At 37.9% G+C, this 138,672-nt stretch overlaps 12 protein-coding genes, 2 long non-coding RNA genes and 2 pseudogenes across 21 annotated transcripts in view; 8 read left to right on the top strand and 8 right to left on the bottom strand.

Moving 5' to 3' along the window:
* Positions 1-2,536: 2,536 nt before the first annotated feature.
* Positions 2,537-5,240, top strand: LOC144628020 (adenosine receptor A1-like). The gene has a single exon (XM_078486072.1). The coding sequence runs from the start codon at positions 2,581-2,583 to the stop codon at positions 3,622-3,624; it is 1,044 nt and encodes a 347-aa protein (XP_078342198.1). The 5' UTR covers positions 2,537-2,580; the 3' UTR covers positions 3,625-5,240.
* A 1,724-nt stretch (positions 5,241-6,964) lies between these two features.
* On the bottom strand, positions 6,965-10,646 carry LOC144628021 (uncharacterized). The gene is made up of 4 exons (XM_078486073.1): positions 10,463-10,646; positions 8,752-8,830; positions 8,438-8,559; positions 6,965-7,920 (listed from the first exon to the last, which is right to left on the bottom strand). The coding sequence occupies exons 1-4, from the start codon at positions 10,493-10,495 to the stop codon at positions 7,672-7,674; spliced, it is 483 nt and encodes a 160-aa protein (XP_078342199.1). The 5' UTR covers positions 10,496-10,646; the 3' UTR covers positions 6,965-7,671.
* Positions 10,647-11,560: 914 nt separating this feature from the next.
* On the bottom strand, positions 11,561-13,687 carry LOC144628568 (uncharacterized). The gene is made up of 3 exons (XR_013566268.1): positions 13,462-13,687; positions 11,957-12,013; positions 11,561-11,832 (listed from the first exon to the last, which is right to left on the bottom strand). It is a non-coding gene; the product is annotated as an uncharacterized LOC144628568 (long non-coding RNA).
* A 3,618-nt stretch (positions 13,688-17,305) lies between these two features.
* On the bottom strand, positions 17,306-23,553 carry LOC144627982 (uncharacterized). Of its 3 annotated transcripts, XM_078486013.1 has the most exons (4): positions 23,434-23,553; positions 20,216-20,277; positions 17,888-17,944; positions 17,306-17,625 (listed from the first exon to the last, which is right to left on the bottom strand). In XM_078486013.1, the coding sequence occupies exons 1-4, from the start codon at positions 23,438-23,440 to the stop codon at positions 17,530-17,532; spliced, it is 222 nt and encodes a 73-aa protein (XP_078342139.1). In that variant the 5' UTR covers positions 23,441-23,553; the 3' UTR covers positions 17,306-17,529. The 3 variants fall into 3 exon arrangements, with proteins under 3 accessions (XP_078342139.1, XP_078342138.1, XP_078342137.1); XM_078486012.1 differs by lacking the exon at positions 23,434-23,553 and having other exon boundaries at positions 20,216-20,493; XM_078486011.1 differs by lacking the exons at positions 20,216-20,277; positions 23,434-23,553 and adding an exon at positions 18,084-18,389.
* A 1,179-nt stretch (positions 23,554-24,732) lies between these two features.
* LOC144627984 (uncharacterized) lies at positions 24,733-28,212 on the top strand. Its single transcript, XR_013566189.1, has 3 exons — positions 24,733-24,790; positions 25,063-25,179; positions 27,973-28,212. It is a non-coding gene; the product is annotated as an uncharacterized LOC144627984 (long non-coding RNA).
* A 1,407-nt stretch (positions 28,213-29,619) lies between these two features.
* On the bottom strand, positions 29,620-44,294 carry LOC144628179 (trace amine-associated receptor 2-like). The gene is made up of 3 exons (XM_078486242.1): positions 44,267-44,294; positions 43,815-43,862; positions 29,620-31,621 (listed from the first exon to the last, which is right to left on the bottom strand). The coding sequence occupies exons 2-3, from the start codon at positions 43,844-43,846 to the stop codon at positions 30,589-30,591; spliced, it is 1,065 nt and encodes a 354-aa protein (XP_078342368.1). The 5' UTR covers positions 43,847-43,862; positions 44,267-44,294; the 3' UTR covers positions 29,620-30,588.
* On the bottom strand, positions 39,761-41,121 carry LOC144628178 (histamine H2 receptor-like). The gene has a single exon (XM_078486241.1). The coding sequence runs from the start codon at positions 41,087-41,089 to the stop codon at positions 40,010-40,012; it is 1,080 nt and encodes a 359-aa protein (XP_078342367.1). The 5' UTR covers positions 41,090-41,121; the 3' UTR covers positions 39,761-40,009.
* A 9,183-nt stretch (positions 44,295-53,477) lies between the features above and the next one.
* On the top strand, positions 53,478-67,017 carry LOC144628216 (5-hydroxytryptamine receptor 6-like). Of its 4 annotated transcripts, none has more exons than XM_078486280.1 (3): positions 53,478-53,539; positions 62,108-62,240; positions 65,322-67,017. In XM_078486280.1, the coding sequence occupies exon 3, from the start codon at positions 65,358-65,360 to the stop codon at positions 66,441-66,443; it is 1,086 nt and encodes a 361-aa protein (XP_078342406.1). In that variant the 5' UTR covers positions 53,478-53,539; positions 62,108-62,240; positions 65,322-65,357; the 3' UTR covers positions 66,444-67,017. The 4 variants fall into 4 exon arrangements, with proteins under 4 accessions (XP_078342406.1, XP_078342407.1, XP_078342408.1 ...); XM_078486281.1 differs by lacking the exon at positions 53,478-53,539 and adding an exon at positions 61,165-61,202; XM_078486282.1 differs by lacking the exon at positions 53,478-53,539 and adding an exon at positions 61,656-61,728.
* A 2,639-nt stretch (positions 67,018-69,656) lies between these two features.
* Positions 69,657-70,894, top strand: LOC144628456 (5-hydroxytryptamine receptor 6-like). Its single transcript, XM_078486551.1, has one exon. The coding sequence runs from the start codon at positions 69,657-69,659 to the stop codon at positions 70,740-70,742; it is 1,086 nt and encodes a 361-aa protein (XP_078342677.1). The 3' UTR covers positions 70,743-70,894.
* A 5,778-nt stretch (positions 70,895-76,672) lies between these two features.
* LOC144667217 (uncharacterized) lies at positions 76,673-79,685 on the bottom strand. Its single transcript, XM_078528623.1, has one exon. It carries the CDS (start codon positions 78,164-78,166, stop codon positions 76,673-76,675), a length of 1,494 nt encoding a protein of 497 aa, XP_078384749.1. The 5' UTR covers positions 78,167-79,685.
* A 1,060-nt stretch (positions 79,686-80,745) lies between these two features.
* LOC144667130 (nicolin-1-like) lies at positions 80,746-93,629 on the top strand. The gene is made up of 7 exons (XM_078528519.1): positions 80,746-80,975; positions 84,464-84,527; positions 85,575-85,684; positions 87,867-87,980; positions 89,491-89,562; positions 90,224-90,328; positions 92,934-93,629. The coding sequence occupies exons 1-7, from the start codon at positions 80,838-80,840 to the stop codon at positions 92,973-92,975; spliced, it is 645 nt and encodes a 214-aa protein (XP_078384645.1). The 5' UTR covers positions 80,746-80,837; the 3' UTR covers positions 92,976-93,629.
* Positions 93,630-96,033: 2,404 nt separating this feature from the next.
* LOC144667512 (inactive selenide, water dikinase-like protein) lies at positions 96,034-100,961 on the top strand (annotated as a pseudogene). The gene is made up of 4 exons (XR_013573323.1): positions 96,034-96,598; positions 97,297-97,387; positions 98,899-99,211; positions 100,255-100,961. The product of XR_013573323.1 is annotated as an inactive selenide, water dikinase-like protein (transcript).
* A 2,794-nt stretch (positions 100,962-103,755) lies between these two features.
* On the bottom strand, positions 103,756-107,143 carry LOC144628952 (histamine H2 receptor-like). The gene is made up of 2 exons (XM_078487075.1): positions 107,061-107,143; positions 103,756-105,214 (listed from the first exon to the last, which is right to left on the bottom strand). The coding sequence occupies exon 2, from the start codon at positions 105,196-105,198 to the stop codon at positions 104,161-104,163; it is 1,038 nt and encodes a 345-aa protein (XP_078343201.1). The 5' UTR covers positions 105,199-105,214; positions 107,061-107,143; the 3' UTR covers positions 103,756-104,160.
* Positions 107,144-110,015: 2,872 nt separating this feature from the next.
* LOC144628250 (EF-hand calcium-binding domain-containing protein 9-like) lies at positions 110,016-113,516 on the top strand. The gene is made up of 3 exons (XM_078486319.1): positions 110,016-110,152; positions 112,488-112,882; positions 113,323-113,516. The coding sequence occupies exons 1-3, from the start codon at positions 110,089-110,091 to the stop codon at positions 113,461-113,463; spliced, it is 600 nt and encodes a 199-aa protein (XP_078342445.1). The 5' UTR covers positions 110,016-110,088; the 3' UTR covers positions 113,464-113,516.
* A 2,122-nt stretch (positions 113,517-115,638) lies between these two features.
* On the top strand, positions 115,639-117,481 carry LOC144628039 (histamine H2 receptor-like). The gene has a single exon (XM_078486092.1). The coding sequence runs from the start codon at positions 115,813-115,815 to the stop codon at positions 116,803-116,805; it is 993 nt and encodes a 330-aa protein (XP_078342218.1). The 5' UTR covers positions 115,639-115,812; the 3' UTR covers positions 116,806-117,481.
* A 10,939-nt stretch (positions 117,482-128,420) lies between these two features.
* LOC144628165 (cubilin-like) overlaps positions 128,421-138,672 on the bottom strand; it is a 14,758-nt pseudogene continuing 4,506 nt past the window's right edge. Inside the window, exons 5-15 of the transcript XR_013566214.1 lie at positions 138,424-138,548; positions 137,613-137,837; positions 135,890-136,029; positions 135,390-135,541; positions 133,995-134,078; positions 133,340-133,468; positions 133,040-133,199; positions 132,365-132,700; positions 131,132-131,338; positions 130,165-130,347; positions 128,421-129,505 (exon numbers count right to left, since the gene is read on the bottom strand). The product of XR_013566214.1 is annotated as a cubilin-like (transcript). The remainder of the gene's footprint in view (positions 129,506-130,164; positions 130,348-131,131; positions 131,339-132,364; positions 132,701-133,039; positions 133,200-133,339; positions 133,469-133,994; positions 134,079-135,389; positions 135,542-135,889; positions 136,030-137,612; positions 137,838-138,423; positions 138,549-138,672) is intronic.

The following is a 138,672-nucleotide window of genomic DNA, read 5'->3' as shown; positions in this document are numbered from 1 at the left end:
CATCCTTATACCATTTTGTATGCAGGAAGACAGCCACGAAGACAGTTTTCGCTCAGCCTGGGTTTGATTGAATTTACCTGGTAAATCAGTTTGCCTGCTGAACACGCTCACGTGTTTACGTCCAAAGGGCAACTCTGATCAGGCACGATTTTCAATTTGAGTGACGCGGGAGCCAAGGTCAACGACGAGCTACGAACACGTACAGCACTAAAAATAAAAAAAAAAAATTCCCCCCCGGCCCAAAAAAAAAAACGGAAAAAAACCCTCCCGGCCCCCCCCCCCAAAATAAGGAGGGCCCCCCCCCCCCACCGGGACAGCACTGTGGTCGCTGAATCTGCGAGCGAACGTCGACGAACTGAGAGATATAAACTTTTACAATTGTTTAAAGAATCCAGAAATTAATTTTATTTAAACACCAATCTCTACCATGCGAGGAGTAAGTTAGTTTGGTTTGGCGGTAGGAGAAACCAACTGCTCTGTGCTCGCAGGGTGCCAATCTCAGACAATATTTATTGTTTATCATTCTAGACTACTACGATACTACGAATAGCCTGTGTAGCTGGCGGTTAGGTTGTTGGGTTTACCTTTGTTTACGCGCGCGCGAAAAAGCGGTGAAACCGCGAGGGTTCTAGGGAGAAAAAAGGGAAAAACCGCTTGCCCGGATGGGCTGCTCGTTTGGAAATTATTTTTTCTTAATTTTTAATTATTTTTACTTTATGATTAAATTTACCTTTTTATCCTTGACATGGTACCCTCGGCCTTCAATATGGATCCCTCAAACCTTCCCAAGCTGCAAGCAAAAAAGCGGTCCATCTTTTTTTCTGTGCGGTCTCATCCCATTACACAATGCCAGTCGTAAGGGCACGCGTGTAATGGCACGGCACGCTAAGCGTTTCACACATCGCACGGATATTATTGTCAATATTGAAATCTACAACCTCATACGAATTTTACCCCGTTGTCACCTAGCTTGTAAGTCAAATTATATCCTTCAATAAGTCTTTAATTTTGCGCGTTTTCTTTTTATATTTTCACGGGAGTTTTTTTTTCTTAAAATTTCGATTTTTATTGTTAAACACAGTCTTTATTTATTTGCTTTTCGAATAGCCTTGCGTAGCAGGCGTAAAAAGGGGAAGGGGGAAGTAGGAAGATTGAGTGAATTCCTTTTCCCCTTCCCCTCTCCCCTCCTCCTTTTTAAGCCTGCTACGCAGATTGGTTGCCACTCAGAGCGGTGCCCGCTGGCGTTATGGGAAGACACTCCCCGTGCGTCACCACCCATCAATTTACAAGGGAAGAGAGGCAGTGCTCGATTGTCACTCTACTCACGCAAATACATTTTGCTCTAATCGTACCCCTCCCTTTCTCCTCCTCCATCATTGGAAAAAAAAATCATTGGAAAAAAGGTACCCTACATTCGCTCGCCGACTATTTTTGGGGCTTCCACCCGCGCGTGTATTCCCATTCCCAATATGAGTCTGCACAATAGCCTGCGTGCCACAAAGCAGTCAAACGTCGCGCGCGTGCGTGTTTGAACTAAGAAAAAGTACTAACAGTAAGATTGAACTGTTTCAGAAAACCCTTCAAATTATTATTTTAACTAACAATACGTGCAAAGTAAACAAAGGTGCTATTGGTTGCCCAAGGAAAAGAATCTCATTGGCTGGTTCCGAAGAAAAAAAAATTAAATCATTCGATGAAAATCTAAAGAGCTGCAAAACCAAACACTTGATTGCTAGCAGCTTAAGAATTACAGAAACCTTTATGGAACAGAAGATATGTGACCCTCCAAGGGAAAACAGGAAAAATGGTGAACGTCTTGTGTCCAATCTTCTCTCACCCCTCGTACCAGACTGCAGAGAAACAGAAGTTCTCTGCGTTTGTTAACTGAACTCAGTTGATCTCAATCCACTGGAGCAAGCTCGACTATGTTTGATTAGTTCGATCATGTTCGAATGGTTCGGCATACGAACCTAAAAATAGATCGTTGTTCGATTGCGTCCGATTACCATACTCATTTGAAGACATTCCATGGATCAGCTCGATTGAGCTCGATTACCGAACGTTCGATTGCCTAGGTAGGGATCATTTGTACGATGGTACATTTAAGAATCCTTGAAAAAAAGGAAACCGACCTTGAGAATGCGCTTTACAAATAAATTTAGCAGGAACCAACGTACAGGGGATAAAGAGAACGCGCTAAAATGGCGTGGCTATTTTTGACTTACTTCCTGTTATTGTAATAAATAATTCAGTTATTACTACTTTACGAGCAAAACAAAGCATCTTTTTCAAAATCGCTTCAAAACAACATTAACAAGAGTTCCGCAAAACTTATATTTAGCATTGTTTAGTTGTGTTTTTTCTATGACGTATATCAAACGTCACGTTAAATTTCCATTTCGGGTGCTTTTGCATAATGTGTCGGTCACGAATTAAAGTTAACCGATTTGAAAGCAAATATAGTCTATGATAATGTGTGAGTGGGCCAATATTTGATGTGTGAGGGGAAATAAAAAACTGACTTACATTCTGACACGATTCTAAGAGGGTTAGTTTTATCAAGTGTTATCGATTCTTGTTATGGGTACGTCAAATGACACAAATGGAAGCTCAAGTTGTTTTTTTCTGGACGTGATCGTATTTGAGGCAAGCTACCGATCTTTGTACATTTCAACCGTGTTCACCAGCGTAATAAACGCTGTATCTTTGATGTTCGCCATTATCGGAAACAGCATTGTTCTAACTGCGATCCTCAAGACAACAGCTTTACGGACTTGTTCGAATTTTTTTCTCGGAAACCTGGTATTATCAGACTTGTTGGTAGGACTGATGGTTCAACCTCTCTTTGTCATTTACAAAACTGGAGAAGCGCAGGGGAAGTATTCATGCATTGCACATGCATTGTTTTCAACAAGTGCTTGGCTTTGTGCCGGTGTGTCGTTCTTGACATTGACTGCCTTAAACTGCGAAAGACATATTGCTATCTTCTCCTCTCTAAGGTACAAGAGCCTTGTGAAACCTCGAAGAGTCCTAAAGATTTCACTTCTTATTTGGTTAGTGTGCTTATTGGTCGTTTCGGCGCGATTCTACGGCCTCAGTAACGCTGTTTTCCACGCTATCTGTTGTACTATTATCGCTGTTAGTTTGGTGACTTTTCTTGTTATTTCAATTCGAATTCACCGCGTTGTTCAACGCCATCGAAGGCAGATCGCCATTAGCCACCAAATCAAAGAAAGTTGGAGACGACAAGCCAAGGAGGCAGGGCATGCTAGAAACGTGGCATGGGTGACATTTATCTTCTTCGCTTGTTACTTTCCTACATTGGCTGTTATGATAGCATATACTGTCATCGGTTACACCGTCAAGTTAAAAACTGTCTACCTTTGGTCAGATACACTTGTTCTCCTTAATTCATCAATCAATCCAGGTATTTATTGTTGGAGGAACAAAGGTATAAGAAGAGCCGTCTTAAAAGTCCTTAATTTGGGAACAGTGACCTCTGTACAACCTGATCGAAGGTCCTCGAAAAGTGCCGCCGTTATTAACACTATTGATCAGCCAATGGTCTTCATGCCCAACGTTAACGGACGTGTTAAGAACGAAATACACAGTACATCGTTCTAGTTGAGCTACAAAATTGACACCGCGAGGGAAAAGTATGGTTTATTTGCCGAGTGGCACTGGTGACACTCTTTGAAGCACGTACATAATACTATGGGCAGACAAAGAACAACTCAACACTCATAACAGTTTATCGTTACAAATGTCGGTCATCTATCCACGATTCATGGACTGATATTCTACTGTTGTACATCGAACCACTAAAACACACGGTGGTCATGAGTAAATATCGTTGTTAGATTCTAAGATATAGGCTTTTATATAATTAAGACTCCTTCTAAGTTATTCCATCCCACTTCAAATTGAGCCGGATTTATTTGAAATAACACCAATCGAAAAATGTGGTTAGTTCCATGGTTATGTCGCCACGTTTTTTCATCGTTCACACTCGGTACTATAAAAAGCAGAGCATAATTGAATTTTCACTTTGCATAATCACCCGAGTGAAGCACGTTCCAATGCCATCATGGAAAACATACCGGTCGCGGGCATTTGGGCGGGCATGATGTCAAGTGCTTCAAGGAGAACAGGAAAATCGACGCATTTTGCTAAGTGTCGTGGCAAAATCAGTTGTTTTTCATTGTTTTTTCGAATAGGCTTTCATCTGTTTTGGCTTAAAATATTCTAGGGAAATTGGTCCAGTGTTAGTTAATACACTGTTCTAAATTTGGAAATGCGAAACGAACCAGAGAATTGCTTAAAATATGTCTACGGCCTTCCGCAACACAACATATACCCTACGTAACGCTTGGAAGCCAGTTAAACTGGAAAGATCTCGAACTATATCAGATGAATCTTTTTTCGTTGCGAGTATTGTTTGTCGGGACTGCGTTTTTTTAAGTCCTTGTTATTTTTTTAAAAAGTGGTGATCGTTCTATTTAAAACGCACGTTAAACGTGGACCCTAAAAAGATATTCCGTCAGGAATACATAATTTATTTTTGGTATTAAACAGCCACGTTTGTGCAATGCGGTTGAATTATTTTTATATTTTAATTTATTTATGAATCAGAGCTCTTACCATGTCAAGATGTCGATATGTTTTTAGTTAACAGTGTTGACAAATGGAAATAAAAACTGTTAAAAATACTAATACAAGCGTGTAGATATTCATAAAGCAACCTTGCACGACCTACAACAGTCACGGTATATACCGGAAAAGCAAGACAGTTTCGATTCATTTCCTCTTTTTCACTAATGGAAATTTGTTTCATAACAGCCATGAGTAGTTTACAAAACAAAGCAAACCAAAATTATTAAATCTCGTAAATACAGCGGTCACTCTATATGTAGTGCTTCTGACAATTTTACACGTCGTTTTGAGACCTGCATTTCTGACAAATGTTTGCTTTGCAAAGTGACCTGTCAGTGAATAACAAACCCTATCTGAACACCTTTCTAACGCCAAAGCATTAAAGGCAATAAAGCTATTTATTTTATTTACTCGTTGACAGAAAGTGACGATCATTATATTAAAACCTTACGTTCAACGTGGATCCTATAAATATATGATCTGTCAGGAACAAAAACTGAAAATTATTCCTACTAATAAAATTCGGTTGAATTATTTTAAATGTTAAATTAATTTATGAATAAGAGTCCTAGAAAAGTTACAACACAGAGCACTTACGTAACTATTTTAACTGTATATTTTTCTTATTAATAAAACCATGTCAGTATGTCGAAATGTTTAGTTAACAGTGTTGACAAATGGAAATAAAAACTGTTAAAAATACTTATCAGAGCGTGTAGAGATTCATAAAGCAGCTTAACATCTATAGTAACCTTGCACGACCTACAACAGTCACGGTATATACCGGAAAAGCAAGACAGTTTCGATTCATTTCCTCTTTTTCACTAATGCGGGAAATTTGTTTCATAACAGCCATGAGTAGTTTACAAAACAAAGCAAACCAAAATTATTAAATCTCGTAAACACAGCGGTCACTCTATATGAAGTACTTCTGACAATTTTACACGTTGTTTTGCGTTTCTGACAAATGTTTGCTTTGCAAGGCAGCCCGTCAGTGAATAGCAAACCTCATCTGAACACCTTTTTAAAACGCCAAGCGATAAAAGGAAATAAAACTATTATTTATCCGTTGACGGCCAATCGTGCGAACAATAGCAGCTGTAAAATCGAGACCAAGTTCCTGACAATACGTAAGACATTCTGACAGGCCGGAATGGCACAGTTCACAACACAGTTGAATCCCGATAACTCGAACCTTCTAGGGAAATCGAAACAGGTTCGAGATATCGGGAGTTCGAGTTATCGAGGGTAAAATAGGAAAGAAAACGACCTTATGGGGAATCAGAAAAAAATCGAGTTAGCGGGAGGTTCGACTTACCGAGGGTTCGAGTTATCGGGATTCAACTGTATTTAAAATGAGCTATTATGTAAGCTTGGCAACTAAGAATAGGAAATTAACGCTTATGTTTATTAAGGTATTTGAAATTAACGAAATTTAAATTAACGTGAATTGAAGGGAAAATTACTTCCCAATAAATGAAATTAACACGAAAGAGGGGGTAACATTTCAAAATGAAAGAAATTTACGCGACGTACACATTGTAAAAAATTGTTGAGACAACATGAACAAATTTCAATTCCACACTAGGCGTATAATCTTAAACGGAAACAATGTTCGTGGTACTTGCCCCAAACGTAGGGGCTAAGCGAAGGAATCTGACCGCCTCGAGCGTTCTTCACAGTTTCATTAATACGGCAGATTTCCACCCTGATAAAGTAATGCTTTTTCCTTGGAGACAAAGAACGTCTGGACTGTATCGAGAAATTGGGGCCAAAATGATGGAAATTAAGGTCATGGAAATTAACGCTCCACTTTATAACGTTTCTAAAGCAAAAACAACATCAAAGAAGTACATGTACTAAAAAATCGAAAATAAGCAAGAATGGGTACGACTGAGGAAAACTGAGACGAAAGTGCCGCTGACCAGGGAGTGGTTTTCAGTACGGCTGTTCACAAGTTGCTCGGCGTTTCTCAAAACGTTGCTCAAACTTGTTTCAAAGTTGCTCAAAAAATCCACGTTGCTTTTTTAAACAAAAGATGCTCTTTTCTGTCGTTTGGTCTTCAGTTGAAATATTCTTAATAACAATAATGAGATTTCTAACCATTTTCTAAGGGAGGAGCGGGCGGCGAGGTGAGGTGCGGTGAGCCGAGGGGACCTGAAGTGAGGTTCCTGGGTTATTTTCCATCACTTAAAAATTATCTTAGAGATAATTCTCTACTTTCTGGCTTCTAGTATCAGTGCTGCGTGGCGCAACATTGCATTCGCTATTGTTCGCTTAAAGGTAAGGTAACACTAAGATATATACTGAATTATATCAAATACATTTATTACAAGAGCTTGACGATTGAATCCTTTTGTTATTTAGTCTCTAAATATAAAGCCGGCTACCTCTTGGCTTTCTTTGGCTTTCTTCTTTCTGCCCAGCTGTTCCCTGGAATCGATAATTTCGGCTATTTCCAAGGCTTGTTACTTTTTTAAATTGGAAGCGACTGATTTAACAGGGGAGAAAAAGCAAACCGGCTGTTCTTACCTTATTCACAGGTTTTGAACAATTAATCTAGCGTGACCAAAATCAAACTAACCATGATCCTGGAGTAGCCGTGGCACTTATACTTAATAAGGAGTTACAGCAAGTACAACGGTTGCGCCGGTCAATTTATATTTCACTTAAGAATCTCGCCATCACCTAGATCTTTTATACTTTCGGTGTCAGAACTATTCTCATCTGAATATGTTAAGACGGTATTCAATTTTTAAATAGAAACTTGAATTATTGTGAATTTGGCCGTTTCGTGCCGTTGTTTTGTTGAGGACGGCAAAGAAATGTACAGAAAATTATAACACGCGTGCAGAGCTATTGTACTGCGTAGACGCTGCCGTGGTCGTTTCCTTAAACTCCATAATTTGCTCCTTAGAAACCGACCGCTAAATAAATAGCTAAGTTATTTATTTCATATTAGTCTTATTTGGCCGGATGACAGTAATTTTTTCACCACTAATCATCCTTCGTTGATGATCATAAGCTGAACCAAACCAACTGCTGTGAAAGAAGCCGGCGGTTTATCTCCTCCAGCGCATGCGTAAGACGGCTAGCATTCTTCTGTGGCGTGGTTGTTGTTTTCATTATTTCATCAGTTGCAAAGAATCGATGCGATCTTGTGTTGCTTTCCTGTTGAGGTTTAGATTCCTTCTCAAGCTTCTTTACCTGCGCTTTTTGTTGTAAAGGAATATTCGTCTTTCTCTTCGATGGCATAATATTCATAATCTGTTCAGTAAAAAAAAAAAGCTATTAGCTACGATAGTTCGGCAGAATTTACTCATTGTACCAAGAGAAAGCAATTCGCAGTTAAGATGACTTATTTAAGGTTAGAAAAGTGACAGGGGAGTCAATAACACTCATGAATCCTAAAAAAAGCCAATAACAATTATGGCTGGTCTCCAAATTTTTATTGTTTGCGGAAGTGCTCGATTTTGTTTGAGATATAACGAAGTTTTCTTTCCTGAATTTCAGTCAAAGTCAAACCACACTTGAACTTGAACTTTATTACTTGTTTTTCATATATTGATACAAAATTGCTTGCCCCCGCTAACGACTTATCGAGGCGGGGGCAAGGGTTAAAATAAAAGAAAGGTTTACACACTTTAATACAAGAGAGAAAAAGAGATGACAGAGTTTTAAAATGGTCTGACACTGACTGAAATGCTGAACGTTATATAACAACGTTCAAAAAACTAAACACGAAAAAGAGATATAAACAATTCCACATCGCTAACAAAGTTACCTTTCTTTGATCCAAGCGTTTAATGATGATTGCCGGCCGCGTTTCCTTGATGTCATATCTTGACCGACACTCCTTCCTTCTCTTTGCCATAGTCAGCCGCGTGTATAAATTTGCTCGATATTCTATAACAGGAAGTTTCAATATAACTCTTAGTGGGTTGATAACAATATTCACCGCAAAGTTGGTACACCTTGCATAAATTGGCTGTACTGTGGCTTTCTTTTAATTTAATAACGTGGCTAAAATAACAGCCATAACAAAACGTGAGGCTGAACAGTAAAAATGAAATCAACGGCGTAAGCAAAGTTTCGTACCGGAGAAACGCCTTCCGCCAATGCTTCGTTTTTCAATAAAGACGTGACCGCAAACACAAGAGCTGCTTGAGCCTAAAATCTGTAGCGCAAAAATACAAATAAGTTAGCAGACTAATTATTTAATAGACATATTCGCCAAATAAGATAATAAAAAATTACATTATAAAAAGATACACACAAACCGTTTTCGATTACCCAGTCATCATCAGAGTGTTATGATGATCTTGACGATCGCTAACGTGTTTTTTTAATAATTTTAACTTGAATTCCCCGAGTTTAACTAGAAAAAAGATTCTACCAAGCTTAGGTGAACTTTGTGATGCGGTTTACTGTGACAACAGAAAAACTGAAAACTAACTGAAGCCGCGGAACATTTGTTATTTATCCCCAAATTTTAAACGGCAAAAGCAGTTATGTCCACGAAATTATTAGGCCGTAAAGCTAGTAGACTTGTCAACGATCCTTTTGTTCAAAGTTTTCGTGTATGTAATGTCAAAGCCCCTGCAGCAAATCGAAGTGGGTGGAAAGAGAATGTCAAAGCCTTATGCGGCCTTATGGCATGCAGAGATATAGGTATAGGTAGGTATGACATAAGCTGTTGCACATTTCTGGATTTCGTCCACAAATGGAATAAAACAAAATTTTGCATTCTGGTTCATGTTCGGTTGAAGAGTGGTCTAACTCTCATCTTAAGGAGGCTATATTTTTTTTTCTGTCTACTGGACAAACTAAAGTAACTGTAAAAATGGAATGTTGCTTTATAAATAACGTTAACTACCCTTGCTCGTTGTTTGTTTTTTAGATTGCATCAAGTTTTAATTTAATTAATCAGTTTTATTGCTGAAGATTTTTATATAGCGACGAGTTAATTATAATGCGTTTTAGTCGCCCATGTGGAAGTCTTGGTGAAAACCGGTTGTGGTCAAATTCATATGCCAACGCTACCAGTAAAAAAAATGAACAAAGTGTGTTCTTCTGAATTGCGTACACTCATTTCAAGCTTGTGAATTGTCATCCATTACAATATGGGTATAATAAAAAGAATATATCTTCTTGGTATAATAGGATGTTAAAGTAGCACGCGTTTTAGATATAATGTTTACTTATGTATCAGTTGTAAATACCCGTAATGGTACGCGTCGTATACAATGTAGGTCCCCTCTTCCTAATCGAGAATCCACTTTGCTATTAAACTATGAAAGTCGCCAATATCACGAACAATATTTTTCAGCCCGGTCAAAGTTACTAACGGTAAAATGTATTGAAACTGAACTCTGGTATAAAGAACCCTCCGCTATAACGAACAAATTCGTTACTACACATTGTTACTATCATAATAAACTCCATATTTCAAATTTAACGCTCGAAGCAGTTAGGCTGCCGTCTCTCCAAAATACCAAATTGTATCAAGCGTGTTGCGGAGAACCTCGTATAGGGATGTTTTGAGGGTAAATCCGGTTTGCGCAGTAAAGCTTGACGAGTTCGAATCGCTGGATTATTCCTGCAGTAGAATATTTAGTTTGTACTGGGTTCTATGATAAGGACAAACACCAAATACGTTACTTCTTGCTTTCATTCCCTGAATATCTTTACAAATTTTAAGATTAAAGCTCTACAATCGATTTAAATACTTGGAGGTTTGCGCGTGGAGTTCTTTCTGGTGGTGAATAATTTAAGTATTTTGCTTGACAAAGCAACACACATTTCTTACCTTTGAATTACAAGCTACACATACTCTTGACATATTTTTGAGCTGGATTTCGCTTTCTTGTAGAGCACGTTCGAGCCAAGAATAAATGCAAAGTCGATGTTGATTTAACTTGCCTGGAGAAGCTTGAATTCTTGGTGTTTTGCCTTATTCTTAAACCACGCATCGATAATGGCCAACGACAGAATTGTTTTGAACGCCATCTGTCTGGGTGTGACGTCACACACAATACGAATACAGTTTTGTTTGTTAGCATATTCACATCGTGTAAGATCAAGTTATCAGCAATTTTTATCACTGTAGATGTATCTAAAAAAGGTTTAAAATATAAAATTTTGTATTGGAAGTGTTCCAATTTCATTTTCTTTCCAAAGCTAGAAACTTTCAGCGCACCATTTGACATGTACGTATATATGAGAGTTTAAGGTTGTCATATAAACATGTATATAAGTTGACGAGCGATATCACAACGAAAGGGAAGACTGAAGAGAGACACATGATTTATTGTTTATGGACTTCATTCGCGTATGACTTGGTTTTGACGTTCTCATAAGGACGATCTCAGGCTACGATGACGATCTGCGATTCTTAGATAAGCAGGAAGCTATAGTTTAATATGTGACCAAGGAAGGACTTGACAAGTCGATTGATTGTATTTTTTTTCGCATTTGCGTTTGAGATATTTTCCATTTCTTTTCTGTAACTGTCTAAATCGATGTTTTGTTGGTTATTATTATCTAAAACGAAACTGATAGTGAACATTTTGTCAAGCCAGATGCATATTTTTCACCCATCCTTCAAGTCGCGTGTAGACTATCTTATTATATCTGTCTTGCCCTGTCGTCTTATCGTCACCGGTCAAAAATTTTGGACTTTCGCAAAGAAAAACCGGTTGAATAACAAATAATCTTATTAGACTCGTAAAAAATAAAAATAATTTAGGGAACAATACTTCACAACATCTCACTTTTAGTAAACGAAGGACCTAAAATATATCCTTTCTGCACCAGAACGCAGTGAAAACTAAATATGAAATGACTAGAAGGTAATTTTGAACCATCTGTTTCAAGATATGTTTAAGCAGTGAGTGTACAAGGTAAATAATTACTGTCATTCTTTATTCAAGCATTTACACTGTCCATACACTAAATAATGAAATATTTTTAAAACTATATCGGTTTATTTGTTTAGCAGAAAAATATCATTGAAGGAATTTTTACATTACAAGTTGACAAGGTGGTCATTTTAATTAAGTAAAGAAAATATTGACTACAGTGTTGAATGGTATTAAAGATATATCAATTCTTGAATCCAGGTTCTTTCGTTTCTCTAGATGTGTTATCTCAGCCTCAAAATTCCAAGGAATCGAGATCCTTCAATACAAGCAAACAAAAAAATTACACTGATCGATACTCACAAGGTAGCACTCAAAATAAAAATAAAAAACAGAATGAGTTGGAATGGATTTGCCTTTATTGAAAAGCGACACGAACTTACCAAATACGTTTCGTCTTCTTTCGCCATTCGTTCATCTACACGGCCTAAATTGTCTAACTGGAGTGAAAATGAGATAACAGCGCAATGTTAGCATGGAATAACCTTCACGTTTAGTCTATTAGGTGTGGTAAGAGAGCTGCTGTTGTGTATGCGTAAAAGTCGCTCAAAAAAGAAGCGGTGATGTTCGCGAAGGTAAGTAAAGAACTAATTTTCCTTTAATGGCGCGAGCTCTGTTTACCTGACAATACCACCCTTACATTGAAAAAATAAAAAGATTTCCGCTTGTGGCTTTACTGTATGTAGGCTAAATAACTTTTATTAAAACTAATTGAACCGTGTTAAAACATTTTTGAAGCGCGTTCGTGTAAACGTGTTACATTCACGTTGTAAATATTGCAATTTGTCCATTGGTTAGAGGAAATTTATTCATCTTTTTTTAATGTACATAAATTAGAAATTAAGTCATCCTAAGAGCGTCACTCAGTATCTACGAACACAGTCAGCAAGGTGACAGAGATTGAAATTAAACATTAATTTTTAGTACTGCTCAAGCTCTAAAACACGAAAGAACGCGTAATCAGTTATTTATGAAACGAATCTAAAACATCTACAATAACAAAACACGAGTTGCTTGAAAAAATGTATCCTATTTTCGTGTAATGTTTGATATATTCATATTATTATAAAACGGAAAGGAAATGAAAAGGAAAGAACTGCAATTACAATGGCCGAAGCTTAAAGTGGTGAATTTAAATCGTATAATATTGTGATCATTTCTGATCGGAGATATATATTATTTATATCCGTTATCGCTGCCTCTCCGGCAGATATATTTTATTAGATTTTAATTGAAAGAATTGCTGAGTATTGGCTGTATACAGGAAAGGCAAATATTTTAAACTTTTTTTGACGCTGATCATTAATTTTCTATTCTTTCCTAGAGCTCAAATGTGTGTTAAAAGGTTACTATATATGCAATTTAAAGTAAAGCCCAAATGATCTATTTCGTGGAATTATAAGAACCAACTCATTTAATTCGATCGAATATAGCTTCTTCCTGAAATATATACCGCCTCATTTGAAAAGACCAGTAGTCAGAGCCAAGCAAAGCTGGTTCTTATAGCATGTAGTAGATAAGATTGAATCTCGAGTAATGTGTGATTGATGTCAAAACTCTAAACATTTTTCACGATTTGTTCGAATTGTTCAATTTCAATTGCGAATGGTATCTCACAAACAAACTGATTGCTAAAGGAAACCGTCATGGGCCATGATTCAGTTATCAATTGTGTTAATAATTTGAGAAAATGTTGACAATTGAGAATGGTGTCTTACAAATAAACTTATCGCTAAAGGAAAGTATGATTAAATTTAGATAAGCCGGATAACCGTGAGAATAACTTGTGAGATACTTAATAATTATTTCGTGGAATATGACCCTCGGATTCTCTCCATCGTTGGCTAGGCATTCTTAGGTAAAGTTATAAGGGAACATGCAAACCAACCTTTTTTCTAAAGTGAGAACGCTTTCCTTTTTGTGGATTACAGTACATAGCACCTGGTCGGCATCTTTGTAGGTCCGTACTAGGTTTGGACTCTACAGACTGGATAGAGAAAACCGCTAGGAAGGTCAAAACTACAACGAAACATATACAGCTCCTGACTATCATTCTCGTCATATTTTGAACACACTAATTGGTTTGTGGATCTCGCTAAATGAGTGGAAGTGATATGATGTCGATCGATCTCAAATGGTCTTCTTTTATAGGACTTCATTATTATTAAGATGTCTTTCTGAAGTACCGTAGGAGGCTTTAATTGTAGATTCAGTGACATGTACAAATGACATTGTGGACAGATGATTTTTTATTACTATGACAGTTTTAAGGAAACTGACGAATGTGTAATAACCTCTTTACATTTTAGATCCGTCTAAATGCATTGTTCTGTAATAACAGGTGGTTTTGACCAATAACGCCGACACTAAGGAGGAGAAATGAAAATAAGGCAAACTTTCAATGGGGATATGCTCAACAAAACATTAATTTACGTTTGATTTCAAGACTTCAGTAAACAGTGTGGAGTATTGAGTTCCTGTTATATCCATAGATTACTTATTGTTACCAGTTGTGGCTTAAATAATATGGCACTGAGTAAACACTTAAATTGTTTGTTTTTAAAGTAAGTTAATTTTAATCACAAAACTACTTAATATTTATTCCTTTAAGTATATTGAAGTTGAATTTATCCATCCTTGCTACAGTGATTTAAAGCCTTTTTGGCTCATTTGTCAGAATATAATGTATAAAACGGAAAGTTTTATACATAACGTGTGAGCTCTTCTTGTGTGGCGATTAACTGAAAAACTCAATCGAGGTTTGTTGTTCCATTTCGCACATGCATGGTTAGGAATAACCCTGGTGGTTTAAGTGTCAATCCTAAGGACTTCCACTGCATTTCAATAAACGAGCTTAGACTACATTTAAATAAAAAAATCACGAAACATAGAAAGCTGGAAGTTCTGCGCATACTTTAAAGACGCCGACGGGGAGATTAAGAAAATTTTAATTTCCGAAGAAAACTTGATTGCATTTTTCGCAAGGAAAAACCGTTTGTTGTGGAGCGGATGATGTAAATTTTAAAAATGAAATTAAAACGATGTCTAATAACCTAACGGTAGTGCATGGTTTATATTGACTTGGGCTACCAAACATACAATTGTGTTGCAAATAGGGACTGTTTAAACACAAGATTTAACGCAATTTCATGTGACATTTACAATAAAGACATTGAACCTGTCTATAGTCGTTCACTCTTATGAAGCTGCAAGTCTTGGTTTTAACCTAACTCTCTTGTTATTTTCAATACACTAAGACATGGCTGAATGAGACAAATGTGATGTAGCTAAAAAACTCTTATTTTTCTACTGCATACAATACAAGTTCACCTTCGCCTCCGTGCGAAATATTGTTTAAAGATCAAATACGACGCACGACGTCAATTTCCTGATGATTAAGACATTTCTAATTTCAATCTACAGGTAAAGATCCTCCTCTACATCCTTGTTATAGTACAACTCTGTAAATGTATAAATAGCGATATCCTCTCAGGTCATCGGTTTCATCGGTCCCTTTGGCACCTTTAAGCTGAAGATCTCAATCGGTGAGCAATACTTAATTATATAACAAATGCAGCACTTTGAATGATTTCCTAGCTAACCAAAGCTGTTTGAGTTCTTCACGCAGAAAAAAAGAAGAAGCGACATAGCACTCTGCAGGCGGAATAAATTCGACATGTATTTAATAAATAAAAATGTCTAAATATGAAAGTTCATGTGACCAGTGGGTGGCTGTACCAAGCATCACTGATATTAAGTGTGGGTGCGAGCCCAGTGACCCATACAGACGGCGTTTATCTCTAGTTTCCGTAGCATTTAGTGATTAGGATATTCCTACCCACTACTTCTCACTCCCGGATGAATGCTAGTTCGTCAGACCATTTATCGCATCGCATCGCATCGCATCGCATCGCATCGCATCGCATCGCATCGCATTGCATCGCATTGCATCTCATCTCATCTCATCTCATCTCATCTCATCTCATCTCATCTCATCTCATCTCATCTCATCTCATCTCATCTCATCTCATCTCATCTCATCTCATCTCATCTAATCTCATCTCATCTCATCACAACTCATCTCAACTCATCTCATCTCATCTCATCTCATCTCATCTCATCTCATCTCATCTCATCTCATCTCATCTCATCTCATCTCATCTCATCCCATCTCATCTTATCTCATCTTATCTCATCTCATCCCTCCCATCCAATCCCATTTCTTCCCTTCATCCCATCTAATCCCATCCCTGTCATCCCGTTTAATCCCATATCATGTCATGTCATGTCATGTCATATATCAGATCAGTATCTCAGTTGCTCAAGGAATTACTTTGAAGAGCGCCCAAGAGAGCAAAAGCCAGTTGTCTTCATAATAGGCTAGTTTCGAATTACGCTCTACTGATCCTAAACAAAGGAGTGATCTCATCTCATCTCATCTCATCTCATCTCATCTCATCTCATCTCATCTCATCTCATCCCATCTCATCTTATCTCATCTTATCTCATCTCATCCCTCCCATCCAATCCCATTTCTTCCCTTCATCCCATCTAATCCCATCCCTGTCATCCCGTTTAATCCCATATCATGTCATGTCATATCATGTCATGTCATGTCATGTCATATATCAGATCAGTATCTCAGTTGCTCAAGGAATTACTTTGAAGAGCGCCCAAGAGAGCAAAAGCCAGTTGTCTTCATAATAGGCTAGTTTCGAATTACGCTCTACTGATCCTAAACAAAGGAGTGAAGTCGAGGTTGAGAGGAATAAATCAAAAGTGAATTCAAATTATTGATCAGGGGAGCGTAGTTCGAAACTAGCTTATTATGAACACAGCTTTGTTATTTGCCGGTAATGTGTGTACAAAATAAGCCAGCTCAAACCATCGAAACTTGATTAATTTTGGTGTTCCGGTATGTACAGTTAACTCTCTCAATACAGACACCTGTAGAAAACAGACACTCTAACCCGAACAGAATTTGTTGCCCCATCCTGGCCGAACTGCTCATGTTTATTTGTAACTAAACTCTCGTTAAGGCGGTCACCTGTGCAAGAGAGACAGCTAGAGCTGGGCGCTAGGCTGTCCGTCTTAGAGAGAGTTCAATGTAATGTTTTCACAATTCACATGACCAGCTTTCGTGTTTTTAGCTTTAAAGGTGGTAAAATATAAAATTAGAAGTCAGAATGCCCAACGGTATCAATAAAGCTTCTTTCAAAAATATATGACTATTGGTTTATCGACTGTAATCTCGAGAGTCAAGATATTATTGATTAAAAAGTGGCCCTTAAACATCTGTACGCAGCCATCTTTTACGTTACTGCATAAAATGTGGATAATCAATTACTTTCTGTTTAAAGGACATTTGGACATTATTTATCATGTGCAAAGGTAACGAGTGCTTAATTTCCATTCTCCTACTTCTGGCAAAACTGTCTTTAGATGATCTATATCGGCATCAAGAGGTCGGCAGAGTAAAGGTCACCCGAGTTAAAAGCATGGAGCATTTTTTCAATTAAAATAAGAAAACCATCGCAATAGAATATTGCGTTTTCAATCTCCCCACAGACCTAAAGATTTTTCATTTCTGTTTTCGTTTTCGTTTCTTTTTTGCCTGAGTGACCAACCCGTCTTCACGGGAGAGGGGTGAAGGAAAACAAAACATTTTATTAGGATGGCTAAGCAAGTAAAGAGTCAGGCTAGTCAGATTCTAAAGACGATAACTTATTACATAGCAATAAAAGGTTATTTTTATTGTTGCAAAAACTAGTTATTTAAATTTATTGTAACACGCACTTAAGCGTTTCACCCTTAGGGCTTCCTTTAATATAGTTACATTAATAAAATCAAAGACAGCTGGTTCACCATTAGTAGTTTGCACATTTTTGAAATTTTGGATATAGATTTAAAGACGACTTAGACTATTCTTGATCAGTTGACATAAAGTGGTGAAAATTCAAAAGATATTGTCCATTTTTTGTTGCAGTTTGCTTTGTTTCCTTTGTGTTCCGTACTTGTCGTCTTGGACGTTGTATGTTTCCTCGTTGAACTTCTACAACGAACACAAAACAAGAAACAACAGCAACTTGTTATAACAATACACCTCAAGAGTTTACAAGTTATTTAGTAATAAAGATACTCATTATTTATGCTTATTTGGTAAAAAATTTTTAATTAAACAGATTTGGAAAGTAAATTTATTGTTACATAAAACGGCAACAAGGAGAGAATAAAAACATTTCCCCCGGGGAAAACATTCTGCTCACAACAACAGGTAATTATTGAACATCGTTTTTACAAGTTTATATGCCTACCTCAAACGTTCCGTCCTCGGCAGCCAAACTATTTCTGAGAGCCAACTGATTCCCTAACTGAAAATATAGAGAGCAATGCTGTTAACTGAGTCTACGAAAATGAAAGTTAACTGCTACTTTTTAGGCAAGGAAAATTAACATCGAAATTATGTTAGTCCATATTCTCTCATGTGGATTTAAAAGAGAACTGCGTTACCATTGCAGGCATTTCATTGCGACCCAAGCGGCAACTCATCGATCCTGGCCTACATCGATCGCGAGGACTTGCTTTCGACACTCCATAAGACAGGAGAAACACAAAACACATGGCAAAGACGAAATTGCAGCAAATTACACTATTCATGTTGGCTCAACACAGACCTTCGAAAGTTGATTGTATCAGGACGTGGTAGTTATGAAAATCGTACAATTTATAGCACTGCAGTTTCTTATTAAAATTTTGGGCAAATTGCCTTCGTTGTATTTTTTTGATTGTATCTGTATTTCCGACACGACTATGACATGTTAATATGGCAAACGAAAGAAGTTTCTTTGGGGAATTTTACTGAAAAACTTGTTGGAATTTACAAAGGAAAAAAGCTGTCATCCGACTTTTTGTAAAAAGCGAACTGCACCAATAGATACCTTCGTCTATTCTTTTATACTTACACTGTCAGAACGACAAACTAAGATGACACTTCTTTTGAATGACTATTTCAAAATAAGTGGTGCCCCGATGGATTTAGGTTTAGAACCTGACAAATCCAAGACGAACGTTAATATCCTTTTCTACGCCCGTTCGATAAATAAACCTATTGACTGAATGGTATAACAAAAGCGATTCTAATTTTAAATCACCTTAATGCAAAGATTTTAATTAAAGTATAAATCTGGTGAAGTTATAAAAAGAGTTAGTATTTGCCAAAAAAGTATCATTATAGTTGTTTTGGAACCTAATCCAAAAATAATAAGTGTGTTATCAACTTGGATTAATTTTTTTTTCAATTATCCGCCGCTCGAAATTCAAACCTTATTATCGTTATTAGCTGTGTATATTTTTAAACTGCGGCTACAAAGAGGCTATTTTGATTAGAAGTTGTTTTAATACGGCTTACCATTCAAAACTTTATCTTTTCCTTCCTTACAAAAGACGAGGAAAAGAAAAGAAAACGCGAATAGAGATGACACAAAGTTTTTGCTAAATAGAATGTCTTTTTCTAAAAATTTGCTAAAGAAATACATCCTTGGCTTTACATTATTCTTGTTTGTGTCAATATTTTTATGGACCGAAGGACTTTAAAGAGCCCTCATATTCATTACGTTTGTTCTTAGCTCACTGCTGAACTGGCTCATACTTGCCATATAACAGCGCAAACACGGTTTGCTAACAGAAAACCATTTGGAGTGATAGATATAGTATAGTATGCCGGCTTCAACGTGCTTTTATATTGATTAAAAGGCATTGCTTTAGAGTTAAATATGAAATCATAGAAAAGGGAGAACGGTAAACTTTTTAAACCACCTAGACTACCTTCCATTGGGGACTGTGTCTGAAAAAACAAATCATGCACTCTTTAACATGGTATTGTGACACCACACTAAAGTTGCCTACTTTTTACTTTTAACAGAACATATGAAATAGTGAAAAAAATACGAAAGGTGATTGTTTTGGGAAAATACAAGAAAATCATTACGACTTGTACAGATCAAATTAGCTCATTTCTATGCTGCCTTGTGCGTTACAGTACCGGGTACCTTTTGTGAAGCTATACATTCGATCTACAGAAATGCTTTTTAGTTCCAGTTCTAGTTTTTAGTTTTTTTGTACAGTATAGGCTCTTTTCGTTTATCCCCCATGTTTTCATGGTATGGTTTTATGGTATGATAGTTATTTAAGAAAGCGGGGAAACGCAACTGTCCAGCTTGAGCAGTTCAAAACTAAGAAAAAGATTATTTTTCCGTGATAATGAAAAACAAACAGTGCCACAAAGAAGTGTGCTATTTATATGAATCACAGAGAGTTTCATCCACAGATAATCACGTTACCTGGGGGGAGGTTTAGCTTTTGCATTACAGTTCTAATGCCATTTCACTGACATTTTCTACGTATACCTATATGGATATCGTGGTAATTGCGCTTCAAAGTTTGAAATTTGACAACTTAAGGAAAGATGTCAAAATCATCCTGTAACCTTGGAACTTAACAACCTTGGAACTTAACAACCTTGGAACTTAACGTTAATTGTAACGACAACAATGACTCACACTTAACGTACGGGTTAGATCGTGTTTGAGTGTCACACTTTACAAAAATCTGTTTCACAAGATGACTTGTTTATACTAGCCTACCTTTTCTTGGCGTTTCCCGTTCTTTCGGTTGCACATCATTAGACCCGGTCGACAGCCGGCTTCTACGACATCAAGAAATATAAACTGAACTATCAGTAACGTCCAGAGAAGAAAGCTTCTTTTGCTGGTCATTTTTTGTAATTCTAAGTTTCTTCTGGCTTAAACTTGATATGTTAAGGTACATAAAACCTCTTGCTGTTTGACACGGAACATCGGCGCTGCTTTAATAACGACCATCACTAAAATGTGGGGAATTTTGAATTACTTTGGCGGCACAAGAAATGACAGATAATCAATAAGGGTGCGGACTAACGTTTTAAAAAAATAGCGGAGGCTGTTGCTTGTTCAACATTTTGTTTTAATCAAAACTGAAAAGCCAATCAAATACAAACTAAAGATTCGAATGCAAATTATGAGTAAAAATGATGAGACGTTATGCTCCAGCGAGTAAAGTAATATGGAGCACATTGTCTGAACGAAAAAGTGTAATTGTTTGCACGGCAAAATTTGTTTGATTTATAAAAGACGAGTTAATTTTGATTATTTATTTTCAAACACATGACAATTTCCGTCCCTAGCCGCAGCAAACATCAATAAGATTTGAACTTTCAACAAGTTGTAAGCGACGTTACATCACAACAAGGACTTGATAAAGTCGATGTCGCTTTCATCATAAAATTCAAGTCTTAATTGAAATACACAAACTTTATCTTGTGTTTGAATTTGAGTTGCCCTTTTACGCATGTTGACGGCTTGAAAGCTGTAATTACTTTGTTGACACAATAGTACTAAGTTCATTTTAATCGAACAGCGTAACGCATCAAACACCCATTTGCCCGATATTCAAACAAGCAATTGAGCACTTGATTTTCAAACGAGCCGACAGCAAATATCGGATCTTAATATCCGAGGAACCTTTTATTACACCTACTGTCGGCACAAGAAAATTTAATAAGAAACGAAAAGGAAGCGTTCGTTTATATCAAGAAGGTATAAAATTGACCTATAACGGTTTTCTTTGTTTTAAAGTAACTTCAAACAAAATCTGAATGTATTCCTTTTCCGTTTCTTTTTTTTTCCTCCGTTTCGCCTCACGTTTTATCCGTTAGCCTTTAACTTAACTACGTTCTCTATGAAAGTAATACACGTTATCTTTTTTTTCACGGTTTTGGGGTGAGAACAAGGAATTAAATACTGCTTATGTTCATAAGAATTCATTCATGCCTAGCGTGCGTTGATCGAGATATAGCTGCATACGAGGTCAAGAATACGAGAGTCATACGCGTGCTAAAGCGGCTCGAAGGGTCCCCCCGAAAGCAACTGTAGCATGTCCCCAGAGTGCTCTCTAAATTCCCAAGTGCATCTCTAGACCCATGAACCAATTACTTTATATTATAGCAAGAGGGACCGGTAATAAGCAAGAAACTGTTCTTCGTGATTGTTTTGGCCGAATGTGAGTATCCGCGAGAGTTTGTTGTGTTAAAGCTTCTCTAATAAAATAATTTGCAAAACGGGATGACTGTACTCTGTTTTCATGACATCTTCATAGTTCATAGTAATTTTTCTTGGACAATTCTGTCCATTCCACACCGATGGAAGGCTTGGGGACAGGTGTCCGCTTATCTTGTTATGGATGTACGCTCATGCGTGAATTAATTCTTGGTATGTTATAATCAATGGTAAAGTAGCTTACATCGTCAACTTTTTGTACAGTCGGGAAAATGTGTTTTTTTCTTCAACTTTTTACCTCGATTGCCTCACGGACGACAAAAGGGGATATTTTATATGTTGCGCCATGCAGCTATAAGAAAAAATATTATACCCGTACTCAGTGGCAAATACTGACCGACAGAAATAAAGCAGATGCACTAAAAAAAGCCTTAAAATGGATTATCTTTGCCACCCCGTTGGAGCCGAATATCTATCATAGTTTTATTTTCAATTATTGAATTATCAGATTTGCTAGGGAAAGAGGTCTTCGTAGATTTACAGCAACTAAAGCGTTGCAAAAAAAAAGCCTAAGAGGAAAAAACATTAACAGTGTTCTAACCGTGCTCTTACTGAGATAAAAAGCATTATTTGGAAGCTAGATAAAATTGTAAGTTTTATTTTTTCATTCTATTCTACTGCAAAATTACGAATGGATGAATATGTACTCATGAATACTCAATGAATCAGATATTAATTTGGGTTGGTTAAAAGGAAGTTGAGAGTGTGTTCGTGTGAAGCAATAACTGAGTAGAACTGCTCCTTACGCCCAGCACAACACATTTGCTTAGTGACAAGACTTACTTATATTCGTTGCATATGAAGTCAGCGTTGAAAGTTAATTAAGACAGAGCCAACAGAACTTTCTACAAGCCTTTTTTCTGGGCTGTTATGATATATTGGTTACTAATACAGAGTTATAGATATCGAATGAGTATTCTTGAGGCTGAATAATATCAAAATTTGATAAATCCAATCGAAGTTTTAGCGAATTAAATGGCTTGGTCACGTAAAACTGAAAATGTTGGTTTCAAAACGAAAGTGTTTGTTAAAGCAGTAAATTTTAACAGGATGATTAAATTGTAAGAAAAGAAATGGACCGCGATGACTTAAAGACACATTTTGTATCTTCTAACGAAAAAAATCGTTAAGGCGTCACCATTCGACATGATACTCGCAGTAAACGAGAACTCTACGAAAAAAAGTATTGTGAACACCTATTTCTGTTTTACACTATATACTTCAGAGATTATTACCCTCTGGCTCCTCAACTACAATATTTAAAACATTCAATTCCCTTTGTAAGAGAAGGTTGCCGCCAATAATAGCTACAATTTCCGATCTTTGCATTCCCCTTAAAAAACCTGAAACGCTTTCGATTAGTGTAATTGCCAGTCTTGAAAAATAATTTTAATTCAACCATTAAGCTATACACGTTAAATATACCCAACACTCAATCCTTCAGAATTGATTTTGAATACGTCTTGTGACACAAAATTTGCTCTGCATCATTCTGAATTAAAAAAGGCCGCTAAAAGTAATATTAAAATTTTACTTTCTTTTTAATTCGGTCTTTATGAACTCTTTGAATTGACAGTTAGAAACTCAGTACAGGAAATTAACTCAAATTCATCTTCATTTTAGATTGGAGAAGTTTATTAATTGCTTCCATTTTAGCGGCTATTCAATGCTCACATATTAAACACTACTTTAGTAGTCGCTCCACCTACCTGCCATTTGGCGGGAATATAATGCGTTGTTAAAGAAAGGTGACAACCATCAAAACCCATATCCTCTGACGAAATATTACGTATTGGTTTTTTAGCAATACGCTATTGATATTTCTCCATTAATCTAAATGTATGGTTGATTCTTTATTGTAGAAAAATCTACGAAACAACCTCAAACGAGATATTTTGTTCTACTCAGTACACGGTCTGGTATGCTACTGAAGCTGCATTATTTTTTAAAATTATTAAGAAAATGACATATTCTAATCCTTGTTTTGTTTTTGTTATGAATATTTTAGTTATAAATGAAGGTAGTAAAATGTTTTTCTTCGAAATTCTGAAGTAAAACGCATATAAAAAGGGTTACTGAGCTTTTATGTTTGTCCTTTTTACCTTTGAGCCTTATGTTAACATTAATGTTTAAGAGGCTCCAGGAAACGAGGAGTCTCACACAGGAGACAAAATGATCTTAAAAATATCAGTTTATATGCTACGTACTTCTCCTAACATTGAATTTAAAGAAAATGTAATAACGTATACACATGAACTCCATCTTAATGTTGCTAGTCTGTTAAACAAAATTACGTGTGATGTTAGTTGGTTTGAATACGCTATTCTATTAAAGAAAAAAAAAGTCTTCTTTTTTTTCTAATTTAGAAATTCATATTGTTATATTACTCGAACATTTTGCGTTTATAAGAAGATATTAGTTTGATTGACAGTTATTTGTCTTTTTTTAGCTACCAACTGAAGGGATATATATTGAACTCTGTAAACCTTTCTGCTTAATCTTGTTTTGTATAACCTTTATCAGATAGCATGTATGAACCTATTCTACTTCAAAAAAACCTTCCCACGCAGACAAAGTGAAAAAAAGAGATAATTTATAAACTGCGGCGAAAGTTGATGACAACTCGTTTTGTCAAAGGAACTTGAAAATACAAAACACCTCCGACAACAATTAAAGGACAGCTGCTAACATTTATTCTTGGCGAAATATTGAATTTTGCATAAAACCTAATCACAATATCCGCAATGATTAATCACAAGACTCACTGAAACTGCTGAAACATAATAATAAAAGTTATTAAACGTTGATGCTAATATCGGCCACCAATCCCACGCCAAAACATGCTCAAGCCTCGCACGTTCTTTGCGAATACCGTTTAATTATTTAGACGAAAGCTTACAATAGCACCGGTGTATTTAGCTAGAAGAACAGGAAATTTAAAAGACTTCCTGTCTTATGTTAATTAAACAAATAAATTAGTTTCGGTGTGGTCAATAGAGGACAAAACGGCTAATTGCTTCGAACTACGAGTGGACCTCACTGCAGCATAAGTGTGCCATGAGAATGGTAATAGCAATTCAGTTCTGCTCTAAAGAACGTTTAAAAGGTTACACAATTAACACTCATTCATCTTTTTAATATTTTGTGCAGTAAAATTTAATTGCTTTCCAAAATTTACACCAGTGAGGCAATGCCGCATCGCTGCTGTATAAAGAGAGCTTACAAAGTAAACTTTAGTCATTTAACTAGCATATTTGTCAAAGAGGTTGAAGGTTTCTCTTCTCCGCATTTAAAATTTGTTTTTTGTAACTATAAAAATCATGAACAAACTAACCAAGACGACTTTGATGGCTATGGTTTGCGCGATTCTTTTGATTTGCCAATCAGCTCGCGGACAACGATGTCGCCCGGGGTCAATGGTCTGCGAACTTGGACGTTCTTTTATTCCAAAACAGGTAAAAAGCTTGAAGTCCTGTTTACTTTTAAGGCTAAAAATGTGAACTATAAAGAAAATCTCATTCAGGGGATGGTAATTTAAAATTCCTTCTCTTGAAGTTCCTATATAAGCTGGACATCCCAAATCACAGAATTTGGTTTGTTTCGATTTTAACCTAAAGCGGTTGAAAGGTCTCGATTAATACCAGCGTGAAACAGTCCGGTTCTTTTTACCAGAACGGAGACCTTTCTTCGTGGAAAGTTCTGGATTGCTAACCAGAGCAATTGAGAGGAGCAACCAGCAGTAAAGGCTGCGTAATTTTCAAACTAAACATTTTAAAATGGCAAGACCGTTTAATATGCACCATGAATGTTTTCCCTTTGTACCCCCAAACCAAACTTTGTTTACTTTTATGTATAAAGCCATTTTATGTATAAAATAGACACTGTTGCGAAGAAGCAAACTCAGTGACCACATTCAAGCCCCGTAACACATTTCCCGACACTAAGATTTGACGTACGTCAAGTTTCTGTTGCGAGATATAAATACAAAAAAGGTAATTAAGATTGGGCGGTGCCTGCTGCTGCTGCTGTTTCGTCGGCCTATATAAAAGTGATCTCACTAGTCGCTCTGTTCTCTACTTTTGGCTCATTTCTTGTGTGTTTGTGCAAGACTTTCATATTTTTGTACTAAAACCACATGCCACATATCTCTTTGATTAATAAAAAACACAATATAACTGACTTATCCATATGATAGCGGTCGCTCATTCCTTGTTGGTTGGAAGAGATGTTTTAATTGTCCTTTGACATTCTAATAGCTATACTAACACTACAAACCCCCTTGCACAGAGACTGCCTTTGCTGGAGAAAGGACTATTATTTCTTTCCCTTTTATTTCCACTTTAGTAAGAATAACATTTTTTTTTTAAACAAGCTACTACACTTTCAGAACAAACTCAAGGTCTAAAACAAAACTTTCCTTTGTACGGAATGTTTGGTTTTTGCATTTATCGAAAAAAGTCAGAACATACAGCACCATGATTACGTTCGATCTTAGGACTGATTTTTGCTTAATCAGAGTTGTATTGGTACGTTTACTTGATTTTATTTATTTCTCATTTATAATTTCATATATTTATTATTTTTAATTTATTTGCACATTCATCTAAAGGATCTATTTCTGTTTGCAAACAATGGTTTACAGTTATTTATTCGTTTTCTTATTTTCCTTATTATTTTGTCTTGTCTGTAACTGTGCTCACGTCGTGGGTGGCTCTTCCCAAAATGTTCTGCAATTGGAATAGGATTTAATGGCGCCGAAACCAATTGTGGAATTGCACGCATTTTAGGCATCCTACTGATGAACGGTTACGGCAATTAGATATTTTCAGGAGCGCCATTACGTTCATGGTCTGTCCCCTTAGAATAAGAAAGATTCGCATTAAAAAAGCCAGGACCTTTGAGTATAAAGAATGCAGTGCCAACGTTTTTGGCCGAATTTTAGAAAGAAGCAAAGCATTGAGTAAGATTGTGGTGAAAAGCAAAAATTCAAAACACAATTTTCTGGCTTAATGTGCAGAGTGTGCAGTAGAACCCAGCCTGCTTTTTTCAAGTTGTTCCAACTATTCGATGATACTACTCCGGCATTAATACTTTTGAAGGAGAGAATGTCTGATCGAGTGTAAAGTGCCTTAGCCAATAACCCGGAACTTTCAGTCTTGTGGATCCCATGATTATTTTTAGACATTTTTAAATGAAATTCAGTTCTGTGAATTGTATGCATTTAGGAACGAAAAAATTAAACCTGATTTCATTTTTAATTTATGCGTTTCCTTTCTTGTTATTATCATTATCTTTATTGGCTGCGGTCACATCTATCTACTACTATAGTTAGACGGCGTACTGGCTTTGTGCGCTTCTCTGTTCCTCTACTTAGTTTCGCCTCCCCCACTCTTTCGGTCAGGGTTGTCTTAGTACAAACCATCAGCGCATTCTTCGCCGTGCGGATGAACATAAACGCGTGAGGAGGAAAAAGAAAACAGCAAGAAAAAATACAATGTAGCAGCGATCCGGCGTCTGCATCCTCTTTATTTTTCTTCCGCCGGCCGTGCAAAATGAAGAAGAAAAAGGGAACAACTAGAAGATAAACGGCGTCATGAACTATAATTCGAATTCAGCTTCGAACTAACAATAGTACTGCATTGGTGTGACCGCGGACGAAAGCACTAACTATATTAGGTATGACGTCACGTAACTGAGACTAACTATAGTTAAACTAGTTACGTCGTAGATGTGACGTAGCCATTGTTAGTGCCCTCTTATCGGCTAATTCGAGTTCACTTAACATCTAACAATTAAAACTGTTTCGCGCCAGGAAAGGTAATTTTAGTTCCTCTCAAATCTCAATGTTTCCCTCGGCGAAACAAAACTAACTGTTTCCCCCGGGAACAGTCATTAAAGGACCCAAGTCAGCCTCCGCCATTTTCGATACCATCGAAATTAAAACTGTGTCAGCCTCCGCCATTTTCAACGCAATCGAGATTAAAACTTATGGCAAAGCGAAATTTATTGCATTGCTGTAAGTTTTGTCACTGGAAGTCTGTTAAATTTCCATTAGAAGTTTCACAGTGATCTCTTTCGTTTAGACCCGCTCCTTGTAAAATAAATAACCGAACCTCACCATGTAAACAAAAACAAAGTCTGTGTTGCTGACTTGGGTCCTTTAAGCGTGATTATTTCCTTAGAGACTCGATCAGCCGTAGCCTAATATATTAAGAAATCAACCGTGTTATTTCTATTTCCCTGCATAGAAATTTAACAGTCCAGCTGAGCATGCCACACACGAGGAAGCCAAAACCAAGCTGCAGATGCGAGAAAAGGATCAAAGGATTATCTCACCACTATCTAGGAGAATGCGCATTATATCAAGCAGTCCAGGAAAAGACTACGATTAATAGAAACTACACAAACGAACTTGCAAATTGGTTAATGATTTCGAAATGCAGACTTTCTTTCTGAATAAAACTGTAATTTTGCTTTTAATCGATTCAATAAAGAATATTTAACAGCAAACAAATCCACGACTCGAGATTTCTCTACTTGTTTTCTCTGCTTGTCATTTCATTCTTCTCGAGGGTGGGCAATACTAATTGAAGACGTGGAGAGGACAGCTAGGGAGGGGGATGGGAGGATTAGACTATCTTCAAAGAAAGAAACGGTAGGTCAACGATATAGGGTATTTTTCGACAAGCATTTAGGCGAGTGGATAGGACTATACAGATTGCACGGAGTATACACTGGCATGTATACAGGACGTACACATACACATAGTCCCATGAAGGGCACTTTTATATTCTATGAGGTCACATGTGATTGAGCCTTTGGCCTCAGTCATCTACTATCATCAAGACATCTTGAGCTGATAACCTAATGTTGTTATTTACAATCTCGGAATACATGGAAGCTTTCAAAGCGATTTAGTTTTTCAACGCAGATAGTTGTGTTTAACAAGGAACAACAAAAACTACAACAACCACAATCTACTTGCGTTTACAAATAAACCCTTTGTTTTTTTTTACATTTATTTTTGCTTTATCATCAACATATCTTTATCATTACACAACTAACACCTTATGCATTAAATATATACATTCAAAGTATTATGCCTACATTCATACAAACTATGATTAATGCTCCCAACCCATGAGAAACAATACCAAACACAATGATATGTGCGGTAACGGGGTTGGGGACAACAGACCGGTGCCATTAAAAGAATCACTAGTCTAGCTTGGTGGTGGGCGGGGGGGGGGGTCACAGCCCCCTCTCCTCTCCAAGGGTGCCGTTACAGTACTCTGAGAGGGCATGGTCCTTACTCCTCTTCACAGGGCTGCAGGACACGAGTTACAACCCACTGGGAGAGATTCTTACTCTTTAGGGAGTTTAGACTCATGGTTACCATGGCAACCCATCCATTCCCTGTGACAATGGGGCCAAGAGTGACCTGAATGGGAGCACTTCATTCCATCCCAGAGTTTATTTGTGGATCTTCAATTCTCCCTACAAATTTAACAAAAAACAAATCTGAATCCAGGATTAACTCCTTGCTTTTAATTTTGTGAGGCTTATCAGTTCATAAAGTGTCTTTGTTGCAGATAAACTGCATAAGTCCGAATAGCGTTGGCTGCTAACTGTAGCATAGCGTTGGCTGCTTACTGTAACATAAATTATTATATAAGGAGATAGCTGATCTCTCAACACCAAATGTAGCTGATCTCTCAACGCGTGGCAAAATAGCTGATCTCTCAACAAAGAGGCTAAGGGCCCACTTGTGAAATAGGGTATATCCATTCCCATTCTAAGAACTTCCGGTGTGTGACATGCTAAAGCCGTGGGGGAGGGATACGGTGGGAAAATCAGTGTCGTAGAACAGGGTGAGATAAAGGTTGTTGGCTAGCAACGATGGAATGAGTGAACCCTAGACTAGTGTTCAATGAATGTGAATTGATTAACTGTGAATTGCAAACCAATTCTGATTGGCCAGCCTACAAATTGTGTTACTAACGCATGTGATCGCCACTGAACTTTTCACCGTGAAACCCTTCCCTGTGTCTTATTGCATGTCACTAACAAAACTCAGAGCAAACAAAAACCAAAACAGAAAAAACTATTGTTCAGTAATTGTCTATGTATAATTCCATGCATTACTGAACTTTGTTCAAAGTAGGTGCAACAAAACTGTGCTAAATATTCGAATAAAAGTTGCCACTACTTCTTGTAATGTATATACTTTCAGGCTTTTTATTCTTCTTAACTATGATCAGTTCTATTTAAGTATAGCACTATGTTTATTTTTCAGTAGATTGGCTTAACATTGATATATAGGCAAGAAAAACTTTCTATGATAAATAAGTTTATACTCTTTTCGTTTGTGTCTGATTTTTCTATTGACTGGATTTCATTAAGCCAAGTTACTATTGAGCAAATGGTTTGAATAAACTGCAATTTATTAGCATTTTGTCGCACGTGTTTGAGGAATTCCCCGTAATATTTCAAAACGAACATTTGGTTGAGCCTCATTTTACATAAGAGTGAGATGAAAAGGTTTGAGGGGTTTGGCTTTAAAAAGCGCACAAATTGCAGACTATCGATAAATTAAACCGATTTGTGGATGCTTCTGCTCCACTTTCCAACTTGAGTCATACGTTTATAATTCATTATATGTAAATATTTCACATTATTTGCATTGTTAAAATAATGTGAAACAGCATTTTACTTTTATTTCTTTGCTTCTGATGTCATTTTGCAACATGGTAAAGTTCTATAGATTGCAGGCGCCTCCTTTATATGGAAGTTGTGTCAACCATTTGCTTCCCAAAGATTGTTTTTGTATCTCGATTCATACTTGGTTTCTCATTTTCCAGTCCTCAGCAATCGATAGATCTTGACTGACGTTTCACCTGAGAGGATACTGATTGACTTCTTTGTTTCAGTATGCTCTCTAATGGCATGCTTGTAGATGTTCTTCTGAGCGGGCGATTCCGTAAGGCGAGCCGGAAGTCGCGTTTAAAAAAAGTGTAGAGCAGAGGGTTGGCGATGGACGTCATGTATCGAATAATAGCAAATGCTTGAGCGGCATTATCAATCGATGCTGAAATTCCTGACTTCAGGTAAAGGTTGACGAAAACTGCTAGCATGATGGTGAAATATGGCAACCAACAAAATGCAAATATCGCTGCCATGGATGCAAAAACTAAGACACACTTTCGGTCGTTGTTGTTCTTCTGTTGCAAGTTTGGTGTGTCTCTGTGAATTGACGGCCGTTCTCGTTTGGAAATTGCTTTGAACATGGCTGTAAATGCATAAATCATAAATGTGTATGGGACAAAGAATACCAAGACAATGCATACTGTAGCATGAATAATGTACCAAATATAGCGTGAATTGCTTTCATCCCAAAAGATAGGGACGACAGCAGCAAACGCAGACGTAATCCAGATCCCCAGCAAAACTCTCAACACCGTTTTCTTGGTAACCAGGTAGTGTCTAAGCGGTTTGATAATTGCCAAGTACTTTTCTGCGGTTATGATGAGTATGTGATAAGCAGCGGAAACAGCCATGAGGGTGTGTAGGACGTACATCCAATACCCAAAGTTTTTTGACATGGCTAGTGGTACAACTTGGAAAGAAAATACTATGAAGTATGGAATGTTGATTGTTCCTGTCAAAAAGTCGCAAATCGCCAAACTAAGTAACAGGTAATTGGATGATGTACGAAGGCTTTTCCTTCTGTAAAACATGACGAACACGAGTCCGTTCGTCAGAGTTATCACAATGGCAACAGGAAGAAGTTTGCTCAACGCTTTGACACCAGAGTTAGGTTCCTGTTGTAAACGCGGAGAGGAGCTGTTGTTATTCATGATTACTCCAGGGTAAACCAAGAATGAAAAACACGGAAATCTAAAAGCGAGAAACATAAAAATAATTTAGAATTGATAGTTTCTTTTCTAAATCGGATTACTGGACTGGTTAGATTCTGCAATAAGTGCATGACAAGTAACGCAAACTAAAGGTAAGTAAGATAGTTTGTAAGGAAACAGAGAGTCTCGTACAACATCATAACCGGAAGGTTACCTTATCTCTCACACTAAGGCTTGTGATTGTTTCAACAACAATCGTAATTTAAAATGACCCGACAACTGCCAACTATTGCACGTATTGCACTTTCACACTTTAATGTTCTGTCCATTTAATCTTTTCCTATTCCTCATTCCCTATTCCTCATTCCTCATTCCCCATTCCCTATTCCTCATTGCCTATTCCTCATTCCCTATTTCGCATTCCCTATTTCGCATTCCCTATTCCTCATTCCCTATTCTCCATTCCCTATTCCTCATTCCCTATTCCTCATTCCCTATTCCCCATTCCCTATTCCTCATTCCCTATTCCTCATTCCCTATTCCCCATTACCTATTCCTCATTCCCTATTCCTCATTCCCTATTCCTCATTCCCTATTCCTCATTCCCTATTCCCCATTACCTATTCCCCATTCCCTATTCCTCATTCCCTATTCCTCATTCCCTATTCCCCATTACCTATTCCTCATTCCCTATTCCTCATTCCCTATTCCTCATTACCTATTCCTCATTACCTATTCCTCATTCCCTATTCCTCATTCCCTATTCCCCATTACCTATTCCTCATTCCCTATTCCTCATTCCCTATTCCTCATTCCCTATTCCTCATTCCCTATTCCCCATTACCTATTCCTCATTACCTATTCCTCATTCCCTATTCCTCATTCCCTATTCCCCATTACCTATTCCTCATTCCCTATTCCTCATTCCCTATTCCTCATTCCCTATTCCCCATTACCTATTCCTCATTCCCTATTCCTCATTACCTATTCCTCATTACCTATTCCCCATTGACTATTCCCCATTCCCTATTCCCCATTCCCTATTCCTCATTCCCTATTCCTCATTCCCTATTCCCCATTACCTATTCCCCATTCCCTATTCCCCATTCCCTGTTCCCCATTCCCTATTCCCCATTACCTATTCCCCATTCCCTATTCCTCATTACCTATTCCCCATTACCTATTCCTCATTCCCTATTCCCCATTCCCTGTTCCCCATTCCCTATTCCTCATTCCCTATTCCCCATTACCTATTCCTCATTCCCTATTCCTCATTCCCTATTCCCCATTCCCTGTTCCCCATTCCCTATTCCCCATTACCTATTCCCCATTACCTATTCCTCATTCCCTATTCCTCATTCCCTATTCCCCATTACCTATTCCTCATTCCCTATTCCTCATTCCCTATTCCTCATTCCCTGTTCCCCATTCCCTGTTCCTCATTCCCTATTCCCCATTACCTATTCCCCATTATTAGATGCGCCTATCACTGCAAAAGAAATTCATGATCAAATATCTAAACTCAAGAATAAAAAGGCATCCGGTACGGATGCTATTTTAAAATGATCAAACACGGGCGTTATTACCTTATGCCTTCTCTAGAGAGAATATTTAACGACATAATTGAGAACGGAACCTTTCCAACTGAATGGAACATAGGTGTCATAAAACCAATATACAAACAAAAAGGTGATAAGAAATCTCCAGCAAATTACAGAGGAATCACTTTAACTAGCTGCTTAGGAAAACTGTTCACATCAATTTTGCAAAACAGATTGAATAAATTCATCGAACAACATGATGTTCTAAATCCTGAACAGCTTGGATTTAGACCAAACTCCAGAACTACTGATAGTTTATTTATTTTCCAGCAATTACTCCATAAATACACCAAACAACACAAGAAGCTTTACGTTGGTTTTATTGACTACGAAAAAGCTTTCGATAGTGTATGGCAATCTGGAATGATACATAAATTACAAACATACGGAATACAAGGGAAATTCTTGAATGTTATTAAATCCATGTATTCGTCTATTAGGAGTTGTGTTAAAATTAACCAAAACGCACTTACTGAACTATTTTCATGTAACAAAGGGATAAGGCAAGGTGATGGTCTAAGTCCAGTTTTATTTTCTTTATTTATGAATGATCTACCGCAATATCTTAAACAGAGCAAATCTCCAGGTGTGATGTTAGGAAATCGAACTATAAACTGCTTAATATATGCAGATGATTTGTTAATAATCAGTCCTTCTCCCGAAGGGTTGCAACAATCGCTTAATGTAATTCATAGACACGCTCAGCAATGGAAGCTCAAAGTTAATACCAAAAAGTCGAACATAATCATATTCAGCGGTAACGGACAAAACAAAAATAATATAAATTTTAAATACGACAATGAATCTTTGCAAATTGTCGACAAACAAACATATTTAGGTATAGAAATGACCTCATCCGGTCGTTACACTTATGCAAGGGAAATTCTCAGCAAAAAAGCCACTAAGGTCCTCTCGATAATTAAACGATCCTTTTCTAACACGGATTCAGCAGCTATTGCGATTAAGAACAAACTTTTCAATGCCCTTGGTAAGCCCGTGTTACTTTATGCGTGCGAAATTTGGGGACCAGAACTACTGTCATATAAAACGCACTTCGATAAAAGCACAATTGAACAAGTCCACATCAAGTTCTGTAAACAAACGTTAAACGTCCCATGGTATACAGAAAACATTGCTTGCAGGGCAGAACTTGGGCGTTATCCTTTAATCATTGACATAAAAACCTCAATCTTCAGCTATTGGCAAAGACTGAAGTATTGTTGTAATAACGTTTTGTTAAGTGAGGCATTTCAATATGCAACAACATCTACAACATTTTTTGATGTTGCAACTAACGAAGAAATGCATCAAGAAACAGAACCGATAACCCGGCAACACATCAAGAACGGTCGATTAACCATGAGGAAAACCCTCAGAAATAAGTATTCACAAAACTGGCTGGGCACCCAGAATAGTTCATCGTCAACTTCAAGAGAAAAATTTACACACAAGGAAGTTAAAAAGAGCTATGAATTTGAGAATTACCTAACAACAGTTAAAAACCCAGCGCACAGAATAAGCCTGACAAAGCTTAGATTAGGATGTCATACATTACGAATACAGACTGGAAAATATGAAAATAAAGGAGCATCAATCCCAGTAGAGCAAAGAACATGCTTGGTATGTAAACAAAATTGCGTAGAAGACGAAAAGCATTTTTTGATGTGTTGCCAGGGATTTACAACCATAAGACATGAATTATGTTCTCACATTTCTAAGGTTGATGTAAGGTATATATATTTAAGTGAGAACGAGAGGATTAAGTACCTACTTAGATCTGACAATGAACATACATCAAAAGTAGTAGGTAAATATATACATTCAATGTTTCAAAAAAGGAAAGAGCTTCTTAACTTACAAGCACAATGAACATTATAATTTATTTAATTTTTACATATATTGACATTATGAATTGTATAAGAATCAAATTTTTGTTATTTCTTAAATGTATTAGTAAATGTGAAAACCTTTGTTGTAAACAGACCAATACCTCCCTTTGGAGAGTAAGGCGCAATAAAGATATACTATTACTATTACTATTACTATTACTATTACTATTCCTCATTCTCTATTCCCCATTACCTATTCCTCATTCCCTATTCCTCATTCCCTATTCCTCATTCCCTATTCTCCATTCCCTGTTCCTCATTCCCTATTCCCCATTACCTATTCCCCATTACCTATTCCTCATTCCCTATTCCTCATTCCCTATTCCCCATTACCTATTCCCCATTCCCTATTCCTCATTCCCTATTCCTCATTCCCTATTCCCCATTACCTATTCCTCATTCCCTATTCCCCATTCCCTGTTCCTCATTCCCTATTCCCCATTACCTATTCCTCATTCCCTATTCCCCATTCCCTGTTCCTCATTCCCTATTCCCCATTACCTATTCCCCATTACCTATTCCTCATTCCCTGTTCCCCATTCTCTATTCCTCATTACCTATTCCCCATTCCCTATTCCTCATTACCTATTCCCCATTCCCTATTCCTCATTCCCCATACTTTTGTATGGTTGTGAAATATGGGGACCCGAACTTTTATCATACAAAACACATTTCGATAAAAGTACAATTGAACAAGTTCACATCCGGTTTTGCAAACAAGCATTAAATGTACCATGGTATGCAGAAAACGTAGCATGTAGAGCAGAACTAGGTCGATACCCTTTAGCAATAGACATTAAAGCATCTATCTTATGCTATTTTCAAAGATTAGAACATAAGATAACCAATCCCATATTAAATGATGCATTTCTTTACGCCAAAAAACATACTAAATCTGTTAGTTTATTAAACGATGATGAAGCATTAGGAATTCTCTCCGATAATGACACATCAGCCCCACAACTTTCAACGAATTCTTGCTCTAAAATTAAACATAGGTTAAGAAAAAATTATTTCCAAAATTGGTCAAAGGTCCGAAATTGCGCGTCAGTTAGCTCTAGAGAAAAATTCACTCACAAAGAAGTTAAAAAAGATTACCAATTAGAAGAGTATCTCACTACAGTTAAAAATCCAGCGCATCGAATAAAAATAACTAAACTAAGATTAGGGGTACATTCCCTACGCATACAGACTGGAAAATATGAAAATGCAGGAGCATCCATACCAGTTGAAAAAAGAAAGTGCTTGGTATGTAAGGAAAACCACATAGAGGACGAACAGCATTTTTAATGTATTGCAAAGGGTATAATGATATTAGAAAAGAGCTTCATTCAATCGTGTCACAAACTGATCCTCGCTTTGTAGATTTAACTGATCATGAAAAAATAAAGTACCTTCTTAAACTAGATAATTATGCTACCTCTAGAATCATAGCTAAATATATCTTCCTAATGTTTCAAAAAAGAAAAGAAATTTTAAATTGACAGTTATATCAATAAATAGTTGTATAATTAATAGTCCAATAATTACCGTAAACGTTTGCATTGTAATTTCATTGTTTGTTATTAAGTAATTTGTTAGCATAGTTGCTATAACACCTTTATTGTAACTAGACCAATACCTCCCTTTGGAGTGTAAGGCACAATAAAGATTTACTGTTACTGTTACTATTCCTCATTCCCTATTCCCCATTACCTATTCCTCATTCCCTATTCCTCATTCCCTGTTCCCCATTCCCTGTTCCTCATTCCCTATTCCCCATTACCTATTCCCCATTACCTATTCCCCATTACCTATTCCTCATTCCCTATTCCCCATTACCTATTCCCCATTACCTATTCCCCATTACCTATTCCTCATTCCCTATTCCCCATTACCTATTCCTCATTCCCTATTCCTCATTCCCTGTTCCCCATTCCCTATTCCCCATTACCTATTCCTCATTACCTATTCCTCATTCCCTGTTCCCCATTCCCTATTCCCCATTACCTATTCCCCATTCCCTATTCTCCATTCCCTATTCCCCATTCCTCATTCCCTATTCCTCATTCCCTGTTCTCCATTCCCTATTCTTCATTCCCTATTCCTAATTTCCTAATCCTATTCCTCATTCCCTATTCCTCATTCCCTATTCCTCATTCCTTCTTCCTCATTCCCTATTCCTCATTCCTTATTCCTCATTCCCTATTCCTCATTCCTTATTCCTCATTCCCTATTCCTCATTCCCTATTCCTCATTCCCTATTCCTCATTCCCTATTCCTCATTCCCTATTCCTCATTCCCTATTTCCCATTCCCTATTCCTCATTCCCTATTCCTCATTCAAAGCGAGGATCAGTTTGTGACACGATGGAATGAAGCTCTTTTCTAACATCATTATACCCTTTTAATGTATTGCAAAGGGTATAATGATGTTAGAAAAGAGCTTCATTCCATCGCGTCACAAACTGATCCTCGCTTTGTAGATTTAACTGATCATGAAAAAATAAAGTACTTTCTTAAACTAGATAATTATGCTACCTCTAGAATCATAGCTAAATATATCTTCCTAATGTTTCAAAAAAGAAAAGAAATTTTAAATTGAAAGTTATATCAATAAATAGTTGTATAATTAATAGTTTAATTATTACCGTAAACGTTTGCATTGTATTTCAATTGTTTGTTATTAAGTAATTTGTTAGCATAGTTGCTATAACACCTTTATTGTAACGAGACCAATACCTCCCTTTGGAGTGTAAGGCACAATAAAGATTTACTGTTACTGTTACTGTTATTCTCCATTCCTTATTCCTCATTCTCTGTTCCCCATTCCCTATTCTTCATTCCTTATTCCTTTTTCCCTATTCCTCATTCCCCATTCCCTATTCCCTATTCTCCATTCCCTATTCCTCATTCTCTGTTCATCATTCTCCATTTCCCATTCCCTATTCACCAGTCCTAGTTTTAGAGAACGTCCACCACTTTTGTCGGCTCCACCACGGCTAAGCATACGAAATTTTAATTTGAGATTTTACTGACTAAAACAACTTTGAATGAATGAATGAATGAATGAATGAATGAATGAATGAATGAAAGACTTTATTATAGTGTCTGTAGTATTAAGCTTATAAAAACTAATTGGAGACACTATTTACATTAAATTACATTAAAATATATCTAAGCTACATAAAGTTAAAAATATTTACACTTAAATTCTAGGAGAAAACATTACATAGATTAATAGGTAAATAAATGAATGATTACATGTTTGCCAGCATAAGAGTGACTCTATAGAGCTAAGTGTTTATGCTGTTGAGTCCGAGCTCCAAGTTTTATAGCTGACAGGCTGTAATCTTCGTGGTATACTCTTCGTCAATAAGATTCTTCTTGATAATACGGCATATAGTGCTCTTTAGAAGCACACTGAAGCAGAATAGGTGTGTACCGAAAATGGTCAAAAACCCTGACCCTACTTTAAAAGTATTAAAGATCAAATATTAATACCTTAAGGGCCAAATGCAAGAAATGGACCCCCATTCTAGGGTAAAACGATAACTAAGAATTGTTTGAACAAGTTGTTTTTATTTTTTTGTAGACTTGCAGGTTTAACGAACTTATTAAGTTTTAACATATTTTAGCTAGTCAATTTAAAAGCACCCTATCTATGAATCACACCAAAAACCACAACTGGAGTTTTCAAAATATCCATAGATCTACATATAAATTGAACACTTTGGTGGCTAAAAATTTGGCCTCCTTTTCTTGGTCAGATAGGTTCAATTAATAAATCTTTTCTTAAGTTTTTATGCGAACAGTTTTATATGGCTATGTCTCACAAATCGATATGGACCAACCGCGGTCTAGATTTTCCCATCTAGATTTAATATCTATTATAATAGTAATGGAGGTGATGTTCTTGAGGGTAAATATGTTTTTGACCCTTCTCAGAAAAAAACAAGCGCAGTTTTGGGAGTGTTCCAACAACAAGCTAAATCGGTTCTAAGAAAACAGCGAAGCCGGCTCGTTTTTATGCTGGCTACGCAATTTTAGCTGTATTCACGTGACGTGGGCCGGTCCCATTTGAATCTCGTCCGTTGGCTAACAGTCGATTTGCTCACGTTATACACACGTCACCTTTGTTCAATCCTCGGATTTATAGCTGTTTAAGCTTATATCTCCGAGAAAGAGTACAAAAGAGATAGACTAAGTAAAATGCAACCTAACAACAATTAACTCACCGGCTCTTTACGTATTTACAGCTATTTGAGAAATATAAATTTGGCGTTATTTAGATAGATTTAAAGTCGTTAGAAGATGACCGTTCCAGACAGTGGATGCATATCTAAAGGATGGCAACAAGTGATCCAGTAACGGGCAAGACACTTGCCGATGAAAACATGCTTATTTAACAGGATCCAGTGCGGATCAATTTTGGATCGGTCACGTGTTAACATAGCCTTGGTAAGATATGCTAAGTCTGCGTTGCAGACGAGCTAAACCTGGTATAGTCCATGATCGAGAGTTCGGTGTCACAACGCAGTTGATCCCGGCCAGGGTCTGATCCGGATTCCTGCATACTACTCATAAGGTCACCGCGCCTCCCGCGGCCTGGTTACACTTTCACGTGGTTTTAGTAGAGTGTTGTCGATCCATTCCCAAAAAAAAAAACCACCATACCAACCATATTTAGTCTTTCCTCTGATTTAAGTCAGCATCCTCTCTTCATGTGTTTCCTCCCGAGATCTTCGTTACTTAACGATGGAGTTAAGCAATTTGGCCCAAGGACACTGCAAGGATGTAGCGTTGGCATCGATTAACATAGACCTGAACTTTCCCGGCGATGTTCTTTGCGTCGATTTGCCAAGTTTCAGCTCCATACGTCAAGGCTGTCTTCACATTGGTATTAAATATCGTAAGTGTGATCGTCAGTAACATCTCCTTTAGGTCCCCAATCAGAATCTCAAACAGAAGATATAAACACCATTTTTCCTTTCGAGTTTGAACTCGTATCGTATTCTATATTATAACTTATAACTTCACAAGAGCGCGAAAATCTTGAAATATTGTCAACAGACGTTGGCCGTTTCCTTAAATACAATGCTGGAGATCGACTTTTTCGTTTCGATGCCGAAAGACCTAGCCCTCCTGCGGAGAGGAAATTTCGTATCTCAAGCCAGAAGTCGCGTTTAAAATATGTATAAAGCAAGGGGTTTGTAATGGATGCCATGTATCGAATAATGACAACTGCTTCGGTAGCTTTTTCAATCGATATCGAAGTGTCTGTCTTTACATAATCGTTGATGTTAATTATCAGCATCATGGTAAAGTATGGTAACCAACAAAATACGAAAATTGCTGCCATGAGTGCAAAAACCAATATACACTTTCGGTCATTGATGTTCCTCTGAAGTTGTAATCTTGATTTGTGAGATATGTGGGTTAAGGATGGTCGTCCTCTCATGGTAATCACTCGGAACATGATTGTGAACGCATAAATCATAAATGCATACGGGATAAGAAAAACAACCAATAGACAAACAGCAGCATGGATACTGTACCAGAGGAGGCGTGAAGAGCTGTCATTCCAGGCGACAGGAACGAGAGCAATAAGGGTTGATGTTATCCAAATTCCCGCCAAAACTTTAAACACCGTCTTCTTAGTAACAAGGTAGTGTCTAAGTGGATTGGTAATCGCCATGAACTTCTCTGCAGTTATGATGAGTATGTGATAGCCAGCGGAGACCGCCATAAGAGTGTGTAGGATGTACTGAAAGTTGCTGAACATGGCTGTTTTTAGAACTTCGAAAGAAAAGATTATGAAGTATGGAATGTTGATTGCTCCTGTCAAGAAGTCGCAAATCGTCAAACTAAGTAAGAGGCAATTGGATTTCGTGCGAAGACTTTTCCTTCTGTAAAACATGGCGAGGACGAGTCCATTGGTCAGAGTTATTACTAAAGCAACTGGAAGAAGTGTGCGCAACGCTTTCAGACCATTGTTAGATTGCTGGGATAAATTTGAAGATGAAACGTTGTTATTCATGTTTACTTTCGATGAAAATGTGACGAAACGTCCGAAATCTAAAACAAAAATCATGAAATTCAGTTCATTTGTATAATATACGTATTTCCTCCAGGACATGATAATTTGAAGACTGGGCAAATTCGTTTGGAATGAAACCAAAATAAAAACAGAAGCATTAAATTGGTCTTTTATCCTACAACACCGCTATGATGGCGGGAAAGACCATGTCTTTAAAGCCATCAACAGAAGAAATATTACTTACCGGTTAACAAAAGCTGTGAAATCCGTGCTATTTTCTATATTTTGTTGCTTGATGTCTAAACAATTTTGTTGCCTGAAGGGCACGACTGGGCAACTCGTGCCCAGATATTGAATATGTGAATAGAATGAAAAACGATTATCTTCCAGTGACCAATAGGACGAGAGACTTTAAAAAATATAAATTGATATTAACTTATAAATACACTTTTATTCTCAACCCATTATCAATTAAGCCATTCAATTTATTCCGCGGCGTTGTTTGTTTGATTTTAAGTTTGAATTCTGAAATTTGGAAATGCCCTATCAAAGATATTTCGAATTCATCACCTCTTGCTACAGAGCTGGGAATGTGTTTTGAGTTTAGCTAGCATCCTATAGCTATAAGCTTTACAACAACTGACAGAAAAGATAGCGAGGACAAGTTAGTCGAGGTCTGAACTCATATAAAACTTCGTTTAAATCTCACACATTCATCACACTTGAAATTGAAAATCAATCACTCCTACATTCAGTACAATTAAGGAAAGACGATCTGGCTGGTGCTTAACTTGAACGCGAAACCGTGAAAGATTAAAAACTTAAGGCGCTGCGCAAACTAAACTCGATGAAAAACACCTCAAAGAAAAGGGAAATTGACTAAAAAACCAAAAGGCAAGCACTGACTGTTTTAACAAATAAGCCTCCGTTTATGGTGTGTGTCTGTCGTCTTTTTGACGATGAGTTGCGTCAAATCTTTGTCAAAATAGCTGTAGACCCAATAAAAAAAGTAAATTGCCGAGAATGGAGGGAAAATAACCAATGGCAGCGCGGTATTTCACAGTTATTAATCTGAGTGATTGACTGAGTTTTACAGCTGCGCGCTCCGAAGAAATATTAACTGAGTAAGTTGATTGCGGGTCACTAACCACACATGATCAGTATAAACCGTGTTTTCTCTTAAAAATCTATTGTCGGAAATACCTTGGGGTTATTTAAAGAATATCTGCTGTTGCTTTCTTTACAGCGTTAGATAAAACTCATAACATGTGAGCAAAAAAGGAAATCGATTTAAAGTAACCTATTGGGGAGGTACACGATAACAGACTCGATTAAGAAAACGGTGGAAATTTTAACTGGGTAGGTCATTTTTTTTTCTTCTTTAACTAGTTACGAAGATCGCCATACTCGCCACAAGCACTGGGCAACCATACTCAGTGCTTACATAGTACTACCAGCTGCTGCACGCTTGCCTGAGTATGTACTATATACAGACCTCTCAGTTCCGCTGCTAAACAAACTAATCGAACAAAATTTAAATTCGCTTGTCTTACATGCATGACCTCATTATTCAATCATTTTCTTTCATCGAAGGCGGCTGAGAACAAAGGAGGAAATGAATCAACAAGAAAAAGGTTATAAGCACGTTCCCATATATATTTATTTTAATCATCTCCGGCCTTTAGGTGCCTTATTATAAAGCGTCACTCATTTACTTTTTTTAAAATAAAACTTGCGGTACCATATTTGGCGAAACGTTCGGATCAGTGTTATTGTTAGAAAAATAGATATCTCATTTACTTAGCCGTCGGTAAACACATATCAGGTTTCTACACCTGCTGAATATGTCTTTTAAAAAGCGCTTCCTTGAATGTTTAATGCTGTGTAGCATTACTTTAGTTACTGGTGATTCATTCTGAGTTAATTCATTTTAAAAAATTCACGTTACATGCAACCTTAAGTCATAGAAATAGATAGTATATTGATTTTTGATAAACAACTATTAAATCTCGCTTTTTTGGCAGCATTTTTTTATGAAGCAGTCGAGAAACGACAATGACTTTCTCTAACACTGAACAATTACAATTCATTTCTTCGAAATTCTGCCCCTACATTTAGAAACGCATTTTAATCCAAAGAAACACAGACAAACTCGATCAGGATCCAAGATTAATTTGCATAACGTCTTCCTGTTTTCTTAACAAGCCTTTTGATGCACACATCTTAATATAACTATTATTGCTTTTATTTGTCAATCAGGGACAAAACTTTAATAGGTGTAGATTAGTATATGTCTAAACAGAACAATGACGCTTGTCATTTGTTTGATGAAAATTGCCATTTACCTGAGTAGGGTAGAGATGACCCACGTATCACTCAAACATTGTACAAACATTGTATTAACAGACAACGAAATGACTTGAACAGCAAGCATGAAGGTGCTTGTAGAAGGCGGGCGTTATTGCCATTCTGCACCCACAATTTCCATTATTCTACACCTGTATACAATGAAAGCAAAATCCTGAACGAACATTGAAGTAATTCTAGCAATAATTTGTACCACGGACATGTCTATTTTGCGAGTGCAAAAAAATTATCGACGTAGATGTCTATTTCCATTATATGTATATCACGGATTTGACTAGAACGCGGGGGTGAGATACGTGAAATGAATAACAAGACCGCTGTTCTGAAGTCCTTCTGTATTTGTGGGGGGATCGCTTACCTTGTTTTAACTAAAGTGAGAATCCTTTCCATCCTCGGCAAAGATCCTCTGTGTTCCAGTTTAACACAATCATTTTTTTTAACTTCAAAGAAGTTAGACAAAATTGCTACACTACATAACCATGACTAAATACAGCATCTTGCTCTTTCAACTCTTTGCTGGTCAGTACTCAGATCTACAGTGGAATTTGCTAAAAGTTGACGGAACAAAATTGTGCTATGCTGCAGAAACCATTAACAGAGAATATATTCTATTTACATAGTGAAAGAAATAGAGAGTTTTCTGTTTTAGCACACCAAATGTCGTGTTTCTTGACTGATTCGGCTTGAACTGAAACATATTCCAAATTTTCACACAACCCGCGTAATCCCTCAGCAAAATACCGTATAAAAATACAAGGAAAGAATAGAAAATTATCACTGTCATTTCAAAAAGCAACTAATCTTACTTACTTGGTTATCCTGGTCCAATGCTGTGATATTAAATGCCGACCTTTAATAGAACATCATGAAGACAGGAAGTTTTAAGATAAAATTATTTCTGCACTGCTTCTCCTTCAATGATGGATCATAACTTGAAAATATATATTTCAAAATTTGATGTATAATATAGTAGTACTCAAGATTCTGTCGTGTACTGTGCATATACCAAGAAATATTATTCCCTTTATGAGAGAACCAATAGTGTAATTGGCTGCATGATGTTGTTAGCACTAAATCTTATTGGTTTAATTTGATCATGTTATTTAATTTTAGGAGGCATATTTACCTGCTTTGCCAGACCCCTCAGGCTTGTTTTGTTTACAGTTCTATATTAGATATGACGCATTTATAATAGTTTGTGAAGAAAGAAAGTTATGCGTGAAGAAATGACTCAAATTTCCTCTTAAAGAATTTTACTCCGTCGGGCCCGAAGTTTTCCAAAGGTTCTGATTGCTGAAATTAAAAGTATTGGTGTTTTCAGCTCGCAGCTAAAACTTCAGATCAAGAGATAATGGCGTCGATTTGTATGCTACGTTTAGTAATTCCTCATGTGTTGTTTACATAATTAATGCGATAATAGCATTGACAGAGTATTTTTACAGCCCCATGCAATTCCTTGATTAAAATACATGGCTCCACTTTGTCAATACACTGGTCTTAGCTGCTGATGTTCTCTTTCGATGCGTTTGACATTTTTGTATTACTACCGTAATATAGTCAATATAACTTTTGAAGGCATACAGTATGTCCACCACCTCTGCCTTTTGTCTTGTTTGTAATTTAATTTGTAATCAATGTATGATCTGTCGCATTCATACAGTCTATAGCTAAGGGCTAAAGACTCATAGAAAATTGAAAATTGGAAAATAAACATCCATGACGTATATAGAAATATTTCTTGTCGCTAAAAGTAAGATTATTAGTGCTGTAAAAATCTTATTGAGCTCGCAGTTTAAATTAAGATCAATTAGGAGATACTGACTTTGTTTTGCATGCTCCTGTAATCATTGGACCATTTCGCGATAAAATCCGCCATTTTAAAAATGGAGCAAAAGTGTCGCAAAATACAAAATATGTATGGGAATTTAAGGGATTTCGATGTCACTGAAATAACTTTCATAAAATTTCTGCGTTATTTATGAATCGCAAACTTAGATATTAGGTAAATGATTTTACTAAACCTCTTAAAGTTTTATTGTGTTTTCTATACATTTCTCTGCAAAACGGGACTGTTGTATGTCTACAGGGAAATTAATATAAACAAATGTTTGGTAAACTAAAAACGCGATTACAACACTTTTTTCTTACCCAAGTCACATTTCATCAGTTAAATAGTTTACCTTCTATTTGAAGATTAGAATGATACGATCCATAAATAACGCAGAAATTCAATTTATGAAAGTTACTTGACATCGTAACCTTCCTGAATTCACAAACAAACTCTGGAATCGAGGGAGCGGCTGGTGAAATCGAGCCCACAGTCAACTTTCTCTTATCTCAGTCTTAAAGGACACCTCTATAAGACGAACACCTGGTGATGGTTCTGGCCTTTTTCCCGTAATTTTACTGTAACAAAACTTCCTATAATAAGGAAACCTTCTCTAAGACGGACAACGGAGTGGGGACACTTTTAAACCATCAACGGACACTTGAGAAGTGTGTTTTTTTAATGAAAAATACTTTAAAACTTCGTATCGACATAAAGCAAAGTTAGTCAGCACATCAAGGATACCAAACTTACTCACCAAAAACAATCTGAACAATCCGCTATAACGGTTTGCTGCTTGAATGTTTGACAACAACAACTTTATTTGCACCCTAAATTCAATTAAATTTACAATACAAAGAAGAATAAAAATATAATGAAGTGCATGGCTGCCTGAAATAACCATGCATTGGCTAATGAGATTGGGCAGCCATCCTTAGTGTTTAATACAATAACAATAATTATAATAAGTCAGGTACTTAGTACTAACTTAGATAACAAATACAAAAAACAGTTTACTTAAAAAAAATTGTGAAAATAAGCTGGAAAATTAAGTATATGGACAGATTAACTAACAGAAGAAAGGAATTGAATTGCAGAGGTATAGTTTATAGCTTGCAATAATGCTTGATTTGAACTTTTTCTTAAATTGTTTGGGCACCAAAGAGGTCGTTTTCTACTTACAGTATAACATTTTGTAGAAGCTCTCAACTTTTGCGTCAACAAACGAATACGGTCTTTTTAGTATTTTTGACAGTTTGTAGGTTTTACTGAAGTAACAGACGTGCATTCACTGTGCATAGCCGTTCAGCTTTTTTATCTCAGAATTACTGGTGTCACGTTACCTCGTCTTTCCATAAGGCGGACAGCTCTCTTGGGCGGACAGTCGGGGCCAGTCCCGCAGGTGTCCGTCTTAGAGAGAGTTGACTGTATATGATTCTAAGCTCGGCGTATCCTTTTACTAATTATTTGTTTTCCCCCTGAACAGACACCTTTTTGAACTTTCGAGCGAACGATATAAGGTGAAAGATTTTACATACCTTATTGTTACTTATTTTCGCGGGACTTAATTTTCGCGATTTCCGCGATTTTCAAAAAATCGCGAAATTAAAGACCCGCGAAAATTTATTTCAAACGTTTTCTATTGTATTTTTTATGTTAATTACGTATTTTTGGCCAAATCGCAAAAATAAAGTCCCGCGAAATATGCCTGTTCCATTTTCGCAAATTAAGTTGCCGCGAAAATAAGTAACAATAAGGTAGCAAATCTCTAAAGAGTACAGACTTATTTTTCTCTCCCTGGCCCTTGTCTTTAGGGCACCGACAGTTTAGAGGCCGGGCGACGGTGACGTCAGGTAACCGAGGTAGCCTGAGTAGAGAGCGCCGTTGCCTCCGCCAACTTCGGAACCTGCATCAAAACCTCAAGAAAACCTCTGTGAAAAATATCTTTTCGTGAAATAAGAGAAAAGCTGCTAGAACATCACTGTATGTCATTAGGAGCCAATTGATGGGCTCCTGATGACAGTAAATTGATTTTAGACGAAGTCTTGTGCGAGAGCTACCGCCAAGATAAAATCGTCGGAACATTGAGTGTTTAGCAGAGATCAGGGTCGAGCCTGTTCAATATCTCAGGCTCGATTTTCTCCCATATTTTACCACGGTCTGGAATGCCTTTCTAATTCGCTAGCCATTATTTCACGCAGAGAAACAGCGTGGCCCGTTACTGAACCTTGGAATTTAAAATTATTCCGTTAAATTTTAATTTACAATCATTACTGAGACCAATATACCGATTTTCGTCTAATCGCGAAGCGCAAGGGAGTTTTTACATGTGACTGACTCTTGCCAGTGCTAATCCTATACCAGTATGACCACGTAAATCTATGCATACCGTAAAATTCCGGTTATAAGCCCCCCGCTTAAGCCCTCCCGGTTATAGGCCCATCTACCTTTTTTTATATTTTTATTTTAATTTTTTTTTATTTTTTATTGCAAAACACACACAGAACGTTCTTACAAGGTGACATGTTCACTACTAATTACTTACTATACAAGGCTTTACTAATTACTTACTATGCAAAGCCTTATTTATTACTTACTATACAAAGCTTACTCTACTTACAGTACAATACACTGCTTACACTACCTACATGACAATTAAATTGTTTACAACACACTACTTACAATACAATACTCAATTTCTTAAAATTTAATATTTATACTTATAACAGCGCAAAAAAACTACCAACTACTTTTGGCTTATTAAAGATAAATTAGAATGAAAATGGTAACTTATAAAAACTAAATCAAATTGCGCCATTTTTTTCTTACCGACATTTTGTTCAAAATTTTTTAGCTGTTTCTGTCAGTCATTGAGGGGGGGCTTATAGAGCGTTGAAGGAATTACCTGTTTAGAGGACCTTAGAGCCTAATATATTGAGTATATTCGGCTAGGGAGGGTGAAGATAAAGAGATTAGTTTTTATTCATTTATTTTATTTCTTCTTTAAAAGGCTTTCCAGCAAATCCCACTTTTTGTTGGTTGTGTCATCTGTTCTTTGTTCAACGACATAAATCGATTTAAGATAAAGTAGAAAACTTTCTATTTTAGGAGGTCTTGTTTTATTTTTACAAATCCAAATAAAGTGTCTGGCCAGTAGAAAGCAGAAATTAATTTGGCGATGATTTTTTGAGCAGTCCGGTATCAATTGCAATACTACGGCTACAGAGATGTTCACTGTGTAATGTTCTGGTAATATTTTAGATAATTTTAGCAGTTCGGTTAAGGAGTTCCAAAAGGAGGTCACCCTGGAGCACGACCAGAAGAGATGCTTTAGTTTTTCTGGTTCTTCTTTGCAGAAAGAGCAGTTTGGGTCATCTTGTACTCCGCCAATTTTTGTTAAGAATTCATTAGTTGATATTCGCCTATGTAAAAGTTTGAATTGGAACTCGACAAGTTTTGTGCTTTTGGTGCATTTAAAGGCTAATTAAAAGGCATCGCTCCATTTAATGCATTTTGTTTCTTCTGTATTACAGTCTTCAAACCATTTCCGTTGAGATTGGGAAGAAAGCGTAGATTTTTTGGATATCAGTCTCTGATACACTGGTGGGCTTGTTCGTTGCGATTTTATTAACGTTTCCGAAAAGGTTTCGTATTCGGAGTCTGTCGTAATAAGGTTGTTTTTGTGTGCGTCCCAGAGCAGTTTAAGGGCCGATATGAGTCCATAGTATCTGAGAGGACAAATTTTAAGACTGAATTTTGTCTGTAGCTCAAAATAGGATAAGAAATTATTTGAGCCATCTTTCAAATGTTTCACCTTTGTGATACCTTTATGATAACATTCAGAGTAAAAGACAGGACAGTCATCAATTCTGATCACTGAATTGCCCCATAAGTTTTGGTTAAGGAACTGATTCTCAGATTTAATTTCATCTTCAAAATTAACTTCCGACCAGACTGTCAGTACTTCTTTGATGAAAGTATCCTTAATTTGAAAATTTTTTATGTCTTTCGTGTTGAGATTGCCCTTAAGGACTATTGGACCTCCACTTTTGTCTAGCTCCACATCAAAAAAAAGTTTCCATTTACCATGATTTTCTTCATCTAAATATTTTTTAACCCACTAGGCTTTCAGGGATTTGCTAAAACTTTCAATATCGATCATTCTGAGGCCTCCGCTTGGGTAGTCATTAATGATAACATTTCGTTTGATTCTATCTGGTTTTCCATTCCAAAGGAATGTGAAGAAAAGTTTGTTTACTTCTTTGATGACTTTCTCATTTGAAGGTAAAGGCGATAATACATAAACGAGTTGAGAGGCGACAAGACTCTTCAGGACTGTTATGTTGCTCATTAGTGCGAGTCTGCGATATTTCCAGCAGCTTAAGACAGTCCTTACCTTTTCTAATTTTTCATTGTAGTTCAAAGCCGCGGTTTCTTTCGCGTCAATTGAAAGCCAAACACCAAGACCCATCTACCTGGAAACATAAAAAATACATCCGATTATAAGCCCCCTCTGCCGGATGACAGTACTGAACACGGGTAAATCATGCGTTTTTAACTTAAAAAAGGAATTTCGATCAACACTCCCGTGACTCTGTTCGAAACGTTTTTTTTTTTCATTTCGCTTATAGGCCCTCCCGGATATAAGCCCCTCCGCTTATAAGCCCACCCAAAACCCCTTATGAAGTTGTATAAGCCCAGGGCTTATAACTGGAATTCTACGATACCCGTTCCAGTCTACCAGTAGACTGATTTCATACCCAGGCAAGAAGCTCACAGAGCTTAGAACTAGGCCTGAAAGCTCGACTGCTAAGTAAAAGACACGGTGCAGCACAGTGAACCCTCCAGAAAGGTCTTTCTTTGTCTTTTGTAGAAATAAAGTATTATTGTTTATTTTGAGGGATAAACATGTTAACGAAGGACGGAAGAAAGTCGAGCACGCAAGGTCAGGCTAAGAAGATAATTAAGGTGGCTCAACTGGATTTTCAAGGGGTAACACCGCTCAAGTTTGAGAATTCACTACGCCGCCAATAACAATGCAATCGAGAATTCTGTTTAATGCAAATGAATTTTTTTGCTGAAGTCGTGCACGTGGATATGAAACTTGAAAACAATACCCGTGAATAATGAGGACACTCGCTTGTAAACACGAAATCTGCGAGAAAAAATCAGTACATGGGAAGCCCAATTTTATTGCCTTAAATGTTTTCAATGAGCTTGAAACTTGCAAGCTATATCAATTGATGACAAACCTCGTGTTTGTCAAATTTTAAAAAAATTCATCGAGCGGTTTTTAATTTATTATCTTTTATGTAGGCATAGACCAAATTATAAACAAAAATGGCAACAAGCGCACCTAAACGCACGCTCATCAAATTCTTTTTTCTCGCAATCGACCAAAGCAATCCCCACCACTATTTTAAACACTATTTTAAATGGAATCAAACTACTATAAGATGAAATTGCAATTCACAGGCGCGTCGTTTTTTTTAGATATTGCCCCATTTTCTCGTTAGTATGTTTTTGACTGTATTTATAGGCCCGAAAACTTCATCCCCAAATATTTCGAAAACGCTCTCATAGAATTTGTTAAAACTTTGCCAACATCGAGGCAGCTGTGTGTGGTACAAGCTCCTTTGAGCGATTTCCGAAAAAATCTCCTGGTGCTGAGCAATACGAGCGAAAGTAAAAAACGTAATGATGTCATTTCGTCGCTATGGCAACTCCGATGTCAATAAAACACTGGTCATAAAAAAATTTCATCTTTATCTAATACAACTGTGGTGATCGTTTTTCGATAGCATTGTTATTGGCGGCGTAGTGAATTCTCAAACTTGAGCGGTGTTACCCCTTGAAAATCCAGTTGAGCCACCTTAAGAGGTAATGCTGGCAAAAAGAAAACGACTAAAAGAAAAATACAAAGACTTGATAAAAACAAATCGGATCTCTGATATTTTAATTGTTGAGAAGCGGTAACAGTTTAGAAGATGTTTTGCAGCATGCAATTTAAGTCTTATTAGCCATACATGTGTCTGAAAATATTGGCCCGATTAGGCTGATGCATGAGCTTCAAACGTGCAGTGTTACAATGGCTAAGAAAGCAGGTGGGGTTGAATTCACTGAATGAAGTACTATCGACGTGTCGGAAAACCCTGGTAAAAAAATTCCCAGTGACGTTTTGCGCGGCAATGTCCTTCGCCCGGGGTATTTTTTTTTTTTTTTTTCGCCCGGGTTATCTAATCGAACAAGATCGAACCAAAATGCAATCGAACTCAATCGAACACCAATCTTTTGATTGGGTTTGGTAATTGAACAAAACGAACATCTTAGTAATAAGAAACCGAAAATAACCAAGGTTGGTTTCGACTGACGAAGAATAACACAGATAAAAATGGCAAACTCGAAAAAACTTGCCATTTTTTTCAAGATGACGTTGCTCCTTTAACGCCTGAAAATAAGTAAATCACGTAGTAATGCCCCCAGGAGGTTAATTACAGCTTTTACGCGGTAAATTGAAAATGGCCGGACACGAGTTGACATGCATGATCCTGAGGATTGTCACGCTTTGAGACTCACCCTCTTTACGATATTGTTCAAAATAAAAGTTTTGAATAAATCGTTTTCTTGGTTGGTAAGACTTGAGGTCCCCTCATTGCAATAATTGCTTCGACATGCGTCATCTACCGCCTTTAAGAGCTTTTTAGAAGTTTGATTGGCAGACCAATTTTATAGTGTCAAAAAAATAACTCTAGTCCTCCCACAAGTGTCCAATATTCCTTCATATAATTCCACATATTCTGTACGTCTGTGAGTTTGTCCGATGATTGGGATTCTCAGGATTGTTTTAAGGTACTGGTTTGGCAGCAAAAATATTAATTAAATGGTTGGCATTTTAGTCTTTATCATGGTGAGAATAATTTTCATACACGTCACATCAGTGACAGGTCATGGGAAAACTAGAAACAAAACTGAGAACAAACTCATTGTTTAATGAATTTTCATCCGTTTTATAAATACCATGCACTAAAAATGGATGCCACTTCAGGAAGAGGGTCAACAATATTGAAACTATAAAAATACTAACATGTTAACTGCATGAGGACTGGTTATATGTTATCGGGGAATGCATGCTGTTCTCTGCTATCGTTTTAATATGCTGTTCTCTTATGAGACAAAAAGGTTTTTCGGAGCTACGCAGTATGTCATGAAACAAAAATGTTCGATCCCGCCTCCACAGTTCCTCCTGTACGCCTTCGCAGTTCTTCCTGTTAGATACAGGAAGGCATTTGGTTCTTTCAGTATTTCAAAATCCAGTGTGGATTATATATGCCGCTTATTTTAAAAGCATGTTGTTATTGTTGCATTGTTTTATGTTATGCATTATGTTATGTTTTATGTTAATTGAACCCGAAACGTGACCAAGTGCTAAATTATTTAAATTAAAGTTAATGAAACCACATTATCCTTCATTTGTTAAAATCTGCTGAACACCCGACCAGCTAATCTGCCTCAGGGATTTCCTGTCTTGACTAGTGTGTTTTATGAGAAGCCGACAATGCCCTGAGACTACCACTTGCGCAAGAGGCTGTTTTATATGTAGCGCCAACTAGCAAACTACAAACGTAATTTCGTGTGGTGTGGAAGACTTCTGCGTTAAAAACTCTTCATCGATTTGCATTGAGTTAAACGAATCAGAATATGAAACGAACTCTGCAGGTGCAGCTTTTCATTAACTTGACTGTTTGCTTGGATGTTGGAAAAAAGAGAAAGACAAGCAGCCGAGAATAGAGATGATTTATTGTGGAGAATTATCTGACCAAACTACGATGTACAATAAAATCTTAAAATCTAATGCTTGTTCTAGAACTGAGGTTTTCTTTTCTTTAGACGAGATTCTGCTGAGACTTATCGCCGATGTATATATTTCTCACGTTATCGCGATGTAGAATGACTAGTGAATAGGGATTAAGAAATTAGCGTTAACAAGAAAGTGAATAGCGAATTACAAAGTAATATTTCGATTGCAATTATTATCATTAGTAGGATATGCCTGAGGCAGCCAAAACGGCGTCAGACTAGAGTCGCTTAGTGCTATTAACAAGGATTAATAGCAAACTGAAGCAGATGGACTATATTGCAAATTGCTCTAGTTTATAACAAGTTAGCAAGCCTCCATCAATTTAGTTTGTCTCACGCAAATATAGAAGACGTCTTCATCATCAGTTGGTTTAATCGTAGGATTGGTTGACTTTCAGGTAAAACTGCAGATTTTGTTTTATTTGTTTTTACTTGTTTTGACACACGACCGTTGAAGAGCAGAGCGGTGATTTGAAATTGCATCTCTTTTGCTGCCCAATTTTATCAAAAACAGTTCGGCAGGCATTTTTCGGAGTTAAGTGATCCATGTTGTTCAAAATGAGGTATGGCAAAAGCTACACTACTGTTTCTGTGGTAATCCGCTGTTTAATCATTTCCATTAAATTTTATGGTTTTAAATTTTTACCGTAAATAAATTTGATGAGAAAATTGAACCTGGCACTAGTGTTTTTGCCGTTTTTCGTGCGGTTGAGCGTAACGTTTAATTTATTAGTTATAGACAATTTTAAAAAATGCGTGATTTCAATGACAGCTAAAACTCTCGATTTTAATCACGAAAAGAATCTTGCAGGTAATCTTAAGTTGGCAGAATGTGAAGGGTTTCTGGAAAACCCGAACAGCGAATAGCGAATAGTACGAATACCGTATTTACTCGAATAAGCGCCGCCCCCGAATAAGCGCCGCCCTCGAATAAGCGCCGCATTTAGGACAAAAAAGTTAATAAGCGCCGCCCCCGAATAAGCGCCGGAGTCCGATGCGGCGCTTTTTTGATGAATTTCGTTTAACTAAAAATGGCACTACAAAGCAATACTTAAACAAGCTTGAACATTTCTTTTCATCAAGAGCGATGTTGTGTAGTAGTTCTATAAATGTCGTGAACGCCGCAAACTTTGCCAGGGCAGCTAGCGCCACTTCTGTCTCAACAAGAGACGAATACTGACAATCAAAAGACGCTCTTTCCGATTACTGTAAAAGATAAGATTCTTTGTGGCGTCCAAGTTTTAAATAAGCGCCGCACTTGAGGCGCGAAAAATTTAATAAGCGCCGCGGCGCTTATTCGAGTAAATACGGTAGTGCGAATAGTCGCGAACAGTGACGAATAGTCGTGAATAGTGACGAATAGTCGCGAATAGTGACGAATAGTCGCGAATAGTCACGAATAGTGACGAATAGTCCTTGATTAGTCACGAATAGTCGTTGAATAGTCGCGAATAGTGACGAATAGTCGTAAATAGGCGCCATGAATAAGCCTACAGGGTTTCTACAAAATTTACTGCCACATGCACAGAGCAATCTAGAAGTTCAAGCAAGTTATATATTATATGCTTGCCCGCTCACTCTAAAAGAGGGTGCAAGTCAAGATGTAACTATATAAATCACTTTTTTAGTTTTATTGATCTATTTATTAAGCCTACATGTATATCTCAATGCCGTCCGACCATAAACTGTATTTACTCACATTTCATTCTCATGAATCGCGATCCGAGGCACGTTCTATGAGCAAAACAATAAAATAAAAATGAGAGAAAAGTGTTCTGCAATTAGTTTATCGATGTGAAAAGACAATAGAAGTTGTGTTATAAAAACAACAACGCCAAAGTCCTCTCTATCGCAGCCGTTATTTAGGCTTGTCACGCAACACTTGCTTGCATTAATTTTATTCCCTTTTCTTTTCTGTACTCTGCCTGGGGCTGTCGATTACCGGAAAGAAAACAGAAAACACAGAAAACAGAAAACACAATAATCTTATGCATACGCTTTTTAAACGGTATAAAACATAAAAAATTCTGTTTATCATTTATAACTTTTCTAGTACCAAGGTCCAAGGAATGTCTCAAATTCGTCACTATTCGCGACTATTCGTCACTATTCGCACTATTCGCTATTCGGGTTTTCCAGACACCCGAATGTGAACTTTAAAAATTGGGGAAAAGACTTAAAATTAGCCCAACATATTCATTCGAACTTTTGCTTTATTAAACCCATTGAATTTTATTGACCTTGGTTGCGTTTGGATTAGCCATGTCATGCCAATACTAAATGAAGTGAAATTTTGCCCGTTTTTAATCGGGCGTGGCCGATTTATAGTTTACCCTTTGGTCGTCCTAGACGATAGTCTCCTGTCGGCTAAAAATGACGGGGATAGCCTGGGCCAATCGGTTTCATTTCAGTTTTGACAGTAAATCGTTGTAGGAACACTGGGTAGACTTTTGGGCTAATCTGCAACCTGGTTCTCTTCTTTGCTTCGGCGGGAGCACAGAGAAAAAAGCTTAAGGGGTAAAGTACTAATAATCACCATTGTGAAACTGTAGTTGCTTTGACAAGTTGAAGCTATTTTTGTAAATAAAAGGGGTAACGTCATTCATGTCACGCAATGTTTTTGTAGGAAACTTTGAAACTAGACGCTTTGCTGGTTTCTACAAATAGCAGTGTGATCTGGCGGTACATTTTTTTGAGGCGGACTCCACTTTAAAACTATTTTGTATATATTTAGCAAGAAGTATGTCGATTTTCATTTCCGCACAGTTGGGCGTCAAAGTCGCCTGTCACAAAGAGTAGAATGTTTGCACAACTTGGTTTGGCCTGGATATATTTTAGATTTGACTAGTGACGTTAGTAAGACACTTCTCAAGACGTCAGCAAAACATTGGCAATGTACAGTATTGTTGTGAACTTGAATGGAATTTTTTACGAGATCAGTAAAGCTATCGAATGAAAAGATGACTTGAAAATGAAAACTTCGAATAATTATAATTAAATACCAATTGAATTTTAGATGAAAATTCCGGAAGTTACATCTGTGTTCAAAATAGGAATTTTTGTACAACTTAAAGTTCCGAAAAAAAAGACCACATGTTTTGTAAAAATCACAGACAAACATGATCAGGAAAACAAAACAGGCCAATGGGTTTTATTCACGAAAATACAACTTTCTTAAGAAAGAGTTTGTAAACAAGACAATGGAATCGAATTACATTTCACACGAAATTTGCATACATTTGAACTTGCAAAAAAGAAGTATCTCTGCCGAGACATAATAGCGAGACCTTACATTAATAATTATTGTATTCTGATCTGATTGTTATTTTTCATGCATTTAAAACTATTTGAAAGTGGTTCTCATCGATGAAAACAAAACGGTTTTTCATTCACTGCTTGAAGTATTTATAGACGTGAAAACATTCGCTTAATCAAATTACATTCTGCACGAAATATTTTGTATCCATTTGTCCCGAAACTTTGAGGAAATTGAAATCTTTGTGGACAGTACTGCATAAGAGCAGTTCATAGAATTGAATAAAAAGATAAGAACCATATTGATAAAGGAAATTTTAAAACTTTATTTTGGCTCATTTTGACGAAAATCAGGATTTTCAAAGACTGCCAGTATAAAACGGCTGTATCTTGTCTGTCTCTAACGATTTTGCTACGGTTTCGAACGAGCTAATTTTTCAACATGATATCATGGTAGCGGGCAGAAGTCGGTTCGTTCTGAATTTTTCAATACGGTATACAAGTTACATACTAGTTATGCAACGCTTTCGAGTGGTATACTATGGAATATCCCACGAGTCACTTGTATTTTCTCGGTATACACACGAGCCTTTAGGCGAGTGTGTATACCGAGAAAATACAAGTGACTCGTGGGATATTCCATAGTATACAACGAGAAAGTGTTGTGTAACTATTTTATACCATACCATAGAAAATACGCTTACTAAATTTCGTCGAAAATACAATCGCAGCGCACGATGGGAAGGTTGGGTTGAATACCGTCGAATATACAACGGCTTTCCTGTATTTTGATTGGCTGTATTTTCTATGGCATGGTATAAAGGTCAATATACAGACCCTCTGTACAGTAAAAAACGTTTTGGGAACAAACCATTGTGAACTTATTGGGAGATCAAAATTAAGGCAAATTTCTGTTATTATCTGATTGCTTGGCACAGATTAGTACGATACTGAATTGGTTAGGAAATGTAAACAAACATTAAATTGAATGAGAGTAGAAAGGGAGGGACAGGTGGGGGTGAAAGGCTAAGGAGATGGAAAGAGAGGGAGAATTAAAATCCATGCTTGGTTATATCACGCAACCTTTTCAAGACTTCTGTTGTTTTCTCACAAGAACAAAACTAAGGTGGGGTTCTACCTGAATTGAATGGAACTTTAAGAGATTTAAAGAAGGGATTGAAGAAAAGAATGGAAACACCTCCAAACAGTTGACCCCCTCGCAAGAGCACTCCGGGTTGTCAGGAGACTGTTTGGTGTCCGTCCACCAATTTTTAACTTCAAATTCAAATTTTAAAATCACATTAAATCTCCAATATTTCTTATTTGTCTAAATTTTACTAATCTTTTGAGAAAAACTATCGCCTCCCAGACATCCCCCAAAATCGTCCAAAAATTAACAAAATACTGCAAAACAAATATATATGGGATAAGTAAAGCTTTTTTGGATTCCTTGAAACACGGCTAAAATGGTTTTCAGCGTTTTCCAGCCCTTATACTTTGGGTTAGTACTACTATTCTTCACCAGTTGCTATTACAGTAATGGTATGAAACAAATACCTAATCATTGGTCAATAAGTTGTGATCATTTTCTTGACAAAAGTAGTTACCTGATTAGGAGTTGTATACTGTTTCATTTAAGTGTAAGGGCTGGAAAATACTGAAATGCGTCAGCCACCTAAAGCGTTGGAAAAATTGGTCTTCAGGTTAAAACCCCGCCTTTATTAAGTATTGCGAAAAGGCTGCACTTTGCTAAGTGTTACAAATTTATATTTTCTAGACGTCTAGTTCAATCGTTTATTTGTATTGTGCGAAATATATTTTTATAAATTGAGACCATTATGTCATAAGTAATAATGCAATCTTGAAAACATTCCAGATTTTCATTATTAAATAGAAACACGAAAAATTCAAATTTAGGAAAACAAGCCTGTCAAAATGACGTTGCCATGGTGATTTCAAGTTACTGGCACAATAACTAATCCTACCAAATTATTGCGAGATAAATTTTAGATAAACGCGCAAAGTGTGGCAGCGTTTGGTTGAATCTTGAAAAAGTTATAAGCATCCAAAGTCAGCGCGGGCCTCAAAAGCCCCCCCCCCCACCCCCCTTCCTGAATAGGTTTAAGTGACTGTTTTTCCAGTGATTTTTACTGTACTGTACCCTGCCTTTCAAGTCAAAACAGATAGCTAATTATTAAGCGCCCGATTTTAAGCTTCTCAAGCTTCTTGTTACTTATAAATTATGAGTTTCGCTGCAAGAAAGGTCTCTTGTAATTTTACAAATACCCAAGCAGATTTAACTTCGGATACTCTGCGTACCAGTGTTTTTCTTTTTGGGAATTTACAATTCTCACGGCGCGCAAATCGCGCCTCGATCTGTGCCAAATATTTCTCTGTTTACCAAGATTACAGTTTTTCTTTTGTCGCATTTGCAAATAATGATTATACTGCCTCAGTTCAATTCTATTCAGAGTTGTATACTTCAGAGACATTTCAGTTGGCTCATAAGCTAAGAATAGCCTTTCAAAAGAACGCTTCTCACTGTGCATGAAATTACAAATACGGTGTTCCAAAGTTCTCAGTGTTTGTACATTTTGTGTGATTTGTTTAGCGAGTATTTAGTTTTAAGTCTTAACTTTTACGTTGCGATGACTACTTTCTTTCAGATTTAATCATTAGATAAGAATGACATTCAAATTCATCTTCAATATCTGTAGAGGGTGTGGTGTATTTAATACAGAAAACAGTGTGTAAACTCCGAGTTACAACACACACATGGCAAAAACTCAACTAACTCGATCGTACACGGCCTTCTTGTCACGTGACGACTCTACTAGTCCCAGGACTCCACAGAGGGAAATGTTGGAGAGTTTTTTTTTTTAACCAAACAGCTAATAGCGTTAAATGACTTACGGAACTTGATTGATTGGTGTTGGATAACTGATCAAAGCGGTCTGCTGTTAAGTAATATCAACAGACATGCAGGAGACGGACCGTGGGCAGTATTTCAAGCGCCACAGGGAACAAACAGAATAATTTTTTAAACTGAGTGAGCGAGATAGACAATGTATTTTATCTACAGGAAAAAGCTCATCCTGTGCAGATATTACCTGCTAAGAAAAATTTAATGCATCTCCGTTCACCTTAAAGTTATTGAATAGACAATGTTGCAAGTCATACTATCGCAAGCTATTGACTAGATAATGTAGACTGGAGATTTCCAGTAATGCAAAATGATATCCAGCAGCCTTTTGACTGATTTAAATATTTTATTTATCTGATAGATATACTTTCCTTTTTCATGTAAAAACACGCTTTTAGATCATTAGCTGCAAAATAACTTGTATATGTGAGCCCTTGTTACCTGAATAGTACTGTACCACGTGAACCGGCATGAGGTCTACGAACAGCTAAGCATGAGGTGTATAAACAGCTAAGCATGAGATGTATAAACAACTAAGCGTGAGATGTATAAACAGCTAAGCATGAGGTGTATAAACAGCTAAGCATGAGATGTATAAACAGCTAAGCATGAGATGTATAAACAACTAAGCATGAGATGTATAAACAGCTAAGCATGAGATGTATTAACAGCTAAGCATGAGATTATAAACAGCTAAGCATGAGATGTATAAACAGCTAAGCATGAGGTGTATGAACACACTAAGCATGAGATGTATAAACAGCTAAGCATGAGAACAGAGATGTATAAACAGCTAAGCATGAGATGTATGAACACACTAAGCATGAGATGTATGAACAGCTAAGCATGTGATGGAGTATAAACAGCTAAGCATGAGATGTATGAACAGCTAAGCATGAGATGTATAAACAGCTAAGAATGAGGTGTATTAACAGCCAAGCATGCGATGTACAAATAGCTAAGCATGAGATGTATAAACAGCTAAGCATGAGGTGTATAAACAGCCACACATGAGATGTATAAACTGCTAAGCATGAGGTGTATAAACAGCTAAGCATGAGATGTATAAACAGCTAAGCATGAGGTGTAATTAACAGCCAAGCATGAGATGTACAAATAGCTAAGCATGAGATGTATAAACAGCTAAGCATGAGGTGTATAAACAGCCAAGCATGAGAGGTATAAACAGCAAAGCATGAGGTGTATGAATAGCTAAGCATGAGAGGTATAAACAGCAAAGCATGAGGTGTATGAATAGCTAAGCATGAGGTGTATGAACAGCTAAGCATGAGATGTATCAACAGCTGAGCATGAGATGTATGAACAGCTAAGCATGAGATGTATGAACAGCTAAGCATGAGATGTATGAACAGCTAAGCATGAGATGTATGAACAGCTAAGCATGAGATGTATAAACAGCTAAGCATGTGATGGAGTATAAACAGCCAAGCATGAGATGTATAAACAGCTAAGCATGAGATGTATAAACAGCTAAGCACGAGATGTATAAACAGCTAAGCCTGCAGTTTTATGAACAGCAGGTCTCTTGATTTAGACTTTCAGAGCTTACTGGAGATGTTACGGTGAACATCTTGATTTTCTTCAATTAAAAATGAACTGTTTTGCGAATTAAAGAGGCTTTAACACGTTTTTTAACAGATTTTTGAACAGCCAAAATTTATTTGTGTCGTAGGAAACCTAAAAGTAATGGTCCCATTTTTGTTAAAAAATACTATATTAGAGCACTATATTAGAGCGGATGTCACGGATGGAAATGGGTTGCAACTTGAAAAGTTAAGGCTTAACTTTTCGTGTTGCTAACGTGCAACTTCAAAATAAATCGATATTTATAGCGGTAGCTTGATTTCTGTCCTCAAATTAAGGTAATATCTTCCTTTTGATGTTCAAAGATAATGTTTTCCATGAGTTAAGTTTCCTACCACTAATTTCAGAGTAGTTTAGACCAAAAAATCCCCGTTACGAAGCTTTAAATCGGAAAAGAAAAAAGAAAACATCAATACGGGAAGCGAGTAGCTAAAAAAATCATGACGCAGTTTTTACTGTTAAAAGCGAGAAAAATCATTATCACAGCAGGTGAAACGTGCGCTTCTTAAGATCTATCAAGCAAAATCAATTAGCTTACAGAAAATGTCAAACTAATGAATCTGGCACTTCACCGAATGCAGAGTTATTATACACAATATGTATTTAATTGTCACGATCGACGTTTTTAAATTTAAATATCAATAGACGCAACATGAAAAGTGCTTCAGTCAATTGAGCCTGCATTGATTCTGAAGTCCTATTGGACTTCAGAATCAAAGCCTTTAACATTCTGAACATCGAGAAGATACCTGAAATTTTCGATTTGAGCGCCGAATCAGTAAACGTCTTCCTGCTTAACGCTCGGTGAGTTATCGCGATACACATTCACACCTACCTCGAAGCGAATGCTCGTTTTCAAAAATTGCAGGGTAATATTGAGGAAGTACGTTGAGGCAAACGATAGCCACCCACGTCTGCAAAGACGAAACCTGTTTAGTTTGTTTATTTTCGTACCAGCTGATTCTAAAATGAAATTATAGTTGAATCGCAGTTTCTCGAGCATCCCGATAACTCGATTCAAAGTCGTTTCCATTGAAGGTTCGAGACATTGGATTCCACTGTAAATGTTTTTTTAATCCACTGTACATAGACACAGTTTTTCTAGTCGTCGCAGCTGACAGGTAAGCATACCTGATATAACTTTCAAATATTCTCATGCATAGATTATTTTCTGTTTTCTCAGGCAGTTAACAAAGAAAGACAGACTTGGTATATCTTAACAGTTTAACACCGAATAAACGGATCTCAAGTATAATTCACAGAAGCCGGCTTTTCTGGTTGAAAGAAGCTGCTGAAACTTGTTCAAGACGATCAAGGTAAGATCATGATGTTTGTAAAATATAAGGGCCCTGTATGAAAGGACGTATGTCTCAATTTCGAAGCAAGTGTCGTTGTCGAATTTCGTCATTTCGTCTAAGGACCGACGCGAGGAGTAGCAGGGGTTTCTCGGGTATTTTAATTTCTCGACCAATCGAAAACGACGTGAGTAACCTAGGTACACAGAGCAGGAGTTTCTCTGGTATTTTAAAAAGGTTTATAACCTCTTTTTTAATGTCTCGACCAATTGAAAACAAAGTGACTAACTTAGGTACACAAAGCAGGAGTTCTCGGGCACTTTAGTTTCGCAATAAAAACGGTGTTTTAAATTCGACCAATTAAGAACTACATGACTCTGAACTAAGCACACAGAGCAGGAGTTTCTCATTTTTTCACGGTATATTTTAAGTCATTTTTCTGACAAGTTTCAAATTGAAGAAAACCTCACAATAGTAGTTTTCTATGATAGAAAACACCAACGGAGCAATAAAGACCCGAAAATTTACAAGGATTGTTTCGACTGACAAAGATTAAGACGGATTATGAGCAGCAAACTTGAAAAAACTTGCCGTGACGTAGCTCCTTTAAAATTGATTTAATTCTTTGACAGATAAATTAAAAAAAGACGTGTCTAACTTTAGAACACAAGAGCAGAAGTTTCTCGTGAATTTCATTTAAAACTGTCTAAAGTCTTGACCGATGGAAATCTCTCGACTGACACAATTAGTGTCAGTCCCTTTTTTAACAAGATCGCAGCCAATGAAGGATTTGTAATGTTCATTTTCCTGGAATCAGATTTACCTCTTTTCACTCTTTAGCAAAATCGGTGTAGCGTGTAGCCGAAGCGCTAAAGTTGCCCAAAATCGAACGTTTTCAAAATATTTTGGTAATAGCCCCAAAAAACGATTCTGCATATTGCGTTCGTTGCATTCCTGAGCTTGAAATCAAAGTCTCAATATTCATATCACACATTTCTGAGTAATCTTTTTCTCCTGTCTTTGTGAGAGACCATTTTTCACCTGCACGCTCCTTTCCATTCAAATAATTGGGGCAAAAGGCAACTTGAAAATTGGCATTGAATTGCTTGATAAGACAACGAGAAATACAGCAACTAACAATTGGATAGAAGTTATCTGTGTTAATAACATCGAAACAAAGGTGACTCACTAGGTTTGCACTAAGGGTGAAGGGACATATACTGCTTCTTAGAGTCGGCGATAATAGACAATATAATATTACATCAATTTTGTTGTCAGCCCTCTTTAGAACATTATTGCCAACGAGACAGCCGAGCCAAGAGGCGAGGCTGTCGAGGCGGCAGAATCATAGAGCCGTGTGCGTATGAGTGTATACGCAGAGAAAATCTTAAGTTCTGCGTAAGGGACTTTTTTTGACCATATTTGGGTATAAGTAAACCCCATATTTGGGTTGTATTGATCTTCTCAACTGGTTCCCAGTCTCTCACTCCTAGCTAGAGAGCAAATGACCAAAATGGCGTCCACGCGGCTCGCTGTTAAAATTTTCAATGTGGTCATTCATCCCTTTACCGATAAATACACCTTTAGGGAATTATAAATCGAAAGTGAATACCCTACAGAATATTCGACCGCCGAAAAAACGAACATCAAGATCTTTAAAGCGATGAAATAATCTTTCGACTTTGGAATCCTTTGATTTACGATCGAAGAGAGACATGAAAATCAAAAGCGGACTGTTGACTTCAAATAGAGTTTTCTTGACTTATGAGAATGCTGAAGTCGGGTAAATGCTTCCTTTTAGTGTTTATTGTGTTTATAGTAATTGTTTGACCGATGATTCATTCCAAATCAAATACCGTTTATATTTTATTTGGCACGCATTTTCGCTCCGCGTAGGAATAACATCAATACAAAGCGACGCTCACTAAAATTACTGCATGTCATACACACAAGAAAGTCAAACGTTTTTTGCTTCTAACGCCAAATGTAATGTTAACTTGAATAAAAATTTTGTCTCCAAATAATCCTTGACCGTTCAAGTTTTGTTTTCTGTTCAAATTTTTCAAGTTTTGCGTAACTGAACATGACACTTCGCATGCGAGATTGAAATCTGACCCGTGCATTACTGTCTTTGATTACTGAAAATTATTTTTAAAAAAGCATCTTAGCAGTTTTGATTTTGGGATTTGATTTATAAGAAGTTCTTGAAACATTTTAACCATCGCGTGTTGTATTTACAAAACATTTTAAAGTTGAAAAGAATTTAAAGATTTGTCAAGAGTTATCAATCTGTCAAACCCGGCGTAGCCTGCGTAGCAGACATCTGTGTGCGTTTTTTAGTGTGTTTAAAAGAGTGCGCGATCGCGAGAATACGCGCGCTGGAAACTACGGCGCCTGCTACGCAGGCTATCAAGCCTGTGTCATTTATGAACACCAGAGAAATAGCACTTTTTTCGCATATTACCTAAAATACAATTTACCATATTTTGGTCATTTCAAATATAGTTCTATCAAAAACCATTCAATATCTGTTCTTATGAACAAACATGAGTATTTCGCTCGTTGGCACTTACCGATAGGTACAACTAGTTATTATTTAATCCATTTGAATTGTATTACTACTTTGTATTACTGAGCTGGAAATTAAAGTTTCAAGGCAGTGCCAACTGTTTTTGTCGCGCCTTTGAGCGTCCTAGGAACAGATTTATTAAGTAGATTACCAAGCCTAAAAGCGGAGCTCCCCGGTTATTTACTTCCCCCTTTTCGAAAATCCGAATTTACTGACCGATAACAGAAAAAATATAGCACTTGAGCCCGCAATCCAGTGTAAACCATCATCGGCTGGAGTATGACCGCCATGTTGGGGCGACGTCGTCGTCGTCGCTGAGGCGCACACGCTCGCGAACCATGCTGCTAGCCATGATGAGCCATGAAAAACCAAAAGCATGGGTCTGTTAACTTTCTATGGGTATGGGGCTCTGCTCTGCGGAACTTCGGGCTGCTGGGAGCGCCGCTACAAGAAACTCAATTTCCCGGTTCTCTACCAACTTGGCTTGCTTGGAAGTGCACATCTTAATATGCTTTATTTTTTTCCTTTTTTAGATTTTCATCAAAGAAGCTCCTGAAAAAATAGAAAACATGATTAATAACAGTTCAGTTTCAATTTCACCCCAACAACCTAACGCTGGCATGCAATCGTTGAGCAAACTTCTTCCAATCGCCATAGCCATAATTGTTACCAACGGACTCGTGTTCGTCATGTTTTACAGAAGAAAAAGCCTTCGTACATCATCCAATTACCTGTTGTTTGGTTTGGCGATTTGCGACTTTTTGACAGGAGCCATCAACATTCCATACTTCATAGTATTTTCTTTCCAAATTGTACCACAAGCCATGTCAAAAAACTTTGGGTATTGGATGTACGTCCTACACACCCTCATGGCGGTCTCTGCTGGCTATCACATACTCATCATAACTGCGGAGAAGTACTTAGCAATAACCAAACCACTTAGACACCACCTGGTTACCAAGAAGACGGTGTATAAAATTTTGGCGGGAATTTGGATGATATCTGCGTTTATAGCTATCATTCCTGTCGCTTGGGAAGAAAGCAGCTCACGCCTTCTTTGGTACATTATTCATGCCTCCGTTTCCCTTTTCATAGTATTTTTTGCGCCGTATGGGTTTATTGTTTATGCGTTCACAGTTATGTTCAGAGTTATTTCCAAACGTCAAAGACCTAAGATTCAAAATGATAATACCAGATTAAGATTCCAAGCCAAAAAAAATAATGATCGAAAGTGTATAGTAATTTTTGCAATCATGGCGACGATGTTTGCGATTTGCTGGTTGCCATATTTTACCATCATGTTAATTTCTTACGTCAAACAGTATCAGTCGTCAGGTTTTCCTGCATCTATGTTGAAAGCTTTCGAAGTATTTGCCATTGTTCGTTACATGACATCCATAACAAACCCTTTGCTCTACACGTTCTTCAAACGTGACTTCTGTCTTGCCTTAAAGACTCTTCTTGGCAACTTTACCAAGACACCCGAGCGATTACGCAGCCTATCTCTTTCTCTTAGGCGTACGCATGACATAACACGGCCGGTTTCACTTGACAAGAACTTGATATTATTGGTTTCTTGGAATCGCGTCAATTCCGACGACATTGGACTTGAAGCATCGTATACTGTTTCAGAGGAGCAAGTTCAGCTTTCTTGATCGCCATGCTTAAAACAGTGTTAAAGAGAGAATACAAATTAAAGAAAATCAACAAAAACAAAGCACTGTCAAATTATCCATATAAGTCCAACCTCTATAGTCCCTTTACTATTTCCTTAGTCTAGAAACGATAAAATATTGTGTTATTAAGGTCGCGGGGGACACCTACCGTAAATACATTCATATGGCAAAATTTTCCTTCACCTAGATCACGGCTGTTTAAATCTTGGCTGTTTTTGGTACGACTTAGCTTAAAGTTTTAAACCAATGATGCGGGAAGTTTACGAATGTCCTCTTTTTTGTATATTGCACTTTACGGCGATGCTAGAACTCCATTTTGAGTGCCAGCTTTCACCAGTGTTAAACCCGAGCAGCAGAAAGAAACCCTCTTTATTCACCCACCCCCAGACCTCCCATATTCCCCTGTGAACGAATACATGTTAAATTGGGATGGAGTGCAATACGTAATACTCGTCGACTTCTACTCGGGTTGGTTTGGGATGATGCCTTAAGTTATCAATCTTGAAAAAGCCGTGATGAAGAAGATGAAGCGTCACTTACTGCTGTCAGCGGAATTCCCTGCAGGCTGCTAATGCCGGTCATTGATCCATCCAACAGTTTGCACGTAGAGAATCTCAACCACAGAAATTAATCTTATAACAAATAAGGAACTGCTAGCTGGCTTGATCATAGGATTGCTGACTCAAGAACTTATTTTGCTTGTTATCCGTTTTTTCTGTTTGCTAGTTGTGTTGCGGTTGTATAATGTATTTCTTTTGCAAAGAAAGATGTAAAATGCGTGTATCTGTATGTTATGTACGTGGAACATTGTAGGAGTTCTATCTACATAGAAGTAGTGTAAATTGTCCTGCTATGTGCTTTTGCACGCTTATTCGAAGGAGATACAAGTCATTTGAAGCTTTACTCGTCTGTTTCCCTTCACAAAAACTCCATTTGGCTTCAAAAGTAAGCAAAAAGTCTTAGACATAATCTGTTCCTCGATGATCACAATTTTCCTCGAGATTTGCTCTTGGAAAACTGTTCACTTCTTCAAACAGGTAATATCCGCGGGAAAATATCCGTGACAATGATTCACCTCAGTGTCGGTGAATGTGGTGGATATTTACCTCCACTTCGGTGAATAATTTTTAATTATTTTTCAATAAATGTCGCGATGGACATATAGAGTAATCTACCATAAAACTCCGCTTATAAACCCTGGGTGAGGGTTATAAGTGGGGAGGGGGATATAAGCGGGGATTAAAAGTGGGGAGGGTTATAAGCGGGGAATTTTACCGTATGATTAGGATGTCTTTGTTGTCTGCCATCCGTACATAACAGCTTGGCTCAGGCCATTGATTAAAAGAAGGATCTCGGAAACGCAAACATTTGAAAATGCCGCTCAGAGTGGAAGCATTTGTAAACGGAACCCTATCGTATCATGCAGTATGGACGGCGAAAAGGGAGGCTTTATAGTTAAAAAGTTTTAGAAAAGGGAGGCTTTATCAGTTATCAGATTAAATTGAAGCCTATTTCTTCTCAACTGGTTCCCAGTCTCTCACTCCTAGCTAGAGAGCAAATGACCAAAATGGCGTCCACGCGGCTCGCTGTTAAAATTTTCAATGTGGTCATTCATCCCTTTACCGATAAATACACCTTTAGGGAATTATAAATCGAAAGTGAATACCCTACAGAATATTCGACCGCCGAAAAAACGAACATCAAGATCTTTAAAGCGATGAAATAATCTTTCGACTTTGGAATCCTTTGATTTACGATCGAAGAGAGACATGAAAATCAAAAGCGGACTGTTGACTTCAAATAGAGTTTTCTTGACTTATGAGAATGCTGAAGTCGGGTAAATGCTTCCTTTTAGTGTTTATTGTGTTTATAGTAATTGTTTGACCGATGATTCATTCCAAATCAAATACCGTTTATATTTTATTTGGCACGCATTTTCGCTCCGCGTAGGAATAACATCAATACAAAGCGACGCTCACTAAAATTACTGCATGTCATACACACAAGAAAGTCAAACGTTTTTTGCTTCTAACGCCAAATGTAATGTTAACTTGAATAAAAATTTTGTCTCCAAATAATCCTTGACCGTTCAAGTTTTGTTTTCTGTTCAAATTTTTCAAGTTTTGCGTAACTGAACATGACACTTCGCATGCGAGATTGAAATCTGACCCGTGCATTACTGTCTTTGATTACTGAAAATTATTTTTAAAAAAGCATCTTAGCAGTTTTGATTTTGGGATTTGATTTATAAGAAGTTCTTGAAACATTTTAACCATCGCGTGTTGTATTTACAAAACATTTTAAAGTTGAAAAGAATTTAAAGATTTGTCAAGAGTTATCAATCTGTCAAACCCGGCGTAGCCTGCGTAGCAGACATCTGTGTGCGTTTTTTAGTGTGTTTAAAAGAGTGCGCGATCGCGAGAATACGCGCGCTGGAAACTACGGCGCCTGCTACGCAGGCTATCAAGCCTGTGTCATTTATGAACACCAGAGAAATAGCACTTTTTTCGCATATTACCTAAAATACAATTTACCATATTTTGGTCATTTCAAATATAGTTCTATCAAAAACCATTCAATATCTGTTCTTATGAACAAACATGAGTATTTCGCTCGTTGGCACTTACCGATAGGTACAACTAGTTATTATTTAATCCATTTGAATTGTATTACTACTTTGTATTACTGAGCTGGAAATTAAAGTTTCAAGGCAGTGCCAACTGTTTTTGTCGCGCCTTTGAGCGTCCTAGGAACAGATTTATTAAGTAGATTACCAAGCCTAAAAGCGGAGCTCCCCGGTTATTTACTTCCCCCTTTTCGAAAATCCGAATTTACTGACCGATAACAGAAAAAATATAGCACTTGAGCCCGCAATCCAGTGTAAACCATCATCGGCTGGAGTATGACCGCCATGTTGGGGCGACGTCGTCGTCGTCGCTGAGGCGCACACGCTCGCGAACCATGCTGCTAGCCATGATGAGCCATGAAAAACCAAAAGCATGGGTCTGTTAACTTTCTATGGGTATGGGGCTCTGCTCTGCGGAACTTCGGGCTGCTGGGAGCGCCGCTACAAGAAACTCAATTTCCCGGTTCTCTACCAACTTGGCTTGCTTGGAAGTGCACATCTTAATATGCTTTATTTTTTTCCTTTTTTAGATTTTCATCAAAGAAGCTCCTGAAAAAATAGAAAACATGATTAATAACAGTTCAGTTTCAATTTCACCCCAACAACCTAACGCTGGCATGCAATCGTTGAGCAAACTTCTTCCAATCGCCATAGCCATAATTGTTACCAACGGACTCGTGTTCGTCATGTTTTACAGAAGAAAAAGCCTTCGTACATCATCCAATTACCTGTTGTTTGGTTTGGCGATTTGCGACTTTTTGACAGGAGCCATCAACATTCCATACTTCATAGTATTTTCTTTCCAAATTGTACCACAAGCCATGTCAAAAAACTTTGGGTATTGGATGTACGTCCTACACACCCTCATGGCGGTCTCTGCTGGCTATCACATACTCATCATAACTGCGGAGAAGTACTTAGCAATAACCAAACCACTTAGACACCACCTGGTTACCAAGAAGACGGTGTATAAAATTTTGGCGGGAATTTGGATGATATCTGCGTTTATAGCTATCATTCCTGTCGCTTGGGAAGAAAGCAGCTCACGCCTTCTTTGGTACATTATTCATGCCTCCGTTTCCCTTTTCATAGTATTTTTTGCGCCGTATGGGTTTATTGTTTATGCGTTCACAGTTATGTTCAGAGTTATTTCCAAACGTCAAAGACCTAAGATTCAAAATGATAATACCAGATTAAGATTCCAAGCCAAAAAAAATAATGATCGAAAGTGTATAGTAATTTTTGCAATCATGGCGACGATGTTTGCGATTTGCTGGTTGCCATATTTTACCATCATGTTAATTTCTTACGTCAAACAGTATCAGTCGTCAGGTTTTCCTGCATCTATGTTGAAAGCTTTCGAAGTATTTGCCATTGTTCGTTACATGACATCCATAACAAACCCTTTGCTCTACACGTTCTTCAAACGTGACTTCTGTCTTGCCTTAAAGACTCTTCTTGGCAACTTTACCAAGACACCCGAGCGATTACGCAGCCTATCTCTTTCTCTTAGGCGTACGCATGACATAACACGGCCGGTTTCACTTGACAAGAACTTGATATTATTGGTTTCTTGGAATCGCGTCAATTCCGACGACATTGGACTTGAAGCATCGTATACTGTTTCAGAGGAGCAAGTTCAGCTTTCTTGATCGCCATGCTTAAAACAGTGTTAAAGAGAGAATACAAATTAAAGAAAATCAACAAAAACAAAGCACTGTCAAATTATCCATATAAGTCCAACCTCTATAGTCCCTTTACTATTTCCTTAGTCTAGAAACGATAAAATATTGTGTTATTAAGGTCGCGGGGGACACCTACCGTAAATACATTCATATGGCAAAATTTTCCTTCACCTAGATCACGGCTGTTTAAATCTTGGCTGTTTTTGGTACGACTTAGCTTAAAGTTTTAAACCAATGATGCGGGAAGTTTACGAATGTCCTCTTTTTTTGTATATTGCACTTTACGGCGATGCTAGAACTCCATTTTGAGTGCCAGCTTTCACCAGTGTTAAACCCGAGCAGCAGAAAGAAACCCTCTTTATTCACCCACCCCCAGACCTCCCATATTCCCCTGTGAACGAATACATGTTAAATTGGGATGGAGTGCAATACGTAATACTCGTCGACTTCTACTCGGGTTGGTTTGGGATGATGCCTTAAGTTATCAATCTTGAAAAAGCCGTGATGAAGAAGATGAAGCGTCACTTACTGCTGTCAGCGGAATTCCCTGCAGGCTGCTAATGCCGGTCATTGATCCATCCAACAGTTTGCACGTAGAGAATCTCAACCACAGAAATTAATCTTATAACAAATAAGGAACTGCTAGCTGGCTTGATCATAGGATTGCTGACTCAAGAACTTATTTTGCTTGTTATCCGTTTTTTCTGTTTGCTAGTTGTGTTGCGGTTGTATAATGTATTTCTTTTGCAAAGAAAGATGTAAAATGCGTGTATCTGTATGTTATGTACGTGGAACATTGTAGGAGTTCTATCTACATAGAAGTAGTGTAAATTGTCCTGCTATGTGCTTTTGCACGCTTATTCGAAGGAGATACAAGTCATTTGAAGCTTTACTCGTCTGTTTCCCTTCACAAAAACTCCATTTGGCTTCAAAAGTAAGCAAAAAGTCTTAGACATAATCTGTTCCTCGATGATCACAATTTTCCTCGAGATTTGCTCTTGGAAAACTGTTCACTTCTTCAAACAGGTAATATCCGCGGGAAAATATCCGTGACAATGATTCACCTCAGTGTCGGTGAATGTGGTGGATATTTACCTCCACTTCGGTGAATAATTTTTAATTATTTTTCAATAAATGTCGCGATGGACATATAGAGTAATCTACCATAAAACTCCGCTTATAAACCCTGGGTGAGGGTTATAAGTGGGGAGGGGGATATAAGCGGGGATTAAAAGTGGGGAGGGTTATAAGCGGGGAATTTTACCGTATGATTAGGATGTCTTTGTTGTCTGCCATCCGTACATAACAGCTTGGCTCAGGCCATTGATTAAAAGAAGGATCTCGGAAACGCAAACATTTGAAAATGCCGCTCAGAGTGGAAGCATTTGTAAACGGAACCCTATCGTATCATGCAGTATGGACGGCGAAAAGGGAGGCTTTATAGTTAAAAAGTTTTAGAAAAGGGAGGCTTTATCAGTTATCAGATTAAATTGAAGCCTATTTCTTAGCTTTTAGAAAATAGTGCATATTTCAGATCTCAGCTGACAATTCCGCTATCAAATAAACCCCATCCACACCCTCGCATCAGTGAGGACGATACGCCAAAATATTTCGACAAAAACGTATTGTATTCTCAACGAATAAACAACAACCTTTTGAGCAACACAACTGGCATATTTAATTCCGCGATGATGTCGAGCACATGCTCTCCCACTCATGCGCACTAACCTTATAGGTACGCAAAGCGTAGATACAATATCCCCCTTTTCCTAACAATGTGATAACAGGGGTTGTGAAATAGAACAACAACAATGAACAAGAAATGTTTAACAACCTGAGTCCAGCCTAGCACAGAGTAATAAGTACCTAGTTTACAACATAATCATTTAAATAACAGTGTCCTGTGCTCTAATGTTCAAATAACTAGGGGTGTGGTCTTCACTGGAAGGATTTCTGGGCTGTCCAGTGTTCATAGTTGCCTTGTTTACTTTCTTGACCATGGACACATTTCGGAATAATCGTGCCTGTCCCCTGGCAAGTTCAACACTAACTCCCTTTTTACTGACGACTGTAAAAGGTCGTGGATCATATCTCGTTGTTAGCTTGATCGCGCGTTGTTGAAGTAGCAGTACTTGGTCCCCCTGGCAGATGTTGGAAGGAGTGGCCTTGTGACGTTTGTCCATGTATTCCTTTGCCTTTTACTTTCGCTGATTGTCATTAGCGCATGCCGTTTGGAGCACTTTTGGGGGCCGAGAGAGATCCAGTTGTGGAATCTTGGTTCTGATGTGACGGTTCATCATGAGAGAGGCAGGTGACACACCGGTAGAAGAATGTGGAGTATTTCTGTAATTCATTAAAAAGACAAACAGTTCAGAGCGCCAGTTCTTCCCTTCCACATTTGAGATTCTAATGATCTTTTCTAGTGTTTCATTAAATCGCTCAACCTGAGCATTGGCAGCGGGCCAAAGAGGGGTGATCTTGCGGTGCTTGATCCCCATCTGTTGACACCATGCTGCAAACTCACTTGATCCAAACGGGACGTTGTCTGAGGTAATGACTTCAGGTATCCCATCTGTTGCGAACATTTGAGTGAGGTGTTTAATTGCTGTAGCTGCTGAACTTGAGTGTGTGATGTGGACTTCAGGATACTTTAAGGTTTCATCAACCGCAACAAAGAGATACTCCCCGAACGGAAATGGACCACAGTAGTCAACATGTATTGTGTGCCACACTTGTCGAGGTGGATCTGTCATTCTGAGAGGTTCAGGGGGAGGCTTTGGTCCTACAATTTGGCATCCAAGGCATTCACGTACATAGCGCTCAGCTTCTAAATCCATACCAGGCCTCCAAACTCTTTGCCGGAGGTCCTGTTTTACTTTGGTGATGCCTTGATGCCCCTCATGTGCTAGCTGAAGAATGCGAGGGCGCATAATTTCAGGAATTACAATGCGATTGTTTCTCAGAACAAGGCCTCGCTTCTGAGAAAGTTCTTCTTTTAAAAGCTGAAAGGGCTTTGGTGCCTTTTCCCAGTTGTCAGTGTCAAGACACTCATTGATGACTGAGAGTGGGGTCAGATTCCTAAGCAAGAAGCAACTCTTGAAGAGAGATTGCAGGCGGAAGAGAATCTACAATAAGGGAGTTTATGTAATCCTCTGCAGGGTCCCGGGTTGTGTCAGCTGGAACAGGTTTACGTGAAAGGATGTCAACAGCATTTTGGATGCCTGGCTGGAAAACAATTCGGGGACTGTAATTTTGGAGCCTTAGTCGCCAGCGTTCAATTCGTGGAGAGGCATTACCACGCCCATTGAGGAGAACTTCCAGAGGTTTGTGATCACCCACTAAATCAAATTGACTGCCATGGATGTAAAAATGAAATCTCTCACATGCCCATACTGCAGACAAGGCCTCTCGCTCTGTTTGGCTGTAACGTTGCTCTACTGGTGACAAACTACGACTTGCGTAGGTAACCGGTCTGATAGATCCATCAGGGTGCTTCTGAGTCAGCGCACCACTGATTCCAATTTTGCAGGCATCATGACGTACTTGGGTGGGTAGGGAGGGGTCAAAATGAGCTAGGACAGTGTCGCTTGAAATTGAGTTGCACAACTTCTCAAAGGCTTCAGATTGCTCCGGGCCCCAGGACCACGGAGAGTTCTTATGTGTGAGCTGACGTATCGGTTCTGTCATAGCGGCTAGGTTTGGAACAAAACGGGCTACTTTGTTGACTAATCCTAGAAAGCTTCTTACTTCAGTAGCTGAGTTGGGTGGCTGCATTTGCTTGATTGCTTGGATGCGATTCTTGTCAGGAGACACACCGAGTGCTGAAATGTGGAAACCATAGTAGTCCAGTTCTGTGACCCCAAATAAACACTTTAGTGGGTTAACTGTAAGGTTTTTGTCCTGGAGGCGAAGAAAGGTGCTCTCAAGACATTTGTCATGTTCTTCTTTTGTGGGGCCATGAACCAGAATGTCATCTTTCTGGTATTAGGGCATCCCTCAAGGACCTGACCAATCACATGTTGACATATTTCAGATCCCACACATGCTCCATATGGCAAGCGTTTGTAACGTCGGAGGCCAACATGGGTCTTGAATGTTGTCAGGTGACAAGACGATTCTGCAAGTTCAATTTGATGGTAACACTCTTTTAAATCAATCTTGGAAAAGAACTTCGAGCCATTCAAGTCGTGCAGAATTTCTTCAGATGTTGGGTATGGATGGTGCGTGCGAAGGAGAGCTTAGCCTGCGAGCAGGCTCACGTTGGGGCACGCGCGAATATACCTTGGGGCACACGCGAGTGGCGAGCGCAGCGATAAGGCGGGGAGTGGCGCCAATAAAGGTGAGCGTGCTCGCAGGCTAAGGAGAGCTTCATTGGGTTTTGACATATTCACACACAGTCTGATGTCCCCATTTGGCTTATCGACAATGACCACTGGTGACACCCAAGGCGTTGGACCAGTAACGGGCTCATTGATGTCTTGCTCTTCCAGTTGTTTAAGCTTAGCTTCTACCCTACTGCGGTAGTGTGTGGCTATTGGACGAGAGTTCTGCAATACAGGCTGCACAGTTGGATCAATGCTGAGCTCGAGTTGATAGTCCTTCAGTTTCCCAATTTCACCGCTAAACACTGCAGGGAACTTGTCAAGAAGGTAATGGTAATCACCAGATATTGGTGAAAAGTCCATGGTAGCAGAGGCTGCAACATGCAACATTCCCAGACGAGTTGAAGTTTCACGACTAAGGAGACAGTCAGCATTTCGAGCTTTCAATACCAAGAACCTCGTAATATCCATCTGCCCTGAAGGAGCTGTCACTAATCCAAAGAATGAATATTAATGTAAGTATTATACGGCATTATTAATAATAATTATATAATAATAATAATGATATTAATCATGATAATGACAATGATAATATTAATAATAATAATTATTAATGTTATTATTATTGTGATAATTATTATGGCAGATTAATAATGAATGGCCCTATTCTCCCAGAGGAGGGCTAGGATTTAAGTCAAGTCAAGTATTGCAGATTAAAAGTTAAAATGTAAGGTTTGTGATGACTATTATTGACAACTGGCTACAATGGCTCTATACCTAGGTGAGATGCCGGCAAAGTTGTCTTGTTGAACTGTACCAATATTCGCATTATTGTCCACAATGGTAATGAGTTAAGGCTCAACATTCTCATCAATGGGTAAATCGCATATTGAGTCCACCTGCAAAGAGAACATGTACAAACAAAGATAAGCATGTTAAAAAACCAGGATAATAAGTTCCTTTAATCTTTTTAAAAAAAAATAATAAACAACACCAACCTCCTCCATTTCCATTTCCATTGTCTTTGTTGGATATGCCCTCATCTCTTCCCACGTAGACAACCACACCCCTGTCCTTTCTCCTTTTGTTGTGTCGTCTGCGTATGGGTAGAGACTTGTGCTTGACCTTGTGGAAGTCTACCTGAGTAATTTTAAGTTTTTTTTTCTCAGGGCTCTGTCGAAGAGGAAGACCATTTTCGTGAGATGCGCTTTGTTGGAGTTCCTTCAGCACAGCATCCACCATTGTGAGAGCATTCTCAAGGACAGCTGAATCGTCTACCGTGAATGTTGCTGATCGCAGTACATCTCTTCTTTCCTGGAGACGCTTTCTAAGTTTTGTGGTATTCGATGGCTTGGGTTGTACGTTGCCAATGCATTCCTGCAGGAACGACTTGGTGTTGGACTCAGCATTTGCCTCATCTTCCTCAGAAGATGGGCAAGGGGTTGGGATTTCCGCACTGTCTTCACTAAAACCGTCATTGCCCTCGTCCACTGTACACGGCTCTGAGGTTGTTTGTGAATTGAACTGATTGAAATGTCCGGTGTCAAGTGTAATGAAGACACTGTTTCTGTAGGACTACGGTAAGCTGTCAAAGTTCCACTCGTCAAAGAAGTTGAAAACAGCGAATATATGTTTACAAGGAAACTGCGTTTTACGCCTGCTGTCACATTTGCAACTTGGCTCTGATAACTGGACAGCGAACATCTTAGAACTTTTGGCACTGCTTTGTACAAGGAATTCTCCCTTTTCCAAATTGACACATTTGACATCGTTTTCGCCAAACTCAGCGGCTTCGAACTTGCTCCTGAGACAGTGTTTAACAAAATGAGGGGGGCAATTATGAAGGTAGTCTGGTATGTCGCGATTGAATTCGCGATAGGCTCCACTCAGTTGAAGATTTGTGTCGAGGTAATGCTGGCAAGAATCAGGAATAAAGGACTCCACGATCATCACCACGATTCCAAAGACCGATTTATCTAGGGATCCCGGTAGATAAGTATACTTGAATACTTTGTTCTGGGCTTCGATTCCGTTGTTTGTGTTTACGATATTGACGGCCTGTTGAACACGAAATGCATGTGCCCAACGATCCGAACAGTCCAGCCACACCTTCTCGCAATATTCTTGGACTCTGGCATTTCCCGTGTAGATCTTGGATTTTCTGAGGACTTCAACGGCCTTCTTATACGAAGACTCTGACCTCGCACGGGCGACTGCTTGCATTAGTTCTAGAAACAACTTTTGTTCGCCCAAGGTTAGCCCATTTTTTCCTGATTTGACCCATCTCTGCCACGCCTGTTCACGGTGAAAATCACAAATGTAGACTGCTACGTCTGGGAACTCGCTTTCGATGGCATTTATTTCTGCCATCGAATAGTCCACCATAAAATATTTTGGTTTCCACGTGGGATTCCAGCCCTTGATTATGCTTAGGGCTTCTGCGATGCACTCTTTGTCTTCGTTTTGACACAGAAATTCGGCCACCACCTTGTATCCAACATTGGTGTGCACACACACGAAGAACAAAGGAATCGTGTATTTCGTGGTCTTGTACGTGGCGTCCATAAGTACGAGGTCACTTCCGTACCTGAGCAGAAGCCCTTGCTGCCAGTTTTCTTGGTGGACGAACAAGAACTTGCTTTCGCCTCCATCGTCTTTTTCGTCCCTTGTCCTCAGGTAGAATCGAGTTGACGGAGAATCCTGACGCCACTGCTTAACTTTGCGCTTGAGAGATTCTTGGTCATCGCCACAGTACTTGTTGGCGCTGATGGCTCTTGCAATATGACTTCGCAAATCCTGGCGACTAGGGAAATACCTTCGATTCGACTTCCTCGGCTTCTGGTGACCTGGAAACATTTCTTTTTCGACGTATTGCTCCAGGCATTTACGTATGACATCAGGGCTAGTTATATTGTCGCTAACCAGCTCGCGGATTTTGCTGGCTATCTTGGGGTGCGTTGAGTGCCCAACTGTACCCGCCTCGCCAACAGGATGTACTCTGTGTGCAATGCTAAGGGGCAGCTTGAAATAGAATCTATTTGTCGTACTGAGGCGCTTTCCCGTCTGCATGTCATCTTTCAATTCCCTTAGAATTGCAGCCTTTGCCTTCCGTAGAGCTTTCTTTGACGAACACTCTTCAACCTCTAAGGTATAGGCAGTGTACAGTCGTATAGCTCGAACTTGCAAGCTGGCTGGGCAGTCGAGTTTTCTTGTCCCTTGCACTTTAATATATCCCCCGGATCCAGATATGTAATCGTGGCCTGTGGTGTTTTGGGCTTTCTGTTTTTTTCCACCACCACGCGAATCCTATACGTAATGGCAAAAGGGAAAACATGAGGATTAAGCGTCTAGATTTCCTTTCTTGTTACCTGTCTGCCCTTCTTCTATTTTGCGACAATAAAGTGATATTTTTCCTCCATTGCAAAGTATCGCGGGCCTCTCCTAGCCGCAAGCAGTTGTTCAGATTAAACGTATGAAAAGTTTATTTCGCTTCGGCTCCTCAAATGATTTCTTTTACGAGGGGTGAGGGGCACGGGAAGGGTGTGGCCTCCGGGCCACAATTTGTGTTTTAAAGAGTGACCCGAAAATACAAAGCGCTACGTTTTAGAAACGTTTTTACAAACCGTGTAACCTTACCGCCTTTGGTCCATGTAGACAATGTCTTGTTTCCACGCTTACTACTGAGAATGGGTGGGATAGACAGCTTATAGGAAGGTTTCCTGACTTTTGCTCAAACATGGGTTGTACTGCAATAAGAAAAAAATAAAGCTTCCGTAAACACGTGAGATTTTTTATTAGACTGAGACAAAATGTTTAAAATATATATATAAATATATACTCCGATTTTTCTGTTATTTAAATTTTAAAATCACTTAAATACTCCGATGGGTCTTAAGGGTCAATTTTTTCTAGGATTCCCTCTACATCATAATATTCCGTCAACAGTGGATTGGTTTTTCTCTTTTGTATGTGAATTTCGATAACAAAACCAAAATAGTGACGGCAGCAATTTTGTTTCGCTAAGTACATTTACTTTTCAGATCCGCAGATACTTAAAAAAAGTGACGTTTCTTCAGTTGACGGATTTCACCAAAAAAGTAAAAAAAAGAGCACATACATTTTTAAGAGCACCAAAAATTATCGAACAATTAAATGAACGGGCTCAATCTTAGACAAATTGTCTTTGAATCTTGAAAGCCAAGAGCTTGTATGTTTATTTACCTTACAATGATTTCGCATTCCTTCGTATCCATTTCGGTAAAAATTTTGATTGCGTAATTATCCGCAAACGCACATGCTGAGCATTTACCTAGTACTTCGCTGCTAAATTTTATTGAACTATTACGAAATAATATTTCCCCACGTGGAAATATGGATAGATTCTGTGGGACCCAAAGCAGACATATAGTCTCTCAAGGCAAAAAACACATTCCGGTAATTAATGCAATAGTCTTCTCAAATGAAAGCCGGTAAAAGGTCAAGTTGCTCCTTAAGACATGACCATTACCTCTCTGCAAATTGATGATTCCTTCTGTGTTACGCGTCACCTTTAGCGTTCCTCTTGTCTTCGCGGAATTCACTAATTTTAATAACGATAACAAAAGTAAAAGAAATGATTCCTACCATTTTCGTATGATTTTTGAGCTCTTTCCTTTCCTCTTTCCTTTACGTCTGTCGTAGAGCGCACAAAACAGGTAGAATTCAATGCTGTGAATTGTTCAATAAACTCGTCCTTTCGATCCTCCGTCCCATCCAAAAAGCCGTAGCCGTATTCACCGTCGATGCGTACCTCGCAGAGGTTTGTCTGAAGAAACTCAATTTCATTTTGAACAAGTGTAGAGTGCTTTTCTGAAGAAAGAGAATCGCTGCTTTGGTAAGCCGTACGCGTTGAAATAAAATCGGTAGACATGATGTCAGAAAGCCACGATATCAATGAGTCCTGATAAGGAAGTGACTGATATTTATTGAATATTAAAAAGCGCGGGATTCTTACCGCTGGATTGCAGCTGATTCACTTGATTTGCGCCTCATTCACCACGGTGCATTCACGCCTAGTTAGTTATTACTTAAATGGGTTGACCGCTGACAAAAAATAAACATACCGCGGAAGGGGGTCACAGAGTCTACGTGGGAATTCGCTTCCCGAAAGGGAGGACTGCTCCAAAGCGAACCCCCGCTGACCGCAGAGCCCGTTCAGGATAAGTTTGTTACTGTTATACGAAGCACCCACCTACACCAATCTTGTCGCTTGCACTAGCACTAGGCCTTGTTCTTGTATTGGTGGTATTTTTCAGCTGATCTGTATCTTTGCGATTGTTGTAGTTCTTTCAAATACATATGTTGACGATCAATTCATTTTACAGAACTGAGAAGACAACGAAAGTCTCAGGGAAAATTTGTGTCGCAATCGCAAACAAGTTTTTTTATTATTTTTTTTGTTGATTTTGAGAGAAAGAAGTAGCATCGCTCTTAGGTTTTTGTTGGGGTTCACCTGCTAAGCATTGTCTTTAACAAGTTTGTTGAATCTTCTCATCGTTTTTCTGACGGTACTTTCTATTTTCTACCTTAAAAGACCTTAGAACTACAGTGTACTGCGCCAGTAACTGCGGGTGTTACGAAAAAGTATAAAGACCCTCGATATTTTATTTCACTAGGGATTGTGGGTAAATAGAGACAGGACCTTTCATGGGAACAGCATATGGAGGCTTACATGAAATACTAACTGAAGGACTCATTCAAGATGGCGGGCGAGAAGCGTGTTGACTGCAACATTATAGTTAAAAATCCTGTGATGCTGAAGGTTGGAGATTTGGCGACTGATTTTAGATCTGGTGTGTCTGTGATTGACATAATATTTCCAGGAAACAACACTGTAGAGGTATTAGTTTAGACTTAAATGAACCATTACCTTGCACAAACTGTTTTTGCTCTACACATTGTAGAGAAAGCGGTATCTGGTCACCTCGCCACCAAGCAATCTCGCCACCAACCAACTCGCCACCAAAACTGGTGTATTCCTCGTTCTTTAATCCATGAGCCGAGGTGACTTCGCTTGGTGGCGAGTTGGTTGGTGGCGAGATTGCTTGGTGGCGAGGTGACCGGCATTCGAGAAAGCAGTGTTGAAATAGCTTTTTAGTCCAAATTCACTTCTGTCTTGATGCTATTTTTGTTTATCGCGTTGCCACTTGAGTTAAAGAAAACATATAATGCGTTCGACACGGGTTACGGCCCTGGGGGGGGGGGGGGTTACCCAAAGAAGTTTTGTACGGGGAGGCTCCGCCCCGAGGTCTTACCTCTTACCCTTCTATATACCATTTTGCCAGACATTGTTCCCCTTTCGTATACCTTTTCATGAAAATAGGTACCCCTTTCATATACCTGTATTTTAAAAAACATATCGTTTTCTTGGCATTTTCAAGTAGCGCTTCATAAATTGAAAATATATATTACAGCCATAAATTGCATCTGTTCAAATATTTTAATTAAAGGCGCTTTCAAAAACCTAAATGACAGATTTCCATACCCTTTTGTCTACCTAAACTTGTGAAATCCCTACCCTTTCATATACCTGAAGCCTGATAAAGGTACCCCTTTCGGGCGGAGCCTCCCCGGGAGGGAGGGGGGAGAAATCAGAGAGTTTTCGTCTAGAAAAGGGTAGCATTTGCCGGGAAACTGATCGGTGGTATGACAGCTTGCACTTGAAAATGTTTAAGCTATAAGTTTATTTAGGGTGCGTTTCTTTGGGAGAATCCAAGATTGGATTTTTAATCTTAGATCACACAGATACTTTGCTACCAAAGAAACAAAGATTGAATTGGAAAATGGATTTCTGCATGACAACCCTGTAAACACAGCTGTAAACTCTGTTTACACAGAACTTAAAATGTCAGTACCTATTTATTTTGGCAAGTACTAAAACCCGAAACAACTAAACGAAACCACCGAAACGAAAAGGCGGAAACGAAACCGCCGAAACGGCCAAAACAAGCGAAACAAAACGAAATCACTGAAACAAGCAAAACTACAAGATTAGTCCGCCAGTTCTTCTTTAGCTTGAGGCATAATGTGGCAAAAATGCACCTGATAGCGTAGAATTCTGGAGCAGGGATGGGGAGCAGGGATGGCGCAGTGGTGAGAGCGCTCGCCTCCCACCAATGTGGTCCGGGTTCGATTCCGGCCCGGTACCATATGTGGGTTGAGTTTGTTGTTGGTTCTCGTCCTTGCTCCGAGGGTTTTTCTCCGGGTTCTCCGGTTTTCCTCCCTCCACAAAAACCAACACTTCTAAATTCCAATTCGATCGGGAATCCGAGGGCCACTGGTTTGTCAGTCGAAGACTGTTACGTGCAACCCTCGTTAAACAAAGTTGATTTTTTTTAAACAAAGTTGATTTATTTTATTTTTTAAAACAAGATCAATGCAAACTACACTTGTGACAATTTCAGAAGACTACAGCTTCGATAGTCTCACAGTGATCTTTCTAGAAAGCCTGCATACAGTTAAAATGACACTCCACACTGATAAAGCTACTCTTAATCATTTGTATGTTAATCAAAATAGACAGTTGAAAACTTACCGTATTGACAGTGTTTACAGTCGTGTACCTGTATTTTCACAACAAAGACTGCTGTGCAAATGCACTTTTTTTAATCCTTTTTAAATTCGGATGAAGATTGATCTGATGGAGGGGGTGTAAAGGGGGTCCGAAAACTGCAAAATCACACAGAAATGTGCTACAAAACCGCAAACCACGTCAAATTTTAGACAAATACCGAAACCTCAGTTTCAAATGACCAACGATAATAAGACTTGATCTGAGATGAAGATCTGGCCTGGAATGTCATCAAGTCGACATTTCACTTGATAACACGATTGATGACACATCAAGTATTAATTAGAATAGAATTGGCTGCAATAAATTTTTATTATTAACCACAGGGCTAGTTTGCATAATAGTGACCCCTGATTGTGTAGCCTGATATGCTGTAAAACAAAACACTCCGCTCAAGCTTGTTTTACTGAAAAAAAAAACAGATGTCAAAGGATGCAGTGGAAACGTTACAGAGTCATATATCACTGCAGACAATTTTTTCACGGACTACCGCAATCTAGAATTAGTAATAACCGCTTAGCCTTGTACAACTGTAATACTGCAGGTTAAAAAAAAATTACTGCAAAACCATACCAAAAAAAAAACGTAAAACCACATCACAGGAAACCCTTATGCCCCCCTCCTGATGTATCCAATTGGAGTGTGGATTCTTCAGATCTCTAATCCCTGATAAATCCATTTTCCAATTTAAGTAAAGAAACACAAAATCTGTTATTGGATATAAGAATCCGGATTTGGATTTTCCCACACTTAGAATGATGCTGTGTTGGATTGGGTGGCTGAGAGCCATTTCACATCACATCATGCTCTTCATTATTTGATAGGGGTTCTGACGACACACTTATACCTGATCAACTGATCCCTTACCCACTTCCCCCCTCTTAACTGACACCCTTTAAATTCAAAAAAAAAAAAAAACAGAAGAAAGCTTGAAAACTATTGATTGAGACTGACATTTCCAAGGTGGTTGAAGGGTGACAGAGGCCTATTGTTTGACTTAAATGTTTTCTTTACAAGCACACATTCCCTTGTGATTAGTGTGACAGTAGATGTGATATACATTTTCTAGCCATCCCCACAAAGAACTTGACCAAACTTTTAGCTGGTCAAAGCAATCACAAAAGTTTAGAGACAGAATGGTCAGCCCGCACATGCATAATATTAAAACATGAAATACTATTTCCTGTATAATTCTTGACAGCATTAGAGACAGGCAGAACACCCTTTATGGTCACAGTTAAATATTTGTTGGCAAATAAGACAAACTATAGAAATCTAAAGAAATCTTTGACAGTTATGAATAAAGCATGGAACAACATATTTAGACTCATCTCGAACTAAATTTCTAGAAATGTTGATTGTTTGGTTTGTGGCGTTTTATTTGCCTTTCTGCACTGTTGAAAGCACCAATTTACTGAATGGCCTTCACCCCTTGGCTTTATATAACAATGTGTCTATGTGGCTGAGTTGTGATCAGTAAGTCCATGTTCATCAAGAGGGGTATAAGATAGTGATCCGTTTTGCTGTATAAGGCACTTAAACTTCAGTGCCTGGGATGCAAAATTTCCTTTGCAAACAGTTCTTATTTCTAATGTGTCTAGTTTTGGTTCTGGGTCTGTAATTTCAACATGTAACTATTACATGTACATGATTGTACACATGCATTGTACAATAATACAATAACTGTAAGCACTATGTTGACAAGTGATTTTGTACATTTTATGCTGCTAAATAATGTAACTAAATCTCTTAATCAGGTGGGGAAGCTGTCATTTAAGAACTCTTACACAGCATCCATAACAGTAAAACTGAAAGTTCTTGGTAAGAATTATTAATCCTTTATAAATATTAGACAACAAGCCTGAGTTTTCTATGAAAATGTGGGCAAGTATTCAAATATTATATAGTTTTATAGTAGAGGCGACATTGCTGAATGCCAACTTTGTTATAGTGTCTGTAACTGTTTGTAACTTGTTGTTAAATGAATAAAAATTCTAAATAAAAAAAAATAAAAAAAATTAGTGATTAGTGATTAGTGATAACAGCTTAGAACTAGCTAAAATATTTGTTATGATCATAAGCACTTTTAGTTTGTTGAGCTTTCAAGCATGGATAACAAGAATTTCAATTGCTTGGTTTAATATTATTAGCAAATGTTAATTAGGAAACCAAACAATAATCATTTTCCTAAGGTACCTAAAAAAAAACATAAAAACACCAAAATTAATGAGTGTTAATGAACCCTAAATAAGCAAGGATGGTTAATTACAACAGATACTTGAAGATGCATCATCTACAACTCATGCCAGCTCCTTTAAAACCCCGTCAAGTGACCTTGTCATTCATAATATTTAAAAGGACCCATTGTGTACATGTGGCTATGTGTTTGTTGTAATTAACTGGACAAATGGGCAATTGATGCATGATCCATTTTGTTTTTCTTGAACATTAAGTCACTGTCTCTTGGAGGCATTTCATGACAGAAGTAAAATATCTAGATGTGACATGATTTGCACAGGCTAGCGCCTTTGAAAATTTGCCAGATCCTTGAAGTTCTCAAAAGTAAAACTATGAGCAACCCCTCTTGTTTCTTAGTCCATTTAGCATGGCCCAAAAGAACATAGGAAGAAAATGACCATGCTCGTGCCATAGTCTACAGTAGTGGTGATTACCAACAAACTTCAATTTTAAATTTCATGTATGAATTTTACATTTTAGCTTATTTATCAATTTCTGATTTATCAAATCAATGATCTGTGAAGGTTCCAAATTGTCTGTTTTTTCTTACCTGGTAGTGCACTGCAGAAAACGTTAAATTGCATTTAGTTCATATATAATTGTAACTAACAATGTTTGTGTCCAATTCAGATCCTACGGGTACTGAGAGATGGCAAACTGCTGTAAAGAACTACACTCTTATGCCGCACCCCCATTTTGAAACAGGAAGCCAAGATTGTTTTGTGATATTTACTAATCAGGTAAAAATCCTTTACTAATTACAGTATTATTTTATTAATATATATATATTTTTTATCAAACATTGTATTTAATTTAAATGCATGTTGATGTGCATGTTGGAGTTGTTATAAATAATTGTAGAATAGCTACTTGAGTAATCCAAAACATATTATTCTTATAATTTCCAGAATAAGCCATATTTATCGAATGCACCCTAATGCATATAATACTAAATCTTTAGACCTTTGTGAAGATCTCAGCTAAGGTCACTTTGAGTACTATGTACTTTTTTATTATATCATTGTCTTTCTCTTTTTACTTGCCCTTCTTGTAAACATCGTCTTCAACATCTTCACCATAATAATAGTGATGCAGTGCCGTAGCAAGGGGAGGGGCCGGGGGGGCCAGTGCGCCCCCAGTTTTTTCCCAAAAAGTAAAAACAGACCTGTATAACCTGAAAAAAAATTATCTTCCGAGAGGTTTGAAACAATAGTATACATGCCTATGAAGTCTTCATGAACTGCAAAGTTCTCATCCACCCAGCGAATGCACACAACTAATTGTTCTTTTGTTAGAAATGTCCGCTGTCTCGTCTGCCATAATGGTAAAGAAAGTAGCGTTCTGTATGTTCTCGGATATTTTGCGCAACATACATAGAGCTATTGCCTTCAGTATTTCAGTTTGAATGAGTGGAGAGGTGTATCGTCTTTGCGCCTTAACCAGTCCACATTTTTTGAGTTCTCTTTGGCACGCAGTTTTAGCAACTGGTTGAAATTAGAATTCTCTTCATAGCATTGACCACATGCATTTTCGATGCGTAGATGCATGCTAATTAGACAGTTCTTCAGCATGGCTATAATGTGGTCAGCAGTTCTCTAAGGCAACTCAGACAGTTTAATAACTACAGACTTACTATGATCACTCTGAAAGGTGAAACAATTGCTGGTTTCAAGATACAGAGACAGTCGGTTTTCTATTTTGTAATTGATGTTGCAAGTGTTACACTCTCTTCAATGTACATTGGTTTGCTGTGACAGTGTAGAAAGTAAATAATTCACAATTTGCATAAATCACAAACAGCTCTTGGAGAACGCTCAAAATAGTATTTCCAAGCCTCTAGATTTCAAAATTTTCTGGGGGCGTGCATGCCAGACCCCCCTAGCGGCTCACGCCTCCAGCGCTCGCGTGCCCCCCCACTTATTTTACCCTTGCTACAGCACTGTGATGTACGCATGTTCAATTTAAAAAATTATTGAATCTTTAAATGTGTTGGGACATTGCTTTTGGACAATGGTTTATACTGTATGTGACTTTGGATTGGCTGGCATGTTTTAAAATTACTTGGAATGCTTGACTTACTGAAGATGTTCTGACAGCCCTCAAATACCATCACATGACATTTCAGCAATGCTGAATAAGGTACGAATGGCAACATTGCTAATGCAGTCATCATGTGATGAAGCTCCTTCTCCCTGAATTGTATCACGCATGAGTGACTTAATTTGCTGCTTTTGAACCACAACCAACAAACACATATTAATCATTTTAAATCCAAGTCTGTGGTGTTTTTAAATAACCAAGAAGCTACTTAGTAGCTTAAAACCGGGTGGTTAATGTTAAACCACTCTTTTAGCTAACAAGAAAGCCTATAAAGGCTTTTAGACGTATACCCAGTAGCGTTTTATTTCCTTGTGTTGCTGTTCAACAAGAAGTGTGTTATGTTGAAGCGTGACATGAAGACTTTGAAGGTAGAGATATCAGAGTTGTTTTCGTTCTACTTTTAAAACGCATAATATATAACTTGACTCTTTCAATTATATGTCGTACTGGTCATTTCTAACTGAGCAGCCATTCTATTTTGCTCTGTGGTCTAAGCGATGATTGTTGAGTTAAACACACGGAAAACGCGTATAAGGCACGTAATTTAAATCCCTCAAGTGGCAAGTAATTTAAAACATTTCCTCTGTCCCATTCTCCTTCCTCCACTGAGGCATTTTCAAGTGGGTGATGAAAGATGACCTGTTTTAAGCCAATCAACATGCGTGACCTTCAATGCCCTACCAACAAAAAAACTAAATAAAAAAAAACAAAGGTAGATTATGAACCGGGGGGCACCAGACCCCCACACGGTTAATAAGTTGTTTGACCATTAATTCTTGTGGGAACACTTACGTGCTAAACCTCATGCTTCTTATATTCCAGGCTGATGAGCCTCCTCCTCAAGTTATAATGCTGCGGTTAATTCTTAGGCAACCCTCTCCACACTGGAGCCATTTTGGCATAGATGAGATAAAATGTTTTTTACATTCCACCATGGTAAGTTTAGAATCTACCCTATCCTTAAAAATCTCTTCTCTGATCTGTTAAGTGTATAGCTAAATTTGTCCTGCTAAAAAGCATGACTCAAAAAGTAACCATTACATATTAAATAAATAGTTTTGGTCCACTGGAAAGGGAAAAATTAATGTCTTTAAAACGCACAACACAAATGGTTTAATGAGCTCAATGGAAGGCAAGATCTGAAAATGTTTCTTCCTTAGCATGCATAATTTATTCATTAAAGCTTATAACCTCATATAAGTTTGGACACTGCTTGTCAATTCCAGAAGGGTAAAGTGTTCAAACTAAAATAATGTCATGCAGAGACCAAGCAGAAAATGTTTGCATGGTATAACCAACATTACCATCACAAACCATTACGCCACCGCCTCCACCCTTTACTCAAGTGATGTTAATTGGTAATGAGTTCAGTTTCATTTCAGCTTAATTTTTTAAATATTTTAAATTTTCTTGTGTTGATGAGCCACACACTCGTCATTTCAAGTGCTTTTACCATTCATTACTGGTTAGATTACCATTTCCACTAATTTGTAATTAGTCCAATTAAACATTGTGAAAGTAACCCTACAGTAAGTATTTTGTTTCGGCAGATAAGGAGATGCTGTAAATAATAAAATTCAACCTTAGCAAGATATATTTCCATACCTAGGTATCTGTAAAAGCTGAATACAATAAACTGGTGAAAAACCTTGCAGGATTTGTAGCTAGCTTTAGCTTGAGGATATTGCAAAGTTCCTATAATTTAAGGTTATAATTTACTAGGATCTTGCAGGGATCCTTACAAGACTTTGAAGATCTTGTAAGGTGATGGTTTGATGCAGTTGACTTTTTTAAACATGTTGCTTTTTTCTAAAAAAAAAGGAATATCTTTTCTCCATAATAGTCAGGGTCAAACCATTAACTTTTGTACAATGCCATTTGACTGTAATTAGTCTTTTTAAATCCTGGAGATCTACCAGAGTAATAAGACTATTTATTATATTTTCAACGACTGACTCTGGAAAGCTGGTACACAAACTTAGAACAAACGCCTATAAACAGATGTCAACAACTACCGGCACCTTACAAACGACTTATTCACGACTTAAACAGAACCGACAAACGGACAGCCAACAGAACGACTTAATTTGACTAACAATAGACGAAACAGAACGACTTAATTTAACTAACGATAGACAGATCGAAACTGACCAATTACTGTCCACAAACTCTACACGAGTCTTACAGCCAATAACATCATGATGAACTGACCAATCAACATCAACGGACCAGACTTATAACATCATCGACTGACAACAACTTTTCACTTGACTCTGAAGATGACTTCCGCTCAGGTTGTCTAAACATCAGTCACCAACAACAGTTCTTCTCAGAACTACTCTCACCCGGACGATCATACTTTACGACCTACTGATACTCCTGGGTTTAAACCATTTACTATAAGACTGTAATTATTAATATTTCTTGATAATTATTATTAAAATAGAATTGCCCATTGGTACCAAGATGGCTACAGTACAATGATTGTCACAAGTCAGTGGGAATCAAATCACCACAGGTCAGTGCGTATTAGACTTGTTTAACATAATAAACATAAATTAACAGGCCTTTTGTATCAGTCATGTGACCCATTATCTTAAAAGCAAGAAGACAGACATAAGAACTAGATGTTTTATTGTCATACCAAGGACGTTAAGCATTGGCCATTATAGCGGTGACAGTGTACATGCAGCTAAAAGGCAAATTATTTGGCTGTGTGTTTCCAAGAGATAACAATTGTTTTATGATAATTTGTACATCCCAAAAAAAATCGATATCTGTACGTAGATCAAAGGCAAGCTCTCTTCTCAACTTGATCAGTTGGTATTTTTTCAATAACAGCTCATTATAGACTATTAATTTTTACTCTGTGGAAAATGTTCATGTGTGGTGTTTGCTTATGAGAAAATCAAATGAGTGAGCACAGTAAACAAGTGCTAATGAGCTTTCTGATACAAAACAATAAGTGGGCTAAATACTGTACAAAGCACTTTCCACGTTGTACTGTATTTTGAATGATGACAAGTTTTGCTGTTGGATATGCCATTTCTTTACTAATGGTCCATGCACACCCAAATAATTTGTGCAGGAAGTTTAAACCATTCTGAACATAAGTGGTTGTTATCAAGTTGATTGACCAAATGAAGAGTAAAAATGCTTTTCCTAATCTCAATTTGTAGAACTGTCCAAACTCGGAAGGTGTTGCCTCTAACATTCAGCAACTTTGGGCAATGACACAGGAGATCAAGTCATCCAAACAGGGTGTAGCCATTGGCCGTTTTGATGTAAGTGAGAGTTCTTTTCCTACGTGACTTTATTTTTTACATGTTAATGCTAATGCTGCTACTGCTGCTACTGCTACTGCTACTGCTACTGCTACTGCTACTTCTGCTCGGCTACTGCTGCTGCTGCTACTGCTAATGCTCCTACTGCTACTGCTGTTGCTACTACTGCTGCTGCAGGGACCGCAGAGACCATTTTGAAGTGGTAGGGCTAACAACCTGGCTAAAACAAGCAAGCATTAGGGGTCCGCCATTTCCGCTATTTATCATGTGAAAATTCATAGCGGAGCTCCCGCGAGCGGAGCATCCATAAGCAAATGGCAATCCATCGAGCCGAGAAATTTTGGGGGTCGCCTTCACCGCGGTCAAACGTCTCAGGCAGCTTTTCTTTCCATTTCGGCGTTTTTTGTTCACATTGAAGTGTTAGTATGAGCAATGATAGATAAACGTAGTTGCTGAGTGTAAGCATAATCCCATTTCCACAGGCAAACGAATGTTTTTACCTCTTACATGCGTCGCATCCAAACCAAAGTGCTTTGACAAATGGCGCCGACAAGTCCGCATATCGCTATTTTCAAACACGCAGAACTTTTTTAGTAAAGCTCCAAAAACTTAGTAAACCCTTAAGATACCGGTAATGTATCGAACTTTGCACTGTGAAAATTAAAACCTTATCTTTGCAGTACTTTTCTTATTTTTTGCATATTTCTGTCGTTTGACCGCGGTCGAGGGGTCGCCAACCCCGTACGTACGCACGGATTAGGCCTAGAGACGAGAAGGTTTCCCGCCCGTGACTAAAGAAGAGAAAGGAAATTGCAAACAGGAAATAAAGCTCGCAGGGCAAGACAAAATGTAGACAACGGGTAAAATTACTCAGCGACACTACACAGAAAAAGATCTGAGAGGTTTATTATCCAACTGCTCCATTTAATTTGTCTTTTTTCAAGTGTGAGTGTATCGAAACCTCGATGCGCCTTTACGTTAAAAAAATTGTGGCTCTCGTTCGCTACACGGTTAAATTTAAATTTTATTGGTCTCTGGTCGCATTTTTCGTAGCCGTACACGTTATCTTTTATCGACTGGATGATGTGGACGTTTCAGTTTGATCTTAACGAAGTTATGATATTTAATCTCGTAGCCAGATCTTCTCAACCCTCGGAGAGAAGTACCGTGGTAAGTAGACATCTGGGTACGAGATTAGCACGGTGTTTGCTGTGTAGGCTGAATGAAACCGCGAGTAAGAAGAGCGACAGAGAACATTCTTTCTCCCAAGATGTCCTTAAAAGTCATCTATATCAGTCCGTGAAATTGTGGAAAACGAAAATTGTTTACGAGGAGACCGAAATAATTGCGAATGATATTCCTTGTGCAAGTCCAGTTTGCTTGTTTCTGTTGTTTGCTATTGAAGAATATAAAAACTTCAGCAAACGATTGTGTTAAAACGAAGCTAAGCACTACATAGATCAAGTCCGTTGAAGAAAGAGACAGGACCCTGATGCAAGTTGACAACCTCCTACTGAATTGCTGAGCCTGATTTTATGATAGAAAATTTCATGATATTTTTACTTTCTGAGCGCAGTTCGATAGACTCGATAGATTCTGCGTGGGCAAGGTTTAGTTTTTATCCATTTAGGTCTTTTTTTAAAATAAATGTGAGCTCCGCTTTTAGGTTTGCCTATAGCTATATATTACATTATCCTTTTCATGAGCTCAAAATATCAATCCAACCAAAAAAGTGGTAGGGCTATAGCCCTACCAGCCCCTCCCCCTCCGCGGTCCCTGTGCTGCTACTGCTAATGCGGCTGCAGCCACTGCTAATGCTCCTACTGCTACTGCTAATGCTACTACTGCTGCTGCTGCTGCTAATGCTCCTACTGCTAATGCTACTACTGCTGCTGCTACTGCTAATGCGGCTGCAGCCACTGCTAATGCTCCTACTGCTACTGCTAATGCTACTACTGCTGCTGCTGCTGCTAATGCTCCTACTGCTAATGCTACTACTGCTGCTGCTACTGCTAATGCGGCTGCAGCCACTGCTAATGCTCCTACTGCTACTGCTGTTGCTACTACTGCTGCTGCTGCTGCTACTGCCCCCCCCCCAGGGGGGTACTCCCTATAACGGCCTATACGGGGAGGCTCTGCCCGAAAGGGGTACCTTTTTCAGGCTTCAGGTATATAAAAGGGTACTGAGGCAATTTGCAAGTTTAGGTATACGAAAGGGTATGTAAATCTGTCATTTAGGTTTTTCAAAGGGCCTATAATTAAAATATTTCGAACAGATGCAATTTATGGCTGTATTAAATCAATTTATTAAGCGCTACATGAAAATGACAAGAAAAACGTCCTGTTCCAAGTCTATACCATGTCTTTCAGGTATATGAAAGGGGTACCTTTTTTCATTAAAAGGTATACGAAAAGGGTTCAATTTCTGTCAAAATGGTATATAAAAGGGTAAGGGGTACAAAACTTTTTTGGGTACCCCCCCCCCCGGGGCTATTAACAATCAACCACACTATACTACATTTAAGTTTCATGGTATTTTTAGAGGGTGAATGTCATGTTTTAATGTTCGCTTATATCTCACTACTACTTGTTGTGTTGTCTTTAGATTGACAGAAGCTATGACATCAACTTGTTATCCTATACATGACACTACTGTGATCTCTGAGAGGAACGTATGATCACCATAGAGTACAAGTACAGCTCTTCTAGTCATGTTCTACAAGCTGAATGAATCAAAATCATCACAGTACCAGTAGAGTGTCACAGCTCCCAGCTCACAACAGATGATCTCTGAGTGACACGGGGCAGCTTAAAGATTGTTTCGACCCTTTAGATTACAGCGGTTGTCACTTGACTGTCGAATTTCTTTGGTTTTGTAGAGTTACTTTACTTAGTGATTGGTGTTAAAAAAAACTCGTGCCACTTTCTCATTCAATCAGAAGAAAAACCATTGCCATGACAACCCAGCTAGTTGAAATACAACTAAAACTGTTACAGTTTTTGCGAATATCTTGGAGGAACTCACTATGGCTGTCATGAACATGACCACTCTGTGGCATCCTGCAGCTAGGCACAACTTTATTACACGTGTGTATGTATATTTCACAAATACGACACTATTTCCCCGCTAAAAAAATAAAGAAACAAAAGAAAAATACATTAACTTGTGAAACATTAACTTGCAATGTTCGCAGTGTTATCACTCTATACTCCACTCTATTGATAGCAGTAATTTTGTAATTTATAATTACTGAAAGAGCAACCCTGTTTAAATAAAGGCACTCTTCTTCTTCTTCCAGCAGTTGTTCTCACTGTTCGTTTTCTTATTCTTCCGAAACGTCCTTGAGTCAGCAGGCAGTGATGATGTCATTTCAGGTGATTTTCAAGCGACTGGCGCACTACCTTTTTATAGCGCAGTGTTATAGGTACAGGCTCACTTAGATTCCCCTTAGTAACCGTGTGTGGAACCCAAGGTCCTTGCTCAGACACAAATAGTGTCACCCCCAAACGAATCAGCTGAATCACTAGCCATTTTCTCATTATCAAGCACTGTAAACTACGATAACTGGACTATGGTGCACATGCAGAAGAAGAGAAGTAATCCGTTGTAGCAGTTTGTTTTTTGAGAAAAAAATTGGTTTCCTCAAGGAGCTGACTAACATTGCTTTACTTAGATAGGAAGTTTTAAAGTGTTATTCACTAAAAGAAAACACATCCCAAGTGTCCGTTGACAGTTATAGTGTCCGTTAAGTGTCTGTTGTCCGTCTTAGAGATGTGTCCATATTACAGCAGACCTTTCAACTTCAAAGTACTTGAAACTGGAGATTTAGTAATTAAACCGGGAAATTGATGAACTGACGGACAAAAATACCTCAAAACCAGATGCTAATCAAGTGACTTGTGACTCTGTTTACCGCGAGATTTCTGTGTCTCATCGTGAGATGGAAATTAAAACCTGAGTTTCACGGCAAAATGATTCGTGGGACTTGAGAGGTCTGTTACAGCAAAATGACTGAAAAACACCAACACCAGATGTACGTCTTGTAAAGCTGCCCGTTAAGAGAGAGGTGACTAGCCCTTGGATGCTTTTTTTTCTCTCCCCAGTCTCTCCGACTCTCCTCTACGAGTCTAAGATGCAGTTAAGATGGCGCTCGCCTGATCAAAATGCACCCGCTCGCTAAAATACACCCGCCTGATTTGCAGGCTATGTCCCTGATCCAACCTTTTCGCTGACAGGTACAATTTGCTTTCGTAAATATGGGTTATCCATGGAACAGGTCCACGAGGTGCTATGTGGACGTTTTCCGTGGTTTACTATTGTACACATCCTGGTCCTTGTTCAGCTGTGCAGCAGTCTTTCTTTCTTTTTGAGATCTTTTTTTTCCCTCAGGCCATCCCATTAGATCATTCTTGTTTTTTTTTTTTAGTTTTATTCATTTTTGTATACACTGGGATTTTAGTCAAAAATTCCTAGCAGGGGCGTAGCCAGCTTTTTTCGAGAGGATTGGCGGTAAGGAGGTCCGCTCGCCAAGGAAGTTGTTTTGGATCAAGACTCTCGAAAATGCTTTCTGCTTCACTTTCTGCTGATGTTATCAGGTGATGTTATGTGTCTTTCACAGCACCTAAATTATAACATTTCAAATAATTCTACTCATTCAAAAAACTAACGCACTCGTAATTTACGGCGCATGCAATTGTGCGTTTGTCGTCACTGACTTGGCTAGTCTAGAAGGCTCCCAAGTTTGCACTTGCTAGATGAGCCTCGTCGCGAAACTGGTAGCTGCGAAATATATAATGCTAAGGTACGTTACAAATTGGTTTCTATTTCATCTTGAAAGCGTTTCAGCCTGAATTCATTTTTTTGTGAATTTTTTCTATCATACATTTTAAAAATACGAGTGGGTCAAAAAAAATGTAGGCCCATGCCTACGGGCCTATAGACTGGCTACTGCTAGTGTAATTTCCTGTACGAACAAAGAGCTTTTTTCTCAAATACTCTTTTTCTTTGGCCATCGTAGTTTAATATAACTAAAAATAACACGCAAACTGCGGTGATGAACATTACGGACAAACGCGTTGTTAGAAAAAAAATAGACCTTTTACTTGACGTTTTGTATGCTTCTACATACGTCTTCAGAAGTAACCGTTAAATTGGAGCACAACTAAATTTAATTTCGAAAAACAATAGGATTGACAAATGACGAAAAACAGATGATGAAAAAATATATAGAGAGAGAGAATGAAATAACAATTTGCACATAACAAAATGTGCAAACTAGTAAAGATAAAGTTTCTCGCTGCCTACATTTTCATTCAGGGCAGGTTTTAAAAGTCTTATCAGTAAAGTCTCCTTTATTTTTTTCTAACAATGCGTTTGGCCGTAATGTTCATCACCGCAGTTTGCTTGTAATTTTCAGCTTTTTTTCTGGCCGCGCGAAAATTAGGGCGAGCGTACAAGATGGTGAGCGAACAGGGAGGCGAAGGGGAACGATCACGGTATCGGACTTACGGGAACGCTTGTTACGCAGGCTAAGTGTAATTTTTTGGATATTTATTCCCATCTCATCAGTGCGAAAGGAATTTCTGACCATTTCTCTTCTTAAAGATTCGACCGGCTTGGGACCCCGGTTAGGTAGTTTCGGCGAAGCGCAAAGTTAAGGAGCGCTAAACCGGCGGCGCCTGGGTCGAGCATTGGTACACGTCACGCAACAAGCGGATATTCTCAGTGAAGATGGCGTTGAGAAAAAGTCCTCCACCATTTGACCCCATAAAACATGGCTTACCGGAAACATTTCGTCTCATAAACTACACTAAACTCAAAGGATGAGGATGCAAAGTCCCTCAGGAGGAACTGCTCAAACTCCTAGAGGGACTTGGGGAGAAGAAAGGCGAGGGACATATTGGTATTGGAATGGATAGTTGTGTTCTCCCCACGAGACACGATGGAATAAGTCTTGTCCAGACCACCGATTTCTTCTATCCTCTGGTGGACGATCCCTACATGCAAGGAAAGATTGCTTGTGCTAATGTTTTAAGTGATTTGTACGCCATGGGAGTCACAGAATGCGATAATATGTTAATGCTTCTTGGAGTGAGTAATCAGATGACGTTGAAAGAAAGAGAAGTTGTCACGCCTTTGGTGATCAAAGGATTCAATGATTTGGCTTTAGAAGCTGGCACCACAGTAAATGGAGGACAGACGGTGCTTAATCCCTGGTTTATTGTTGGTGGAGTGGCCTCCAGTGTTGTGACTAACAACGAATTTATCATGTGAGTTGGCTGTGAAACGTACGTTATGTAATATTAATAAGTGTAAATTCGACCACCTTTGTTTTTGATTCATTGGAGTCAAACCCATTTCTTTACTGGCCAAACTGAAACTGTGTTTCTTGGTTGGTTACATCCGGGCATATCCAATCGAACGTTCTGTAATCGCACCCAATCGAACACCAATCGTTCGATTGGGCTCGGTAATCGAACACAATCAAACTCACAATAAAATTTGGTCAATCCAACAAAATTGAATGTTCGATTTCCCAACAGTTGACAATCGAACAAAATCAAACGTTCGATTACCGAACAAATGACATACAACACTAAAGCAATCATACTCAATTGAACGTTCAATAACCAAACTAATGTTTGTTTATATTGCGGACATTTGGATGGTGCACCATCCCCCTCATTAGTCCTGCGTGATTTACTTATCAAGAGACAGATTCCAAACAAAATAGAGTCGGATTGAATTTGATTGGTTCGAAAATCGAACTCGCAGCAAATACGGTACATGTTCCATTTTGTTCAATAATTATTTACCAAACCCAAACGAACGATTGGTGTTCGATCGGGTTCGATTGCTTTTTAGTTTGATTTTGTTTGATTGGATACGCCGGGTTACATGTATTTCCAATCATTGGAATATTATCTAGCAGTGCACTATTACTGATTTAACATTGCTTCATTATCAGGCCAGAAAATGCAGTGGTCGGTGATGTATTGGTCCTGACTAAACCCCTAGGAACTCAGATTGCAGTGAATGCACATCAGTGGTTAGAAGATGTGAGTAGAGGAGGCTCTGGTGTATGCATTTAATTCTAGTTAAAGAAAAATATAAGATAATAATAAAATGATTAAGATATTTATTAGATATAGATGTACATGTACTGTTAGATCTGGATAAATTCCTGGATTGTTGATTCCGTGAATTGTACACAACTAACCTACATAAGCAAAACCTGCTGATGCCATATTATGGATGCACCAAGAGTTCACCAGCTCCTCAGTCAGCAGTAGGTCACTTCGATAAATTCTTAGATACTGAAAAAAATATGTTCTTTAATATTTTTCTAGCTCTAGAAATCTGGAAGTTAACAACATCTTTTGTTTAATGTATCAGTGTACCCGAAAATTGACCATTTTAAAGAAAAGTATATGTTGGTATTTTCAGGTAGATCTCATTAAGACCTTTCATTCAAAAAAATTACACGAAAGATCAACTCTACACAAAGTTATGAAGGAAAAAATTTCTTGCCATTAATTATTTGATAATGATAGCTGTCAACAGGTTGTCTGAATGTGTGCCAGCGGCGATACTACAGTGATACTTGCGTGACTATCAGAGTTCTTGGTTTTTCGACGAGTATTTTGCGCTGGCAAAATGCATAGTTTTCCTGACATCAAAGAATAAATATTTTTCCATCCTTACCTCAAGTTCGAACGATGTTGCAAAAACAGAAAGAAAAAAAAAAAGATTTTGCAGATGCGAAAGGTAGATAGCAATAACGAGTTATTTTTCACCGAAAAAAAAAAAAAAAAAAAAAAAAAAAAAAAAAAACAAGTTATTCTTTTTAAAGCTTAAGATGTAAGTAACTATCTATGATAATACCAACAACAATTTCTTATCAGAGCCCGAGAAAATGAATTTCAAAGTTCACAAGAACCATGTTAACTATAGGTAAAATCTCACGTGTAGCTATTTTGTAAAATTGACTTTAGCCACACGGAGAGAATTTAGAGTCGCATTCACTAAAACCACAAAAGCAATTCAGTGGAACTTTCAATATTTGTTTTGATACTTCAGATGTTTGAAACAGTAACACAGATTAGAAGTTTGAAATAAGATGTAAATAATTTTGGTACATAATTTTGTCCAATTGATACTCTAAGACCTGGTAGATGCTGTCTTAAAACAAGTTCTTTTTTAACAAAATTTTTGAACAAACTGACATTGGGAAGTTTAGCAACCATAACAGTGAAACCAAGGACAACTTTGATTAAAAAATGAATTTCTTTTTTATTGCATGATAAATTTTGAATTAACTGAAAAACTCAGGAAAAAAAATCAGAGTTCCAGATGGGATTTGATTCATTCAGTTTACATTTGTCTGTTTAAAACAGACTTACCAAACTGTACATTTACTAAGTCAATTCCCACTAAAATGGACATTTTGGACCACAATTTGGAGTCTGCAAATAGAGAAAACACACCTCTCCTATACTGCATTGTTCAAGAGGTCTATATACACAGTACGCAGTACTTAATTCATGTTTTGTTTTTGACATCATAACAGCCCAAGTTTTGGAACAGGATCAAGGATGTTGTCACAACTGAAGATGTAGAAAGGGCCTATCAGGATGCTATGCAGTGTATGGCTAGACTGAACCGTAATGCCGCTTCCTTGATGCACAAGTATGATGCACATGCTGCAACAGATGTTACTGGATTTGGAATTTTGGGACATGCAAGTAATTTAGCAGCCAATCAAAAGGCAGAAGTGTCACTGGTATTACACACGCTTCCAATCTTGAAAAACATGGTGAAGGTTTACCAAGCTTGCGGTATTAATTTCAAATTACTAGATGGATACTCTGCTGAGACTTCTGGTGAGTTACTGTTCTCAAAATAATTAATAACAATTTATACCTGATTGTAACTGAATCTTGTTGTCCAAAACATGGAAATGACTGTCCACTGAATAGAATCATTATTTAGTGGTACATAGTTTGTTTTAGTGTAGAGTTTTGAGGATATAAAATACAAATTATGCAAAGTTTTACTTTTTATTTAATTGACAAATTGTATCTTCCTGGCATGACAATGAATTATTTTTCATTGGTTATTAATAGTAAATTTATGACCAATAATTATGTAAAAAAAAAAACTAACTCATTGCATTTTCAAGGAATTTTTATTCCTGTCTCTCAGATTTTACAGTGTTGATTCTTAAGGCACTGGTGCCTCTTTCTTGTAAACCACAAATGTGTTATTAACATTGCATCATCACATTCAACATTCAGTTGGAAAACCAATTATAATTTTGCTAGTTGGTATATGTACATGTATGCGTATTGTGAAACTGGACATGCTTTGCCTATTGTCTTGTCAAAGTTACGTGTTGTAATCTAACTATATACATGTAGCTAAATGATCATTCAATAGAGGTAAAACAATAAAATTAGCTAATAAATTGGGAAGTAAAACTAAAAAAGTGTTGACTGCATCCTCTCAAATAGAGGCGTCTGCTTAATAGAGGTCTATTTTACATTGTAGCAAAATTATTTACCCCTTTTGCAAACTTTTGTGTTATTGCTTCAGATATCATTCCTTATCAAAAGAAATATTTTCCAACAACGCCAAACATCGAAATTCTACTGAATTGCTTATAAAGACGATTTAACAAAAATTATGGCTACACGTAAGATATTGCCTACAGCTTGTAAACTTTGAAATTCATTTTCTCAAACTCTAATTAGTTGTTGTTGGTGTTATCACGGATAATTACTCACATTTATACCTTTGTAGGGTAGGAGATAACGCAATAGGATTTAAATTATTCTGGTACTTGTTTTTTGTCCAAGTTAAATAAATATTACTCAAATTCCTAGTGGATTCCGTCTTAAATACCTACTGCTATTTTGACCTTCAGGTGGACTTCTGATTTGTGTGCCGCATGACAAGGCCCAGAGTTACTGTGAGGAACTTCAATCTCAGGATGGACAGCCAGCTTGGATTGTTGGTGAAGTGGTGCATGGAAACAGACAAGCAAGGATGGAGACAGATGTAAAGATCATTGAAGTCTAGTCACTCCAGTGCTATCAAAATCTGTGATAGTCAGCCTGACACTACTAACTTACAAAGTTAATAAGAGCAATCACAGTCTCCTTATGGCTTACACTATCACTAACATGCTGTTCCAGAAAACATTCGTACCCACCCCGTGAAAGGGCACTAGAATTCTGAGTGGGTGGGGGGTCTCAAAAACCAAAATTAATTAATTATGGGCTTAACTGGAATTTCCAGGTGGGTGAGGGATTCAAACCAAAAAACCTTCCATGGGAGGGGTATGGATATTTTCTGGAACAACAATTTACACGCAGAACATGTCAGAACCACACCAGCCTTATTACTTCCAGATAAGACAAACCCTTATTACTTTCCTATTGCTACTTTGTAGGGGCCAAACTTTCGGACAGCTAAAACATATTGTGTAGGCAGATTCAGCTTGATACAATGTTAAATAAGAAAAGGTTTTAAATAATTATGTGGAAAGAAAGGAACAATTTTGTTGAAAACAAGTTATATTTACATCAGAACAGAGTAATAATAATTTATTATCTAATATAAACATAACATCAGTGTGCAGCTTGCTGTACATGTTATTTCATTGTTTCTAAATAACAAAACAAATAATTTATGTATGAGGCTGCATCTTTCATAGGGTACTACTCTTGGGATGTAGAGACAACTGCAAAGTTGTATTGTGAAATTCGAATTTCGATTTACTACTTTTAAATGCCTCACCAGCTCTCTTATTATCATGATTAGCCTAAGGATGGTAATCTTTTGATCAAGACTCAATATTTTGATCTTGAACACTAAGAGTTAGTCTTAATTTAATGTTAAGAGCTCCACAGAGAGACTTTGCTTTTGCTAAAAATAAGGGAAGGGGTGTTGTTTCTGACAGGGTATTCAATGTATTTGCTGATACTCCAGCCTGGCTGCATAAACGTTTTGGTCAAATTTCATTATTTACATCTCTGCCTTTAATACTTTATTTCAAGTGTCTATGGTGCCAAGAATTGAGCAGCTTGGTATTGTATTTCTTGAATGAATTATTATTAACACCACTGATGTCTTGTATGAAGCTTTTGAGGTAAATTAAACTTAAACCTGGAAAGCTGATGTTTGGAGACATCAATGAAATTTATGGGAAAAGAGGCAGGATAATGTTACAGTCACTGGTATTGTGTTTAAAATTTGACACTTACTGTTGTGAATTTAATTTCAAATTAACTGTTTGAGTTTTTCAGGCCATGTAATTATCACAGTGTAGCCGAGCAGATTCATTTTAATAAAGAGTCAGATGGATAATTATGCAAGAGTTTATTTGTATATTGTTTTTTGTTTGTCTCGTGTACTTGAGGCTAAAAATTGGAAGCGGAGGTACGTAATCCTTCCTCAGAGTTCTCAAGTTTTGCCGAGAGGCTCCGCCTCGCGGTCTTAACCCTTACCCTTTTATATATTATTTTTATCAGAAAAGCTACCCCATTTATATACCTTCAATGGAGAATGGTACTCATTTCTCACACCAACAGTTTTAACTGTAGTAACCCCTGAACATACTTGGATGAATCAACCGTTTGGTGTGTCTGTGTTCGAGATTTTTAGAAGGTGCTTTTAATAACTTAATAACATTTGCTCCCCACACTTTCCAAAATTTCGTGAAATCCCCATTCCCAATCCCCTTCCCTTCAGCCTGAAAAGCGTACTTGATTGAGCGATGCCTGTATATTGTACTATTGGGAAGTACCTCCCAGGAGTGCGCAAGTGGCCTTTGTTTCCCGTCCTGTCGGCGTCTCACTCGCTCACTGGGTGTCTTTATAAGACTGATATAAGGAAACAAGTAATCTTGATCTTTGATAGAATCAAAACTATGTCACGGGTTTCTCAGGCTTCATCACTTGTATCAGCAGACTCCTTTTCGCATATACGTTTTGCATTTTACACCAATACCAAATTATGCTATATATAGATCAATCCAGTAGAATAATGTAAAATAACGGTTATAACCCGGTTATAGGCCCATCTAGCACATCTACCTGGAAACAAAAACATACATCCGGTTATACACTCTTTTTCTATAAGAATAGTATTTTTCCGGCCCAGGCTGAATATTCTTATTTTCTACCGATGTTAGGCTAAGAATATTCTTGTGAGTATTCTTAGGTTATAGCGTCCGCTTATTAACCCCCCCCCCCCCCCGCTATAAGCCCCCCCGTTTATAATCTATTAAAAACCACTTAAGAAGTTGTATAAGCCCAGGGCTTATAACCGGAATTTTACGATACGCTTTTCCTACCATAGGTCTGTTATATAAGAACGGGAAATTCTACCATTCCTAGGGTTTAGACTTAACTGCAGTCAAACCTCTCCCTACGGACACCCCTTTAATACGGCCACCTCTCCATTACGGACGATCCCCAATGTCCCAACAAAATTCTCATACATTTTCTTTAGAAAAAACCTCTATAATATGGACCCTCTGTAGTACGGACAACGGACACTAATTCGCGGCCCCAGGGAACAAATAAATATCAACTTAACCTCTTTTATTACGGACACTCCAAGCGATGATATTCTGTGTTCGTGATGCAATTTCTTATTTGTGGTTACAAAAACAACGACGTAACGCTTTATTCATCTTAGACGTTTTCTGACTTGTGCTATATATATAACAAGGCTATAAGTGCTAATTTTTACCTGCAGGATTGCGTTAAAACATTTCGAGTTATTTAATAAAGCTGTCAATGGAGTCCAAAGTGACGTCATAGTGGTGATCTCTATAATACGGACACTTCTCCAGTAGTATACGGACACTTTGCTCCGTCCCTTCGGTGTCCGTATTAGAGAGGTTCAACTGTATTGAAAAAGACCACCTCTTGCAAAAAATTTGTATTATTAGCAAGTAACAAGCGCCATTCCAAACATTTTAATACTGCAAGAGAACAGATAGCAGCTCCTGATCGTGATAATATTACGAAAAGGCGTAACGGTTGTTTACCCTTTGCAAAAAAAAAAAAGAATCCAGAAATTTCGAGAAGAATGGGTTACATTTGAAACTTAATAATAGAACCTGCCATTTCCATTGAACCGCGAAAAAATATATTCTTTAGTACGCGTACGTTTACGTAGACCGTTGAGACGAAACTCCCACAAAACGAAACTTTCTAGAAGCTATAAGAACACAGAAATGTGTGAAGTTTTTAACACTTTTATTCGCATTATTTATAACTTTTCGAAGGAAAAGCGATTTTTTCGATCAAGTTTCAGATCTATACAAACTCTTACATAGTACACTAGTTTGCTTTGGTTACCTCTACGCTAACATGCAAAACACCAAAAATAAACGAAAGTCGATGAAGCGCGAGAGCAAAGAGTTGTAAGTTTGTTTTGGTTGGCGTGCAAACATAATTTGCGGTGGGGGGTGTGACGGTAACAATTCTTTTAAAAGAGCTTTGGAACAGCTTTTATGGTTTTCAGATCCACGGTAACTCGACGACATAAAAGCTAAACTAAACTTATAGTCCGCGCCGGAAATGAACAGAACAAACTCCCCTACCTGCCTGCCTCTCCCCCCCCAGCCTTTTCAGTTTACTCTCTCGCGCAAGTTATGAAGAAGAACTAGAGACTTTGAATGCCTTATTCTTTGGGAGTGTTAAAATTCTTAAAGCCAACTGATTAACGTGATCAAATAAGGATTTTTTAATTTTTTTTCAGTTAAATGTATTTACCGTCAGCTCTTTTTTAATTCAATTATTTTATGTATTTTAAGCTAAAACATCTGATTTCGTTCTTTTAAGTTAAAAATGCTGTGACGTTGTCTCCCCTGTGAAGTTATTCCGGTGGTTTGACTGGCAGAAACTTCTAGATTTGTTCTTTTGCACTTTACAAATGACATAAAGGCTTCTCTAAAATCATTCTTTAAGAAGGTATACAACAAAGGATTAATGAGTGACACACCTACTCTAAGAAAATCAAATACCACCATAGACACTTCAGAAAAAAACGAAACGTTCATGTACAATTGAAATATGCTGATATACCACGTGACCCAAGATCCCGCGAAAAGTCCGAGCATAAGACTGAAAATCAAGAGAGCACGCAGCTGCCTGTGAGACGTACGAATGTTAATGGAGGATGTTGCGGCATCAAGACGCACGCTTTGTCGTTTGATCTTCTGAACTTGTCTGCGAATTGTGATAAACATCTTGCTGTAGACAACGACCATGCTAAAAAACGGTATTGCAAAACAGATCGTCAAACCGACGCAATTATAAACCAAGGACGAAGTGAATTTTGTTGCGTTCTTTGAGAAGTAACCGAACGGTAAAACCCAAGACAGTTGAATGAGGGCAACAAAAAGCGATATCGTCCAGATGCATGCTATAACTCGAAGTATTCTCTTGCCCGTGACAATGTTGATGTACCGCATGGGATGTAACACGCAAACATATCTTTCTCCTGTGATGGCAAGGATGTGGAACATTGTCGACACCGCAATAAAACGAAATACCACCGCTTGTGCGATACAGATATTTTCGTTGAGAATGGCGTTACATGCGATATAAAGCGGTATTCCACACAGTCCCATAAGAAGATCTGATGTAGCCAAACTTACAAGCAAAGTATTTGTTTTTGTTCGTAATTGTCTTCTTTTTCTGTACAGCACCAGTACCAACATATTCACACAAATAACAGCGATACACAGAACTATTAAACCGCCATCATAATCAGGCTCGAAGAAGTTTCTGAGCCGATCATGTGGCTCGTTATTGGAGCTGTTGAGGAAATGAGAAGAATTCGTTGTCATTTCTTGGTCGTCGCTCCTGCTAGGGAAGAAAAAGAAAACATCATGTTAGAACAGAACAAGTACAACATAAGGGTGCGGTTTTAATCAACATGCGCGACATACTCGGGCATTTCAAGAAGAATATCATGTAATTCGAAGAATATCTGTTTGGAAAGCCCGTTATCCCCTCAGATTTTCTTTAGCGAATGTCACCTCAACATTATAATTTTATGGGAAATATACACCTGTTGTTTTCGGAGAGGTAAAATTGTTGTTTAAGGTACGGGGAACGCCAGCTACGATTTTCGAAAAATTAACAGCAGCTTGCAAATTCGGGACGGGGTTATAAGATTTTGCTCCCCAAACGTTCTGCGTTTTCATTTTCAGCTAGAAAATCCGAAAAGATCGAGTTAACTGTGTTAGTTAACACAAACGTCCCCTAAAAACGCCCTCAACGAAACAGGAAACAATACAACGGCATTTCAAGACTTTGGACTTAGTTTTCTCGTACTCCTGTTAAATGACAGCCGCAAATCTGTTAGTTCTCGACTAAAACAAGTTCCATTTTTCTTACATTTACGTTTGCGTCCTATACTTGATCACTTATAATTTTTGTTGCCAATAAAGGTGCTTTTTGTAAAATGAGTTCCTAGGTAATCTTAAAATCGTTCGATCTATTTGAAATATATTGTAACACGTACGTGAAAGAAGGTAACCACTTTGAATTCGAGCTCTTACTGTGCTTAACAGAGCGGCGTTTATTTGCAGTTTTTGTAGCATGAAGCTATCCACGTATTACAACTCCGACTACCCACTCTGGATATGATGCCAGTCCATCGCTGGTGAGCTTCCACCCCCACCCCCCATCTCCCCAAACATTTCATCATATTTTCCTAACAGTTCGCAGATATCGCTTTTTTCTGGGTGTAGAGAGGCAGTGTGAGGGTAAAGACGGCGTCTTGAGCAAGAGCACAACACAGTGACACCGTACAGGACTCTGAATCTCCCGATCCTGACGGTTAGGCCACCGAGAATCTCAGGCTAATGACGCTATATTATGAATTGATAATAAACTATTTGATCCAAAGCATACAAGAAATGTAAAATCTAAATGAAAATGACATCTGTCTGATGGAAAGAGAGTCAGAACAAATCAGAAGGAAATAACAAAAGATGGCAAATGCCTTCCCACGCGCAGATTACAGTGAAAATAAAATCGAATATTCACGCAAAAGGCATTCGTGTTTTATACTGAAAAAAGGCTAATTGATGGTATGTTAATTACACTCAGGGCTGAAATTTGTTGTGAAAATGACATGTACTTTGCGAATCGCCCTTTGTTCAGTTCCAAGCCGGAACCAACAATGTCGGCATCACTTGACAACTCAGATAGATTGACGACTGCAGTGTTACATTATTTCAAAACAGGAAAAAGGAAGAATATTTTATAAACATGTTTATATTCTCAGTCGTGCAACACAGGAAGATTCACCCTCCACACCAAAATTGACGGTTTTTTTTAACTTAAAAGAGTGTATTGAACAATAATTTGTAAGCTGTTAGTCACAACACGTGTAACTAAGTAAAATAAATGAGTTCTGACAATTAAAGCTACGTATACACCCCTGGAACTAATACGAAAACGAAATGCATTCACTAAAAAATAAAAAGCCTTGGATAAAGTGTTATATAAGACACGGAAATAAACATAAGAACACTGAAATAGAACTCAAATTCACTTAAGAAAAGGCGTATTTGAGACACACTAGAAAAAAAGTACAAGTGGCGTTGAAAAGGCCGCCTTAAACGTCACTGAGGATAAATAATATATGGACAAATCTAAAATAAACGATAAAAAAGATGTTGAACTTTGATTGACAAACCTTGGACACTAGCTGCTACGTTTGTGAAGGAAATTTGCGGACTAGCTTCTTAATCTCAATTCAGCTTTTTTGTTTTACGTTCGACGTTGTCTGAGCTCAAGTCGAAAAATATGAACACCTTTAAGTGTTGTTGTTGTAGTAATAGCCTTACAGGATGACCGATAGCCAATCAGAAACAAGAACGTCTTGAAATAATTACAAGCTTTTGCCGATGGAAGTGAGGATTGAGGATAGGATAAATTTTATTCGCGATACAAATTGATTTTAAAAACTTTGGCGCATTATAAATAATAACACTGTAGAACAGAAACTGATCACGATTTTGTTTTTCTGCTCTAGTTTCTGTTAAGATAGCTGTTTCAAATCTCTACAATAAGAGACAATTAAATTCAAAAAAGCCATGAAAATGAGCAAAGCGAATAATGAGCTCAATAAACTCGTTAGTCGCGGAACAAAGAAACATACAAAATAAACAGGATGAGGAAAATCAAGTTGAAGTGAAGTCAAATGCTTCACCAGTACACAAACTACAGATTTTAAAATTGATAACAGTTGATAAAGAGATTGAAATATTTTTTCTTGCTTTAAGAGCGCAGAATGGTTTATCGTACTTTAACTAGGAATTACAGCCACGTTAATTGTATGCACAAACAGGTGCAGTCGAACAAAAAGTGGCAGTTTTTCAACAAAGGCAAATAAAATTACTTCCAGAAATGTTCGAAATAGTAATTGGCCGCGAAAATGTTTGAAATGTTCAGTGAAGTTTTTGAAAATCACCTCATGGATCTTTATTATTTTACTTTATTACCATCTTTATTATTTACTACACATTGATGATTTCGACATTGCTGATCCTAGCAGTATGCAGGACGCGTGTCACTTATCAACCTAGTAAATGGCCTAGTTCACAGCGAGTCTCACGTAGCTCAGTTGGTTAGAGCGCCCAACCGGTATCTGGGAGGCCATGGGTTCGATTCTCGTCGGGGACTCAGATTTTTTCTTTGTCCCACGCTCGTGTCATGTAGAATAATTTCTTCACTATTTATCACCGAGCTTAAAATCTACCATCTTTATTATTTACTGAAGTCAAACACTTCACCAGTACACAAAATTGAGGGTGAATTGCCGAACAATTTATAAAGCGATTTAGGTTTTTTTTTTTTTTTGCTGTAAAGAGCGCATAATAGTCATATATATTTTTGCTAGGAATTACAGCCACGTTAATTGCATGTGCAAACAGATGCATACGAACAAAAACTGGCAACATTAAAACAATGGCAAATAAAATTACTTGCAGAGTTGTCTTCAAAATAGTAATTGTCCGCGAAATGTTTGGATTATTCAGCGACGTTTCTTAAAATTATCGCATGAACTTTAGTATTTTAGACTTAAATCAGCTTAAATCGAATAAATCCAGATTAATTTCGATTAGGTTGCTAAAATTAATCATTTGTGTTGGTAGTTTTGAAATATACCGCAGTCACTGACTCGAGAGTATATGCAGTATTCTTTTTTGTTCATGTTATGTACGTATTCCATTGTTTCCTTCATAAAAAAAAAACAGCTTTGTCGAACTGAGCCGAATTTCTCGCCATTTGAACAAAGGCTTCAAACATTTTAAAAAATATTTATTACAAAATATTTTAAAACAGAGCATGGAAATACCAAAGAATTTCAATTCCTGTTATAAACGATTTTGTTTTATTTTTTTACGAAGACATACTTACAACAACAAGACCAACAGTAGTTTACATATTCTGGCATATTATCATGTCAATTATCTCCACTGATTCGGTAAAACCCGCTGTCAAATTAAAATTATTTATCCGGCTCCCCTTTTTAATAAAACTAAAAAAATTATACAACATAGCCCTGTCGGCTAAAATGGAGAAAAAGAAGTCCAACCGACTTCACGCTGAAACCTGTGTGTTTAAAGTGAAAAAATTGATATTTCCAAATTGAATAAAAATTCACGACACAAGACTGTACAAGTCTTCTTTTATGTTTGATGACGAAAGTTGTTTACATATTTCGTATGTCGCGAGCCAGAGCGCGGCCAAGTTGCACTCCCTTAATCGATAAACTCCCTTTTCATAAAATGATAGTTGCCGGTGAATACTTGAAGATTAGAGTAAAAATCCTGAAAAGGCGAAGGATTACGGAAACCGCCGCGACGTCAAATCTGCGTTAATCGTGACCTTAAACCTAAATCTACAAATGATATCCTACAACACTGTAAAAAAAATAGAAATATATATGTATATTCATTATGGGTGAATACTTTGTAGAGATAGTCTGTGGACATACGAACATGACGTGGGTTAATATGAATTTGGAACATTCACTGGAGTTGATAAAGAACTAATTGTCGCTGATTTCCCCGCGGGGGGAAGGGGTGGTACTTGTTGTAGTAAACTACGTATATGGGTTTGTCCGCCTGAGAGAACCTTTTCCGAATGGAGGTATATACAAGAGTAGGGATTTAACGAGCTGACTGAGAATAGAAAAGGGCAGGGAAAGCTCTCATTTAGGTATTTACAAGAGCTTTTCATAATATCTCAAATAGACACACTAAAGTACTCAGGTGAAAACTCAGTTTAGAAAAGGAATGCAGTTGATATGTGAAAAGGGCTACCATTCTCCATGGAACGAAAGGGTTGCTTTTACTGTCAAAAATGGTGAATAAAAGGGTAAAGGATTGGACCTCGGGCAGAGCCTTCCCGTATATAAACTTCGTCGACTTACCACCGCCCCGCGGAGAAAAAGAAAAAGCTCTTACTTTTACAAGATTCGTTCATTTGCGAGCCTGAAGCGACCAAGTATATACCCACTTTAAGACGAGAAATCTACTATTTCGAAATAAATTGATCCTCTTTCTCTGGTTGTTGGTCATGACGGCAAATGAGGTTGACTTACACCACGACAAGGTTGAGGGTCGGAAACCGCTGTGCAGCTCACTGCTTTATCAAATAGCCTTGCTTCTCACCCTACCCAGAACTTCACAAAAAGTACATAGCATGGAACAAATATGAAGATCCGTTCTCAAATTCTAAAATACATGCATTTGGACAGGACATACTGCTTGCTTACAGGTTGGTTTTACTAATACATTATGATATGTTAAGCTTTACATTGACTGCAAGAGCTCGGTGTTTATCAAGCGGAACTCGCGAAGACATCGCAACAGAAATTAACTTGAACGAAGAGTGGAATGGGTATAGGGGTTTTTACAGATTCATGTAATAGCATATCTTGGTACTGGAATATGCTTTTCCCTTAATGAAGATAAAAAAAAAGATACGAACTTAATAAGCTTACTGTTGACGGAGAATGCTACAGCCTTCCAGATGGTAAGTCAGTAATTTGATAGACAATTCGACGTTTTTTTCCTTAATACCCTTTAAAAATTCCCTGAGGCACTATGATATTTCCGTTATGTTATTAGGAGACGATAGAGCGACTAACGGTGTCTTCCATCACAAAATAAAACAACAATTACTTAGGGAATGCCTTTATAAAGATAGTTCTTTTTTTCCCGAGGAGAAGAAATTTTTTCGATTCTACACTGGCGGATATGTTCACCATAAAATCAGTTAACAGATATCGTGGATTATCAAGTGTTGACTGTAATGAAAACTAACGTGACAGCGTCCAGTATTACCAGCAGGGAACTTTATGACTTTCTTTCTGTATCATTTCTAGTTAAGAGAGTCACCAGAGTGGCATTATTCGATTGTGACGCGGAAAGTCAGCCTGAGCGCGCGCCACATGAATTACTTTTCGCGCGCGCAGTCAATTGGACTAAAATGTCTTTCATTGGCGGCTAGCCTTTTGAGCAGGTGGTTAAGCCATAGACCTTTAATAAAGAAGGTTTAATAAAAAATTGAAGGGGAACTTAATACCGTTTTTACGGTATAAACTTGCGTTCACACTTATATTACTTTAGACGCCGAACGTTGAGACAAATTCAGGCACGCGCGTCGTACCCTCTTAAAAAAAAAAAAAAACCCCGGCGTTAAAAAAAAATTTTTAAAAAAAAAAAAAAAAAAAAAAAACCCAAAAATTTTAAAAAAAAAAAAAAAAAAAAAAAACAAAATACCACTCGAAAACGTTGCATAACTATAATATTCTTTTCACATGGGTCGCGCGTAAAAAAGGTAGTCGCAATTTTTACGTAATGACAAAGAGACGCAAGTTTTCAACGTATGCCGACTTACGACATAAGAAAGGACTTGTGCGCCCTTGCGTTGACCTGCGAAACTTCGTTACTTTGTTCGAAGACAAATTTCCACACAAGTGAAAACATTGGGCACCCGAAACAAGTAAACGCAAGTCTTGTTATTTATTTTGATGATAAGCTCAAAAGTGACAGATTGTAAAATATAATCTACTGCACCTAGAATTTTTGTATGTTGCTTTAAGAGGCGTTACCATGGCAACCAAGTACAGTCGAAGCTCTCTTAACGGACACTCTCGTAAGGCGCTCCCGGTCCCTCTGCCCGCTCCCAACTCTTCCTCGCGGACTCCCGTGCGGCCGGGCACTTTCTACGACTCTCCCGTAGCGGCCCCCCTCTCCTGTCATTTCAATCGCCTTTCGTCACTGATTGAACATCAGTGGTGTGTCCGTCCGCCGGCTGGCCGGCCTCCGTGCGGCCTCCCGCCTCGCCCTCCCGGCCCCAACGCGTCCCGGGGGCCGCCGAGCACGTAATAAATCGACTACAAAACAGAAAAAGTTGAGTTCGAAAACTCCGAAAACCGACAGCAAGTGAAAACAGATCTTCGACAGAAAATTAAGCTCAACGTATTCAGCAGAACCGATGTTACATTATTACTGCGCGACTACTCCAACCAAGGCCATCTGAAAAAATCTGGGCAAGTGGGATGAGCCTTGTATGTTAACAATTGATTTCTCACAGTGGATCTAGACCAGCTGCTGCTATCGAGCAATAAATTTGTGATCATTTTTATTATTTTAAATACAAACACTATTGTTCAATTTGTGGGATTTGCTTGGGTGGCCTTGGTTGGAGTAGTCATACTGTAATATATGAAGAATGACTTTCAGAAGGAATATTACGTTCAGCTCCGCGATTATTTCGTATCTTCTTTGTCAACCAACATAGTTTCTCTTGATTTCTTATGATAAAGACAAACTTAGAGGACATTGAGCGGTGAATGTTAACGATGAAATATTTATCTCGCTCGCCTTCTCTTTCATTTTCCATGGAAGGCATATAAAAAGTTACCTTTTCTGTCAAAGGGGTAAGTATTTGGGACTCCCCCCCCGCCTCCCCCTGACTTTGAGATGTTCTTGCATTGTTACCGTTCCCCCCCCCCCTCCCCCTGACTTTGAGATGTTCTTCCATTGTTACCGTTAAACCATTTCTGGTTGAAGTTTTTAATTTGATCCCTATTATCTTTATATAGGCAGAAACGTTCGTATCATTTTGGAGTTGTTTCGCCTTATTGATGTTCACGATGAAATGGCTCTTAACGATGTTCAGTTCTGGGCGTTCATGAAGACAGCTACTGACCTGAACACAAATCAAATCTACAAAGTGTTCGACATGTTAGATGTGGATGGATCAGGGGCCATGGACTTTGATGAATTCTATCTTCTCATCTGTATTCTTATCGCTGTTCAAGATAAAGCGGAAAAAAATTTCATCTATCGCCATTCGCGCGCCGTATTTGACCTTCTGGATGAAGACAGTAGTGGAAATATTTCCGCTTATGAGTTTGAAACATTTGGGTTTCTATTCAACTTGCAAGGAGAAGCCATTCAAACAATCTTCAGGGAATTTGACGTTTCTGGTGACCAGGTTTGAACATAACTCTTTTATTCTGAGCCAGGAAACACTCATAATAGGCCGTTGTCACAGTGATGACACTTTTGTCGCCTTTCAACTAATGGAAATTTTCCTTTTCTGGAGAAATGAGGAATCACTTTTTTCCAAAGATGGTTACAGCCTCTCTATTTTTCTTGCTCTCAGTTCCCCGCCCCGTCGCGCTCCTGGGTCACATTTGCGTGTTCGTCCAGCTCTCTCGCCGCGTTTTTAAAACGATCGAATAAAAATACGAGAAAATAGAGGGATGTAAACAGTCGAGTCTCAATCTTCCTTGCACTCACAACTCAACGCTCTCGAGCTCAATTATGTTTATTTTCCATGTTGTTGCCTAAGGGTGGCCAGTAGATTGTTCTCCTCTATTCCCGTTTCATTCAACATTTTTCAAACATTTTAATTGATATTTTTGCTTTCAGGAGCTCGACTACTCAGAGTTTAAAATGTTTGCGATGGCATGCATTGACCGACAGTCTGAGATTGAATCCAGCAAAGAAAATAAATCGAATGTTTTATTCGAGTCTGTTGGAAGACTTTGTAGATCCTGTTGTATAATGTAGTAAAAAAGTGGTGATCACTCTTTGTCGTCTTTATTAAAAGCCAGCTGATCAGGCGTCTGTAGTTTTGATCATTTTAATGACCATCATTGTAGTACAATTCGCACCCAAAATTTGTCCCTTTATGATATAGCGTTCTGAAACATAACGATATACATCGATCACCTAAACCAATCCAATTGATAAGTGAATACCAGGTTGAGGTAAGCTGCCATGATGTCAGTTAAAGTTTGGCTGCCCTTGGATAGAGGGGGCTCCGGCCCGCGCAGGGGAAGTGTAGCTAGCCTGCGTAGCTGGCGGGATTCGCGACCGAGTGCGAGTATGTGCTCCGATGCGCGTGCTTTAAGCGGGCGAAGCCGCGATGCGTGAGCGGCGATCACTCGCGGCTCCGCGGTTCCTTCTCTCTTTTTTCACGCGCACTCGATCGTGAATCCCGCCAGCTACGCAGGCTAAAGTGTAGCGTGCTTGGCTGTTTAGAGCTGTTTAATTTGCAGGTATGTTTTCCCAACTCCAGTCACACATCCATTTATAAATTGACTGTAACTATAAGAACTAATTACAAAAATTATTTTATGGCGACAAATTTAGAGACATTATCTTTCAGAAGGATTTTTATTCGCATGCTTCGATGATCCTAGTGCTTAGACTGATCAATCTCCCGGTACTATGAAACCAGGCCTTAAACATCAATTACAGTTCGTGTAGGTCCCTTCCGCGCTCTGCGCTCGTGAATAGCTCGTGTATTGCTCGTGTACGCTCTGACCTGCTAAACTCGCCTGTTCTACAGGCGAAACTAGAAGCGTTCTGAGCATGGTTAAAAGGAACCATGCCACTGTATTTTAAGTTATTTTTCTGATTTCACTTAAATTGAAAAAATCTTATTAGTTTTCTAACGTAGAAAAATATCAACAGAGTACTAAAAACCCGAAAATAAACAGGGAGGATTTCAACTGACGAGGATTAAAATGGATTACGACGATTACGAATGACAATCTTGGAAAATATTGTCAATTTTTCAGGATGTGTTGTCCATGACCTAACTCCTTAAAAGAACGCGCAAAAATAACAGAAGTAATAAATCTAATTTTCACATAAAACTGGTAAGAAACCTTGCACAAATGAAACCACGAATTAGAAGCATCTATACATTTAGGTTAGGTCAGATCCCTGGCCCGAACAGCTGCAGTGCTTGAATTCAATACTTTTGTCTTATTTGACTCATTCTATCACCGCTTTTGTCTACAAAGTTACTGCGAACAATCGTTGATGGCACCGAAGTACAAGAAAAACACTTTATTTACCCTTTTGGTAAAAGATTCTTCTGCTTAGGGTTTTTTTTTAACGCTTTAAAAAGCGACATAGTTTCATGACATTTCGTGCAGTGCAATCGTTAAATACCTAACAGGCGCGATCAGTACTAGAAGGCATCTGTAATTTGCGCTGAGGCGAAAAGTGATTATCAGAAAAAATAATTTGCATTAAAAAATGTTTCACTTTTCAACAAAATCGCCTTTCTGCAAGTGGTCATAAATTGTGACAAAAAATTAAAATTTAGTAATTTAAAATTTGCCTTTTTTGTCGCACTTATTTAATTTTATTGCAGTTTGATTTATATTATGTTCGTTCAAAAAACCCGGCCTTGTATTTCTAAATATTGTTTTTGCTAATGTTTGAGGTTGAAACAAAAAAGCGGTTGTCGAACTAAATCACCGTCTTGAGATTCTGGGTTTTTTTTAATTGTCAGAAAAGAAACTGGCCAAGATTGAACTAAATAATCGATAAAAAAAATTAAACCTGTGGGCAAGAGAGTATATTATTGCGATCAGAAAGGGTCCAGCAAAACGAAGTGGCTTTTCAAGAGCGATAAGATAATGGAAATGTAAGGCTATGAAATGTTGTGCCACATCGCTATTGTTTTGTAAGGAAATTAAGTAGACTTGAACAGGCAGATTTCTAAGCCCATCACTCAGCTAAGAAAGGTGCAATCACATACAATATAAGCTTTTAACACTGAAACAGACACATTTCCGTTTAAGCCATTAACTTTTCAAAAGCTGAAAACCTGGCTGGGCATTGAAAACTGAATTAATTAGAACTTACCCGATTCATAGCTCGATCGTAATCAAGTACTATTTGTGTTAGCACTTTAGCAATTCCCGAGAGAATATTAGTCTTTATTAACTTCGATTATAAAAGCGATTGTTTACATAAGTGGCTACACCTCCGTACTGCTAGGTCATTGGTCGAGTCAAATTAATAACTGCAAGGAAAGCGCTTGTTATGACGAACAGTATCTAACAGTTTTATCGATAAGATTTTAACGCCATTCGTAAGCAAGAACACTGAACGATCATGAAGTCGAACAACTCAACACCAGAGAAAAACGGCAAGGCTGTCTTACCACCCAATGGCTACTTTGACGTCAACTACGACTCGTGCTTAATCAGTCTTAGCATTTTGATTATCGCCATAAACTTACTGGTGCTTGTACTGTTCGTAAAAAGACGGCCATTAAGGACGAAAACCAACTTGCTTCTCGTTAGCTTGAGCGTGTCTGATCTGATGATGGGGCTTCTAGGTATCCCTATGAACACTGCTTGCAATGCACTGGTCGGGTACAAGAGTTTCTCTGGACTGTGTATAACGTCTGCTGCTGTGTACAGGTTCATTGCCGTGTCAACTATATTTCATATTCTGATAATCACCGGCGAAAGGTACGTGTCTGTCATCTATCCGTTCAGATACATGCTCATTGTAACCAAAAGGAGAATTGTACTCCTTATAACTTCAGTGTGGTTCTTTTCGTTATTCATGGCGCTGATACAGCTGGCGTGGCAGGAATTTGATCATTTCACTTCCAGAAATCCCACCAAGTTACGCTGGGGTCTTATCTACAACATCGTTGGTATTGTTGTGTGTTTGCTGGTTCCTTTAGTCCTAATGCTGTTCTTTTACGCGCGAATGTTTAAAGTTATTCGTCACCAAGCGAAGCAAATCAGAAAACTGAACAATATTCAAGAATCCCGTGGCAGTGGAAAGCATCTAGTGGCTGAAAAACGCGCCATAACTATCTTCGCTCTGATGCTCGGCATATTCACTTGTTGCTGGTCTACTTGGTACATAGGTCTCCTGCAGGATTACCTCAGCAGGGACGTTTTCTACGCTATTCCCTCTGTTTGGCTTTTGGTGTTCGACTTTTTGCGATTTTCCACTTCGTTCATCAATCCTATGCTTTACACGTTCTTGAAACAAGATTTCCGTCGTGAATTGCACTTGATGATTCCGTCACGGTGTCTCAAGAAGTATGAGCGAGGTGATCAACTTACAATGGAATCGATGGTCTGACACAAATGAAAAGAAACACAGTCAAGCTTTACAAGATCTTTATTATACTCTTAAGCCGGCTGTAAACCTTAAAATTATATCAAGAAAGCTAAGCCTGAAAATAGCACGGTTCAAAACAACACTTGTAAATAGGCTAATGGTGCCGAGTATAGCTTGGGTAGCGCGGCGATTGCAAACACTGTATTATGTATGCCATTCGCATTTATTCGTCAAAAATCCTTTGTTTGGTGAAGAATTATCCTTTGCCTTGTTTTGAAGTTCGAAATGGATTTGTAGATATGACTCTGACCGACGAACAATTAAGACAAAAATTAATCAACTTTTATAGAACTTAAAGTTCAATCATATAATCTAGATCGGCTTAGCGTGTCCACTGACTTGCAAATCAATAAACACAAGAAAATTGCTTGTAGGAAAATAGGAAACGATTAACGTCTGTGTTTGAACAACTTGTACTTTTTAATATTAGTCTTTCTTTGAGGTGGTACCTTTCGTTCGTTTAAGACGTGTAACAGTACCCATCGTATTTGTGTTGGTTAGGAGTAGTTATATTTTCACCATTTGAGCACTAGCTCGATCGAGTGAAGTAATTGTTGTAGTTAAATGTTCAACAGAAGAAAAAAGTAATTGAAAATTTTTAGTTTACAAAATAAACAAGCAAGTGATTAAATGGAAATTTTTTTGCCGTGTATTGTATGCTCATGTTCATTGGTGCGGTGGAGGCGGATTAGCTTGTCCAACAAGGTAACTATGAAGTAAACCTTGAAAAAACAAACGCAAACCGCGCAATCAAAAGCGACTGAATAAATACGAATACTACAAGAAAAGCAAATTACTCTCGAAATTGAGTTGTATTCAGAGTGCTAAAGAATATATTTTCTTTCTCATGTCAGTTTCACGTTCAGCGGCCGGCTTAATAAGTTGATCACATCAAAGGATTACATTTATTTTGTTCAACCTACGGCAGTTATTTAGTAACTTTTATAGTTTTCCATACTAGCTACTAAACGCATATAATCCTTTTGATTTTTCAGTCACAATTGCTTAATTAAAATTTGTAGCGAAATTTCCATAACTTCAGAAAACTTGCATTGGGGGGTCAGGGGGGGGGGATACTCGCGATTAAAATAACTTGAAGGAAAGAAGGATTTTTTCGGGGTAGTAGTTAGCCGTTTTTGAATTCTAAGTATTTTACGCAGAATTTATTTAGGTAGTAAGATTCTGCAAGGTATTTTAGGGTGTTAAAATTAAAGCTAAATTATTTTGCTCAAAATAATTCTATCGACGAGATTCATGAACAAAGACGAGCTTATCTTATTATCTTAACATTTTCTCGGCATTTTGTTGGTTCATAAATAAACTGCGTAGAATTTGAGACTGTTATAGCGAGATTTTTTGCTTAGTTTGGCCATGGGGATCTTTTCTGTTTATTAAATCATGGCTTAAGTCCCGAGTCCCCCCCCCCCCCCCCCCCGGGCATGTATATTGGCTTTGCCGTTCTTTTATTACCACTTTTCAATAAAGTGCCGATCACATTGAGACTTTGCACCTTAACGACGTACTAAGTGTTTGAAGAGACTGCTCATTAGTGAAGACAGCTGACTCTGTATGTCTTCACAGATAGAGCGCGCTTACTATTCAACAAACAATATTCGGCCAAAAGGGAGGCGTTTTGAAAGGTTGCCAAGACATAGAATTCCACACGGAATCATTAGCGGCTAAAAACTACAACAAGACTACCGTTGCTAATTGCTTCATAAAGTTGCGATCCCTTAGCATGTTAATTAAACACTGATGAGAAACAAAATTTGGCCTAGATGCACATTTTGTAGTAATGATTTGGAATGATTGCATCTTCTCATTCCCCAATTTTCGATTTACAGAAATTCGAGGTTATTATTCTTGGCTGGCTTTTATTAATTGGTTCGGTAGTAAGAAAAAAATCATCATTCATCATGTTCATTCATCATGTTCATTCGCGCGAGTTATTGAAATAGTCAAATTTAACAAATTATACAGTTTATTTGACATTTCTGCTCGAATTTTCCGTATATTTATTAAGTATAGCGCAGCTCGTGACAATATCCAATCTGTTCATTATCATGATCTTCAAACATGATAGTTCTTTTTTATACCCGTCAAGAAGGTCTGACTCGGTTGGCTGCAAAAATATAAAATATTTATTATACTACTCTAACGAGTATGGATTTACCACCGAACTACAGTGAAATCCCGACTTCTCGAACCTCTAAGGGAAACGAAAATTTTTTTCCCCCCTCCCGGAAAATTTAGGTGCAGTGTTCAAATGAGGGAAGGAAAACGACTTTTAGCTCGAGTTATCGGGATTTCACAGTATTAAGTTAACTTAGCCCCTTCTTCCGCGAGCATATGATAATTTGATTATTTAGAAGCTACAGTTTCTTTATGAAAAAAGCATACAAAAACTGTACAAGTACACTGCATAGTAATTGTTATTATTTTTAATATAAGCCGAGCAACAATAAGCTTCTCACGGAAGTTAACAACGCCGCTCAAAAGGCGTTAATGTTTTTATTTTTTGGAGCGCAGAGGGAGGAGAACTATTGAAAGGGATTTCACTTTTCACATAGTGTTGTAGAGTTTATATGTGGAAGGAACACCGAATACTATTAACTTTGTTTTATTTCGGTATTAGTGAGTAAATCAACTATTCTTAGCAAAGCCGCCAAGTTTACTGGTTCTTATCTTTGCTCGCGGGTTACAAAACAAGTCTGTATTCTAGCACGTTTTGATAGCCAGGAATGCAACCTTTGAAAAGAGATCTGGAACGAGCGGGAAAATTATGAGTAAGAACCCCCATAAAGGGCGCGCGGAAGAGAGAGTTCAGAGACTGGACTAAGGGTGGCTAAATCGCTATCCAGTGGATAAGTCTTAACCAAACATACTACGCTATCCACCGGATAGTGATTTATCCGTTGGATAGCGTTAACCAACCTTTGCACGACCGGGGCCAGATATATAAAAGATCACTTACCTAATGTTGATTGTGTGTTATTGTGAGATTTGGTGGGGGTTTGGGACGATTAATGCCTTACTTGCCGCTGACGCCCCCTACTAATACTCTTTCTCTGGTGTTAGTAGTGGGCGTCAGCGAGGGGGCGTCCCCGTTCTACCGAGGCGCAATTTTGTCCCCAGAGCCTGCTTTCTTTTGTTCAGCACAAAGAACTGACGCAGACTCTTTCAAGGTCCGATTTGAAAGTCGACGATTTATGGACTTCCGGCCGTTCATGTTCACAGCCTCTCTATCTTGGGTTTTTCCCACATTCAACGATCGAAGAAAAATACGAAAAAATAGAGGACCGTGAGCAGTCTAGTTGTGACTCAGAGTTTATTCCGCTCAAAGCTGATTGGTTGACAGTCGATAATGACACCTCTAAATAATGAATAATAATAAACTATTTATTGTACCTATTAATTGTGTTCGAGGTTCGTATTGTACATTGAAGCTGGAAAGTAGAGAAACAGAGGCAGCGAAACGTTTTGGAACGTGGGAGGGAGGGGGGGGGGGGGGGGGGGTGGCTAAGACTGTCCCAAAAATATTCGGCAGGTTTTCATATTTGGAGCAACCATTTTCCGTTCGAGCAATGTTTTGTATGACCAAACATTTACCAAGATTCTTCGGTTGTTGTTTGAAAGCCATACGTACGTTTTCGATCATTTTTCGAACTTTTCGAAATATAAACGAGGTTTTCAACTGCCAAGGAAGTTTCGAAAATGTTCGAGCTTTCGATAAGCAGACAAGTCGTCATCGGTTTCTTTACGAGTTTTCTCAGTGAAAGAAATCCCTTTATTTGACAATTTTGACCTTGATTTTTTAATGATAGTTCAGACGATCCTATTTCATGGTGCTTCTTGGGTTGCTCTTTTGGCGTCGGAGGGCAGAAGGTAGGCTCTGAAAGTCGCCAATGTCAAAGATAACGTCAAAAACATTCTAAATAGTATATGGACATCTACTAGTGGCATTCTGGATAGAGGAGGATTGGTGAAAGTCCTACAGCATATAAGTTCGTCAAAAACAATCCTGTTGAAACAATTTGTGAAAAGATCACGAAAGGGAATATCTTGACAAACCAATTTTACGCTGCACTGAAGAAATCTTCGGCACCAAAACGTGGCGGGGGATGGGGGTTAGCTCCCCAAATTTTCGTTTGGTGGGGCTACAGCAACCCCCCCCCCCCCCCGCCTATGAGAAAGGGTAAGATCGGGTAAATTAAATTGCTGGTTAATATTATAGCCAGGGGTTTCCTTCTGAGCGTTAGCATAATGGACCATACGAGGCACTACAAAGATTATTTGACCTCGGTAGAATTTGAACCCTCCCCGGATGAGATCAGACGAAACAGGTCGTTATTCGAGGCCATGCAGATATATAAAGCGTGGCGAATAATCTTGGAATCTCGGCGCTTAAAAATGAGTCTCAGAATCCCGGATTTCTCAGAAAAGGACTGTCTGGAGTGTCGAATTTTGAAAATTTTTATTTCGAAGTCTCGAAGTTTGGATTTTTGGAGCTTCAGTTGAAATCTCGCCTTAAATAGCTGACAAAAACAGCAGCGACAATTTGAAAGGTATTGAGAAGGTAGCTGACTAGGTCTTTTTGAACGGAACTGGGTTTTTAAATCATTAGCTTATTCGATATACGAAATGGAATCGAACAAAACGCTTGTTCGAGTCCGACAAGAAGATTGCAAAGAGATATCTTTCCAAATATAAAAGCAAATGACGCATAGCAACTAATATTTAGACGATATTTTAACTTACCGTTGGTTTAAAATTCTCTTCTTTTGAAGCAGCAGTCCCGACGAAAAGCCGCTCGTTCGTAGATAATGCCACAAGCAGCTAGAAGCCAATCGACAGAAGGCGTGCGAATTCCAAACCGGACAGGCACAATGTCGAATCATTAGTTTATAAATAACTAACCTGGATAATAATTATATAATTAGACTCTAAAGGATTAGAAATAACCGGAGGGGGTAAAAAAATTCCTGCAAGGGAAACTTGTGGCGGGGGGGGGGGGGAAATCCTGCAGGCGTTAATTAAAAGTTGTGTTCATAACTGCGAGGATCTTCTCTCCATTTATTCTTCATTCACAGTTCAAATATATGATTTCATATATTCATTATTCCATTTTATTTCTTTACGCCAAAAAAGTTTATACAAAGATATGATATTCACCAAAATTTCAGCTTCTAAGGACTAACACCCTACGAAAACCTTCCTTCAAGTAACCCGAACCTCGAGAACTTAAATTATATTTAACAGGCAGCTAAACCCCATAAAAAAAATGGACGGTCCCTAAATGTCGCTTAATTCAGAGAACAAATCTGAGAAATAAAACAATGATGCTATTAGTGATAATTGTTGCCTAAATCTTAAATACAAAAAATGACCGTGCAAAGATTGTGCCCCAGAAAAAATTAACCTTCGAAAAAAATTCCTGCACCGATGCACCATGTCTTGACGGCTGATACTTTTCATTTGTTTCTGTTTTCTTCTTTACAACATCTTGCACCTCGCTTTGTATTTTTAAGTTTTAAAATCTTTCGCTTTTTGTAACCGTCACTTCTGAAGATGCGTGCTGTAGCCTGCGAAACGTCAAGTAGATTCTTTTTTCAGACCATGCATAGTTCATGTATTACGTTTGTTGCCGCTGTTTGTATTTTATTTCTGATATTGCACTTTGTAAAATTCCTTGAGAAGAATTCCCTCTAAAAACCTTGAAATCGTCAAGGCTTCCATTATCGTGTTCTCGTTCTTAAGGTTTTTTGGAAAACTCATTCTTTTTCATTGCTTACTGTAAACAAATTAAACCTGCTTGTTAATGCTTGCTATTAGGGTGGCTCCATGATGTGGCGCGTGCTAGTGTTATATTTGGAAATGTGGTTTTGCATTCGTTTTTACTCTCAGTTTGCTAGAACTTTTCAAATGCAATCAGCAATGATTGAATCCCGGGGGGGGGGACTCCTACATGAAAGGGGCGGGGATTCTCCAAAAAGAGACCAATCTGGGCGTGGCTCAACCTTTTTTTTACCCTAAAAAATAACAAAATACTAAAAATATAAATTGTATTTGATTATTTCTCACTGTGCAACCCTAAACGAGACCTTGACGGCTAAAACTATTGGAGTTTTGCCCGGAACACCCTATGTGAACCCAAACATCCGAAATTTACACCCCTAAGCGAGACGACGAGCATCCCGCCCCTTTCATATGGGAGTCCCCACGGGAAAGAAATAGTCTTCTACAACCATCTCTGTTAAAATTATCAGTGTAATAAAGTGGCTTTTATTGCGATTTACTTCAATTTCCGTCGGTGAAATCTTACTTAATTTTTACAGTACATGGACACTGCCTGGACAAAAATTTAAAACATGAAAAAGTAAGGGTAGTACAGACAGATTTTTTGTTTAATATCTGCAAATAACGTGAGATTGTATACAGTTTCGTTCCATAAATTGGCCCAGCTGGAAGTCAGAGAACCTTTTCCCGCATATGCATAATAAATTATAAAGAATACTTTTTGTGACAACTGAAATTTAACAGTGAGATTTAATGTTGTTGGAATGCTTGAAATTTTGAGGATTTGTCTATCCAGTTCTATCCAGCCTGCGAATACAGCCGCGCTCCACATGTTGCAAGATGCGGATCAGAGTGCGGAGAGGCGGCTGTATTCACAGGCTATTCTATCCAGAGGCAAAAACCCAAATACCAAACAAATTACTCAAAAACACCTTCAATTTTATTTGGTTACAAAAGTCACCCCCTCTGGCACCCAGGGTATAAACCCACATTAACAAACACATCACTTTAATTAATGACAAATTATTATCATACAAAACTGCAATTTTATCTGATACTGTAAACAGTCACATACCGTATATGAACCTATGGTTTTAGGGTTCCCGTCAGCCTGATCAAGTTCCTTTTTATCAGGTGCTTAGTGAGAATTCAGTGTGAAAATGGTTTTAAAATTTGTTTCTGAAATACTATACATTATACATTACTAGAAGTTTAATTAACAAATAATTTATAACATACACTAGAAAATAAATTTCAAATAAATAAATAAATAATAGAGCAAAAACCCGCAAGTAAGAACCCAGTTTTTTTCCGGGTAAGCCTAAACAGGTTCTTTCATAAATGGTAGTTAGCACAAATTTAAGCTATTTAGGTTCTTATTTTCTGAGGAAAAATTTACATTGTTGCTAATAGAACTTTTAGTGATTTTCAGCCTATTATTTGTATAAAATTTGCATACCACACAAGTGTTTATGTGAAAATGAAGCACTAATTATTAGAACATGACATTGTTTATGTGTAGAGTAAGCCTTGTCCAATCTTATTTTCCCAAAAGTAAACATTTTTAATCAACTTTAGAAAATAAGAATCTGTTTTCAAATTTTAGGCTTAACCCTTTACCCCCTAAAGCAAATGGCCTTTTTTCGTAACTGAAAAAGTATAAACCAGATATCTATGTTTGAGACACCATTTGAAAGGTGTTGATCAGTAAATTGCATAAAATACTTAAGCAAATTAAAAGAATGTTATAGCTTTAAAATAAATGAGATAAAATGTTGAAAAGAAAAATATTCAAAAAGTTGTTTATCTCCGTAAATTTTAGGTTTACCCCTAAACTATATCATATTGTGCAGCTCTCAGTGTAGTCCAGTTAATTTCAGTTATGTTGCATACCACAATGAATGTATCAGGCAAAAAAGTTTCAAAAGTTATAGGGGTGTTCAATCAAGTCACAAATAGGGGGGAGGTACAATTTTATGCTTTCAAAATGCAGATCTTTCCAAGGAAATTTTTGTGCCAAAATTTCAAATCAATCAGACAAATATTGACCAAGTTATGACGTTATGTGCCATTTGGCACTCTTTGGGGTTAAAGGGTTAATAGGTTCTTATAAAAATGGTAACATTGAAATCTTAAAAACGAAATTTTGTGTGACTGTGTAGCGCATATAATTAGTGCAAAAGATAATTTAAAATGTAAAAATGCACCAGAGATTGAAAAATGTTTCCAGATGTTTAGGGGTTACTTTCCCTTCTTCAGTGAAAAATGTAAATGCCAGTTAACGAAAACCAGCACCTGCGCGTGATCAATGTATTTGAAAAGTGACAAATTAAAACGTACGCCACAAGTGCGCGCGCTTGTTAGAGTGAACACTAGAGGAGATTAAATGGGTCTAATTTGCAAATTTTAGCCTAACAGCCTAACAGTTAAATGTTTGGTCTTACTTGTGGGTATTTGCTGTATTACACAGTACTTTAACATAAGTAGTCCATCATAGCCAATCAACAAAACTCAATACCGATTTATCAATCAATAAATTAGTATAAATAGTTAGAATTGATTTGATTAATATTGCTTGTATCGATCAAACAGCAAAAATCGATATCACTCACATTTTTCTATATCAACTTCTATATCAACTATATCAATTTATATTGATGAAAGTCACATTAGTTGGCAGAAATTTTAGTTGAGTGTTATTTATTTACTAAACACTGTGTGCGTTCTTCTTTAACTTTTCTGTGTTTGTCTCGAGGAGAGCATTATTCTATTTGCAATTTGACATTTTTATTTTCTCTCCTGTGGAATATTAATGTCACAGTTAAGCATTATTAGCATTATTGTGATTTCCATTTTTCAGAAGCATGCCGCTGGATGACTTTTCAAATTAAAATAAAATAACAAACCCAAGATGTATAGGCCTCTAAAGTAGCCTGTTCCAGGCTTACTACCAAGAGCCTGTAACATGCTACCTCTATACCAACACAGAAAAAAATACTAAAATTCTCCCGGGATTAATACAGAGATATAACATAAAATATTTAACATTTAAAATCGATAAAACTTAATCATAAAATTCTGAATTTCTAATGATTTTTTACCGATTTCAGTTAAAAGTCGATAAAAATCACATAATTTTATTGATTTTTTAATGATTTCAAATTTTATTCTGGCATCCTATTTCTTGTCTACAAGAACATGCTTTATTTATCAGTGGAGTTGACCCAATTCAATTCCTATTTACCCAAATAGACACAAAACAATAGGCTGGTCCAATACTCTGTTATCTTCATAATGGCTTCAATAATTTGGGTCTTAAAAAACGACCCTGAATGACACTTAAAAAAAAAAACATAAGTTTCAAATTGTAAAACAACTACAGAAATTCTGTCAACTATTACCTACCTATCAAAACCTTCTATATATGAAGGCCTTCTTCATATATAGAGCCTTCTATGAAGGCTGTGATTTTTGCATGTATAATGTACACACGTCAACAAATCATCTTGTGTTCAGGTAACTCCATCATTCTGGGCTGTATATTTCTCGGTATTAGAAATAATACATTTCCAATCACTACAAGCTCATTCTTGAAGACCTCCTAATCCTAATACTTACTCTATTTAACAAACAATGGCAGAAGCTTATGACAATATTTAAATAAGAACTTATCCGAAAGCTAACCGTTACTATTAAATTAAACTGCATATGTCACGACGAAAGTTAACAAGAACAGGTGATCTTGTAAACTTTTCTTCGGTACCGATTTTGCCCAGTTTACTTCGTCAACCCCGGCTTTTCTTCCTGGTCCACTTGAATAGATAACCAAAACGAAATGTCAAAACTAAAGATCACTTCATGTACTCCATGTAATACACTGTAGTTTCTGTCAGACGGACCGTTTCTGTAAAGGTCGAATATATACAAAGTACCAGCAGGGAAAAACGACGAGGAGATCCAACAAACTTGTTAAAAATAATGACTAGCAGGTAAACCACAACAAAAACCCAGAATTATAAGAGCGATGTTACTTCTTCTTTCTTCTTTCTCTCAATCTTGCTTGCGACTGCGACGTTGATTGCAATTGTGCTTGAGTTTTTCGAGGCTTGTCTTCTCTGTTCTGTAAAATGCCTTCATCGTCGACAGATGTATTTGAAGGAACTACGACAATCGCTAAGATACAGATCAGCTGAAAAATACCACCAAGAAAAAGGCCATAGTGCAAAATCAACTCCCATAACGTCTTTTCCTCCATTTTGAAAGCAACAAGCTTGGTGTCGCAGAGTGCTTCATATAACAGTAACAAATTATCCTAAACGGGCTCAACGGTCAGCGGGTGCTTTCTCGCAATTTTCCCGCCTTTCAGCCCAGGAGCCCAAGCTTCAGTTATTATTCGAGTGAAGTAGTAAAACATTGATAAGAAACCCGCCTGGTCTTCTGCAATTAATCGTTATCACAGCGTAGTCTAGCGATTGTGTCATCCGCTGTACATACTTGCTAGTCTTGCTAACCCCCAGAGTACAAAGATCTGGAGACGCCTAAACTCTAAAGTCTTTGTATTGTAAGGATATCTTTTAAGACAATGTATGAATACAGTATGTGGCCCTTAGTCCGCGAGTAAAAGTTATAAACTTGAATATCTTACCTGAATCAAAGCCCGATGAGCTGAAATTTTTCTTGAAGATAGATTTTATGTCTTTCTTTATAATTGCAAAGTGACAATGCCTGAAGTAAAATATTTTTCGTGTAATTAAAAAAACAGTGACCGTGCTCGCAGGTCCTTGGTCCGCACATTTGGTCCTTTATCCGCGAGTCACGTAAACAAAGTGAAAATTACTGTAAATCGCAATAATTTTCAAAAACGTTGCAATGTTTTAGCAATATTTAAGTTATTCTTTTCTATTTTTGACATTTTTAAGCTTCAGTTTTGCTGGAAGTCGTTGTTAGGTGCGAGTATAAAACAACCAGTATATTCTTCAGATTTCTTTCAGACCGAAGTCTCCAACGAAACCCGCGTCTTAATTTCTTCTCTTTATAACTCTCCAATTTAATTTTGAAACATTTGAAGCGAGGATAATGCCGTAGCACCAATGTGTGCACCCAGTACTTAATATTTTTCTGAATGATCGTTGTTTTAGAACATTTTTTTAATTCACAGTCAAAGGTCACGGACCAAGGACCCATATGCGAAAATTGTTTAGAACTTTATTAGTCGCTAAACCGAAAATTTGCAACTCTGCAGCAAATTTCTTCGCAGATTCTGAAATCTATTGATCTATTAACCTGTTCTCCAAAAAAACACGTTATCCCGTTGCGTTTTATCTATGCACTAGCTCAGTAAACGCGACCATGTAATTCACGGACCCGCGAAAAGTTGAAATTTCAAGAAAGGCAAATTTACCTGTCTGTTGACAAGCGTGAATTTCGCATCGTAACTGACAGTAAAAAAGCTGAACATTTAACATACCAAAGAAGAATAGTCAAAAAATCATTGGAAACATTCATTTTTTGCCGAAGTTTAGATATCGAGGAAATATTAAATCGTATTCAAAAAAGTCACGGACCAAGGACCTCACGGACCAAAGACCACATACTGTACTCTCCGAAAATCAGACCGGGAGATTTGTACGCGGATGCGAATGCTTTTACAAACGTAATGACACACGCAACAACCTTTTCGGTTTTGAGTTGAATTACTTATAAAATTCCGACCTAAGCGCCGTAATTTTCTTACAGAAACTAAAGAAATTTTTTAAGTGTATGCACGAGAAGTTCTCCAGACTACTTAACGACGATAAAGCTGGGAAATTACACCAAATTTAACTCTATTCAACCAAGCTTGTTCAAAAACAAGATTACGCCAGTTTGATATGCAAAGATTACAATGCAAAGATTTTCAGACGTCTGCATTTAGTTTTTTGACACCCTTAGAAGTCTTAGAAGAGTTTTTTAAATTTACGCCAGCTTGCACGATAGCGCGCACTGTGAATTTAATTCACATATTGCAATTTTGATTGGTTTATTATTATTATTATTTTTTTTTTTCTCTCGTTATTTCCAAAAACGCTACTTAGTGGAAACGAATGTGCAACTGCTTTGTACAATACGAATCATAGGGAGTAACGCGTTTCAACCCTTATGGGTTTCTGGCCGCTTAAGTCAATAGACCCTCGTCAAATATGCTATTCCCCTAAAGCCGTTTGTTTCCTAAATATAAACTACATTTCTAAGACAGGGATTTACTTTAATTAATTAATTAATTAAAATCACTTATAATAATTTTAATTAATACCTTCATTGCCATCTATGTCCTCTATTTTAATACTTAAATAAAAATAAATACTTAAAACTTAAATATACTTAAAAGTATCTCGGAGTTACAATTAAAAATACGATGACAAAATTAAAACTGTATTTACTGTGAAATCGCGTTTTACTTGTGGATTACAGGAAGAATTAAGTTTTTAGTAAAAGGATTTTGCCTCTTTTAATACTCAAAAAACATTTAATAAATGTGTGTATATTGTGAACTTTTGCTCTGAAAACGCAACGCAACCCAGGACTCCTAACCATATAATAATGTTAGTACCATCCATGGCTGTACTAATCAGTCACAGTCTCTGCCTATGGTACGACTGTAGTATATCGCTAGTTAAGATTTGAAGCAAAGCCGTGTTAACGAATGCAGCCTTCTGCACCACTTGGAGGTGCCAGAACGATGATAATGACGATTGTTAACGAATGAGCAACGTAATTATAGCAAGCGAACTGATTTGAATAAGACTAGCGGTCACATCAATAGATTGCCCACTGCCGTGTTGGTTTTCAGTCGTTGGAGTACTAGCTTCTGTGTTTTCTGTTTGCCCTAAGAAATAAAACGAAAAAACGCATTCATGTGAACTCTTTGGTTTCTTATGGATACATACTTAGTTGTCGTTAGCTTTGAAACTTTTAAAAGTACCTACTTACCTACCTACCTACTTACCTACCCTCCTACCAACCAACCAACCAACCAACCTACCTACCTACCTACCTACCTACCGCGCGCTCTTGGGCCTTTTAAATCTAACATGCGATCGCGTACACATATGGAAAACGGTTTCACACTGAAGAAGGGTAAACTACACAAAATGATACTTTTTACATACCTACATACCTACATACCAATAGGTACTTATCAGCACACCCACCCACCAACTTACCTATCTATCTGTAACTTACTACCTACCTGCCTACCTTTCTACCTATAGCTTCTTACCAACAAACTTTACAACCTTTCCCTCTATCTATGGCTACTTACTCACTTTCCTACCCACCCACCTAGCTAGGAGAGGTAAGTAGGCGGGCATACACCTCCTAACGACGTCGTCCTGACTTAGCTTATGTGGAAACAATACGATGTTTTCTGAATTGTTTTAACACTGTTTGTATTTGATATGGCAGAAAATAAACTAATCAGAGTATCTATGAAATTACGGGATCTCTAGAGATATTATATTATTTTAACGACAGAGGGTTACTCACCAGGCGTAGCTCGGGAAGATAGTGGTTCATGCTCTTTTGGGGAAACAAGGCTGTACTTGAGAAGAAAGCCACTTGCTTTTGTTGTGTTATCACTATGAAATGTAATGCGCAAGTGATTGGAGGTGGATATCCATGGAATTGGAGCAGAGTTTCCACAGAATTTCCCTAAAACAGCTGAAGTGTCTGAAAACAACAAGAATATCGTGTTGTACATGTATTTGACTCTCCTACTGGTGAGTTCAACGTATTTCATTTTAAAAAAAGGACTAATGGTCAGTTTACCATTGTGTATTCTCTTTAGCTCTACTGCTCGCTTCAAACCGATGTTTCTTTTAAATTATTGCTATCTATTGAATTCGCGTGCTACTTATGAGTTGTCTTGTCTTGTGAACCTGAACAAAAATATAAGACGAGGATCGATGAAAAGGCTAGTTTAGGTCAACTGTCAACGTTTTTAAAGCCAATCGTGCTTGCGTCTCGTCGTACCCCGGTTAAACACGTCCATGCACAAAAGGACCTTTAACTATGTTCTCACAATAGAATTTTGAGAACGTGTCATGATTTGCAACTTCTTAGAGGGATCTAAACGGGGCTTATAACTGGCGTTCATGAAATATTGAACCAATTTTCAATTTATTCAAAGATATAGTTAAACCACTTTATTAGAACTACAACGAATTCGTCAGTCTGAGAGAGTGCTACTGCAACAAGAAAAATCTAAATTTTGCCTTAGTTATGTGTTGTCAAAATTTCCGAAAGTTTTTTTGAAGCAGCATGAAGTGCACTCGATCAAGGAGTAGAAAACAACACTTGCCTTCATTGCCTTTATTTCTTTCATGCAACGTCAAATTGTTGCGAACTTTATTACTTTGTTTGTTTGTTTGTTTGTTTGTCTGTCTACAAACAAATCTGAGCATTAGAACATGCATGATCAGACTTGTTGATTTGTTTAATATAACATTCATACCCAGTCGGCCCTCCTGAATCTGGACAAAATCATTGCACTGTGTCTGGTTTGGCGGCTGCAGGTCAAACGCGATAAAGTTCAATCTAATTTTAGATCCCGGATATGAAGAGAAAATCCACGTGCAATCTTGGTTGTTGTCATATGGTAAGGGGTGGTTTGGTGACGTCACAGTTCCGTTGTAAGAGACTTTAACAATTCTCCCACAGCCTGTAAAAGAGATTTTGTATAGATTTCAAATGCAAGATTGAGACAATTTAATTGTTGGGGAAGACAATTCACTTTGAACTAAAACTGATGCATGTTTCAAACTGTTATGCGTTTGGATAAGATAAGTTATAAGTTCAGTTCCATCTCCAGGATCGTCTGCTCGAATTCATCGGGCTCACCTTGCGGTTTTGTTTTTGAAAGCCATTTGTGTTACTCAAGGATTTGCGTTTAATGATGGATTCATCGGTGTTATCATTTGAAGTTTGAAATTGATCTTTTATTTTGCGTAGAAATTTCATCTATTGATCTGCATGGAGATTCTTACCTGTTAAACCAAAAACTGATTTCTACTTTAAAGTCATCTTACCATCTGTTACATACGGCATAACTGTATGGAGTTCTTGCGGCAGTACTCTCTTTAAAGAACTTGAGAAGATTCATGTTCGTGCCGCAAAAATAATTCATAAATTAGACTGGTATACACCCTCTGTGGATGTCCATCAAATGGTAAAATGGCGAACGCTAGAAACTAACTATAACACTAAAATTCTAACTCTAGTATACACAGTATTTGAAGGAACTGCTCCATTGGGTATCCAATTTCTTTTTCGGAAGCAGCATAGTATATATGACCTGAGACGTCAGAACTGCTTAGTCTTGCCCAAGCCAAAAACTAACCTTAAACTGAAATCAGTTTCATACATTGGCGCAAAAAGGTGGAATAATTTGCCCAGTGCCTGGAGGGCTAAAGAAAGCTTAGCATCCTTCAATAGGGAACTAAAGGCCCTCAAAAATATCGATATTGAAAATAGAAAAATGTAAATAGGCTAGTGCATGTAAATATTGTAAATATCTTGTATATTGTAAATAAGTTTAGTTAGTATTCGTATTTGTCTTAGTGTTATTTTTGTTATGATTATTTTTTAGGTAACTTAAACACGACCACATCAGCTATGCTGTAAATTTATCGTGTCTAAATAAAAGATATTATTATTATTATTATTATTATTATTATTATTTCATTACCTAAAGATTCAGTGTTGTATTTCACGTCAAACCCCCAAACAGCAGCTCCTTTCTCCAGTTTAATTTCCAGCCTTATTTGCCTCGACGCGGGAAGACTGGACACTGGTGGAGGGTCTGCACCGCACAGAGTCTTAATTTTCCCGCCATTTCTGGCGTGAAACGTTACCTGACCATGCTGGCACGGTATATCAAAGTAGGTGAAATGAAAGGTGATGATGTCGTTAGATGAGCTCGGAGTACTGGGTATTGATAACCAAGTACACTTCTTAAACTGTTGATCAGAGCCACGAACGGTTATTTTTCCTGGCTCCTTAAAAGAAACTATACTACCACATCCTAAAAGAAATAACCAGAGATGCCATTACAATACAGCACACCTAAGAGAATAAAATAATGACCAATAACACACGTAACAGTCAAATATTTATTAAGCAGATTTCAGGAAAATAACAGTCTAATCGCTTAATAACGGTTGATCGAAAAAAACAAAAATAGCTAAAATGATGAAATCATAGACAATCCTGATTGTCTGTATCAATAGCAAAACCGCGAAAATACCTGATCGAATGCTTAGATGGTTTTCAAAAGTTGAAAATAGGGCAAGAGGTAACATTGGTAAACACCATTTAAGTCTTTACGTAAAATAAACACTAACAATGATAACTGTAACATTACCTAAGTCATGACGACAGCCATACAGTTCCGCTCGAAGACACATGTGTTTGACGGGGTAGCTCTGGTAACCAGTCGGAAATATTCGAATGATCTTAGCCACAACAGATGGTTTGAGGATGTTTTTCTTTATTCCGTCGAAATCCTTGTTCCCGTTGAATTCCTTATGAGAAGGAAATTGGAAATCCTAAAATATTTCAAGTACGCTGTACAATTTGAAAAGTGACATAAATGTTTGCACTTGACTCTGACAGCAGGAGTCCAGCCTGACAATGATTTGTTATTAGAAATAAAACAACTTACTCTGTGTCCTCGATAAGTGCTATTTTCTGCGCTGTCTGTGTAGGCAATCCAGCGGTTTCCGTCATAACTGTACTCTACTTTATAACTTGATATAAACCCCATGTAACTGGTACCAGGCAATTGATAACCCTGACAGAGAGCACACAGCCATGTGGTATTCTTTAATTATACAAAGACATGCTTTCCAAAAAGTCAAATATATATAAAAAAGGTGAAAATATATGTTCAGCCATATTAATTTTCAATTCTCAGGGCAAGATAAGTGGAAATAATTCTTGCATAGTTCTAGCGGTGGTTGTTTTAATTTTGATTGGAAAGAAATTCCATAGTGTAGCACTGTGAAGCAAAACCTGTTTAAAACTATTCTGTGTTTTAGGTCTTGGGAATGTTAAATTATAGCTGCAGTCAATTGTAAGCCGTACCATTGGTGATAAGGTTAAGTACTTTAGTGAGGTAGTCTGGAGCATTGTTGGTTAAAATAACTTATGCATAAAAAACGCGGTATAATGTTGACTTCGAACTCCAAGTGTATCCCACTATATCTTTCTCAAGTGTATCCTTAGGTCTTAAGGTTTTTTTTTTAATTTATACTTTCTAGATAGAAAAAGGTTATTTAAATGAAATAAAAGTTCATAAAAGTAGTGTTGAGGCATACCTGAGTTGCTATAGCAGTAACTTCAGTTAAATTTAATAAGTCAATTTGAAGATATTCGCCAACACCCGTGTTTAAAACTTGCGTCTGTGTAAAAAAAGGTTATCATTTTAGAGTGGTCTTGAAGGGAGGGAATAGGGGGTGGGGGGGGGATAAAATAGCAGGTACAACTTCCATCTTCCAATCCAAGTTTTAATGGAGCCGAAACCATTGTTGAAGTGCACGCATGTAGGCATCCTACTGATGAACGGTTACGGTAATTAGATATTCACGATCAGGTCCAGAGTGTCCCTTTAGAATTTTTACTCAGTCCCAGTTGCCAGTCCAACTTTTACCCAAAAGTAAACTAGGTCAAATTGAAGATACCCGCCAACAATCCTGTTTAAAACTTTTGTCTGTGTAAAATAATTCATCGTTTCAGAGGGGCTGGGATGAGCAGGGGGAGGTGGGGTGAAAGAGCACCTGCAGCTGCCCAGTCCAAATTTTCACCGAAATTCCAATTATGAGTTTAATAAGACCGGTTGAAGATATTCACCAAGAATCCTGTTAAAACTTGCATCTGTGTAAAAGAAATCATCGTTTTAGAATGCCTCTGAAGGGAGAGGGTACAAATCCTATTAACGAGTCCACGTTTTGCTCAATCTTAGTTTCCAGTCTAACGTTTCCCAAAATCAAATTCTCAGTGTACACAAAACACATCCTCAAACCCAAGGGAAGTTAGTCGGGGCGACGGGCAGATCATCGGGACTACGGGATTTTCGAGCGAAAGTTTTGTTTTAGAAAAAAAAAAACAAGCAAGCATCAAGAAGAATAAAGCTGGACCTTGGATAACAAGATAAAGATCAGCAATGGACTTGATAAATACTTCAGGAAGCTCCAGGGTTTATCAAACAGCTGATTATGTTGCTTTCTTTAATCAGCCTTGCTTCTTTTTAAAGTTTCTTTATTTTTTAACCCTTTCTTAATAGACCTATTGAAGACAATGCATATTTATAACTGATCATGAACAGCAAAACGCCGTTTGTATTTCTCAGTGAATTGCAGAGTTTCACTTTGATTCCTTGCATCCTGGTTTAAACCATGTTTCGTACTTTACAAGAGAAAAAAAAAACAAACTGTTGGCGAAAAAACCGCAAAAGAGATCAAGGAAAAACATTGTTCAATGCGATATCTTGATTTCGAAAACCAAGACAAAAAGGCCTTTGTCCACTCGCACAACACTTGATCCTGAAGAAAGGTACCTTGGAAATGGATGGCGCCCGGCCACTTTTATAACCGGACCATCAAGTCTCACAAGTAATTAAACTGAGAACAGCCACCTCAGGACAGTCTTAAATTAATTTTGCGACAAATGTGCTTAGTAAATGAATGTAAACTCAGCCCGTGACAAGTCTTTACCTGACTGCACCAAGAGTAAGCGTTGCCCACTCGTCCATGCCAGGGTCTAAGGGGAAGCTTCCCTAGGCCGAGCTGAAGTATAAAGTAAGAGGACGCCGATAGCTGAGAATCTTTAACTCTGCCATCCTTTAGACCAATAGTTTCATTGCATTCTAGAGAAGAGAAGGAGGGTTAGTTTTGTTCATAACGAATAGAGTAGAGTAGAGTAGAGTAGAGTAGAGTAGAGTAGAGTAGAGTAGAGTAGAGTAGAGTAGAGTAGAGTAGAGTAGAGTAGAGTAGAGTAGAGTAGAGTAGAGTAGAGTAAACGGCACCAACAAGATTTTACATAACATGTAAAAGGTGATGTAAGTCGAGTAATTCTGGTTACTTTAAAATACTATGGAAAAAGAGCATGCTGCAGTCACTGCAAAATGCTTGTCAAATGCCGTTCAACTGTCAGTTACACTGTGAGCCATGTGTCAATTGTCATGATCAGTTTAAAATTGACATTTGTTTCTCACCAAATGAATGAGTCAGGTAAACTCCTCTAAACTTTCTGTGCTGTGAAGTCGCCTTACTTCGCTCCTCGCTATGAAATGGATGTACAGTTCATGACCTCTGGACACAATGACTGGTGGGATGTTTTGTATGCAATAGCGCCCTGAAAAACAAAAGTATTGTATTCTGATTTCCACCTTGAACTATTGCAATATTTAACAAAGATCAGCATCTTTCTTCCCCTTACTTAGTGCAGACGAGGTGACGTGAGTTTGGTCATCGGCTAGGAGAACAGTTTTCTATAAGTTATGCAAGTGGTGAAGTGGTCTAGGGTGAATTGAGTTTGAAATTCCGGATATGGTCGAAACAACGTCGTATCCTCGTTGAATTTCTTTGGCAGTATTTGGAAATACCGTATTTATTCGATTGCGCCCCCTCGTAGCGCCCACCCTGGGTAGGAAAAGTTATAAGCGCCCAGCCTCGTAGCGCCCATCCCCACCCCACAAAGCGAGTGCGCAGAGGAATATTGAATTTGACTTGTCTTCGTCTCCCCGGTCGGTTTTCTTAGTTTCGCTTTCATGACAGTTATTCTGCTTTGGTCTCTTCACGTTTTGTTTATTTATTGTATTGTTACATACTTAATTTTGCTGAAATGGTGAATTTAATGCGCCCAGCCTCGAATGCGCCCACCTCAAATATCGCCCACTCCAGTCCAAAAATTTAGCCCCAGGTCGGCTAATCGAATAGATACGGTATTCAGAAAAAGATCAAACCGATCGCCTGGTTGGTTGTTGGTCAATTTCTCCGAAATTTCAGTTCGGAAAGCAGTTGGAATTCTCATTTCGGACCAATATTCACATAACACAATACAGTTATGTTATACCGCATAATTTAACGCGTGGGACAAAATAGTTATGCAATTTTTTCTAGTGATATGTCATACATGCCGCAGTTGTGACTGAATTTTTCTTTGTATATGTTGTGGCTTAATTTCATCTCTGGTTTAAAATCTTTTGAACCAGTTTATTTTGATTTTTCATAGCCTTACGTTTATTATGATTATAAAAAAGAAGCTGCAAAGAGAAATAAAGTCAAACTCACTTGCCAAAACTCGTGTGTGTACTGAAATATTACTCAGGAGTCGTGAGATTTTCTATCCGTCTGTTTCCCTGCTCGCGAATCTCCTAACACTTTTCTAAAGGCGTTGGCAAACGAGGACACATTGTAGCGGACACATTGCTACTCATGATGTTTTCATGGGCGTGTAAACGGGGAAACATTTGTTGCGGACACAAAATGTTTCTAAAAGAAATCAGAAACATTTTTGTGTCAGCAACAAATGTTGTGCGCGGGCAAAGGGGGAGACATTTGTGTTCGCAACACTGTGTCCTCGTTTGCCAACGCCTTATTTAACTCTTAAAAAACTCTGCGTTCCTTTCACCTAAATTAATTTTCATTCTATTTATCGCGGCCTGGGATTGTTGCCGTTAACTATGCCGAGTACTGCTTTATTTTTTTTTAAATTGCCGTTAAAGCGTTTCTTTGCTATTTTGTTTAAACAGAGCAAGGATATTTTTTAAAATCCGTCGTTATTCAATTGACCTACCCAGTTATCAAAACAAGCTTAATTAGCTTCCTAGTAGAAAGTATAGATGACTAACAAATAAAAATGAATGAAGATCGATCTTTGCAGATTATGACTGAATTATGATATATATGATTTTAAAATAGAGCAAGTGATGTTACCTATAAGTTGAGTTTTGCTTGAATATCCTTCCCTTACTTCAATGGAGTCAACTGAACATTCTGCATTTGTACCATTGACTCCTGTAAACTCCAGGAAACGAAGCGATATGTACCGGTCAGCGGGCACTTTAATGCGCCAAACACAGTCGGAAAACGAAGGGAAAGACATGGGGTAATTTGGTGATACGATGGTTCCATTCTGTTCCGTAAAATCCCCACCACAAGCTATAAAATATAAACGTAGTATTCTGTAAGGTTAGCATGATTTTTAGAGGACGTGTGTACAGCACCAAGTTTTCCTTTACTTCACTTGGCTGGGATGTTAAACAACAGTCTACTTTATCTTTAACAACACCTCTATATTTTAAAAATAATAACTTGAAGAATCGGGAAAGCTAGTTTAAAAAGCTATTTTAACTTCTGGAAAGATAGTCGTCATTGCCGTAATAATTAAAATTAATTCGTCTTTACAGCAAGCCAGGTAAGCAAGGAATTAACTTACGAGGTATTTCAGAATACAACCACTGTGGAACCTCCACTTTAGGGCAACCCCACAAAGGTAACAAACGTTTATCCCATCAAACCGCTCAAATCATGTTTGTATCTATTACCTCTACTAAGGGGACTTGGACACTTTTCGAGCATCTCCAATACTATGTCCATCAAGAGGACAACTCACGTGACCATCAAACAGGATTGAATACAGACCTCATTGCGTTCGGTCTGTACTCGCGACCAAAGGTCATGATTCTCAGTCCCATATAGACTTCCTACTCGGTTAATAAGAACTAAGTAGCATTGAATGACTCACCAGGTGTGATGGAGCTTGTGTATGACAAAAGAAAACCTGTAAAACGTCCTTCCCGGTTTGTCGTGAAACGCAATCTGATCCGGTTGGTTTTTGACACTATCAGTGGCTGGACATGCACGCAAAAACTGAAAGAGTGGAAAAGATCTTCACTGAATTGAGTTTAGTCAGTCGTGGAGCAAAACATTTACCACAGGCAAGTATTTCAAACACGAAAGAAAAATCTCATTCAAGCAACAGTCAGACCCCGGC

This window comes from Oculina patagonica, chromosome 10 (assembly GCF_052425735.1).
Source record: "Oculina patagonica isolate OP01 chromosome 10, crgOcupat, whole genome shotgun sequence".
In the NCBI taxonomy this organism is placed as follows: domain Eukaryota; kingdom Metazoa; phylum Cnidaria; class Anthozoa; order Scleractinia; family Oculinidae; genus Oculina; species Oculina patagonica.
The sequence above is the reverse complement of the archived record's forward strand: the minus strand, read 5'-3'. Positions and strand labels throughout refer to the sequence as shown.

Bases quoted from the DNA above. Each gene is read 5' to 3' on its own strand.
- LOC144628020 (XM_078486072.1), top strand. From the start codon at position 2,581: ATGGGTACGTCAAATGACACAAATGGAAGCTCAAGTTGTTTTTTTCTG.
- LOC144628021 (XM_078486073.1), bottom strand. From the start codon at position 10,495: ATGTCAAGAGTATGTGTAGCTTGTAATTCAAAG. The intron at 8,831-10,462 runs GTAAGAAATGTG...TTTGCGCTACAG, and splicing joins GTGTAGCTTGTAATTCAAAG to ATTTTAGGCTCAAGCAGCTC. The intron at 8,560-8,751 runs GTACGAAACTTT...TTCCTGTTATAG, and splicing joins TGGCGGAAGGCGTTTCTCCG to AATATCGAGCAAATTTATAC.
- LOC144627982 (XM_078486011.1), bottom strand. From the start codon at position 18,230: ATGAATAGTGTAATTTGCTGCAATTTCGTCTTTGCCATGTGTTTTGTG. The intron at 17,945-18,083 runs GTAACGCAGTTC...CTATATTTTCAG, and splicing joins GCAATGAAATGCCTGCAATG to TTAGGGAATCAGTTGGCTCT. The intron at 17,626-17,887 runs GTAGGCATATAA...TGTTCGTTGTAG, and splicing joins CCGAGGACGGAACGTTTGAG to AAGTTCAACGAGGAAACATA.
- LOC144628178 (XM_078486241.1), bottom strand. From the start codon at position 41,089: ATGAATAACAACGTTTCATCTTCAAATTTATCCCAGCAATCTAACAAT.
- LOC144628179 (XM_078486242.1), bottom strand. From the start codon at position 43,846: ATGGAAAGGATTCTCACTTTAGTTAAAACAAG. The intron at 31,622-43,814 runs GTAAGCGATCCC...TCTCGCTTTTAG, and splicing joins CTCACTTTAGTTAAAACAAG to ATTTCCGTGTTTTTCATTCT.
- LOC144628216 (XM_078486280.1), top strand. From the start codon at position 65,358: ATGATTAATAACAGTTCAGTTTCAATTTCACCCCAACAACCTAACGCT.
- LOC144628456 (XM_078486551.1), top strand. From the start codon at position 69,657: ATGATTAATAACAGTTCAGTTTCAATTTCACCCCAACAACCTAACGCT.
- LOC144667217 (XM_078528623.1), bottom strand. From the start codon at position 78,166: ATGCAGACGGGAAAGCGCCTCAGTACGACAAATAGATTCTATTTCAAG.
- LOC144667130 (XM_078528519.1), top strand. From the start codon at position 80,838: ATGGCGGGCGAGAAGCGTGTTGACTGCAACATTATAGTTAAAAATCCT. The intron at 84,528-85,574 runs GTAAGAATTATT...TGTCCAATTCAG, and splicing joins AGTAAAACTGAAAGTTCTTG to ATCCTACGGGTACTGAGAGA. The intron at 85,685-87,866 runs GTAAAAATCCTT...CTTATATTCCAG, and splicing joins TTGTGATATTTACTAATCAG to GCTGATGAGCCTCCTCCTCA.
- LOC144628952 (XM_078487075.1), bottom strand. From the start codon at position 105,198: ATGACAACGAATTCTTCTCATTTCCTCAACAGCTCCAATAACGAGCCA.
- LOC144628250 (XM_078486319.1), top strand. From the start codon at position 110,089: ATGAAGATCCGTTCTCAAATTCTAAAATACATGCATTTGGACAGGACA. The intron at 110,153-112,487 runs GTTGGTTTTACT...ATCTTTATATAG, and splicing joins GACATACTGCTTGCTTACAG to GCAGAAACGTTCGTATCATT. The intron at 112,883-113,322 runs GTTTGAACATAA...TTTTGCTTTCAG, and splicing joins TTGACGTTTCTGGTGACCAG to GAGCTCGACTACTCAGAGTT.
- LOC144628039 (XM_078486092.1), top strand. From the start codon at position 115,813: ATGAAGTCGAACAACTCAACACCAGAGAAAAACGGCAAGGCTGTCTTA.